Source organism: Megalops cyprinoides, chromosome 25, assembly GCF_013368585.1.
Source record: "Megalops cyprinoides isolate fMegCyp1 chromosome 25, fMegCyp1.pri, whole genome shotgun sequence".
Lineage (NCBI taxonomy): Eukaryota > Metazoa > Chordata > Actinopteri > Elopiformes > Megalopidae > Megalops > Megalops cyprinoides.
Genome location: NC_050607.1, coordinates 15424870 through 15561814, shown reverse-complemented (window position 1 = coordinate 15561814; position 136945 = coordinate 15424870). Strand labels below are relative to the sequence as shown.

The window sequence follows — 136945 nt, the reverse complement described above, 5'->3', positions numbered from 1 at the left end:
GTCAGGTTTAGCTTTACCTAATGGGGACTCGCAGCGCTTCCCGGTCCAGCCCTGGTCACAGACGCAGTTTCCCTTCCCCCTTATGCCCTCGTCACATGACCCGTGTTCCGTGCAGTTGCAGGCTGTAGTCGTGGAAACAGAAGGACACAAGCTATGGGTGAAGGACTTGCTGCCTATGGGAGTGCTAGCATGGTTTTAAAACATGACTGGTCTCCACCAACTAGGCCAAATAAAGACAGACTCACCTTGGCATTTTGGGCCATAGTGGCCCTGGAGACACAGCTCACAGGCCACGCCCTGGAAGCCGGCGTCACACGTGCAGTTTCCTGTGCCTAGGTGACCCTCATCGCATTTTCCACGGTTACTGCATATGGACTCTGGTCCTCCAGGGCAGGCTGGGGAGGTTTCGGGCGGGAAGGAGGTGGACAGACGGAAGACAATGGGGAAATGGGGAAAAGTGAGGGCAACTGAAAAGCACCATGGGATACATGCCAGTGATAATTTAACTGATCTGTAAAAATACATCTCCAACTCTGAATGGATGTACCCAATCGAATAATTGTTCAGTGTATCTATGCTGATACCTGTCTGTTTCACCTCCTCAACTACAGATAATATAAGACAAGATGTGTTCCAATTCCGATGGTTCCATTTTGAATATTGTCCTCAATGCAGCTACAGATTTGTCTCAGGAGCTTTTCCTCGCAACCTCTTGACACTCTGTTGCAGGACGACCTGCGTGCAGTATTCTGTGTGTGGCGTGTCAGCTGGAAACGGAGGGCTATTACCCAGGCAGTCGCGGCCGTAATAGCCAGCGCAGCACTTGGAGCGCCAGAAGACCGCTGTGCAAATGGACTGGCACCCCGACACCTTGGGCGAGAGGACGAGGGGAAGCTCGCACTTCTTCACCTCCTGTGGCAGGGGGAAAGGAACGGGCATGAGGCGGGTAAGCATCCGCAGAGAACTGTCACTGTGACTGTCGCCTGTCGGAGCCTTTGACCTGTCGAGAGTGCGGGCTTGGAATGCCTTTTATCGCCCACCTGCTCAAAGTCACAGGTGAGGTCATCTCCCACACCTCACTGACCTTTCCCCAGGGTCGGTCGGACCCCCTCCCACTCCCATCTGAAACTGACTGAATCTGCAGTGCTCGGACAGGGTGTGCTTTCAGTCTATATCCAGTTGACATGTTGGTGCAGAGACTAAAACAAAGGACAGCCTTAAAGCAAGGTACCTTGAGTTTACTTCCAGTGGGACACTTTGGTGTTCTTGTACAACGCCCACAGGGACCCTGTCAGACAGAAAAAGAAAAGACGACAAAATACTCTCGACAAAAAAATAGTAGAAAAAATAGTAGAATTACTAACCATTAGTTGGCCTCACAAGCTATATACCCTGGATGACTGGGATGGTAAACTTGTGCTTCACATTGTATGTGGTAACACTGTGGTAGTCTGTCATGTTCTTAAAGATGAAGCCATGGTGTATATGACGCAACACTCACATTGACACTGATGGTGTCTACGGTATCACAGCGCCCCCCTAGGCTGGGAGGACTCAGCAAGCAGTCGATCCCGTGAGCGATTCCGCCGTTGAAGGGCAGCTGTCGCTGCACGATCTTACACTTCCTGTCATTGAGGTAGAGGTCTCCCTGAGGGACGTGGGGAAACACCCAATTAGCTGTGCCTGAACATTGCAGCTGAAGGTACAATATTATAGCCATCTATTCTCATGCCAGGTGCATAATTCAGGGGTGAATGACAATGATCTGTAATTTTACACTGTATGTCTCACTGTGTGTGCACTACAACAATCAATTTAGCTCACCCTTTGTCATGTGGGTACCATTCAGAGTTTTGTACAATGACACTTATGAATTGAGCTTTGCAAAACAGGCTTTGTGCTTGTATTGAAAATTCTGTAGTAAAGCAGGTTCCACGTGCATGCTATCTGCTGGCGCCAGATGAGCTTTGTGGACTGAGTGTGGACTGTAAGTTACAAGCACAAACTGTGTACAAGTGCAAAATTCTGTTTCACAAGCATGCATTGCAGTTCAGACATAGGAATACTCTTGGCACTATTCTGACATCCTGATGTCCCTCCCACAGCACTCACTATGTTGTCTTGACCCCCGCATTTCACTTTCAAGCTGGAGCCCTGGAGAGTCTTCTGAGTGGCGTACACCAGTTCAGCTGCAAACACCTGGGAGGAGGGCAGTCACACAGGAAGTGAAGTAGGAGGAAGTGAAGTAACTAACTGTTCTGAAAAACTGTTGAGGTAAACCCGTGCCTTATGAGTTATGACAACGCTGTCTTTTACATTATCATCTTCCGGGAATCCCTTGACCACCTCTTTTTGGGGTCAAGAAATAATTTCGTAGTGTTTTTTTTTTCTGGCTTCCCTCTGGAAAATGCACTATGTTATAAGTACAATGCTTTGTGACAATCTTAACTGTAAAAATGTACGATAATAAATAAAATTTGATTGATTGATTGGAGACTCCTGGTTAGGCAGGCTACGATAATGGTCGGCGGGCAGCCAAGCGCCAGGAGCGGGACTCACCTTGGCATCCCGGACGATGTGGTACTTGAGGTACTCCAGCAGCTGCGGCCGGTTTTGGGTGCTGTAGAGGAAGTCCTTCTGGGCCTGGGGCAGGGCAGCCATGGCCTTGTCTGTGGGCCAGAGGATGGTCACCGGTTGGTGGATGTGGTCGTTCACCTGGTTCAGCACACCCGTGTCCTGGAGGAACAAGAAAGGCAATCGGGCAGGTAAGCGCAAAACAAGCAATGTTACACCAGCATAGAAAATTGAACTGATAAGAAGAATGTAATGTAATGTAATGTAATATGAATTTCAGAAAATCTTGGGAATGAATCAAACTAACCTCCAGCAGCTTGAAGAAAGTTTTGTACCCATGGGTTTTTGCCACATCTGTAAGGTTTTGCTGCACAAAGAGACAAGAATTAGTGCATCAACCCAGTCCACACACAGCTAGAAGAACTCACACATGAACAGGGCTACAGGACAGAAGTTACACCAATACAGACAGGATTGACTCATATGGAAGTTCCTAATTTGAATAAAATAACTCCAATACATTGAAAAAGGGTAGGATGACCTCATATTCTGATATTAAATGTAAGTATGAACGTGATGAAAATGGTTTGAATGCTCACTGTTTGGGAGATCTGCATCTGAGGGTCCTTGAGAGCAGCTTGGATGCTGTCCGGAATCAGAACAGAATCGATCTCATGGATGATTCCGTTCATGCTGACAGAGTCGCTGGAAACCACCTTTACCTGGCCATTGATAAATATGGTATCCTGCAAACAGTTCACACAGAGGGAAATATACAAATTATTCATCCACTCTGTTACAAACCGCTGTTTCTTAAAAAGGAGTTTACTCAGATTAGCAGTCTGGTTATAACTGAATGGCTGTGGTGTTGGTGTTTGCCAGATTGGAGGGCGATGCTGGAGGGGTTGCCAGGGTGGGTTACCTGGGAGTAGGTGATGGTGAGGGGCTCCCCCTGCAGGGTGGTGAGGTTCCTGGGCTTGCGCAGGTCCACCGGGCGCAGGATCATGCAGGAAACCATGTGGTACCTCAGGATCTGGGGCAGCAGGCCTTTATTACGCCACTCGGCCCACTGAGACATCGGAGAGAACGCGTCAAAGCAGGCCTCACCTGAGGCACCTGTCTCCTACGATGACCTGGTGCACCCCATCTAGTATCATCAAATGAAGTACCTGTCTCATGCAATCACCTGGAGCACTTCTCTTTTAAGGTCACCTGGAGTACCTGTATGGCACCTGAATACGATCACCTGTCTTGTGGGCATAACTGATGTATCTGAGCAGCCCATTTTGACTGCTGGATCCCCCCCGGATGTGCTCACCTGGCCTACCTGGTCTAAGATCTCCCTCCCGGTCTGGCCTTTAGCATACGAGGAGAGCTGCAGAGACAGAAATGCAACAAAGTGACAGGACACTCACGTTGTCTTCCAGCGTTTTGGTGGCGTTCTTGGAGGGAACGAACACCGTGAACGGACCGTGGCCCCTCAGGTCGAGGATCCGCGCTCTCTGAAAACGTCGTGGTAGAGACAGAGAGAGAGAGAGACCGGTGAGAAACACAGCGCCTCCTAGTGCACAATGCAGTAATGTCATCCAACATCACAAAAGCTAGTTATATATGATTGGGCATGTGAATGATGTGATGTATGATGCATATGATTTGCTGAAAACGTTCAGTAGTTTAAAGCATGTGGAGATAGAATCTTAGGACAGTACTAGCTTGGTGCCTGAAGATGGTGATAGGAGCATATGGCTGTTTTTCTTCTGACAGCATTTACTGTGGCAATGATTCCCACAATGGCTCTATATTACAAGTATGGCGCTACAGATTCAGTACTTGTACAGCAGCATTCCTAACCCTATTGACTTGCACCAATGACAGACAAATGTAAATGTAAACAATATGAGAAGTCAGATCTTTGCATAAATGCAGAGAGAGCCTTTGAACAGGGCAGATGAAAGTCATGACTTACTGCTAAAGCAAAAGAAAATTCTCTGGTTCCCTTATTGTTGCTGAAGAAAAGCTCCTGGAGGATGAGAGTGCAAATTAGCATGGGCATCTAGATTGCTCTCTGATATAATGACACATTAAAATATCATCCTAATATTAAAGTTTAAATAACTGATACAGTATATATGCTGTATATAAAGGGTTTATGCCTAGCATTGCAAACAGCATTGGATAATTAATGGATTACTTTACTGCTCATAAAATAAGTCATTACACTGTATATTAAAATTATTTTAGTTCACATCACAACTAATGCCAGTTTAGATGTATACATGGCATTTAGTGTGCGCCATTTTTCTAAGAATCACACTTTCAGGGTGGTTGAGTCATATCTCCTTCTTCAAAAGTGCTGGGATTATTGACGGCATATTACGAATATACATGCTGCTAATCTGAGAGTGGATGATGTATCTGAGATAATGGCAACACCATGGAGCTCTGGATTCAAGCGTTCTTCTACATGACCTTCACTGGCTGTTCCATGACCCATATATAAACGAATGGCTTTCGCTGATTACACGCCATGGGCTCAGGGGCACGGCGGGCTTTACCTCGTCCACAGACCCTTTGCAGACTATGCCATTGCCAACATAGCCCGGCTTACAGGCACAGGTCCTCTCTCCCGGTCCAGTCATGTTACAGATGGCTACCCTGTGGCAGTTGCCATTTGACTTGCAGAAAAAAACACAAAGCAGCTTTTAGACCACAATAACAATGTTATCTCACTTCACCTGTCACCTTATCATACGTGTTGTTGAATTGTTTCCTCCATGTCTGTGAAATATTGTAAAGGTATGGCTGATCCAGCTAGTTTTTGTATTGAAAGCGATAAACGATTTACACATTATTTCTAGATAATTCACGACAGGGTAAGAGGAGGAATGTTCCAAGCATTTTCACCGTAGAACATTACTGTATGAGAAACAACATTATGACATTCAAATGTTTGGAATAATCATTACTTTTTCGCATGGGTTGATGGCCGTGCAGTTGTTTCCATCTCCTGAATAGCCGTTGTTGCAGGTACATGCTGTCTGCAATGGAAACACATTTGACACATTGCGTGATTACAGACTGAAGATATGCGAACACTGCCATCTAGTGGGGAAAAAGGCACTGTTGCTGTTATTGAGGGAACCACTCACTCAGTGAGTGAGTTATTGATGGATGCTACCTTCTCAAAAACTGCTCAATTTCACCCAAGTAAACAAACTCTCCTCCCTGCATGCTTCCCCAGGTTTTTCCTGCAAAGGAATTAAGCTCTTTTTTGGGGGGGTGAGGTACATACTGAGAGCCCCTGGAAGACATGCCTTATCTCTCCTCTCCGCTCCCTGTTGTAAACACCTAAAAGCTTCACATGTCTCTCACAAAACAAACGGTCGGATTCTGTTTCTCTGCTTATTTGGTTGTCGGAGTAACACCTTCTTGTAAACAAAATCTCATCGGTTAATTCAAAAATGACCACCCCTGCAGCTTACCTTATTTGGACCTGTGTGTGTGCACTGAGCGTTCTTGTGACAGCCTCCGTTATTCTCCAGGCAAGGGTTGATAGCTGGAAAGGCAAAAAGAGAAAAGCTTTACTTCTCCCAGTCCCCGATGGCTCTGGGCAGACTCATCCTGCAGGATACATTGCGTACTACAATGTGTGCAATACTACACATTGCCAATTTCTATGTTGTCATAGAAATGTTGTCATGATGTACTCGGTGCTGTGAAAATGTTATGGTTTAGCTTGGAGACTGCTGTACACAGTGTGTTTTGACAATGGCAGGCCTACCTACCTACACACACCACCCCATCTCCGGCGTAGCCTGTAAGACACACGCACTCCTTCTTTCCTGGGCCGGTTTTCTTACACACCGCGTTGGGGGAGCAGCCGCCATTTTTCTGAGCACAAGCGTCAACCGCTGTGGAGACAGGAGCACAAAAGCAAACATTCACTGTCCGTGCCCCCACATGCAGTCCACTGCTGGGAACAGATAAAAAGGGAGTGGAAATATGGGTAAAAACTGCCTGGGGCCCACTTCAGCTGTGCAGCAGACAGCCAGGTAAAATGCACCTGGTCCCTGACTGAGCTGTACAGCAGATCGATGAGTAAAATCTGCCTCTTGCCCTACCTGAGCAATAAGTGCCGTTCCCAGCAAACCCAGCAGCACATTTACAGAAAGAAGAGCCGTCAGGTCGGACCATACAGCTGTGAGAGAGAATAGAGACAGCACGGGTCATTATTCACAATCCAACCGCAACAATACCACTTACGATTGATTGATCTTGTGCCATGCTTGTGTCAATCACAGGCAACGTGGTTGACTCTTTAAATGGGTAAGTGTTCTTAGGCATCTGTGACTGTGGAAGCACCAGTAATTTGTCTCTCTTTTGTAATCTTACATTCAGACAGTACAGACAGTTCTGTCAAACTATCATTTTGCATGCATCAGTGCTTGTTAACACACTCCTATTAGTCATGATTGGTTTAGCAACTCAGCCATTTGCTTTTGTCAAGCTTTTCTTCTGTTGGGCGTTGATCCCTTTTAAAATCTGAATCATATTTTATGCATATTGTATGATTCTACCTGTTGTATATAACTGAGTATTTGTCTCTTAAAAAGATTTGCAATTTTTCATTTTCACATAAATAATATTGCCGAAGCCAAAGATCGGGCAATATTGGACAGTAATTCTCTAAAAATTTTATTTTGGCTGGAGAAATGTAATACTTTGGTTTGCTTAAATCATATACATGTAATCTGCAGCTTGTCCAAAACTCTGCTGGTCAAATTCTTCCATGGACTAATTCGTCGCAGACTTACAGCCAATTCAGTGTCCTAGTCCCTGACATGGTGCTGTACAATGAAGAGTTTGGGTTTTCATGATCCCTTGTTTTGGAACTTGTGTCCAAGAACAAGAAAAGACTTACTATCCCTTGTTATCCCTAACTCATTATCCCTTTTAATTCCCAGCACTGAGCTGAAGGTGGTAGATAAATGTGTTTAGTGATGTGCGGTTTAGCTGGCGCTGATCACATGACTCACTTTGCGCTTGAGTGGCACTTCCTGTCGCACGTGTCCTGGGAGATTGCTGAAACGGAGGTCAAACCCATTATCATTCATTCACAGATAAGGAGCCTGTAGTTTGTGAAACAGCAGGGTTTCAGTGAGGGAGACAGAAAGAGAGAGAGAGAATGACAGACAGAGAGAAAGGGAAAGAGAGGGAGAGAGAGAGATGGTCTCAGAGCCTCTTACCCTGGTCGCAGCGCAGCCCCCGCCACCCCACGTCACACTCGCACGTCCCGTCCCCCTGCAGGCCGTCGCTGCAGCGGCCGTGGACACACTGACAGTCTGCGAGGGACAGACAGACAGACACCCCCCTTCAGCTGCACGCTGCAGCTTAACAATCTCTACTCCAGGCAAACTGGAGTGACAGAGAGAGGCTGGACAGTGACTGGTTGAATTCTGGTTGCAGAGAACAGGAGCAGACAGAGAAACAGAGGGGGTGGGGGCAAGGTGGGTGCTACAGATACCTTATATGCGTGGAAAGAGCGGGAAGGTGATGGAGTGCTTTGATTACAGTGGTCGGGTATAGACAGAAAGACAGGAGGTAATTGATGAGGTACCTTGATTACAGTAGGGAGGTACAGAGTGAGAGATGAGAGAGATAAAAGGAAGGTGACACAGCACATTGCCTTGAATACAGTGGTCAGGTACAGAATGATGGAGGGTGATACCACACCTTGGTCACAGTGAACAGAGAGTGGGAAGGTGATACAGTGCCCTGATCATAGTAGTGAGGTATAGCGGTATAGAGAGAGGAACATAAAGGCAAGATGATACAAAGGCCACTTACTGTATGCTGGTCATAGTAGTGTGGTACAGAGACAAGAACACAGAAGGAAGGGGATACAGTGCCTTGATTACAGTACTGAGGTAAAGGGGTACAAAGAGAGGAGCAGAGGGAAGGTGATACTGTGCCTTGGTCACAGCGGTGTGGTGCAGAGTCAGGAACACAGAGGGAAGGTGACACCTTGTACCTTGGTCACAGTGGATGCTGTATTTTCCAGGCTGGCATGTTTCACAGGCTGTGCCGTCAAAGCCCTTGTTGCACTGACATGTCCCTGTACCGTTGGTCCCATCTAGGCATATCCCGTTCCCGAAACAGGGCTGGTCCACTGGCCCGGGGCATCTTTCACAGTGCTGCCCAAAATACCCCCCACAGCACTGCCTAGTCTGTGGGCAGGGGGAGCCTCTGTCAATACCGCACGCACGACAAGGACATTTCCACACACACACACACACACTCCCACACAGCTCTACAAGCTAGACATTTTGTACATTTACACATTACTGCCAGGTCTGGAGTAATTTTGCAGAGTGACTATTTGGTACACTGATGCTTTTTTACTGAGCGATTACTCAAAATGTTGAGGTAATATTACTCATGATGCTGGTGTAATTCTATTGAGTGAACACTCACAATGGAGTAATAACACCTCACTAGCATAGCTTTTACACAATGAGTGATAAAAATGGTGGAGGTATTGTAAGAACCAATTATCTGTGGTGTTGGTATTGTAGTAAGTGAAGACTGATGACACAGGTGTACTATTACTTGGCGGTTACTCACAATGATGGATTTTTTACACATCATCCTGCAGCCGAAGCCTGTTAGCTGCTCTCCCTGTAGCATGCGGGTGTACAGGCATCTCCCCTTCATCCGATTCTGCAGTGAAAATGATGTCAAAACAGAGCCAGGGTCACACGGGTATGCCCCATGACAACACTGACATACGGTTAATTAGCTGGACTTTTAGACTGCAAGTTTGATTATGTGCAGGCTTTAATCTGCTAAGCAGGTACAAAAATAATGTAATTTGAAAGAACTGGGAGTTCTTCCACTGGTGTTAAAGCCTGACAGTCTAAGCTTTTTGTTGATCTCAGTCACAGTCTTGGTCTTGGCCTCAGTCTTAGTCTTTGCCAGGAGGCCACAGATCTGTGTACTTGATCATAATCATGGTCATCGCAACAAGTATTTGATTTTGCTTAAAGTTTTACCTCAGAAAATAAGTTTTCTCATGGTTATGTGACTGTCACGGTCAGTCTCAATCATGTGCAATCTTCTAACATATGCATATGCGTTAGACATGATGATATATCTGTCACACAGTGGTTGTATGAGTGAAACGGTCTTTGGTCTTTGCTTTAGGCCTCAGTGTTAGAACAAAGTCAGGGTTTGGTGCTGAATTTGGACATCTCAGTCCCCAGTGTTCCAGTCTGAGTGAACAAGTCTGAAAGACTGTGGAGTGGGGTCATGTGTTTCAATGGTAAATCCCGACCATTGCATGCAGTGGAGAATCTGAGCATTGGGTCACATACCGTTGCTTTTGTTCCCGGGGGGCAGGGGTTTTTCGTCGTGAAGCAGTCCAGACAGACTCCCTTCAGGAGAGAGAATGGATTTCACCCACCTTATCAAACCCAGCTAAACTCACTGACTAAAAGGAGAAATTTACAGAGGTATTGTGTAGTACAAAAGCCTGCTTACATACAGTATAGCCCTTGAGGAACTGCATTTGACAGACCAGGCTGAGTGAGCTATGCTGTAACATATGTATGTATGTATGTATGTAGCGGCATAAAGCCTGACGAAACAAAGAGGTTTACTGACTCCTCAGATGATGTGAGATTGTGTGACATGAGACTCTTGACTGAGAATCAGAGCTGAGGTGAGACGGACAGTACCGGGATTAGCTCGGCCTCTTCCTTGTCACAACGGTTCCTCATGATCTCCATAACCGATGACAGTCCATGGATCACCCCCTTGCTGGTCTCCACGTCAGTGAGGCTCACCTGGGCCTCATTGACAAACACCTGGTTTGGTGAAAGTAAAACACACAGGCACCGTGATTGTGATGTGCGTATGTTTTAGCACTTCGACCTCACCAGGGCCACAGAAGGGCCGGGATCCAATGGGAGCTGGAGAAACTCTGAATCGCCTCTCCAGTCTTGCTGTGGTCAAGCTGGCTGATGTCTGGCGTGTGACACAAAAGTTTTAACTCTGATAACAAGAAACCTGCAGCTACAGCTTCCACTATCCACTATAGCCGAATCACTGTCTCCTCCACGACTATGAGAAACGCCACTGTGAGGGAACCAGCACGGCATTTCGGTCACAGCGCTGCCAGGAGATGCAATTTTGCCGCCCATATGACAAACCGCACCCCCCCCCCCCCTTTCCTTACGTTTCCGTCTCTGAGGAAGAAGCCCACTTGGAAGGAGAAGCCCAGCAACGTTTCTTTGTGGGCCCCATCCCGCAGGTTCTTCTTCATCAGTTTCTCTGCCGGGACGATGTGGTAGCGGGTCGTGTTGATGTCCTGTATAGAAGGAAGACAAGTGTCCTGTCGGTCGGCCCAGTCATCTGATTACACATTCAACAGCATTCATTATTAGGGACAGATTTGAAAACTCACTACATTGTGGTTTAACTTAAATTTAAATAACACTAAATTTGAAGATATCTAACTTTTTGTTTTAATACTTCAGACAGCATTTTCCTCACTTCAAGCTGCAATAAATGTAAACTGTGGTAATCAATTTAAAAGGTTAGCGTACACACCCAGGATTACTTTAGAAACCTCTTTAAATAGCGCTATCGGTGTCAAGCACTCTACTTTGCAAACTGTCCTCAATCAAAATTAGAGCCGTACGTTAAAAAGTTTAGCTAGCAGTCCAAAAGCTTTCAAATAACTCTTAAAGTGAAGGACAGGTGAAAGGGACTGCATTTCTGCATAAAATTTCACAATTTGAAAATTCTTTTCAGAGCATCCTGCGAGTTTGTTGGTTCAGTCTAGCTGACCGCAACAACCTGGTTGAAGGCCACGGCTGAAGTCAGAGACCGCAGTTGAACTCGGTGACCGTGATTACCAGGGAGGTGATGCTTTTCTTTCTGAGGTAGTCATTGATGGCGCTGTCACTGGGAGCGAACAGCGTGTAGGCGGAGAAGTCCTCCATCTCCTCCGTCAGGTTGTATTGCTGGAAGGGGATCACAGCACACTGCCTATGTGGTGGTTTTTATTTTTCATTTCATTTCATGCTGGTGTTTGAAGGTGGGCTTATCAGAATAAGGAACAGATGCTGGCACAAGTTGGTGTATTAATCAGAATAGAGTTGGCACAGAATGTACAGACATTCGCATAGTTAACTACTTGTATCAGTGTAAAGACATTGGTATTGGTAACTGCTTATCAGGGTACAGTACAGACATTTGTATAGTTAACTATTTTTTTCAAAGTAAAGTAAAGACAGTGGTATCGGTGGCTATGTTTATCAGGATTAGGGCTAGACTAGGGCGGCAGTGTTGCACAGTGATAAAGAGCAGGGCTTGTAACTGAAAGCTGGTTCAATTCCCCACTGGGGCACTGCTGTAGTACCCTTGGGAAAGGTACTTAACCTGTAATTGTCTCAGTAAATATCCAGCTGTGTAGACTAGTGCACAGAGGTTGATACGTACAATGAGGTAACTCCGGAATATGGAGTATTCGGGTCTCTGGCCCAGCAGTTCCAGCAGGCCTTCACTGAGCTGCCGATCTGGAACCAACACCTATGAGCACAAGATAAATATGCAGGGACAAGCTCAACATTACGCAACATTACATTACATTATATTACGTTATATGCATTTAGCAGATGCTCTTATCCAGAGCAACTTCCAGCACAATTGAACATAAGTGTATCCATTCGAGTTAAATGAGCAACAGTATTAGACCAGGCTAGCAATACTCCCAGACCAGTGAGTGTGAGCATAACATTATTCCAGTTCTACCACAAGTTAACTTGTGCAAGATGGCTAGACAACAGAAGCCAAGTACACTATGATACATCTGTCACTAGAATACAGAATCCGAGATGCACTACAATACTACAAGTAAAATAAACATCAAATACTAGAGTCAGCAGCTGTTAGGGGCGGGGATTGATGTCGAAGACTTAATGTTAATCTTCACAAAATGGTCTGCTCTCACCCAACTTGAATTATGCTGTAGCTGAATTACTTGAATTATGTCATTTTTCCACTGTCATGACTAAAATGTGCATCCATGGGAAAGATCCATAGTTTCTTTAATGAAAAGTGTAAAGCATCTAACGTACCGTGTCAATCATGTGGACCACTCCGTTAGTTGCCGCAATATCTGATGAAGTTATTCTGGCTCCCCCAACTATTGTCGTCTGGAAGAAACAAAAAGGCGATGCCGTGTGAGCAGTGCCATTACCCTTCTGTATTCCAAATGCATAAACATTGTATGAAAGTCTGAAACAACCAACAGACAATCAAGGAAAGGATGTCTGTTCATGCCACAGCAGACGGAAAATTTTTGTGTCACAGAGCTATCAAGTTTGATTGGGAAAACAGCATATTGTTTTTGCAAGTTTGGTAATGTGTATGTCCTGGCAAATTTCTTGTAGGGAAGTCTATTCCATCACTCAGACTCCAGCATATGAAAGTGTACATGATAAAACACCATTTCAAATGATGAGTGGAAACATACACAACATAATGCATAAAGCAGATGCCATTTACACCAATGTCTTTTGACCAAGATTTTTAGGCCATAAAGATTATCATATTGTAGAGATGGGCCTCACCACGTTGGTCTTGGAAACAGGAAGTGAGACCTTCAGAAAGGAAGTGAGCTGCAGAGAGGAGGGCCCGGTGCGCAGGTCTGACAGCTGGTAGATTCCTCTCACCATGTGATACCTGCAGTGATTGGCGCACATTTATACGGGGGATGTTGGTGAGGTGACATCAGTGGAGGTGGGGAGATCACTATGTGATTATTATTCTGCACTGGTTTTTCAGTGCTCTGCTGAATTGAAGAGCGTGAAGTACTCTATAACAGCCGCTGATTCTTTTGTGCCCGATTCCTTTTCACTTACCTTGTTGCACCTCAAATGAAATTGTCCTTAGTTACAAAAAAAAAAATCAACTGGTTTAATGTGACCACCAATCACAGACCTCTTTGTTGCGGTCAAAGCAGTTTAATGAAGCCCAATCTCTTTGTTATGACTGAAATAATTTAAGGTTATGTCCAAAGAACACACTGTAATGATACACAATGACAGACACACGAGTGAAAAGGAATCGGCGCTGATTATTATTGAAACTGGCAACCTTGCTAATCATGAGAAAGAGCGAACAGTGTTTAGGCCAGCCACCAGGTTAAAGCTGCATTCTCTACCCCCCCTTATTTCCTGCTCATATGCTGCCGCTGACAGATAGGCATCAGATAAGACAGATTCTGATGTGTGCAGAGCTGGTTGCATTTATTCACTGAAGGAGGCCGTTGGAAAAGAGGGAAAGCCTCTGGTCCAGCTTTCCTTCCTGAAGCTCACTGCCAACAGGAAACCCAGCTGACCATGCCAGTGACCATGACGATAGGGGTCAAACGCGGGCAGTCTGAGAAGCTGGATGGCAGCGGTTCGCTTGGAGCGTGATTAGGATCGCGGATGGGTCGGGGGGGCGCGTCGGGCTCTCACTTGACAAGACTGATGAGGTTGCTGTTCCTCGACGTCCAGAAGTTCTTGTCCCCCTTGGGCATTTTCCCCACTGCGCTTTTGGATGGCAGAAACAGGGTGATGTTCTTGGTCACTGAGAGCATTTGGGAGAGACCCGCGTCCTGAGAATGCCAGTGCAAATCAGGACAGGACAAATGAAACAAAGAGAGGACACCACAGTGAGAGCAGGCAGTCAGGCGCGTCTCAGTTCATCTGTTGTTTTGAGTGAATCTATCGCTGGCTAAATGGTGGCGTTTGTGACTCCCAGAGTCTCCATGATTTCCATGATTTCACAGTCCGCCCTCCAGTAGTTGAGGCTTTTCCAGATTTTACCTCAGAAACAAAGGATAGCAGCGTGACTTACGGTCACCCATTTGCTGAACTCGCTGCCCTCAGGTACAGCAGCCAGCTCCTGGAAAGAGACAGCGAATGTTTTTGGCGTTATTGCTGTAATGTTAGCCTAACCAGGGCGATTGTCCAATGGGATGTGACCGGTCGTACAGAGTTGCTCACCTGCGCCACGGTCCCATAGCACACTTGTCCGTCGCCGGTGTAGCCCTCCTCACATACACACTGCCACGCCCCTGGGGACAGGTACCGGCAGGTGGCCTGAACAGGAGAGAACCCAGACCGTGTCAGAACTTGATGATAACATGCGGCTGGCCACGTTAGACTCCAGCCGCAAGCTATGGGGAGGGCTGCGGTTGTAAACGGAGCTAGATTGAAAAGCCACCCCGAAGCGACGCTGGGCGACGGTACCCACCAGGTAGTGGCAGCCGCCGTTCTGCTCCACGCACTTATTGACGGGCTCGCAGTCTCTCCCATTTCCACGGAAACCACTCTTGCACTCACAGTCACTCTGCAATAGAGCGGGACGGGAGGACAACAGGAAGAACGGAGGATGAGCTCAGGTTCTGGGCCAGGAGGGGGAAAACAGGCCGGTGAGGAGGGGGGAGGCTGCGGACCCTCTCACCTGTCCCGGGCCGATGTAGATGCAGGTGGCGTTGGCATGGCAGCCGCCGCTGTCCGCCTCCAGGCAGTTGTTGACGGCCTGGCAGTCGTCCCCATCGGGCCTCCACCCCCGCAGGCACTGGCAGGTGTGGGTCCCGGGACCCGTCTTTATACACTTAGCCTGCAAGAGACGCCCGTCATAACACTGCAGCTGGAGTCCTAAACACTAATAAAGTGCTTTTGCGCACTCTGAAAAGATGGATTCCACGGACAATACAATCCCAATTCACTCCATAGCACATCTCACTGTATATGATGATATAATTTATAATCCAGACCAAGTTTTGAGTGTAGTCTGTGAGAGAGTAACTGAAAGCTGGGGGTCACTGTATGATTACTGCTTCCCTCTACTGGTCAGTAATGGGATAAAGATCCCTGAAGGTAACCGTCATAGGTGCCATGGTGAGATTAAGCTTAAACTTAAATTAATTTTTTTTAAGGTTTCACAGTTTGAACACCCTTCATTAATGCAAAAAAAGGGCACAAAAGGAAATTGCAGGTAATTCCATGCAAGGTGTGGTCATTCACAGAAATGTCAGCTGATCTGGACACTGTTCATTAGAGCTGTTATGTGCAAGGGCTTATGGGTAAAGGTAGCAGACAGTTCCTGACTCATGAGGTGGATGATGTCTTTCAGCAGTAGGAAGACACACCTGGGACCCATGTACTTGTACCTCTGTGGACACTCTCCGCATTCATTCTAAAGGATAAGCTGGTGAACTGCTTGCACAGCGGACGTGGCGGTTTGAGTGTTACGCACGTTGACACTGCAGCCTCCGCGCTTAGGCAATGCGCACGGGTCCATTTCCACGCATGTGATTCCGTCGCCCTGGAAACCAGACTTGCACACACACCTGTGGACAGAAGCATTTCTGATGAAAACACACGTAAGACTCAGACATGTGTAATCTGACCTGTAAATCTGAATGTACTGCCCCTAAATTATTACTGTTGTCTGTACTGTCTTCTTGAGCGTAAAACATGATGTCATGTGAACCAAATAAGTTGTTGTGTTTTAGAGCCTCCGCTATATACCAAATGCATGAATACTACTACTACTTAAACTACTACTAGTAGTACTAATAATAATAGGCCAAATTGAAGTTTTGACTATAACACATCATGCCATATTAACCATGCAAGTTGCTGTGTATTAGAGCATCTACCAGATACTAAACATATAAATGCTACTGCCTCTACAACTACTGCTACTACTAATACTACTAATAATAGGCCTAACTCAAGGCTGGGCGCTCACTTGACTGCTCCCCCGTTGAAGTCGCAGGTGGCGTGGGCATGGCAGAACTCCACCCTGGGGCCGCAGGTCTGCGTGTGCCGCTCGCAGAACTTTCCGGTGTAGCCCGTCTGGCAGGTGTTGGGCTTGCAGGCCCCGTCGCCCTCGGGCCGGTTGTCGCATTCGCCGTGGATGCAGGTGCAGGCTGAGGGAATAGAGGAGAGGAGCTAACTGGTGCGTTACCCAGAGATGACCCCGGTCTGGGCCAATTACTGACACCCAGGTATGTCATGCGAGGCCGCTCAGTGATACACTTTGAGACATCTGTAATCTATAATTTCATAGTCTATTCACACCGGTGAATTCTGGGAGATGGTGTAGCCATGGGAAATTTGAGGAATTTTTGGGGTTGTGAAGTGACCTAAATATATACAGTAGCTGTCAAATGTTTGGACACACCTGATTAAGATAATGGGAAGCATGCATACGAGGACATTTTGATCTAATTTTGGTCTTAAAATTTGTTTCTTAGACAAATATAAATACTGAAGTTGATGTAATGAAGCCTATGTATAAATTTCCTTCCAAAAAATGTTATATTTTAAAAAAATATTTTTTTGGCTACTTTACAGAATCTAAAATATGAGAGGTTTTTTGGCCACTGCAGAATTCCATTTGTGTTTCATAGTTTTGATGTCTTGACTATTTTTTTAAAATGTGGAAAATAATAAACATAAAGAAAAACCCTTCTATAAGTAGGTGTGTCCCAACTTTTGACAGGTACTGTACGTATGTGCTTTGCAGATGTAACATGTATTAGTAATACACAGAATGAGCTACCCTGATAAAACTGACAAAGAATAAAAAAACAAAGCAAAAATACAGGGAAAAAAATAAAATGCACCATGCTTTGCTAAGGATACATTATTTCTAGTGGAAAGTTTGTGTGTTATGTGTCTGGCTTTTCCATGAGGAAGTGATGGTTTACTTTTGTCACAGTTGGGGCCGAATTTGTTGGGGTTGGAGCAGTACTGGCAGCGAGATCCTTTGAAGTTCTCCTGGCACACACAGGTTCCATTCCCATTGATACCATCCATACACTGAAAAACACACACACACACACACACACACACACACACACACACACACACACACACACACACACGGATGGTTAGGCCATATGGGTCTTTTTTTTATAATAAACTAGAGTTTATTTCTCCCCCACTGGATTCAATAATTACAGCTGTTACTAGGTTTATCTAGCTGCAAATACAAAACAGTTTTTTGTACAGTTGTAAAGTGTACAGTACCAAAGGTGATGGGTGTGTTTGGATCTCCCCTGAGAGTCAGTACTCAGCAGGTGACAATGACAGAAGTGGGGTGGCCGAAAAAGGGCGTGACCCACCTGGCCGTGCCCCAAGCAGGGCGTGGCGAATCCACCCGGACAGGGGCTGCAGTCTGGCCCGTAGAACCCCTTGCAGCACAGCTGGGTCTGGTAGGGAAGGAACATTGGAGTGAATGGGGGAGGGAATGAACAGCATGACAGTTCTTGAGCAGAACTGTGACATCACACAATACCTAGGCTCAAGTGATGAGATGACTGGGCTATGAGCCCAGGTATCTGGTAATGAGGACTCTTGCATCAGGGCTGCGACTGTAGCTGATGCAAGAGACCTGCTGATAGGCTTGTCACAGAGCAGAGGCGGAGCAATGGCAGAGTGGGGGCGGGGTAAAGGCAGAGTGGGGGCGGGACAAAGGCAGAGTGGAGGTGGAGTAAAGGTGGAGAGGGGAGGCTTACCATCACCGTGTCATTGCAGAGGAGGGAGCAGCCGAGTGTGGGAACGCTGACCCCCAGAGAGGTGTCTCTGAAGACACAGCCTCGGCTGAATGTTTCCTGCGCGGCCACAAGGAGGTGCTGTTAGCATGCGTGAGTAAACGCTCGCTTGGTTGCAGATCTCACAGTGTCAGTGACGCTGCTTCCCTGTAGGGAAGAGCTCGGTGTCTTACCGTGGAAACGCCAGAGGGACAAGCAGATTTGGTCACCTCGGCACACCTGACGCATTTGCCCTGAGTACGAGAGCAGGAAATTGAAATGTGAGAAAATGCTTCCAAACGGCAAACTTCCTATGGGATAACAGTCAGATAACAGGAACGCCCAGCTTACAAAATACAATGGAAAAGCAAAAGTAATTTCCTGATGAATTAGAGAAGTAAAATACACATAATACACAGCTTGGGTTCACCATGCAGAATGTTACAGCAATAATAATCACAGCATCTGTACCGATTATAAACTATATATATCTATATATAGTTATAGCTATGTAAAATTATAGCATACATTCATTACATTGAACAACAGGTATTCCAAATATGCAGCACATTATAATGTAAACTATTGTCAAATCACCAATTGGACTGAAGTTGAAGTGAGACATTTTTGTGTAGTTTCAGTGACAGCCGTTGCTCTGCCTCACCTTAATAACACTGGTTTTGGTGGTATCGCATCTACGAGGCAACACCGGTTCGATAGAAGCGGGAATCAGAACCCCGTCCACCGAGTAAAGGCGGCCATTTTTCGCCTCAACGTCCGCCTCAAGGATTGGCACGTTGTTTACCTGAATTTGCCCCTGTAGAGGCAGAATGAATGAGAGGCCAAACCCTGCTATTAGAAACTGTTTAAATCCATGCAGCAGTTTAGTTTTTCTCCAGAGTGACTCCGACATCAGTCGTTTAAAATATGCACACATTGTGTAGTTCCTTGCATGAACCGTACAAAATACATGGCAGTCCATCTGCTGAGACTGCTGATATCAAAAGGACAGTATACACCCTAATCCCTGCCCTTACATTATCCGTTACTTTAAACGTCAGAACTTGGTTGGCCATCGTCACAGAGCGGGGATTTGACACAACGTTGACAACCTGCAGCTGTGACATGAGAGAAAAAGAAAGCATTAAGAAAAATGACATTTACCCACTGACAGTAAAACTCATTTTAGTGAGACCCTTTGAAGCCCTCTGAACCGCCCACTACAGGGTGTGGCACGGAGGCTGAGGCAGAGGCTCTCAGGCATCGCAGGCAGGCTGACTCACCGCGACAGACTGGATGATGTGGTTCCTTAGCAGCTCTAGCAATTTCGTTTTACCCTGCAATTCAGCAAACACACAGGAAGTGAAATGTCTTTACATCGTTTTATTTCCAGCCAGGTGATGAAATCATATGGATCACACAACCAGTTCACATGTACCTATATGAGATCAGCTTGAAATAAAACTGACTGAACATGGACTTTGCATCTGTCATGTTTCAATTTCAAAGTTTCCCAGGTGATTTTCATAACAGCCTGGTAGTGTGAGAACATTGTTTTCTTTTTATGAAGGACTTAATGCCCTTCTCAGCTTTGCAAAGAGATAACAGTGGAGCTGGCTGGAGTAGCTATGTCAGGGAGTGCAGTTCACATTTGTTCATTCCAAAACTGAGTGACTATGAGCAGCTTTTTGATAATCCTCTTTGTTTTTCTTTCCATGCTATTTATATCAATGACTAATTTTACGCTTAGTGTCTGGAACATGCGGCAGTTTATTCCAAGGAGTTGCTGACAAAAGCAATTTTATGGAGTGAAACTGAGGAAATTTCATTCCGGAGAGGTTTGTGGCTGGTGTGGACAGGCTGCATTCACCAGTGCTGTTTGGACTGAGAAAAAGCAGGGCTACCTGGTCAGTGAGGAGGTAGTCCAGGTCCGCTTTATTCATGGCGTCCAGCGCCGAATTTGTAGGAGCAAAGAGGGTGTAGGGTCCAGGCTGCTCCAGCAGCTGCACCATGTTAGCTTTCTGTAAGAAAAGCCCAACAAAGTTATCTATTCAGAATAACTCCAAATGTCAGTATTGACAGTCTGAGAAATTAATCTTGGATTGAGTAATTAAGGAATATAGTCAATGTCAGTAAGAAACAACAGGTATAAACATCTTGTTTCTTTTGGATGACAGGCCTTAAACATGGGAGAAATAGATTAAGTTTGTGTGGTGTGATCTTGCTTGCTGTCTCATCAAAAATGGACCATCCGTGGAGTCCTCATGACTTGTGGATATACTGAATCACAAACCAGCTTGAGGGGATATCTCTGCGTATGACTGCTATGTCTGACATTTGTTTGTGACAATTCGAAAAACGGTCCCTTTCAACCGCAGCTGTCTGTTGTTTTTGAAAGGCCCGTCGCAGACTTTTCCGATTGTATCCCAGACGTGCACGCGTCCCCCTTCTTCCTCTTCCTCCTCTTCCGCCGACCTGCGACAAAGGGTTTGCCCCGTCTCCGTGGGGAAACGTGGGCCTCGGACAGCTAAAAACACTCTTTCATAGAGAAAGGAAACCCCATTGGCCAGGTTGGCCTAGACTCCTCGAATCATGAGGGGAAAAGAATGTTTTGTTGACACTGACAATGTCGAAGGAAATTGAATACCTCCAGTAAATTCTTAAATTTGGCAAATTTTCCGTTGTCTGAAAGAATTTTTATCAGGTTCTCCTGTAAAGAACAGAAAAAAGCAATCGTAACTATACAATTGACATAACTTGTCAAGAAAACAAGAATATATGTGACAGTATATTATACTTAATGGGTTTAAATATGTTCTAGCCATGAAATGAGGCTTTTTTTTTAAAAAAAAAAGCAAAACAAAACTCCAGTAGGCACAACCAGTATATAACACAGCCCTCAGTCTGAAACCAACAGAGCTCAGTCATTTAATTTCTCCAGGTCATTTTTTACCAGCTTGCGCACCTCTTTCTCACTCTGAACTGTCGGGGCGACACTGTCCATCACTTTGCTGACGATGTGTATCACTCCGTTGTAAGCAGCGATATCCGACTGCAGGATCCCCGCCTTCTTTCTGCTGCCGTGGATACGGATTTTGATCACCTGATCCTGCAAAAAAAAAAAAAAAGAGAGAGAAAAAATGTCAGGAAATGTTTCAAATGTCTCCATTAGTGCTAGATGTTAATGTCACCTGAGGGAAAGGCATGCTGTAATTTAGCACAAATCCCACACAGATTTAATGTTTTCTAAGGGACTGCACCTTAATATATGGTCATACGGGTGCCATCCTACTCACATGTTTGAAAATAATGGTCCAATTATGTTTACTTTATCACACAACCCCAAGTAACATCCTGAGGTGAGCCAGTTCCTGCATGCTGTAGGTACATTGGATATGAGGTGACAGAGATGGTGTTTATGAGGTCGCTGCTGCAGGAAGCCCTGTGATCTCTTTCCTTGGGAAGGTTTAATGAGCCACTGGCCCTGCCTGACATGGTGGATGGACTTCCTCATGATGGAGGAAGGAAGGAGGCCTCAGAGAGTAGGAACTGGGACAGGGTCTGTGCCACACACACACACACACACACACACACACACACACACACACACACACACACACACACAGAGTGCACATTCTCGCACACATACACACGCACACAACACTGAAACATAAACACACAGACACACAAAAGCACACACTGTATACTTGTTCACACACACACACGCACACACACAGTTTTCACACTCACCCATGTGCACACATACCACTGTGTACTAAGGAAGAAAGGTTAGAGTGTACAGAGTGCTCTAGACAATGAGAAACATTTTGACATTAGGACATAAGACATAAGATACACAAAAACACATCTGACCTAAATCTGGTGACATCACGCCTTCTGAGAATTGCCATGATGTGTGTCAAATAACAATTGCCGGCAGCGCGTGACACGTCAGAATTTTGAAAGCCTGTTGTTTTTTTTGAAAGGTGAGCAGCATGTAAGAAGACACTTTCCACTGTGTCAAATGGAATCGCGGAGGGCTATCTTTGTTATTGCAGATGACGGGGAGGAAGTTAAGTGCTTCCAAAGTCTTTTCTTCAGTCCTCAAATCATCTAAAACCACACTTCCATGTTAATTATGGAGTATATGAAAAAGGTAAAGGTCAAAGGTCACAGCTGAGCTAGCAATCTCATTTCAAAGTGACTTCAGTTCAATGAACTGAGGAGGCACATGTGGATCCTAAACTGAACTCCTTTATCCTAGCAGATCAAATGCTACTCCTCCCTGCCCCATGCCCCTCCCCTCATCCCTAACCTGTCACCCACGCTCCCCCCTTCTCTCACCTCATCTGTGGTCACGGTCTCCCCCGATTTCCCTGTCAGGGTGTAGTAGATGTTCCCCTTCTTCAGATCCTCGAAGGAGAGCAAGCCGGCCACCACGTGCAGCTTGCACAAGTAGCGTGCGTTCATTTGGTCTGCCACCAGGGTGTTAACCTGGGAGAACACGGCACGGAACCATCGAGATCCAATGTTCCACAGCACGGAACAATCATAATGCAACCTTCCGCACTCACAGCCCAGTCACAGACAAGGAAGTGATGGAAGAGCATAAAACATGGTGGGAAAGCAACATTTCCTATATGGAAAGTGGTAAGGCAACTATGTAACATGTTTATAGAGAACAGTAAAGGAAAGTACTGTGTATAAACCTCTCACCGGTGTCCCTTTGAAGCCTTTATTTACTGGGATGAAGACAGTGAAGGGCCCCAAGGAGGCCAGTTGCCATGGTAGAGAAGATTCTGAAAATGAGAGGGAGAATGTAGAACGTTCAAGACCAGGCTTGGCGCAGTGCTGGATACACTCTTGAATGTAGACAACATGGTGATCCTAGGTGGGCAAAATGCTCTGTTCTCATTTTTAAACTTCCAGACTTCTTATGCCCTTCTGATCAAACAAGACAAAAATTTAAATGCCCTTATTTTAAAGCTGCAAATAAAGAGCAGGATTATTTTGAAGCGCAAATACGATGCTCCACAATGTTACCGTACATTGTGTAAATGAAACATTTCCTTTGATGTGTCTTTTAAAGACAGTTGCCTTAGTTTAGCTTAGCCACTGCAACAACACCCATTGATTGTGTGTTCATCACTACACAGGCAGACAGCTGATCAGATCTCCGACACTGGCAGAAGCAGAGAGAGGTGTGCCAGACAGGTAAATTCAGTGATAAGCCTGGCATTGAATAGACTTGTGCTGAAACATTGTGTGTTGGAATATTCCACTATTGGTGGCATGTGGAGGAGGAGGTATGCATGCCATTGGCTGGTTTTTCCTACCAAACAGCGTCATGGCATTGGACAGCTGACCGGTCCACTGCCCCCCCGGCTCAGTGTTCAGCTCCTGGAGCCGCTGTATAATGTTGCCGTGGCAAACGTTCCCGTTGCCTATGTAACCTTCGCGACACTTGCACCTGTCAGAGGAAGCAAGGCGTGAAAAGTATCTGACAATACATGCTTGGGTACATTATATTCTGCTGGAATATCAGGTCTGGAGTGCCCAGACCCGATACTCTCAACTACACTCTGTCTCCCTCATGCACACATGCACGCATGCGCACACACACACACACGCAGGGCGAGGACAGAGGCACACTCACTGCGTCACGCCTGGATGGATGGTGGAGCAGTCGGCATTCTTATTGCAGGTGTCTGGTTTGCACAGGTTCTTCAGGCTGCACCCCACCCCCTGCACCAGGTTCTCGAACCCTTGCAGGCACTCGCAGTGAGACTGGGGACGGAAACCAAAGCTCAGCTGGTACAACGCCTCCAAACCATCATACGCATACATGCTCACACGCTAGTTTCCTGCTGGCGTTATTGTCACCGAGGGGATAAAGTTCCCTGGTCAAGGTGACACCAGCAGTGCTCCTCCTGAGTGTTCAGCATGCTGGTCACAGTTCCATCTGCCTCACTACAGCTTCCTAAATCTGTCTGACGCAGAGTCAGGACTGTGGCCTTCATGAGGCAAGGGGGCCGCTGCCTCTGTACCCTGCTACAGTAAGACTTTGTGTGTTTCAGTCGCCAAGTGCTCCTGCTGTACGTTTGCATCGAGTCAGACTTTTCTGTTTGTGTTTTTTTGAGTACTTTCCTCTCTGCCAGAGCCCTCCCCGTAAAGCCTCATTTGAATCCACCTCTTTACTGTGGTATTAAAAGCACTGCAGTTCGTCAGCTGGGCAGATGCATTTGAATGATTCTGTACTGCTGTATATATGTCGTTCTTCAGTGAGGTGTTCACGCACACACCTTCCCGGGCCCGTCGTACATGCAGCGGGTGGAGTCAGCTGGGCAGCCCCCGAAGTTGGTCTGGCAGGGGTCTACCGGCATGCACACCACCCCATCGCCGCGGTAACCATTGGCGCAGGTGCACGAGTGGCGATTCGGGCCCAGGTGGGCGCAGACGGCGTTGGTGTGGCAGACCTTTTGTTTGCAGGGGTTGATGGCTGGCGTGACACAAAAAAAAATATGATGTCACATCCTGATTCCTGGGCAAGGCAAGGACCACCAGCAGCCTTTGGGATATATTTCTCTTTGGGAAATTACACTTATGTGGAAACACATTATTTATTATTTGACTACCTGGTGTCCTAATATAGAAAAAAAACCCTTTTGTTTGATATATTACAGTGCTGATGTCCCTTGTTTCAGCATACAATCTCCCACAAAATCTTAAACTGAAATGAAGATTCACTCCCATGATCCTCTTTGTCTCTATTAAGTAGCATAACCATCACTCTGCAGTGCTGCCTTCTCCTGTTCCTCTGCATGGAGCTGTGCTGTGGTGATAGGCTGCAGGTGTCACTCACAGGTGCACTGAGTTCCGTCTCCCTGGTAGCCCGGCAGGCACCTGCACTGCAGCCTCCCCGTGAGGGCATCCTCGCTGCAGCGGGCGTTCTGGGGACAGCTCAGGGACACACACTCAGGAAGCTCTGGCAGGGGGGAGGGGAGGAGGGCGGAGGGCGCATGTGGTCATCCTGTTAAATCTACCGCACGGGGAGTGATGGCACACACGTGTGCACACACACACACACAGAAACACACACAGCTCTATCCACACTCCCCCTCCCACCGCCACACACACACACACACAAACACACACAAACACACACAGCTCTCTCCACACACCCCCCCCCCCCCCCACCGCCACACGCACATACTCCCACACAAACACACACAGCTCTTTCCACACCCCCCCCCCCCTCCCACCACCACACACACACACACACGCACACAATGCTGCTGCCATGGCTGCAGCACTGAGCCGTAGGCCTCGCTCTTGCGCGGATGCTCACATCGTCAGAGGGACCGTGGGCAGACGCACGCTGAAGTGGGTCTTACCTTGGTCACATTTCGGGCCTTTGTATCCCGAAAAGCAGGTGCACTTCCCATCGCCGCGGATCCCGCTGTTGCAGACGCCGTGGACGCAGCTGCAGACTGGACGGACGGACGGACGGACAGTGAAACGAAGAGACAGAGGGACAGGAGGAGACGGAGAGAAACGCAGAGACAGGCGGAAATGAACGGCACCCTGCTTAGCGAGAAGCTATCCAGTGGACGAAAGAATGGCGATGTCACGTGGATCGCGTATGTGTTCTCACCTGAGCTGCAGGTGGGTCCGTATAAGGAGTCCACACAGTCTTCACATGCCGTGCCCACAAACCCTGCCTGGAAGGAACGGGGGTGGCCAGGTCAGTGCAGGCCCCGTTCCAAAACCAAAGTGTGCTCATATAAAGTACAGGTCGACAGGGGATGTGGGGGAATCGTACCGTACCCTCTATATGTCACACAGACATCAGCTAAGGCACTGTAAGTGACAGGTATGCTGTGCAGGATTACATTCATTTGTCTTCACTGTCACTAACTAGAATGACACTTATATGTTCTATCATCAGCTTCTGAATATTTTCTCAACATTTATCACATATTGGATTTTTTGACTATGTGTAATGACATAACAGATCAAGCTAAAAATTTGGCCCTCTCAAGCACAGCTGCAGTTTACACAATTCACGCAACAATCCATGGTAAATTCTGCATTAGTTTTTCTAGTGTCTGGATAAGTGCTTTTTCTGTCAGGGGGTGTCGAAGCACTTCTTCGATAGCAGCAGACGCGGTACAGTGCGTTATATGCCGAAGGAGTGACAGACTCTTCAGAGGGACAGCAGTGAGGGGCCGTACCTTACAACTGCAGGTCCCATTGCCGGCCTGGCCGTCCAAGCACACGCCGTTGTTACTGCAGGGCGTCTCGGCATTCTCCGGGCACTCTGCAACCAAGAGCGGCATTGGATGGAGTTTGTGTAACAGATGTCATTTCATGCACTGCTACTTTGCATCACATTGTTCTGCTGTTGTTTAGTTTAAAGCTTTTAATATTTTTAACAAACTTTAAAGGTATTATTATACTCACATTTAAGTTTGAAATATGAAAGCTGTAAACACATTTTAAAGACCTTTTGAAGTAAAAATAATAAGAATAATATTTCTATATGTGTCAAAAGTTGTTTGCTGGGTGGTACCAGGGGTGGTGCTGAGTGTGACTGATAAAAAGGGTTGTGTTTCACAGGTACCTTTGAAACTGTCAAGTTTGTGTGTTCCTAGTCTCTGCCAAGTCTACTGGGTGTCCTTATAAATCATAATAATAATAATAATAATAATAATAATAATAATAATAACAATAATAATAATAATAATATTTGTGTCAAAGGTTACAGGTCATATTAATAGTTCTGCCACTTTGAATTTTTGAATTTAGGTTAGCATGGGCTTGTTACCCACAGAACCCAACTTACCCTTTGAAAGCAACAAATAGCAAAATAACTGGTGTCCTTGTGTGGCTATGCAGAGAGGGACTAGGTTAGTCAGCTGGCCAACACAGCACAGAGTGACTAAGCTTACTAGCGGTCAACCGCCCTGGTCAAGACTGCAAACACCCAGCACGTCAGTTACATTTGTGAGGGTTGCTGCCAACGCAGCAAAACCAGGGCAGTGTCCCATAAAAAAGACTCTGGCTTTTGACAGGTGGGCCGTGAATCACTTCTCTTTGTCTACTCATCTCAGAGGGGTTGAGTAAGCAGTAGTTCTGCGAACTTCAAACAGGAGACGACCCCCCCCCCCCCCCCCTTGCCTCTCCGTGCCTGACCCCTCCGGCTTGCCCTCCGGGGGTCCTCTCTGTGCTCTCTCTTATCAGCATCCCCCCACCTTCTCGGACTTTTCGCTTTCTGCCTTCCTATCCCGCGTTTCCTCCCGACTCCCTCCCGTACGTGGCTTGATGGGAGAATGGGGAGGTTTGACCCAAGCGTTTCCTCAGAACGAGGCTCTCCCTGAACGCTGGGCGTCAGCAGATTCTGTCCCCTTGCTCGAATGCACCCTAAAAACCCTCAACCTGAACCCCTCCGATTCACTCTGAACTATGCAGACTGGCTGGTAAATGTCACCAAAGTGACACATAAAATCATGACAAGCAGCGCTGGGCTTACAGGGGACCTGCTACAATCGGCTGGATCTTTCAAATGCCTGCAGTGTTTCGTCTGAAAAGCGCACATACAATGGACCTGCTGCAACAAACCCTCTCAGAAGGTGCACTCTGCTAGCCAGATTTCCTTGCAGCACTTCACATCCATGTCGTGATGGAGTGAAGCCATGTCATATCTCATTGACAAACCCAAGATATACAGTAATGCAGGAAATCCAACTGATAAGAGAATAGTGACAGACTATCAGCAGGGGACGGACACACACATACGCCGTAGTGCACGCACACACATTAGGTTCATCGGCGCTCTGGCAGATTGAGGAAGGCTTGGACGTGGCCCTCTGTGGCCTGCTGTCAGCACATTCTTTGCAGGCAGAAGGCCACTGGGGGGGGTCGCGGCCGAATAGGGGAGGAAGGAAGCGTGCGAGCCCCCCCCCCCCCCCCGAGCTGCTTCCTCCCCCGCCACGAACACACCAGGCAGCCTGGCAACGCGGCCCCAGCGATGTGGGTCACGCGCAATGCATGACACTCCTGACACACATACAAGGTCATTTTTTTACGAGGGTGAGAGCGAGGGAAAAAAAAATCCTGCATGCTTTCCAGTTCGGTTTGGTGTTGGTCATGCAAGGCTGAGCCGGCAAATGCGGCCAAGTCCGTTTCCCTCCTGGCTGTTCTTACATTTCCTTTCAGAATGTTGCTGCTGCAGCTGGACTCGCATCTTAAACACAGGTGGACAGTTTCATGTGGGGACAAGGTCCCTTTCAGCTTATGTCACCCCCCCATCAGACGTCCTGGCTTTGAATTGTGGGAAAGGGCAAACGGGGACCAGAATCTGCATTGTTTCCTTCTGCATGAAAAATGGTGAGACTTTCTTTGTTCAGTGAGAAACAAATGATGAAGTCGGGGCAGCCAATGGGCCGTCTGTGTGTTGGTCAATTCGCCAGTGAGGTCAAGGATCACGGGCCGGTGTGCCCGTGTTGCTAAACTCACCGACACAGTCTGTTCCCCAGTATCCAGGGCAGCACGCAGGCTCCAGCACCTCTTTGTAGCACTGGTGTGAGCAGCCGTTGATGTTCAGTACGAGGTTGGGGCCCTGGCTGACGCGGTACCTGCAAACCAATGTGGCCAAAGCTTTGGTAAGACACCCAGCAAGGCGTTCCTGGAACACAGCTGTGCTTGCAGCCAAGTTCAGCCATGCTACCAGAGGCAGTGCTGAATGTGACCGCTAAAAAGGGTACCCATTGGTTGTGTTTCAAGGGTTAACTTCAAAACTGTCATGCTTGTGTGTGCCCAGTCCCTGCCTTGTCTGCTGTGTGTCCATTGATGGGACTCTGAGTAGCTCATGGGGAGCTCCACACACTACCAGCACTAAGCTTATGGGTGAGTATTGTAATGCAGTCTATTCAGCAGACTCAGGTTACACACTGCTACTCTTAGTCTGCCCACTGCTGGCCCAGCTCACTACCACAGTCACTTTCTCACTTGCAGTCATGATACTGTTTCCCACAGTCTACCGCCTCTGTAGAGAGAGTCATTATCTACCTCTTCTACAGAAGGAGTCACAGTCTACCTCTCACCTGCAGTCATAATACCCTTTCACACAGTCAATATCCTCTACAGAGGGAGTCGCAGTCTGTCTCCTGTGCAGAGGTAGCCGCTGTGGATCACTCACTTGCAGCCGGGTTGGCCTTTCCCTGGTGTCCTCTTCTTGAAGCCCGCGGGGCAGTCCACCTGCGCGCTGATGAAGCAGGAGTGACAGTCTGTCTCGGTGGTCACCGTTTTCATCTTGTCACAGCGATTCTGTCGGAAGAAGCGAGCAGAACGGGAATGTTGACGGAGTGGCACGGTAACCTTTCCGCCATCTTTGTACTGTATGGAGAAGAAGCACCCAGTTCTGGCACCTGGAGGTCCAGCTCTATTTAAATGACTCTCCATTCAGGCTGTATGAACTGGGAAAATTTAATTCTTTAAAGGCAGTGAATCAGACTATAGGAATCACACTATAGGAATGAGATTGGCTACTCCTGCTACAGGGACCGTGAATTTCTCTATGTCCTGAATATCCTGCAATCCGGTGAAATGCAACCCTCATAAAAGAGGATGTCAACATTATCTGCAAGAATCGAAAACCTCAGTGTCCTGCATGAGAAACAGGACATACAATACATTTGTGGGTCCTGCATTGCTCCTCAGTACCAATTTAACTCCGTAGGATTTAACTCGGTTAGCATTTAACTTAAATTACACCTCAAAACCGGCTGCTCTGGTTTGGTAAAAATGACAAGTGCAAGTACTTTCACAGACACTGATATTGACCAGAGTACAATCAAGAAAACTTAAAAACAAGTTTTCATACTTTCGTGCATGATGACATTGTAGCTAAATGCCTTTCTTATGCTGCCACTGCGGGTAGATAATGTGTTATGTTTGCATTTCAACAAAGATCTCATTGAATAATCCTACTACAGGAACTCTGAATTTCCCTGATGGTCCTGAATATTATGCAACTGTCATAAAAAGGGATATCAATGTTAGCTGTAAGAAACAGGACATGCATAGCTGCAAAACTTTAGCTGAACTTTTGCACACCTTACTTTCAAACGTTAAATTAGTACATACCTTTTATTAGTCATATTTCTATGTCAAGTGCATGCAGTGAACCTATGGATGTGCCTCTTAAGTTCTGCAATGCCAACCACGAATGTGTTAGCATACATACCATCTTTTAAATAAGGCGGCAAAAGAAAATTGAACCAGAGTGAAGGGAAGTTGACTATTGTCAGCAAGGTTATAAACCAATCAAACCACACAAAAAGGATGGCAAAACATTTCACAAGTTTCTGTGAAGGAAGCGCTGAATTCCACGCGTTTACAGATACAACATGCACTTTCTCACCGTTCTCATCAAAGCTGGGGCTTAGCCTATTTATGTCCAAAAGGAGCTGGCATTTGTGTAATCTGCAGCCTCTAAAGTAAACCGGATACCGAAGAAACAAATTGGATAATTACTTCTGCCAGGGCCAGAAACTTTCTGTGATCTCTCAAGCATGCAGGAGCGACCCCTTTGCAGCTTCTGTTCCTACCTAGTGAGAGATTTCAAACCGCAGATGTGGCTTCCAGCATCAAAAGCACTACACTGCATTTTCTGTCTGCTGAGCATTCATTGGTAAACAGTTAACATCACGCATGTTCTGCTGTTGAACTTTTATGCATGCAGATGTCTTCCTGAAGCAAGCAATGTTAAGCACAATCTTCAGCTGTTACAGTGTCCCGCCCAGACCTTAAACGCCTGACCCTCGGGACCCTGCAGAGTCTTCCCGAGCGACGCTGCCGAAAGGCCATTGGCTTGCCAGAGAAACACGGCTCACCTTCTTTTGGCCCGCAGCAGCGGTCAGCAGCAGCAGGAGGGACGTCAGGGCCAGCACCAGCGCGCTGGCGTGTCGGCTCCTTCCGGGATCCATCGGGCAGTCTCTCGGAGTTTCCTCGTCGGCGTGTGTCCCCCTCGCCCTGCGCCTCTGCCTTTTTCAACGCCCTCCGCGCTGCGCCACCCCCCCCCCTCCCCCCCTCCTCCACGCCCCTCACCCCCTTGAACCAACCCTCCTTCCTGTACTCCAGACCTGGAGTAGAACTCGCAACCCTCCCTCCCATGGTGCTCCATGCCCTGTCAGCAGCAGGAAAAGGGACCAGTAGTGGCTGTTTTCTGTTCAAGAAACATTAAACGGGCTGCTCGAGAGAAGGGAGAATGGCAGGATTTCCTTGGATGTAAATTGCTGCTCAGTCAGGCGAAGATCCTCCACCCGAACTCCCCACTCCACCACCATCACCACCACCCCACACACACACACACGCGCGCGCGCACACACACACACACACACACACACTTGTTTCAGGGCACTCTTCCTGATCTCTGATCCGAGTTGCTGTCCTGTCCGTCACGAGTTACAGGCTCGTTTCATAACGGAGGGTGAGCAGCAGCCCACAATGCCTTGCTGGTCTGCTGCCCGCTTGTGATGGCGTGGGCATTAACTCTCAGTCATGCCCGTGTCATTCTGAAATCCTTGGGTGAGAACAAGGTATTGTGCAATCTGAAGTTGTGATAGTGGTCCATCAATCTACATATATGCATACACACACATATATAGATACATACATGTATAAAGCTATATTTTTGAACTAAGGGACAAGCTGAGCAAGCTTATTAAACTGACTTCCACTGACCATAGATCTTTGGCTTTATAATATATTTCCTGCTCTTTGATTCTGCTGGTGAAAATGACACTTTCCCTGATGGAACTGTGAGCTGACTGATCATTATCACAGGACAGTGGGGTTGGACTTATTTGGATTCATCTGTTGCAGGCATACTGCTTTTCCAATCACACTATTTGACTAAAAACACACAAATACATTGATTCACATAGAGGTATGCTATTTGGATAGCTTTGAAAGCATTTTTCAAACTAGCGGTCCAGCTATTGATCACACAAACAAACAATCTAATAAATAAGCCGCATGACATCCTGTCCCAGGTAGTCCTCACAAAATTGAATGACTCTTAAATTGTAATCCTGTTGCGATGAATTTGGCGTAATCCTATTAATATGCTCCAAATCAATTTGCCAAATGGATGATAAGTGATGTCAGAGCACTCGGGGAGAACAGCTGCTTTAATCCAAGGCTTATTTGCAATCTCCAGAGTGGAAGAGATATGGGGATGCAAAGGGCGGCGACCCGTCAGATTAAAACACCTTAAACACCGCCAGGGTGGCGGGGTATAGCTATCTGAACTGTGCTCGGTGAGCGATCTTCCTTTGGCAGCCAGTGGTACAGCCAGCCACCATGGCGAGCAACGGCACACCTGCAATCCCCGACCTCTCCCTCGACCTCGACCCCGGGCCGGCGGCCACGGCGGCGCCCACCAACTTCCCGCGGGTGGGCTACAGCATCCTGTCCTTCCTCATGTTCATCAACACGGTCTTCTCGGTCTTCAACAACACGCTGGTCATCGCCGTCATGCTGCGCAGCCCACAGCTGCGCTCCGCCATGAACGTCTTCATCCTCAGCCTGGCCGTCTCCGACCTCATGATTGCCACCTGCGGCTCCGCCATTGTCACCGTCACCAACTACTACGGCTACTTCTTCCTCGGCCGCAGCCTGTGCGTCTTCCAGGGGTTCGCCGTCAACTACTTTGGTAAGCGGCCATAATGACAGCTCTTGCAGGGGTTGCTCGAGGTGTTTATTTGGGCATCATTTCTGAAAGATCTGATCATTCACCCAATCTCTAAATCAGCTGAGTATGGATCACGGCGAAAATGTGTGCGTCACTTGTGTTCAATATTCATTGTTTAAGTCAAAGACTCTATTTAAATATGTTTTATATTTTTAAAAGTGGGTCTTGGTGACTTTCCTGTAGTCTGTTACTTCAATGCTATAGGGCAGTGGGGGGATGTGGTATTCTTTTAATGAAGTTAATTAGGCGATGGATCACTGAAAATCTTCAGACCTCTCTTTTCCTTTACTTCAAAGGATTATGTGCAATTGAAGTCATGCAGTCTTGAATGCTTTTCTTATGAAAGTGCAAGAAAGTCAGAAATCACATTGCGTAGTTTCCACAAGGTCATCGTGTTGTCATCTGGTGTGTAACCATGTTTGTAGCCCTAGAAACTAGGTCTGTAACTGTGATCGCAGGGTCTGTTACATGATTATGCGCATAATGTGATGACTACATACACAGTCCACATACAGTCAGTAATCTGTAACATGTGATCTTCAGATCTGTAATGGGGACACTGAGACAGGAACATGTGGTTATCAGGTCAGTAACGTGGTACCTTGGTCTGTAGCAGGACCACTGGGCGTGTAACATGTGGCCATGTAACGCTAACATGGTTTATAATGTGATAACTATGGTATGACACAGTCTCTTGAATTGCAAAATGTGGTCACTGGTCACTTGGTCTGTGACATGGACACTGGTAGCATGATAGAGTCACTTGGTCACTTGGTCTATAATGTGGTCACTGTCACTTTTTTTCCCTTTTTTCCCTTTAGTCCTTTTAGTCCCTTTAGTCCTTTTTCCTAAAGGGAAAAAAATACAGGAAGAAACCTAATGCCACACGCTGGGGATAGCTGTTATTGCACTAAAAATAGCTATTTGATGTATCGCGGCGGCTATATTACCCAGACCTACCTGTAACATGTGGTCACTGGGAGTGTGACACGGTCACTTGGGTTGCAGTACGGTCACTGTGTCGGTTCTCTCCCCCTGCAGGCCTGGTGTCTCTCTGCACACTGACGCTGCTGGCGTATGAGCGCTACAACGTGGTGTGCAAGCCCAGGGCGGCCTTCAAGATGGACATGAAGAGGAGCTACAAGGGCCTGCTCTTCGTCTGGCTCTTCTGCCTCTTCTGGGCTGTCACCCCCCTGCTGGGCTGGAGCTCCTATGGGCCCGAGGGGGTGCAGACCTCCTGCTCCCTCAGCTGGGAGGAGCGGTCCTGGAGCAACTACAGCTACCTGATACTCTACACTCTGCTGTGCTTCCTGCTGCCTGTGGCCATCATCATCTTCTGCTACTGCAAGACCATCTCCTCAATGCGCAAGGTAGGCTGCTTTCTTCTAATCTACAGTACCAATCAAAAGTTTGGACCCACCTTCTCACAGAAGGGTTCTTTTTTATTTTATTATCTTCCACGTTGTAGAACAATAGTTAAGACATCAAAACTATGAAATGACACAAATTGCACAGTGACATAAAGTGTTATACAATGTTATATTTTAGATTCTTCAAAGTAGCCAAAAATATTTGATAAAATTACAATTTTTTGGGAACAAATTCATACATAGGTATCAATGTCACTATTTATATTTATTTAAGAAACAAATTTCAAGAATTTAAGCATGAATCTTTAGATAAAAATGGCTCTGAATGTATGTTTCCCATTATTTTTATCAGGTGTGTCCAAAATTTTGACTGGTACTGTACATGATTCTGCCATTATATAATCAATTCTCCACACCAACTTAGCAGTATTGGAGTAAGAGGGAGCAATGTACTATAGCCTTTGGGAAAACTGATATGTAGCGTAAAGGTGGCAGGTTCAAATCTCAGTTGGAGGACTGGCATTTCACCCATTTGCAAGGTACTTATCTCCATTTATACAGCTATATATTAGGCTAATGTTGCTATTTAAGTGAGGATGTCTGCTTAGCCACCCAATGATGAATTTTAGGTGTTAATAATGTAAGTTAAGTTAAGTAAGTTAATAATGTAAGTAATGGCACGTCAATAAAAAATAACTACAGCCCATATATGCCTGGCTGTCTTGGTTTTTGACAGGTTTCCTTACTTGGTTTCCTTACTGATGCACAACAGCCCTGTTCACTGAAGTATAACCCCTCCATTGTTATGATTGGATTGGCGTTGTTACACGCCTAGATGTGTGCAAGGTTGTGGGGTAGGGGCACAGTACACCCCAGTGGGGGATGTCTCGGGGGGGGGCGCACAGGAAACAGGAGACAGCTGAGAGGGGATGTTGCTGAAAGGTTCCTAGACTATGGGCTTGGGGGGATGAATAACCATGAATAAAGCGCCCCAGTCCCAGGTGAATGAATGGGCGGTTTGACCAGGAACAGGAAGCCTATTTTCCTGCTCTGTGCCGTGTTCTCCCAGCTGAACAAGAGTGTGGAGCTGCAGGGGGGGCGCCCCAGCCAGGAGGAGGACGAGCGGGCGGTCCGGATGGTGCTGGCCATGATCGGGGCCTTCTTCGTCTGCTGGCTGCCCTACACCGCCCTCTCCATGGTGGTGGTCATCGACCCCGACCTCTACATCCCTCCTCTGGTCGCCACCCTGCCCATGTACTTTGCCAAGACCAGTCCCGTGTACAACCCCATCATCTACTTCTTAGCCAACAAGCAGGTGTGTGGGGCTTCCCGGCCCAGAGTGCAGGGGGCAGGTATCCACAAAAGGGTGTCCTACCTTCTGAAAGAGAGATCGTTCTCTTACACCCCCTCTTCCATGGTAGACCTGGAAACCAGAGCTAGCCAAAACAAGGTCAGCACATTAGCTTTTCCACTGTTCTCCCTTTAGATAGTCACATGATATTACATGACCTCTGCCCAGAACAAGATTACTTAAGTTTCCAAATGCTACTCTATGTTTCTTCCATTTGTTCTTCCCATTTCCTGTGATCAGCGACGAGAGCACGCTCCTTTCTCCCTTACATATTCATCTCCTTAATTTTAAGCACCAGTGCAGAGAGAGGCAATGCACGTGTGCAACAGTGTAATTGCTGTCTCTGCCCGTAGCTGATGTATGTGCTGGAAGTCACTCTGCATAAGAGCGTATGCTAAATACATGTAATGTAATGAACCAATTGATCGGGGTTGAGCTGACAAACAGTAGAAGAAAACATACAGCAAAATTACCTAGAAACTGAACTGAATGAGCCAGCCTGGTTTTTACATTGCTACCTCTGTGTGGTCAATGAAGGTTCCATAAGGTTTTTATAAACAAGGGATTGACCAGGCTCCACAGACAAGTATGAATCAGGTCTCTTTGAACTGACTCCCATCGGCCGTCACTCTGGCCAATGTCAATGCTGCTTTTCGCTTAATATTAACATTGCAGGGATGTGTCACCACCATGACAGTTAACTTCAGAAAACAGGATTTGAATAGTAACGAGCACATTTCATATGTATTAGTGTGTGACTGCTGTAGGGAGGTGCAAACTGTTATGAGGTATCACGATGTCCTTTTCATGCCTGAAGCACCTTGCTCCCTCTCTTCTGTGTCCTGCAGTTCCGAGACTGCACACTGGAGGTGCTGTCGTGCGGCCACTACATTCCCCACGGACCCATCGATGGTGGCGTGAGCATGGGGTCTCTGCGGAAGTCCAGGGTGTCCTCGAAAGTGCTGCCAGTGTGACCCGCCCCTCTCCCCCCAAACCCCAAGTACTTGCTCTGAGGGGCATCTGACACTGCTCCCCAATTTCGCTTTCCATAACACTCCTGCACCCTAAAATAGAAATCTTTTGCTACAGCCCTAATCTTCAGTCAGTCATTAGGCTCCACATCCCTGAACTCAGAGACTGAGGCAGCATGGCCTTCTGTACTGCCCAACACCTCCAGGTGGCACCAAATTCAACTTGCAAAGTGAATTGTCTCAAATTAAAATGGAATTTCCTCCTTCTTTTTGCAGGAGTAAAGCCAACTTTTAAATGACCTTAAAGTTTGCATTACACGGGCTTCAACTGTAAAGCGTGTCAAGATGAGAATATGGGTGCTTTTCCATGTGGCTTAGAGTTCTGCTTTCTCTCAACACGTGACACTTGCAACTGCTAATATTGGTTACTTCACATGCGGCAGACAAATGCTTGCAACAGAAAAGGCGTCTTGTAACATTGGCAATGGTGTGGGAAGATCTGTCTCTATGATTATATCACATTAATCTTCAAAAGAAAAAAAACACCCAGAATCCTGGGTCATTTAAATTAAGTTCACCTCATGCAAGTGATAGCCCTTACCACTGAACTCCTCTGTCTGTCACTAAACCATCATATCGTACATTTTACTCTCGGGTGTTTATACTGTCAGGCAGGCAGCACAGCTTGCCAATATGAATCTGGACCATCACCCCAAGGGTCTAATCTTGTTTTTGTCTGTACTGGAGGCTGGGACACCTGGTCCCCCTTGTGCTCCCATTAATCCTAAACCATGAAGATTAAATCCCTGATTTAATCCTACTGCAGAAGATGGCACTCCCAATTCCAGAAACTGCTAGAAAAGATAAGAGGTGTGCTCAAAGGACTTCCTGACCTAGTTCTAACCAATCAGCACTCTGGTTGGCAGTCACAGCACTGTTATGTGGAAGTTTGTAATACAGCATGTAGATCCATGTCTGCTATATGGAGTGATTTATACCCCTTCAGTGCATCTGGTCTTCAAGAGCAGAAATCTGGCTGTTTTTCTCACCTCAAGATTTATACAGAAAGGACAGCGGTAGAGACCATCAAGTCAAAAATCTCTTATTGTCTTAGTTATAATGTTCCACCAGGCTTGAATCGGAATGGTATGCTCCACAACTGCAAACATTCACTCCCAAACAGATCCGATTAATCAAGTCCAGACATCAGAATGGGTGACACTCCCACTCCTAATTGCAAGGCACATTGGTGATCACATACAGTAGATGCCTGGTATCAGCAGTAGCTTGTAGAACATATTTTAGCAGAAAATGATGGCTATGTTTTTGTTGTATTGATTTTCTATTGGAAGGGTAGCAGAGTTTTTGAATCTTACTAGCGACTTTTTGATATAATATTAAGTTGAATGAAATGTCATTACTTTCTGCATGTATCATCACACACTGTTTAAGAGTTTTAAACTTATTTTTTTCCTGCAAGATAATACAGTAGTATGGTTACTGTAGATACCTTAGTTGTTGTGAGTGAATAAGCCCTCTGTGTGGGTGTCTTTGTAGTACTTTAAGTTCTCATATTAGTCAAAATGGCAAATTCAGGATGGTAAGTATTTCAACATAATTATATAATTCATTACACAGTGCACAGCAGCATTTCCTTGGGGCACATCTGTGACGAGAGGAACTAAACCTTGAAACCCGATTTACAAGAAACTGACTTTAGCACCAAACTATGCGACCACCAAGGATTTTTCTGGCTAAGAACCTGTCAATTTGGGGATTCAGCAGCTCCATGCTGAGGATGAGTGACTGTGCGAATCGAGGATCTCGATGCTAAAGGAAAACAATACGTGTGATTTCGTTACGTCGTCATTGGAGGAGCTTGTTGATAAGGATGCATTATTGTGTGAATTCAAGATCTAGTATGGCATAGCTATATTAGCTCCAGTGACGTGTCAGTGTGTGTCAAATTTTAATTTCTAATTAAACTTTTTTCAAATCACGCCGCTCAAGAGCCAACGGCTACCTACAGCTTCCTTGTAATGGCGATTGGTATATTATATTTTCTAAGTGAAGGAAAAGCATTAATGAATAATGACGATCACATTACTAATTACTTAATTTAGCTACAATATCTAAAAACTGTATGATCTGTACCTATCTACAGCCACCTGGTTAGTTAGGTAGTTTGCAAAACAGAATTTAGCAATATCAGTTTTCTAAAAATGAAAACATAGCTGGAAAGCCAATAACACGCGGTTTAATACAGCAATAACGCTACAGCACAGCAACGATATATTTCAAATAGGTTCGAAACATACAGTTCGCAACCTCGTTTGCAGAGATGTTCTTGGAGTTCTTGAAAATGTCCAGCAGGGAGCCTCAGAACAATTCTGACTGTTTTATGTCAAGATGGCAAACTATTTCACTTCGCAGACAACGTCTCATAAATAAATAAATTAGTATTATTCCAATGTTGTTATCCAAACATTAGGGAGACAGCATAATCTGTTGATGTGTCGACCGTCCACGTATATATTTCTGACAACAGTTCTCAGAGATGAAAGAAAAAAGGTTTGTGACATAATGTTGAACATATCACAGTGAATTAATAGGTAATGTGTACCTGTATTCATTCTCAGATGTGCATACAGTATTTTGCTTGAAAGTTGACTGGATCCTCCGACTGGATCCTCCGATACCGCTTGTGGCATAAAGGGATCTGAATTTTATAGGTGAATGCCCTTGTGACAGTGATAGACTTAAAACGATAGACTAAAACTCTGCCCTGACACTAACAGCACACCGGTCCAAAATCAGACTGTAAGATCTTTATTAAATTGCATTCCCTCCATGTTTTCAGCCAATACGATACTTTTAAAAGAGAACATGTTCAAATCATCTCTCGGGTGTCACTCTAAACCAATAAACTGGTCCAATGCCTTCCCGGGAAGAAGAGAATGCAGCGTGTTCTGAATAACTTCTTCATTAAAGCAACATTGTCACTGTCAGTTCTGCTGTTGCGTACATCCTTTAAAACAAACAACACCTGACTTTTTATCATGTGAACATTCCCATTCTATACAATTTATTGCACACCACACACCCCTTCGAACAAACACTGTTGCGTAATTTCCAATAACACCTACTTCTCTTAAAAGTGTTCCTTCTCAATGGACAATTGCTGCTTCTTTTTAAACACAAAAGGCAATAACACCTACATATGTCTTTAACAAGTCCCAGCTTTTCACCACAAACCGTAATATTGACAGTCTCTCACCGCCAGCATACATGCATACATGTATCTCTCATGCAAACTAGCGAAGCCTAAAGTAACCAAAGCCAAGTGTCTTGTGTAGTCTGAAGGCAATTTTCTGTCCCTGGACACGTTTATAGAATGGAAAATGTCAGTTTTTGGTGCATAAACATGAAAGACACCAAGCATCCTGGAGATGAGGTGCTCCTAAGTTGGTTCATTATGAACTTCAAACTGGAGCTTCTTTTACATGCAGCCTGTGTTCGGAGGGCAGTCAACAATTTTTAGACCAAAGACGGTTACACTGTTGCATCAGTGAATAAGTTACATTGTAGGATACAACAGCAACATGTTGCACTGTTTTTGCATAACTCATTCACCATGATTTCAGAGACAGTGCCAGGATTAATGCTTAATTAGTAATGAATGATTAGTCCTGGAGGATGTGATTACATCTGTAGCCCTCTCATATCTAGCAGAGTGAATGTGTTTTCTCTTCCTGGTCCATTTTGCTGGAGTTCACAGTCTTTGTCACTTTGCAGCCTGTCATTTGCCCACTCCAAAAAATAATTGGTAGCTGTCTCGGTGGCTTCTAAGGTCCTTGTGTGTCCCTGATCACATGTGACTGGATTTTAAGAGATCCTTTCTGGTGCTTTGATAGCAGTAATGTCAGATCAAATATGTCCAACTGGACTTGAGCGGTCAGAAACATATATTCATAACTAATTCTGTGTAGGCTTTAGCTTTGACACACAACAAGTGGTGAATTGTCTTCAGATTTAATTCATTCCTCAAACTGTCTTGAATGCTTATGGAATGGAAAATGTCACTTGTTGCATAAACATGAAAGACAAAGCTGTCTGTCATCTGTGTCATAACACACACTCATGCTCACGCCCGTAACTACAGAGTGGCATCCTTTCCGTTCACATCATAAGAATGACTGGAACAGAGCCACAGAGATAAGATTTCCGTTGGTCTTAGCCACATGAGGAGGGTGGGTGACTGTGGAGTACCCAAGTTAAGCAAGGTGCCAAAGGTGTGAAAATGCGCTGATGGCATCTTCATCTATACTGGCTTTTGTGGGAAATGAAGAGGTCTTCCCAAGGGACAGGGGAACTGAGATGACCTGGGAACAAAAGGAGAGAATTAGCCATGAAGGACCATGGTGCGTCATAAATTAATATGAAATGTACAAGATGTACAATTACAGCAAGTAATGCTCAGATTTTGATAAGAGGCTTCATGCTGACATGGCCCTCTCCTGGATCAGGGCACACACTAAATATCTGTTCAGTCTTGAAATCCTGAATCCATAGCTCATCAGTTCAGTTTGGCACAGTTACCCAATTGGTTAATCTAATCTGAAAATCAGCCAATTATTTTCAGGGCATACATATTATTGTAACATGCATCGGCTAGAGTCAGTTATTCAAATTCAGACATTAACATGGTTTGAGATGTGACCCCTTTCCGCACAGGCAGCCAAGTATTTCAGCTATTTAAGAGGCAATCAGATTGAACATCAGATGTCAATGCCTTCCCAGCGGCTCCTCAGTTTGTGCACTGGGAGCTGCACGCTTCCTCAGGGACGTTTATGCGCCCGTGTTTCCTACGCTTCCTCATAGTAGGAAACACGGGCACATAAATGTCTCTGCGAGTTTATTATCTAGAACATGCAGCCGGATTTGACTGTTAAATTTCCCTATCTGATGTAAAATAGTCAATTTGCAAAGAAGCAACTTGACTGACTGAGGACCTGATATAACCCACCAGACAGGTCATGTTCATCGGCGCGCTGCAGCAGTTCAGTGTAATTTGATTTGCTTGTGGAGAATTGCTTGGTGCAGTTGTTTGTCACAACCCCTATCAAGACTCCATTGGGGAACCATGTGGAAAAGTGTAAAAATGTATTAGTCTAAAACACAGTAATGGAACTAGACATTCAGGGGCTAAAAGAACAGCACCGCATTTTCATGCATATCCAAATCAATTTTACTGCTTTCAATGTAACTGCAACCCATTCGGCGTCAAACTTTAGTAATCTTTACTAATAAATCTTTTCACTGACACTGTGCATTGACTCTTGCCAAACATGAATTCCTTTCATTCTTGCCCTGTCCTGTTCACTCACTGAAGTCAAAGCAAGCAGACAAACCAGCCACTGCTTCTTTATTTCTGAATTGAATTAAGGGATTGCAAACCAGTTGCTGCTGAAAGCAGATTGTACTGTATTGCCCGTGGCATTTCTGCATACAAAATAATCGTGCCAGCAGTTTAATGGAAGCATTGTGTAGTCTTAGATAAAATAGAGTTCCTTGTCCTTGAGTCAACATCAGACATCACAATGAAATATCTTTATGTCTGTTGAGTGCCTGGCTCCATAGTGGGTTCAAAGGTATGCCAGTCTTCTTTTGTTGGGTCCACCTCATATCCTGGGTTTAAGTCCAGGAAAAGACAGCTGGAGATGCTCTTTTGTGTGGCTCTGACATGGGGGAGTGTGCAGAAGAACTTGTACCCGCTAAATTAGGTCGGCCCCTGAGGGCGAGAGGCAAAAACGGGGATGGGGCTGCGTGCAAATTTTTGGCCCCCGATGGACTGTTTTGCTAAAAATGTGCAGTTCTTAGGAATGCCACCTTATCCAGACCACCAGGCTGGTTTTCTCACTAGTAAGGCCAACTTATCAAGACCACCAGGTTATATTTCTTTCTGTTTCCTTCTTATGTGCTCAAGGCAGATACATGCAAGATGCAGGCAAACTCCTTCCCCTCCTTTTTGCCCCTGTCTGCTGTAAAATACTCCCACAGGTATTTGCACATTGCTTTTTAACAGCAGGCTTGTGAAAGACTCTCATGGTCTCTACAACACACTGGTAACCTGTGCCCAGCCTCTGAATCATATAATGACCGTTCTTTCTTTCACATTTAACAGTAGCTCCAAAGTTAAAATGCGACACACATCCAAGCAAATGCGAGAGTTCCATTCTGAATCCAGATGAAAGCTGTGCTAAAATTGCAGCAGTGTCTTAAATAATTGTACGATTGCTGGTTTTAAAAAAAATCTCCAAATTGGGCTGTTGAGTGAGTGATTATCTCTTCTTGCTCCGCAGGTCTTGGTGAAAAAGCCATACCGTGTGAACGTGGGGCAGACCTTCACTTTCTGTCCGGTTAGGGACAGGGCAGTTGCCACCACCTCTCAAACAGCCAATCATAAGGTCAGAACCCTGTGGCTTTGTACAGTTATTTTGTAATGTCACCAACAGCTTTCACGCCTTTGCAATTTCTCCTTGACAGTTTGTTGTTTCTCTCTGTTGGGCCCCTCTTTGGACAGTCATAGAAAAGTTATAACAATTTTGAAAATCTGATTTAACTCTGAGATGGCCGGAACAGAAAAGCCCTAACAAATGAATGTAAAAGGTTCGGTGTAGGAAAATAATACACAAACAGTTTTGAAGGAATTTCTTGGAAAGGGCAGAGTGCTCATTGCACTCAGTAGATAAGGCTCGGATAGTTTCAGTTTCACTCTTGGTCAAGCAGATGATAGATGTGGGATGCAAACAAACCTCCTTGTCCATTTTCTTCCCCCTATCTACTATAAAACACCTCTACAAATATTTGCTCATTGCTTTATAACAGCGGGCTTTATAAAGATTCTCATGGTCTCTACAACATACTGGTAACCTGGTGCCCAGCCTCTAAATCATACAATGACCGTTCTTTCTTTCACTTTTAACAGTAGCTCATTAAAATATTTCCTTGTCAACGCAAGCAAATGCAAGCTTTCCATTCTATAGTCAGATGATGTCTGTGCTAAAACTGGTTTCAAAAAGTCTCCAAATTAGGCTATCGTTTGAAATTAAAATTGATTTGGCAATCAATACGGTGAATTGCATAGATTGTATAGACAGTCCGTATGAAAATAAATATATTGTAATATGTTGTAACATAGAAATACGTTGTATAGCATAAGAATATATTTCAAAGGTATTTATTTCTATTTATTTATATATATTTATTTCTATGTTCTATGTAAAGCAGAAAAATATTGCAGGGGAGATGCCCGATACCAGGGACCATGTAGTGGCACTCTAACCAACAGCATTATGCTCATCATTTGAAGAGGGGAGGCAAGGGAGAGAGGCAACTGGCATTCCAGATCCTGCTCTCGGGGAAAGGTGTTTTACTGTGACGTTTTCAGTAACCAGAACCTTGGTTCTGGCATCTCTCCCCAAAGACAGCTAATCTCAAAATACAGTTGGTTCTGTGTCAGGAACCTCTGATCTGATGCACTGCCCCACACAGTGCTGGTGACCTGCTCACAGGCCCGGATTTACCATATATGGTACCAGGTGAGCACCCAAGGGCACCAACCAGTTAGGGGGCACCAACGCATCTAAACTTAATGTGACTATATCAGGTTGTTTTTAATGCAGAAGATTGTTTGAAACTGTCAGTATGTTGGGTATAAAAGATAGTCTCGTCCCTGTTTACCTGTATGGTTGTTTTGATTATATTACAACGTAACGAAGGGCCCTCATGAGGGGGCTATGTCATAAGGCGCAAAAATTGTTGATTTGGTAAGTTACATTACAAGGCACGAATCAAACTATCAGTACTAGAAAATGGACTTTCAAAATCACCACCTAAACCTCACCATGAAAAGACACCAACTTCAGCACGAGTCAGCAAAAAGAAAACCGAAAATCCAAAGGCTGGGTAGAAATGCGGTAGTGGTAAAACTTATGCCTGAAATAGGCGCATTTTTTGTCCGCAAAATTGACCAGACATCTGTTGAAACTAGCATCAACAGTGAAGTTAGCAACACTGATGTTAGTTTAACTCTGGCATCTAACGCTAATTTATGTATTTATTTGTTTTTTACAGAAGTCTACCATTGTAGGCCTAACAGGAGGGTAAAGGTCAATTTACATGTGTTGAAAAACAAATAAAAGAATTGTTCACAAAAAAAAAAAAAATCCTGTTGTGGTGGTTTGCATTCACTATAGTATCATTTATGTCATTTATGTCTAAAATCTGTAGGATGTTTGTACAGCCTGGTAGTTAACTGGCACTTAACCAATCACTGTACAATTCCTCACAACTCACCTAATATTTGACCAAGCAAGTCTACCTAGAAGCTACATCTATGTCTGGTAATTGTTAGTAAGCTTATTCTGTTTATAGTTGTTTGGCATTTTTATATACTGTAGACCTATGTATGGTGTTGCCATGGTATTATTTCATATATGCCTTAAGTCTGTCTGTAGGATGTATACAGAGTCTGGTAGCTTGGCATTTAATACAGGTGTATGTAAATCTGTGGTCTTCACTGCTACAGTACTTTTCATACATGGCCTCACTTTTTTTGTTGTATAGTCGTGCGAAGGGGGCACTTGAGGTGTGGTCACCCTGGGGCACCACATGGTGCTAATCTGGGCCTGGCTGTTCATAACCCCAGCTCACGGCCTGAGGCCGACGCAGCACGACACTCCCTGTCCTCCGCCAGCACCACAGCACCACCGCCATTCGGTGGTTTATAGCCGTTCAGGGAGTGTGTGCGCGTACGAGAGAGCGCCGGGTCCTGCCGAGGCACGCCTGCCTTGATTGATAGCCCTGTCGCCTCACCCTTGAAGTCGTATAAAAGTCTCGGAGATCTCAGAGAGATCCAAACGTCGACCTGTAGACTGACGGCTGCAGCAGAGGAGGCTGGGTAACGCCCTGCGCCGAACGACAGCGGGTAAGATTTCGTGGTCCCTCATCAGGCCGCAGCCCCGGGGGGGTCAGTCGCTACCAGGTGCAGCGGTCGTGATCCTGCTATAGAGTACTGCGTGATCGGTTTGGCGTCTTCCTTGTTGCATTCCCTCCACCTCTCTTGATTAATTCCTAGATATTAATTTGGCAGCAGTTCTGCATAGCTGTTTTTCTCCCTTGAATGGTTGCCAGAATGCTGCAGGTCATAATCTCAGGTGGTTATATCTTTGTACAGTGTACATAGACTTGATTGTGTCAGTAAATACCTCTGTAAATGTAATATGAGATGTGCGGACATAGTGTAATGTCTTTAAAGACTGGCCTCCAATGGAGCAAGACTGTTACCCTGGCAAGACATTGATGCCAGAATCAACAATGGGCAGGGATGGCAATAGATGATCCATTTATTTGCATTCAAAGCCATTGGCCAACAAAAGTGACACTGCCCAAAAAGGAGTAGGAACGAGTTGAGCAAGCCTGCCGGCAGTTTAATTGGCTGTTTGAAAATGAAACGATTCTTTCGTTTAAATACAGTCAAATTCAGCCTCTATATTTTCTGTGCATCCCAGCCGTGACAACGGACTTGTGCAGGACACAGGGACAGGTAACAACCTCTTCTGATCCTCCCGTTCGAGCCAGAAAAGACTGCAGACATCCAGGCAAGAATCAAGATTTGCATTGTATTCAAGTTTGCATTGTATGCATTGTGTAATTATTTCTGAATTGGGGCAAACTGGCTATCAATTTTGTAATATTATATAACCCGTAGTTATGATCTGATAGAATGGTTAACAGCCTCTGAGGTGCTGAACAAGTAGGTATCAGAATTAACTGGGTGTTTTACCTCTATTTTTTTTTTTATTGATTTCAGCACTAGCAAACTCATGTTAGGTAAGTAAAGGTAAGAGGGAAATATTCTCTCACTTTCATTAAAAGACATTTGTTCTAAAATTAACAAGATTTTGAGGAAGAGTGCATTTATTTTTACTAGCGCAAACAGGCAACCAACAACATTCATAGAAGAAATGTCACACTGAGGTTGACAGAAAAAACTTTGGGGGTTCACATAGGAGGTGAAGGTCACACCGGAGGAAGATCAGAGAAAGAGATGCTGTGCTGTTATTCAGATCAGTTTCCAAAAGCTCAGTCAGTCCAAACTGGACTGAAAACCAGTAGGCACATGTGTCCCCAGGACCCAAACTGAGAATCACTGCCTCAGAGCCTGCAAAAGGGCTACAAGTAAACAGAATATTATGGAGCTATGCAATCTGAACACACCCATTTTGATTTTTGGTGTGTCCGTCTCCATAGGTTTTAGGCGTGTCTTGAATCATTGAAAGAGTTGACTGCCGAGGAATTAAAATTAATGCTTGCATTATATCTGTGTGTGTTCGGGCTGTCAGCTGACTATTTTTTCCTGTTAGTGAAATAACTAGTATTTTATTCGGATCTTATTTTTCTTTGGTTACATTGACATACGTTCCTGCATTCTTGGACATGGCAAACACGGGTGGAGCAGAGGCATTAAAGGATTGCAGGTGTGAACAGTTAGAGCAAGCTCCTCCAATAAAGAAGAGCCTGGCCGCTGCAATTCACATACCCGCTCAGTTTTTGTTTCGACAGGGTTGCAGTGTGGGGGGATGCCACAGTTATTTGTTTACATTACAGTGGTGTTACCTGTTTTGTAAGACTAGCCTTCATTTTCCAGCAGTACGGTACACTGCTGGCTTGGGCTAAAGAACGCTTTTCATGAAAGGTAGGCTGTGAAGTAGCCACACCACCCACATATGAAAAACAGAAGTGAACTTTGGCTTGACATTTGGTTGATGCAAAGAAATGCAGACCTCATAACGTGGAAAAAAACGTCGAATTGTTCAAATTGTTGTTTAGACCTGCCAGTCATGTGAGGTACATGAGGAGCCTGTCCCTAAGTTTTCATCTCATTTTTTAATATTTTCAGAATAAAAATTAAAAAGACAACACAACAGATTAAAAGATCAACCACTTTCTTTTGTTCTTGTCCTTGCTTCCTTAGCTATCTCTTGGGGGGGGGGGGTCACTTTTTTCCTTTTAGAATGTACGAACAGTACGAAGTTGCTCTGCTGAGAATTTACTATTTGTCACCACATCTCGTTTAAAAGAATTCTTCTCTTACAGGTATTCACTCTTCCCACTTCTGGATCCTTCGTCATCCTTCCCAAGAGCCATGTCTGTGTATCCTCTAATCCTGAGCTTTATTCCCCACATTTAAACACCATCTTACAATTACCCTCATTTGAACCAATTTTGTGCCTCTCCCCATATCTGAGAGCAATAGGGTGTTTGATTTTAAGTTTAAACAAAGGTGGACAAAGTTATTACGGCCACCCTGGGTCAGTTTCGACTACCTCTTTTATAGTTGAACTGAGAAGATCTGCTATTGTTCAGGAGGTTTCAATTTGTGGTGCAGATTGTTCAGGAGGTTTTAATTTGTGGTGCAGTTCCCCTTAACGACAAAAAAAAATCAGCTCTACAACTGGTCAGGAACCCACGCCAGTGAGTATCACTCTCAGTCACAACTTCTGGTTTCTCTATTGACCATGATAAAGACTGCCCTGCTAGGAAAGGGCCCTGTGTATATTCACTGAACTTAATGATGAGAGGATTGGTCCCTGCAGTGGGCGCAGGTCATGGGGCAAGCCACCCTGATCGCATACAGATCAGTGGATCGGCATTGGATTCTGTCCAGCGTGTCTTGTGATTTTATCACCATCATACTACAGCGTTGTGGAGATGAGCAAGCACCATATATTACATCTGCTGTTTTTATGACTTGTTTCGGCAGTTTATTTCCCTGGATGGACGCAGTCTCACTACAGAAGACCTGGTCGCTTTGGGAAAGGGGCACCTCAAGATAAAGGTCTCTCATGCAAATTGATCCAAGTAATAAATATGCCTGTAAAAGTTAAGGCATACCTGCCTTGCTGACCACCTGTCACAATGTTCTGAATGTATTCTGTGCGGGCCGCCCTCTTTGCTGACGGGACCGTTTCTGGTTTAGCTCACCCCAGAGGCTGAAGCTGGAGTCAAAGAGGCGAGAGCGGTCATCGAGAAGATCATAAAGGAGAAAAAAGGTGTGTGCACGTGTGTGTAAAAGGTTTACAGGTCCGGCAGCTGTTTCATCTTGCCAACAAAGGACTGCTCGGTGCAATATTTACTTTCTCATTCTCCCTCTCTCTCGTAGTTGTTTATGGAATCAACACAGGTTTCGGAAAATTCGCCAGCACAATCATACCAAATACGAAACTCAAGTAAGTTTACTCAACCGCTGCCATTTCCTTGGGCCTGTGAATGTCTCTCACTGGGGTTTTGTTTGACTTTGTTAATTAAGGAGAGAGTGATTTGAAGTGAATGGTCAAAACACAGCTTGATGTGCAGCTCTTTTGGACAGACAAAAGAGTGGGAGCAGGACTTTGAGGTGGTGGGGGGGGGGGGGGGGGGGGTCTATGGGGGTGAAAATGATGGCTCCTCTCTGGGCTGACGTTTTCTCACCATCGTCTGTCTTTGGTCCTCAGGGAGCTGCAGGAGAATTTGATCCGTTCTCATGCTGCAGGTAGGTGACCATTTTAGTCCATGCTTTGAAGCTCTTTAAAAATGTAATCTTTATTAAGCTGGGGGGGGGTTGGAGTGAACTGCTATTCAGAGTGACACTGATGTGAATCAGCGTGGCTAGGAAATAGGAGGGGTTACAAAGCCAATCAAATGTCAAATGTAGGGAGTGGTGCCAGTTTCATAACATTGGTGTGTGAATGTTCTGACTGATAATGCTGATAGACAATTGAACCCAGTATTGCCCTTGAAGATCTGTATGACATCTTTCTGTGTAATTAATGCCTCACTGCAAGGAGATTTCCGTTGGAACACTTTCAAGAGGGAAGACTGGCAAGGGCCATAAAACCGCTTTTATGAATGAGAAGGAATGCATCTCGGGATCTTTCCTTGCTTGTTACGTTACATCTTTTGTAGTATTATTTATTCCTTATCACTTATCAATAACTTAAGTGCAATTAACTGTGCAGTGAGCTCACTTACGGAAATTTTGCAACATGTTATCTTAATGGTGCAGTTGCATTTTATATTGTCCTATTGTTTTATGTTGTGTACTGTTCCCCACATGCCTGACTGTTGGCAAAGCAATTTCCTTTTCCTAATTCAAAATAAACCAGATCTTGATAGCTAATTCATGATCTATTCTAATTTCCAATAGTGCTTTCAAACTTAATAATTTCATTCTAACAAAAAAATTGGTGTAAGCAGTGTTGATTGCCTTAGGGAGCACAGGTTTGAATGTGGGCAGTGGGACTGGAGGTGGGTTTGAATGTAGACCGTGGGCCTGGACTCAGGTTTGAATGTCAGTCACTGGACTGGAGGTGGGTTTGAATGTGAGCTGTGAGTCTGGAGCTGGGTTCGAGCGTGACTGATCCTCTCTTCTCTCTGTGTTTCGGGGAGCAGGCGTCGGCAGCCCGCTCAGCCCTGAGAGAACCCGCATGCTTCTGGCCCTGAGGATCAACATTCTGTCCAAAGGACACAGCGGCGTCTCCCTGGAGATCCTGCACCAGATGATAGAGGCCTTCAATGGTAACCCTGACCTTCAGGTCGGCTGCTCTGCGCGGCTAATGGGACCAGAGCGGTGACTCATATTTAGCATAGTGATGCACTTGTTTGTGAGTCGCTCTGGGTAAGGGCGTTTGCTAAATGATGTAATGTAATGTGACGTCATATTCAAACTCTTTCTGCAGCGTCCTGTCTGTCCCTTGTCCCCGAGAAGGGGACAGTGGGTGCCAGTGGAGACCTTGCCCCCCTGTCTCACCTCACTTTGGGGCTGATGGGAGAAGGGGAGATGTGGTCACCTGAGACCGGCTGGGGTGATGCCAAAGCAGTGAGTGCTTCTTACTGTCTGCTCCCAGAATTCAAGGCTGTCAAACCTGAAAACAATGTGACTCTACCAGTGTGGTGTTTGACCTCTCACCTCTGACCTTTGTCCACTTCCATTCTCATTCTTGTTTAGGTTCTGGAGGCTCATGGGCTGAAACCCATCGTACTGGGGCCAAAAGAGGTGCAGTATAACCCCCCTTTGGTTTAATATGCTGCTGTGGGACTGTGGTTTTGTTGAAGGTTAATTTGAGCGGAGCCTTCAGGTGGTTTTCAGGAGAGCGAAGCTTTATTCATGTACCCTGCAGGGTAGAGCCAACACACACACACACACAGACACGGTGTCTGATGAGCCTGCCCCTCACAAGGCACAGACAGAATACATAGAAAAGTTGGTTAGGTCAAAACTGGTGCACCTACCCAACTTCCTCTTATCAGTTCCTCCTCAGAACTGGTGCTGGCTGGTGCTGCGGTCGGGGCACAGTTGCATACTAGCGCACTACCTTAAGCAGATAGATATCATCCCTAATTTTGCAATTACACATTGGTCATTTTAGTTTTGCAAGTACACACTCTCATGTAATAATGCACATACGACACATACACCAGGGCCCAGTATCTTTCCACTCGTGATGCAGTTCATATAGTTCATTCTAAGGTTACCATCTGACATCCTCACATGATTTTTATTTCCACAGGTCTTGTCTAGCTGTCTGTTATTCAGTAGTGCGCACGGTACGGCGTGTAACTCAGGGGGACGTGTTGATGGCCTTTGCTTCTCTGCTCTCTCCCATCCTACCTCCCTCGCTCTGTCCTTCCTTGCACATGCCCTCATTTTCCCCCTCCCTCCCTTCCCCTTCTCCTAATTCCTCCCACCCTGCCTATTCTGTCATTTCTTTTCCACCTCGCTCACTCCCTCCCTTGGCCCCGCCCTCCACCCGCCTTCTGTCCCATTGGCCGCCCCCTTGTGCCCCATTGGCCACAACCTCTAATCACCCTCCGTCCCATTGGCCCATCCCTGTGTCCTTGTGGCCGCACCCTCTTACCTGCCCTACGCCCCTTGATCGCTCCCTCTGCCCTGCCCTTCCCTCCTCCCAGGGCCTGGCCTTGAATAACGGGACCCAGCTGATCACGTCCCTGGGGGCGGAGGCCGTGGAGAGAGCTCTGGCCATCGCCAGACAGGCCGACATCATCGCAGCCTTCACGCTGCAGGTGCTGAAGGGGACCAACAAGGCCTTCGACAGCGGTGAGGGGAGGACTCAATCTCTCAATCAGATCCATTGATCTGGATCTATGTAACAGCTTGTTAGATGGGAGTCTATCAGCTGATCTAATTGTTAGGCCTGAGTGTGTTTAGTAAGGGATGGCTCTCTGCTTGGTTGGGGCTGACCTCAAGGTGTGCATCTGATGAACTGGCACTGAGTCCATTCTGACCTCTCTCTCCACCAGACATCCACATGGCGCGGCCACACCTTGGCCAGATGGCGGTAGCGTGGAGGTTCAGCTCCGTGCTGGACTCGGATGTCTTCTCCTCCGAGATCACAGGTGAGCAGACGTTAACCCCCCCGTCTGCGACATTCATGACAGTGGAAACCTCGCAAACCTCTGGCCGAGGGTCAGGGGTCCGCACGTTCGCCGTCTCACTTCCTGTGCTGCGTTTCCTTTCCAGAACGTAACAAACCGCACGAGAGAGTGCAGGACGCTTACACACTTCGCTGCTGCCCCCAGGTCAGCGATCCGAACTCAATTCCCCTACACGCTCTTGAGCTACGTGATAGCTGTGTGGTTTGGAGATACGCTTTTGAACACGTGAGTAGTGAGCGGGCGTTAAACTCTGGTGTAATCTCTGCCAGGTCCACGGCGTGGCCAATGACACCATCGCTTTCGTCAAGAGCATCTTGACGACCGAGCTGAACAGCGCGACGGACAACCCCGTATCCTCTCTGTACCCCCAGTACCTCATGCTTCCCATTTCCACACACTTTCGTCAAGGGCTTGGAATGCCTGGCGTGAACATACTTGTGTCTCTGGGAAAACGGCTCGCTCGCTTCCAGCTGCAGTTCTAAGCCATTTGTGTCGAGCATTTCAAAGAGTGTTGATGCAGAGCTGATTTTACTTTGAAATGAACCTGAACGCTTCCTCCAGCTGGTTTTTGCTAAAGACGATAAGATTGTCTCTGGTGGAAATTTCCATGGAGAGTACCCTGCCAAGGTGAGTGTCTCTGTGTAATATCTCAATTTTCCTGTTTCCTGTTCCTGCTAGCACCAGTTAACCCTGGTTAACTAAAACATAATAACCATGACATGCTGTATAGTAGGGAGGGCCATTTGTGGTGTGTTATTTTGTTGATGAGCTAGGCTGAATCTATCTTTGTATTTATTGGGAAGAGTCCCATGGGTCTCTGATTATAAATTCCAGAAAGTTACTCCATGCATTTTTTTTCTCTGTCTGAATAAATTCTTTTAAGTATTACTGAGAAATGTACTCATGCGCTCTGGTTCTGTTGACAGGGCTTAGCAGCCTAAGAATCAATCAGCCTCTCTTATTTACACCAACAATTTTTTTTAGAGATTTTAGTATATCTCTGCAGATGTAGACAACAGTTTGTGTCCTGTTGGTAAACCGCCAAAACAGCCGTGCTGCTGCAATGTTGTAGAAACGTTGAGAGAACATTCTGTGTTGTCCCGCCCCCCGCCTCAGGCCCTGGACTTCCTGGCCATCGGGGTGCACGAGCTGGCCTCCATCAGCGAGAGGCGGATCGAGCGCCTGTGTAACCCTTCCCTCAGCGAGCTGCCCGCCTTCCTGGTCAGCGGCGGCGGGCTCAACTCCGGCTTCATGATCGCGCACTGCACCGCCGCGGCTCTGGGTGAGTCTGCACCTTCCCATGCCAGCACGTGTGTGTGTGTGTATGTGAGTGTCTGGATGTATGACCCTATATGTGAGTATGTGAGTGCCTGTACCCGTGTGTTTTTATGTATGTGTGTATGTCTTCACGCTCACATGTGTGTGAGTTGGGATTGTGTGCATGTGTGAGCATGCGTGTGCTCTGTCCCTCACAGTGTCAGAGAATAAGGTGCTGTGCCATCCTTCCTCGGTGGACTCCCTGTCCACCAGCGCTGCCACTGAGGACCACGTCTCCATGGGTGGCTGGTCGGCCAGGAAGGCCCTCCAGGTGGTGGAGCATGTGGAGCAAGGTGTGTTTCCCGAAGACTAAGCCTTATCTCAGCGAGTCAGCTAAGAGGAAAGAACGATAAGAAGACTCATTGTTCAGAAGGAGATCGCCAGCACCCTTTGTACAATAAAGCTACTGTAACTGCTCACACAGTTTTTAATGAGCTCGGCTTTGGCTCCAGACAAAAAGGTTTATTGTCATTGACACAGTGCCTATCTTCATGTAGTTCTTGCCATTGAGCTGCTGGCTGCCTGTCAGGCTCTGGAGTTTCACCGCCCCCTGAAGGCCACTGCCCCTCTGGAGGCTGTCTATGAGCTGGTGCGCTCGGTTGTCAGGTAAAGACTCTAGTTCCCGCAGCACCCTGGTCTTACTCAGAATGTTCTGGAATATGCTGTGATGGCCTGTCTGCTTGTGTCCCATCAGGCCGTGGGACCAGGACCGCATCATGTTTACTGACATCGAGGCAGCTCACAAACTTCTGCGGGAGGAAAAGGTGAGCAGCTCTTCCCCACACACACCATGCTGGTACTGTACTGATATTACACTGTTACTGCACTGACACACCACACTGTCACTGCATTGACACATGACACTTATTATGCTAACATTATAATATTACTTTACTGACATTATACTGTTACTGTACTGACACATGACACTGTTACTGTGCTGATATACTGTCACTGTACTACACAGTTACTGTACTGACACACCACACTGTTATTATACAGGCAAAACATGCTGTTACTGGACTGACACATCACACACATCACACAGTTACTGTACTAACACATTGTGTTGTTACTGTACTGACACATCACACTGTTATTGTGTGGCACACCGCGCTATTACTTCACTGACTTTGAGATTCCATACCCGTATTGGTAAAGGCCTGCGTGTAGTACGAGTCCTGCTCCGTTTGTAATAGCGTCAGAAGAACACGCACTCCACATTCTGGAATTCTGATGGTGGTGGAACACCAGGTGAGCCTCTCACCCCTGCCTCCGTTCTATCCCACAGGTGTGGGAAGCTGTCTGTCCCTACGTGGAGCAGTACAGCAAGAAACACCCACCACCCTATGCTCCCGGGACGCATTGATGGCGCAGACTCACCTCACCCCTGTTACATCTGTCCAAAATGCCACCCGAAAATCCATCTGTAGCACCTTTCAAACCTGTCTCTGTCTCACGTTTACCAGATCATGTTACCATGAATGTAATCAATTAATACTGCTTCTTCTAATCAATTAATACCATCACCATAACACAGTTTTGTATTCAAATCATATATGCAAAGCTTTTCAAATGTATAATGCTTCATTAAATACGTTTTAATGGCAGCTTACATAAAGGCTCCTATTCATTTCACTGCTTGTTGAGTAGTGTCTTTCTCTTATTTTATTGCTGTTGGTAAAAGAAACAGAGACCCGCTAGATATCACTTTTAATGATAGTTGTCAGTTTGAATGAAAGAAAAAGCGAAAAGATGGTGCCAATACTAGCATTGTGCATGCGGGTAGATGTGATGTGGAAAGTTAGAGGAGATTGGAGGTCTTTGTCTGGTGGAAATGAATTTCGCACGTCTGTTGCTGTTCCCTGTCTAGCTGTGGCTGAACAGGTTGATGGTTGTCATCCACACATGTATGTGCATGCATGTATGTGCACATCCTAAAATTCCCTGAGGCATTTATAGTGAGTTCGCATTCCAGGAGCAGACAACTGAATTTCAACCACAGTAACAAAGATGTATGAAGTGTGCTTTTTTGCTCATTGATACATAAAATTATCTCTACTTTAACTGCGTAATGTTAGCCCCTATAAGCCTGTCCAACCGATTCAGTCAGCGAGTACCTAATAAATAAGTCTTTCCTTAGAACTATGCAGATTCTACACACATGGAGTAGTATGTAAGCTAATTACACATGGGCGAGGCAGATGCCCATGCAGGCATCCTCTGGGTCAGCCTATTTGGGGTGTCCCACAGAATACTAAATTACTACAATGGCCCTGATGGCTCACTCCTTATCATAAAAATTTAATTCTGTGCCGTCAAACTCAATGTGAATACACAGAATCCAGATACAACCATAGAGCTGTACGATAATTGGTCATGGTGCAATTATTTTGAGCATTTATTGGAGAATTTTGTGGGATTTCTTCCTGTCACATCATTGCAAATCCTCCTCTCACCATCGGTCTGTTCTGGCTGGATAGCCTGTTTAATCAGCCACATGATTTAAACAGCCACAACTGTTCATTGTAGCTCAGTGCAAAACATTGTGGGCAATTACGGGTCTACAGGACACAGTGTCCATGTGGTAGGTTTTGCTTTCACACAAGTATGATAAAAGCTACCGTGTTAAATTTGAATAACGTTTAAATTGTGTTCCTCTTTTTGAAGGGGTTGGAAACGCTCTGCCCAGAGTTCTGTGGTCCCAAATTAACACATCACACCTCTGCTTCCACATTTCAATGTTTTATAATGCACTATAACTTTGAAACACAGTATTTTCTTTTCATATAAAAATGATAGTCAAATGAGTGAAGGCAATGGGGATGGCCAATGGCATTTGGGAAGCAATGCCAATGGGAAGCAAAAGGTAGCATTCATTTAGAACAGTGCCGTTATGTTGGCAAATACTTGTTTCTACAATGAATGTTTTTTTGTGAAAGACAGCATAAATATGGTAAATACGGTTTAATAGGTTAGCAGCCTGATAAAATACTTTACCTAATACATCATCGCCATCTGGCGGTGAGAATAGGACAGTGACGTTACCCGTATTTCTGATCAAGAAAAAGAAGATCATTAAAATCATAATCGGGAAATAATCTGATGCCAATTCTTGTCAAAACTCGGAAATTATTTTATTATTATATATTTTATAAACATTAGAATTTATAGAATTTATTTGCAGTCCGACGGAGAAAAATACAGCGTAATATTAACTTTTAGAATTTGAATAGAAATTCAATTCCAATATGTTACCACAAGAGGGCAGAGTTTACCACAAATCCGTCTTTTTCTTCCTTTCCGACGGCAGCTCAATGCCAGAATACATCCACCAGAGGACAGTGTTGACCAAAAACCACTTCCTTTTTTGTGAATTGATTAAAATCTTAAGTTTTGCGGGCTAAAATTTAGAACACACGACGCGAATCACATATTGTTCCCCTGTAAACTAGTATTAATTAAATGTAATTAGTTAGTAGTCTAACCATAAGTGCATCTTGACAGACATACAACCAAACTTCTGCACACTCCATCTCTGAACTCAGATGCCTTTTATACAGTCAAGGGTATGTAACTGATACGTGTTTATGCTGTGGGTTATGTTTTCTAAGATGTTTTTAACTAAACAGGCTGTGGGGGAGTGATCATAGGCATACCAATTAATATCCAGGGTAGGCTCTTGTTTTTGATATATTCACTGGGCCATCACAGACACAGACAGTGTTTGTTAAGTTACGACAACACTCAACACAACAGTGTCAGCCTTTCAGTCTGTCACTCACTCCAAAGGAGGAGCTCCACTGCCTGGCTCAGTGATTGGTGGGTGAAGGTCAGCTGACCGCCAGGCCTCTCCTGGACCCAGGGCCCTGCAGCAGAGCGAAACAGGGCCCAGTTCAGAGGCAGGACCCGCCAGGCCCCATGGTACCCAAACTCTTCCAGCAAGGAGGGAACCTCCTCCGCTCTCAGCCCAGAGTAGGACAGGTGGATCAGGCACAGGGTATCCCACACCCAGCCTCGCAGCTCTGGAGAGGGACAGACAAAGGGTTAACACACCAGACAGGCATGTATAAAAAGATGTACTATGTTCAGAAATTATATTTGTGCCAAGTGAGGTTTGAGAGATCTTTATGGCCTCTGGTGACAGAACTGGACCATTGAGAAATGGACCATGAGTCAACATGATGTATTAATGTTTGAAATTTGGCTTTGGATGAATGTCGACTGATACACCCAAACAGAAAAGTAAAAATATCTTGCCTGTCTTGGGGGCAGTGGGAGGAGGGACTCTCTTTCGTCTCTTTGGTCTTGTCTCCGAGGCCCAGCTGTAGTCATTAATCCAACGCTTTATCACTTTAGCCCACAGCTCTGGGATGGAGTCCACTTCCAGGTACTCCTCCATCAGCTCTTCCTCCTCCTCTTCCTCCCTCAGGTCATTGCCCAGAATAGCCAGAAACATCGGCAGAAGGCCTAGCTTTTTTCCCATGATGCTTTGCAGCATAGGCCCAGGCACCTCTTTGCATGGCAGGGCCAGATGCCTGAGTAGGACATTCTGCCTGGTAACAGCATCTGATAGGCTGGGACAGTTCAACACCTGTACATCCTTCCTACATGTCAGGGATTTGTAGGGGAGGTCTGTGGAGGTGGCAGTGACAATTAGCTTACACCAGGTAGGCAAAGCATCAGGAAGCCACTGTAGTTCCTTCACCTGTGGTGAACTATAAGAGGTTTAATGCTTCATATTGTTCTCTTTCATTCGAAAAGAATCAGTGTCGTTATCCCAGCAAATTCAAAATTCCCAATGTGGTCAGCATTGCAATGGGAACAGTCATTGGAGAACTAGTATGGAATCTAAAGGGAAACTATGAGGTGGAGCAAGTGGTGTACCTGCTGTGCTGAGAGACCCAGGGTTCCGGTCAGCTGATCCAGTCCATCCAGAACCAGGACACAGGGTCCAAGAGCACTGGCAACGAGGAAGTCCTGAACCACCTGACAGATGGGCCTGGGCTCCACCCGCTCCTCCACCCTCTCACTCCACTCAGCCTGCAGACCTATGGAGTCAAGGCCCACATCACAGTCACCTCACTCAACCTCTAGAAACATACTCTAATAAGGGCTGTCACTGCTGACAAAGAGTAAGAGTGCTGTATATAAGCCGAACAAACAACAGTAACCATGCGTGACATTTTCATGTATGTTTTATGAACCTCATACAATTTTTATATTTATTTTTATCAAATTTTCTGGCAGTGTTTGGCAGATACCAAGTCAAAGCAATGAACTACGTCATACAGTGTGCATAGTCAGTCATATTGAATAGTACCATAGTGGGCCTGGCGAAGCAGAGAGATGCATTGTCTCAGCATAGTCCTGACATCGGTGGTGGAGAGACTCAATCCAGGGAAGTGAGGGATCACAAGAAGTCCCAGGTTCTTCTTGCAGAACACCTGGAGCCACCAGGCGACCAGAGATGTCTTCCCACAACCCCTCGGCCCACAGAGCAGTAGTATCGACTTCTCTGGCTCCCCGCTGTTTCCCTCACTTAAGACAACGGAGAATAATGAGCACATCTCCTAACTGTCCAAATGGGTTTATTCTCATTACTTGAAAAAAATGGTGAACCGCCTTCCTGTGTCAATGCTGAGTGATTGAAATCCCACCGGCATTTACTGATGCCCTACCTTATGAGCTGAAGCTCAGGGTTGCCAGGGAGAGGCACAGCGGTCTGAGGACTGATGTCACGAGTTGCAGAAAGTGCAAAAGAGTCAAGACTATCAAGCACTTGTGTGGCTTGTGTCCAGGGAACAAACCGCTGAAGCCGCTCCTCAACAAAGCCTTCAGAACACCAGTGCTGCCCTGGAAGAAATTTACAGCAGGTGACAATGCTGAGAGTCTTGGAAACACAATATTGTTATTCCACACAATGAAAACTGACCTGAGTGTTCTGATTGTGCGTCTAAGCGGTAAAGCTGTTCGATGATGCAGCTCCAGTCTCTCTTCACCAGGTCACCGAGCTCCTCAACGTTTCTAAAGAACCTGACTGGCAGACACCTATCCACAATCCACGTCTTCAGCTCCCTCATCCTCCGCCTCTCGTATTCCGTCTGGCTGGTCCATACCTTCAGCAACAGCGCCCTCTGTCTTTCGTCCGGGGCTTCCCCTTCTCCCTCCTGAAAGGAGTAATCTCTGAAGTAGAAGAAAAGCGCCCCCCTGGGATCCTTCACGCGTACGGCCTGGGCGATCTCCAGTTCGGTGAGGCTGCATGTCTGGTTCCTGCCCTGGAGGACCCAGGGGTAGCCGCTCTTGCTGGCCAAATGCAAATTTCTCTCCACGTCGGACGGCCCTTCGTACCTCGCCCCAGAGGCGGGCAGAGGCGGTGAGCCCTCGGAACGCCACTGACCGTAGCGGTGTCCCAGCAGGCATAGAAAGAAGGGGGAGCAGCTTATGAGGTCAAGGCTGACCTTCAGCCGCTGGGAGGAGACGGGGCGATGGTTGTGGACACTGTGGTGATCGTGGCCCTCCCCCTCCTCCTCTGCCCCCATCTCCCCGTCACTCCACTGGAGGTCCAGGGCTCTGAAGCAGGTCCCTCTGGTCTGGCACAGTGTATCCAGTTGTGGAAAGATGTGACTTCTCAGGTACTCCTTCTCCTGCGGCAGGTCATCAGGCACAGAGCAGAGGTAAGGCTGGAGAGGGGCTATTTGAATGAGGGTGGGATACGCTCCCCTGTTGTCTTCCTGGAGCTCCATTTCCTCTAAGTTCTGTTAAAGCACATAACCATCTCTCTCTCTCGACACATGCAACGTAACTATCCCAATGATTCACAGTCATAATCTGGGGTATTGACGGAGCTGAACCCATAAATCCATGTTTGTTGAGAGACCAGGTCACCCCAATTTTTCCAACTTGGCAGAGTGTCCTACTTTCTATTTTCCAGTCCTGCACACTGTGAATAACAATTTAAGCAGACAAAAACTGATTTTCTGACCAAAGTTGCTTGCAGTGGAAATGCTCCAACAACAGCAAAATGGTTTCAAAATATAAATTTTTCTTTGATTCATACTATCTGACATTCTGTATCCGGAGGTTTGTTTACAAGGTAGTAATTTCTGCAACATAGCCATACGGAAGCTACATGTTACATTTTGCAATGGTGGGAAATTCTGAGGCAGAAATACAACATAAAGTGGTTGACGGAAATTGCATAATCCTCCTGCAATGCTGAGGTTATAAATCTATAACCTGTTAAATATGGGGCCCCTTTTTCTGTCCTCAAAAGAAAAAAAATGTTTCAAATTGTAAAATTACACGTGAGAACCAGAAATCCCTGAAAACCAAGTTTGTCGGATTAACGATCGCGGCTGAACTTGAGAAACGCTAGAATAATCATTGCAAAAGCGTTCCAACTAAGTTTAAAATAATTTTTACTTGGGAGCTTACACATGCAACATCGCGCATGCAAATTCTTATCTCAGTAGCGACAGCATAAACTTTCAGAGGTAAAAATAATAAGAATAAGCAAAATATGTTTTTGTAAATGTTGTGTTTGCAGCTCCGATTTCGTTAAACCTCACCTGCGTAAAATCAAACACTTCTGACAGTACTGTCGCCAGGGACCAAAGTGTTGCCTCTACCGGACCTTAGCAACAAAGACAACGTGGTCGTTAAGGTAAACGTCCTGCGTTTCCCGGATGTCTAGCCTTCATGCCACAAACCGGTCCAGTGTGTTTCTTTTACCACTTTATACAATTGAAGCTTATACATTGGATTGATTCTGCTTTATTTTTAAAAAATATGACAATGGTTAGAAGACAAGCTATAGGCAAATCACATAACACTTTCATACACAGCTATTGTTCAACCAATGGAATCCAGCCACGATTTCGACGTATAAATTCGGACATGGAAGGTTTCAATTGGGCGTTCGCAGCCACAAATCCTTCAGCGATTGGTTGTTTGTTTTGCGTGGTGTGCAGCGATTGGTCGTTTTCTATTTTCCACCTCTTTCAGCCTGGGGTTTTAATAAAGGGGACAGAAAGATAGAGAAGAATTGAGTCTTGTGCCGGTCAACAGGGAATAAATAAACGTGGTGAGGACGATCATCTTATCTGTAATCTTAACTGAATCCTGAAGCTGTTTGCAAATATGAAGCAACTGTGGATCATAGGTCTGCTGTGTGCTCTTCTTGCATTCTGTAAGTACCGCATACATCATTATCAGTCTTCTTGCTAGAGAGGTATTCACTTGCACCTGACTCCTCTGTAATCGACTTTAGTATTTTGCTCGCTTGATTACCTGGTGTTTAGATTACTTGGTATTTAATTTGATTATAGTCTATCTCCGCTGTCTATCTTATTATGCATACTGTGTAAACTGTGTAAAGTGTAAACGTGTTATCGATGCTCGCTGTCATTCTTCCCGAAATGTCATTTCCCCACACGTGTTTCTAGAAGTTTCTTGCATCTCCTTAAGCATAAACTTAATCGAGTCAGCGGGCCAACTAACAGTCTGTCGACCCATGTAGCTAACTAGATAGCCAGTTATGATTTAGGTTGCAACAATTGCCCCAAAAACGTAGCAGACCAGCTGTCGTTTACAGGTACTGGCGAAGTGTTGTTAAGTAGGCAGCTAACGCTAGTAAACTGTGTGGTTGTTCTTGCTAGCGTGGCAGCCGGTAGTTATGCCAAATGTAACATGCTTTTATTCTGCTCAGTGTGCAAAAGCGAGCCGTTTGTTTTCCAGAAACTGTATGGCTTGGCATGAAAGCCAAATAACTTGATAACAGTTGGATATGCGCACCATAGAATGAGCATGTGTTTTTGACAAAATTACTTGTCGTTAGGAAGGCAAAACAGCATTTGGACTCCGGTTTGTTCCATTCAGTGGAAAATGCAGGAAGCAAACATCTTGGCTGTACCAGTCAAGGTGAACTGTACTTGAGTTTGTCATCTTATCTATCTTCGTCCAGGCTCTTGGCTCTTGTGTATTTTGGAGCGATAACACGCCCGCTTTGAAAGGTGGCCCTGTCTTTGACCGTGCAAGCAATGTTGTAGATCTTCCAACGCCTGCACTTTGAGGACAGACTGCTCCATCGAACCCATATTCCGCTGCTTGGCCGACAGGCGCAGCTGAGACCTTTCCTCAGTTGTTGTTCATCTACGCTGACGGTGCGACTTGACTTTAATAAGGCTGAACACAATTTAATGGGGACTTACATTTAAGTAGAGATGGACATTGCAGTATACCAGCCATAGGCACCAGGCCAGGTGGCACGCCGTTCTGAAAGCACTAGCGTCAGGCGTGAGTTTCCGGTAATGGACTGCGATGTTATTTGCATGTTGAGAAGAACCGTCATCCTTCTTTTTGGTGTACTAAGGGTTTCTTTTTCTTTTACAGCATCTGTCAGAGCAGATGATGATGTGGACATCGACGGGACAGTAGAGGAGGACCTGGGGAAAAGCCGGGATGGCTCCAGGACCGACGACGAGGTGGTCCAGAGGTGCGTGCATTAAGCAGAAATAACGGGTTAAACAACTGCAGCACCCTTGCATGAGTGCTGCCCCTGTCCCCTCTACTGCTCTTGCATTTCAAGAGCACTGATCAGAGATCCTTGCAACAAAGGCCTGCAGATATGCACTTCCTGCCCCTAAGAACAGACCTGCTTGCAGGGAGATGCCCCATGCAGTAGTTGTCTGATCTAGGGCCAGTTTTGCTGTTTAGCTTATCATGGTTAAGGCTGTAATTGTGGGAAGTAAATATAGCACTAGATCAGCACTTGCAGGCAGGGAGGTGAGGCGTGTAGATTATTCCCAGGGTGCTGCCTGGGCAATAAGGCAGTCATTAAGGTGCCGCTGTCATATGGCTCACAGGTGCGTCCCTGTGAGAAGGGAGCAGCCCACAGTGCGTCCCTGGACTCAAGGTTGCAGGTGGAGACAGATTAAATGGGGTCTCCCGAGATACTTTGAGATGAGTTGCCTTGATTAATTCCTTTCACCATTTGTGCATTCTAAAGCCCCCCCCCCCCCCCCCCCCCCCCCCCGTTTCCCACAGCAGCACTGTTCTCTGATCAGTGGTTAGCAAGCAACAGCTGTGCTCAAAGTCAGATTTCCATAGGGCCAGAGAGGAGTGCTGATCCCAGTTTCTCTTCCCAATCGCAGGGAGGAGGAGGCGATCCAGCTGGACGGCCTGAACCCGAGTCAGATAAAGGAGATCCGGGAGAAGTCGGAGAAGCACGTCTTCCAGGCTGAAGTCAACAGGATGATGAAACTGATCATCAACTCCCTGTACAAGAACAAGGAGGTGGGCAACATTTGCCGTTTCTAGTCATCTACCACAGTGGAGCCTCTCCCTGAATGTATGTTCAGGTTGCAGTTTCTCTGGGAGGCTCAACAGTAAAAATAAGTTAAAGCTTCATGTGGCCTTATTTTGGCACCTGTTGTCAGGTGTGTTTTAAATCCTGTTCCTGTCTAAGGTGTCGTGTGTGACATCAGCTGTTGTTTATCTTATACTCTGTTTGCATTCAGATCTTCCTCAGAGAGCTGATATCCAATGCCTCTGATGCCCTGGATAAGATCCGGTTGCTCTCCCTGACCGATGAGAATGCGCTTGCTGGCAACGAGGAACTGACAGTCAAAATCAAGGTGGGTAAAGTTACCCTCCCCTGAAGTTACCCCCTCATGCTAGAGAGTCTGACGGATCCTCCACCTGAGCAATCAGAACCGACAACTGAAAAACGAAAGCCCCTGAGCCCTGCAAACAGGATGGGGAATTTGCATTGCAAAACATGAGCTGAGGATTCATGCATATTAAGGGAGCGCCACTGGGGTGAACAGGGTCATGGTTTCAGATGGAACACCCTACTCCACAAGGGGAACTAGAGGCTGTGATCATCCGAAATCACATTTCTGTCAGTCAGTTTGATGTTTGATTGACGTGATTTTAACAAAACTGAAAAAAAGAATGTTTATTTAAATCAGTCAATTGAAAATATATTTTTAGAACTTTTATTCACTCTTGAGATACAGAAGACGTCTCTTGCAAGGCATCCAAGATTATTCTTCTACATGAACATGAAGATGTGCCTGGCACTTTGGGTTTAGGAATTGTCTTTCAAAATGCATCTTCTGCATTCAGTCCACATCAATGTTTGCATGGGTTAAGTAAACATCATTAGGATCCAACCAGAGGTACATACTGAGGTGAAGGGATTCGTAGACATGTATATTTGCATTTATCTGCAGTCTGATAAGGAGAAGAACATGCTCCACATCACGGACACGGGCATTGGCATGACCAGAGAGGACCTGGTGAAGAACCTGGGCACCATCGCCAAATCTGGCACCAGCGAGTTCCTCAACAAGATGACCGAGATGCAGAGCGAGGGCCAGTCCACCTCCGAGCTCATCGGTCAGTTCGGCGTGGGTTTCTACTCCGCCTTCCTGGTGGCCGACCGCGTCATTGTGACCTCCAAGCACAACAACGGCACTCAGCACATCTGGGAGTCGGACTCCAACGAGTTCTCGGTCATCGAGGACCCCCGCGGGAACACGTTGGGCAGGGGAACCACCATCACGTGAGTTGCCGCTGACCGCCACGACCATCCAGTAAAATGCATACACCTCACTGTAGCTTTGGGTAACCTGCTGTACATTGTCACTTCAGAGGAGAGTCTGGTATAGGATTCAGACCATGCAATAACAACAAATCTAATGTTGGATTTCAGCAAAGAATGGCACTTCTACAAAGCATAAGCACAAACCATTCAGAGAGTTGGCAAACTAATTCCCGCCAGTCTTGAGTGGATATAGATAAGTAAGTTGGTAGATTTGTGCCGCAGAAGCCACAACCCAAAAGTCTCCAGGTGCGTAAATATTCAGTTGCTGTACACATGATCACTTGGATAAATGGGTTAGGCTAATTGATCCAATGAACCTGTAGTCACATGGATGAGTGAAGTGGAATAATATTTCCAGTGGGGTAGTTGTAGTTCAGTAGCTGAATACATGAACTGAGAAATTAACAGCTGCTCCCCAGGGCTAGTTTCCCTTCCCCTTTTGGCATCAGTCTCAACAGGTTTCTTATATTCTGTCTGCACATGTTACTCAGTTTACAGATAGAAACACAGGAGACCTTTTGTCTTGTCACTTCATGTTCAGAACAAAGGGACTGGCATAACATTGTTCTGGTTGCATCACTGTGCTGTGATATACTTGTCTCCAATGCCCTGGCAAAAGATTAACTGCTGCCATTTTATTGAGTTTAATGTATGACATATGTTGGCAAAATAGTTCTGTGCCAGAGCGTAACATGGCTGTGAATGTGTTGCTTCTTTGTAACAGGTTGGTGATGAAGGAGGAGGCATCGGATTACCTGGAGCTGGAGACTATTAAGAACCTGGTGAAGAAATACTCCCAGTTCATCAACTTCCCCATCTACGTCTGGAGCAGCAAGGTGAGAGAGACTCACGTCTGCTGTCTCTATAAATGTTGGGTTCAGGAGCAAGCACGCTGCCCAACCACTCTCACAAGTGGAACTGTTTCTGTGTGTGGGAAGGAAGATCTCTCCCACTGGATGAAAAAGTAATTTGCACCCAGAATGGCTGAGTGCATTGCATTGTCAGAACACTCCGATGTGTCTTTATAGGTCAGAACGTGCTATGCTTGTTGCAGCAAATCCTTTCAAGTTGAGCATGAGAAAACTGTATTTGCTTATATGCTAAATCAGTTATAGCACCTTTTGATTCGAAGCTGCCAATGAATAATCAGAGAAACAAGATGCTGTGTTGTGGTAACATTCTGGTAATGTTGTGGTAACGTTCTGCTGCTTCTTGTCCAGACTGAGACCGTGGAGGAGCCCATCGAGGAGGACGAGGCTGAGGCCGAGGCAGAAAAGAAGGACGATGCCACCGAAGACGAAGCTGAAGTCGAGGAGGAGGAGGAGGACAAGGATAAACCGAAGACTAAGAAGGTCAGAGCGTTGGCAGCATTAGCTGTGCCAGCTCAGAGAGTAGGAAGCCATTCTCACATTTTAAAATCCCTACAACCCAAACAAACATTGTTCTGTTCGTCCCCTCCATCTGTAGGTGGAGAAGACCGTGTGGGACTGGGAGCTGATGAACGATATCAAGCCCATCTGGCAGAGGCCAGCAAAGGAGGTGGAGGAGGAGGAGTACAAAGCCTTCTACAAGACCTTCTCACGGGTATGGCCCATTTTAATGCATTTTTGATATTCAGAACGCCTCTGCTAGCTGAGGATTAATAACACAGTATACTGGTCAGGAGAGAACAGGTTATCCACGAAAAGCCTGGGCCTAGTGTGTAATGGCCAGTGTTTGAGTACCCTGTATCTGATGTGATAATCTGATTCTGTGTCCCCCTGAACAGGACACAGATGAACCCATGTCCCACATCCACTTCACTGCCGAGGGAGAGGTCACGTTCAAGTCCATCCTCTTTGTGCCTAGCATGGCACCACGGGGGCTCTTTGACGAGTACGGGTCCAAGAAGAACGACTTCATCAAGGTAGGGCAATAATCTGTTTGACTTTTCAACTTGCTATTGACTTTTCCTACACTTCCTACAGAAGTGTAGAGCCATTATACCTATGTAATAACATGGTTTATATAAGAACACCTTATTACTCTTTATGTAGTTAATTAAAAGCCTCAACACTTAATGCAGTTATATGTGTACTTAATGCTTATATAGCACTTGTACATGAGTAGTACTTGAAATTGTACTCAGCATTTGGGGATTTCCATACTGTACTGTGTAATGGTGTACTTAAATAAAAAATTAAAAGGCACTAAATTATGAAATTACATGGGCAGGAGGACACTCATGGGTTAACTAATTCACAAAATGTATACATTTTTGCATAACTGTGAACTCTTTCCTTCATTCACAGCTGTTTGTCCGTAGAGTGTTCATCACAGATGACTTCCACGACATGATGCCTAAATACCTGAACTTTGTCAAGGGCGTGGTAAGCAACTCTCGGTTTTTGTGAGGGAGAGGTTTTCTGTCACGTGATTGAAGCAGCCATCAAGTTAAGCATTCAGCTGACAGCACCGCAGTGACAAATGTTGGGCTTGGTGTTTAATGTGCCTTATTCTTAACAGGTTGACTCCGATGACCTTCCCTTGAACGTGTCCAGAGAGACCCTGCAGCAGCACAAACTCCTCAAGGTGAGAGTCAGTCTGGACTGGTCTAGGGGAAATCACCCTGCCCTCCTGGTCGCCTTCTGAACAGCTTGGTTCATTGACCCTTTTTCCCTGCCCCGCAGGTCATCCGCAAGAAGCTGGTGCGCAAGACCCTGGACATGATCAAGAAGATCGCCGAGGAGCAGTACAACGAGAAGTTCTGGAAGGAGTTCGGCACCAACATCAAGCTGGGCGTGATCGAGGACCACTCCAACCGGACCCGGCTGGCCAAGCTGCTGCGCTTCCAGACCTCCCACAGCGAGTCGGGGCTCTCCAGCCTGGAGCAGTATGTGGAGCGCATGAAGGAGAAGCAGGACAAGATCTACTTCATGGCCGGGACCAGCAGGAAAGAGGTAGGAGCCATTACAGAGTGCAGAAGCCTCTGCCCATCACAAGCAAATTACAGTGCGAAAGCGGAAGTAGACGACTAATTCAAGGTTATCATAAATATCAGTCCATAAGGCTGAGTTGTTCTGAGTAGTGCTCTGAGAGTAGGAAACTTGTCAGTGGTGCCTCACCTCCTGTCACCTCCCCATTACATTACATTTCATTACAGTGTCATTTAGCAGATGCTCTTATTCAGAGCGGCTTACATAGGTTACAATTTTTACATGTTACCAGTTCATATAGCTGGATATTTACTGAGGCAATTGTAGATTAAGCACCTTGCCCAAGGAAACAACAGCAGTAGCCCAGCAAGGAACTGAACCAGCAACCTTTCAGGCACTACACCACAATGCTGCTCATAACACCTTCCGTGACTGTACCGTACCCCTCTCTCAGGCGGAGTCCTCCCCCTTCGTGGAGAAGCTTCTGAAGAAGGGCTACGAGGTGATCTACCTGACAGAGCCCGTGGACGAGTACTGCATCCAAGCCCTGCCCGAGTTTGACGGCAAGCGCTTCCAGAACGTGGCCAAGGAGGGCGTGAAGTTCGAGGAGAGCGAAAAGGCCAAGGAGAAGAGGGAGGCACTGGAGAAGGAGTTTGAACCCCTCACCACCTGGATGAAGGACAATGCCCTGAAAGACAAGGTAGTGTATAACCGGACTCAGGAAAACCTCATTGAAATGTACTCATGTTGGCCGCTCCCTTTTGCTAGACCCCAAGTGAGCATGTCCAGAAAACCTTTGACACCTTGTGCTCTGCGCTACCTTTCGCTCCTCCAGTTCCTTGAAGGTTATTCAGTCTAAACCTTAACGTGTTTTTCCCTTCCAGATTGAGAAGGCCGTTCTTTCCCAGAGGCTGACCAAGTCTCCCTGTGCCCTGGTGGCCAGTCAGTATGGCTGGTCTGGGAACATGGAAAGGATCATGAAGGCACAGGCTTACCAGACAGGAAAGGACATTTCCACAAAGTGAGTCATTTCAGTCTTCAGTAGAGCCCATCTCTCTGCTGGAACATAACCCTTGAATACATCGTAGACCTGATATTAATCCACTGTATTTACATGTATTAACATTATATTCCAGTTACTATGCAAGCCAGAAGAAGACTTTAGAAATCAACCCCAAACATCCTCTCATCAAGGAGATGCTGAAGAGAGTCAGCGTAAGTTTCTCACATTCATATGTCAGTTGTCAGTAAAAAGTGTAGAGGTGACTGGTTGTAGTGATTAATGATAGTTCCAGAGCATTGGAAACTCTTCCAGCCGTCATTAATGATAAGCTTTGATGGTGAACCAGCTAGTGGGGAAAGCGTGGAAGCAGGGGTGCATTGTATGATGACCCCAGTGTATTGTGGGTTTAAATTTACAATGGCTGCTTTTTTAAAATCCAGTTGTGTGAGTGGGAGACTTGGAGCTGAAGGAGTGAGCGTTCCCCACTGATGCCCTTTGTCCCCACAGGATAACGCAGAGGACCAGACGGCGGCTGACCTGGCGGTGGTCCTGTTCGAGACGGCCACCCTCCGCTCAGGGTACCAGCTGGCCGACATGAAGGCCTACGGGGACAGGATAGAGCGGATGCTGAGGCTCAGTATGAACGTGGACCTCAATGCGCAGGCAAGTGGCAAACAGGGAGAACGGCAGGCAAAATCACGACCGCTTGGATCAAGCATCACGAGCATCCTGGGAGAGTATGTGGGCTCAGCTGTTCTTCAACCCCTTGCAGGTGGAGGAGGAGCCAGAGGAGGAGCCAGAGGAGGAGCCTGAGGAGGAGCCTGAGGAGCCAGCAGAGGAAGAGGAAGAAGAGGTGGAAGTAAAAGCTGAAGAGGAGGAGGGGGAGGAGGCGGCAGAAGAAGAAACGGTAAGCAGGGTTTAGAGTCAGGCCACCAATAAAACCGTGGAGGGTGGCTTAAAACGAGAAGTCCCCTTTCCTGGTCAGAGCTGTCTAAAGCTTGGACAAGGGACACAGACATTTTTTTTTTCTTTCAACCACTCCACCCCTTGTAGGCCTTTTCAGGCTCCAGATAAGTGATAGCTTTACAAACACAACAAATGTTTTTAAATGCATAAGGCTGGCCAGATTTTACAGATTAACATAACGCAGGCATGCACAAAAACATAGTCAGCATGTTGTTATTATTAGATTGTCAGATATGCTTCTGCGATACCAGCATCCATGTTTTTCTGTATGTTAAGTCCTGGCATGTCTTCAGTCCGTTACAATACCAATTGCTGAAAACTGATCAGAGATCAGTGAAGCTGAGGGAGATAGTTTAGGAATGCAGTCAGAAACATGAAATTTGCAGCTTTAAGCACTTTGGAACAAAGGTCAGGGCAGAGCTTGGGGCTTAGGGCTTTGTAAAAAAAGGTTGTCTAGCATGTAACCCTCTCTGAGACATCCACATACTGACAACATACTGACAACAGCAATGTTCTTTGCTTCTGCAGGCCACGACAGGAAAAAGATCAACGGATGAGTTGTAAAGCAACGACCAGGGGAGGGGCGGGGCCAGGATAAAAGACTGGAACCAAGGAGCCAATGTGCACTCTTCAGAGGGGTGGGGGGCGGGGCGGGGGCGGGGACAGGGGCTGGCTGGGATTTGGGTTTTTTAAGAGGGGCTTTTTTGTTACATTCCTCATGATTGTAAATTTGTTAATATTTAACTGACCTGAATTATGAATTGATATCGTCCTGTCACGTGAACCATTAAATGTTTCCGGAAAGGGATGTTTTGTGAGGTTTTTTTTTTTTTGTATGTGTCAAAAAATCTTGGCAAAATTGTTTCCTCAATAGTTACCCTCAGGCCAGTTACAGTAGAATTTGTTTGTCTTGGCCAGGAAGAGCAAGTGTTGGTACTTTAAAGTATAGAAGGTTGGGCCTTTTCTTTCTTAGTGCTATGCTCAACATCCACTAACTGTGAGAGGGAGGTTAATTTCAGGAAGGAACCTGAATTCAGTCTCACTTGTATTTAAATAATGTTTGTCCAGTGTGACCTGTGAAAAAGGGTCATCATGTTGCCCTGTTATTTATTTGATTGCACATTTTTTTCAGACTTGACGTAATGTCCCTATCTCTGGCTCATCGAGACTTTGCCAGGGACCACAAACACAAAATGAATAAAACAAGAGAATATACAAATTATCCAGTCTTTTAATCTGAGTCTTTGCACGACAGATTCCACAGTATACATTCACTCAGTAATACTGTACATATGTACATTAAATAAGCAGAGGGAAATGTCATTGTTTCTCCGAAGCATGTTCTTGTCTGGCTTTCAGTCCGAGAAGCTCTGTCCTCAGCTCTCCGGGTTTCGGTGGGATATCTGGAATGGTCTTCCAAAAAACGGACAGTTAGTCAATATTATCAAAGGTCTGGTCTCTAATCTAACACTAAACAATCTCCCTGTGCAATTCTGTTAGCAGTTTCCCACCATCCGAGTTGAATGACATCCTTTTTACTGACATGGCTGGAGTTAATGCATGGCAGGACGGTCAAATCACAGCCAAGTTCACAATTAGATCACCTTTTTCAGCTCCCATCGTGTGGGTGCACTGTATTCTGGTTTGGGCTTTTGTTCAAAATGGAGTTTGAGGTGTTTGTTGAACACTGATTTTGTTTTGGTATTTGAACACTTCAGCTGCTAAATCTTCTTTGTTAAATAAATATCCTACTGATAGTTCATTCCACACACATTTTTATCTCCACACAATAAAACTGCAGTGGCTGTCACTTCATTGGTTTAGGCCCAATTAGACAAGGCGCTAGATAAGGTAAGTTTAATTTACTGAATGCCCTCAAATGAATAGAGATGCCTTTATTCATATCCCTTGATTACAGTACAAGTAGTGACAAAGTGCATTGCAGGAGCAATGTTGAATTCAGATCAATGAATGAGACCAAGGTGTTAAGAGCTCAGAAAGAAAGGAAACTACCATACAGTGTAACCCCTGGAAAAGACTGACCAGATCAGGTGACACAACCGGGGTATCCAACTCTTACCAGGTCAGGCCGGTAATACTGATGGACCACTTCTGCCCCTGCGAACATGGCCAAGATGCTGGCTCCAAGCATTCTCAGGTACCGGGGCCAAGACACGCCAGCAGGCATCTTCTGTGGCAGGGCTCTGGAACCAAATCCAAAATCTGGTACAACGACCGACACAGTAAAGCTGGTCAGAACGTCATTCAGCAGATGGAAATACTGAAAGTATAACTTACATAGCTAACTGAAACCACAAACTAAAATGAATTTGTGCATCTTCATGCCAAACAGCTGAAGCTAAGTAGGAGTTGGGGATTGTTAGTACTTGATTGGGAGGCTTCCTGTGGAGAGTGCTGTAAGTGGTGCTAGACCAGGTAACCTCAGTGCAGTCACTGGGACACTCGCTTTATGAGGTGCCACCCTTTGAATACAACGTTATACCAAGAGTAGTGGTGTTAACACCTTGTCCTGGTCAAATTCCCAAACTGGATCTCCACATCTAGTTGCATAGGTCCTCAGTATAAATCAGAAATGAATTTTCAGATGATCTTCCTTATTAATTAAATAGACAGTTTTACATAAACATACAATAGTAAAATATTATGAGTTATGCAACACGTTAATTAATAATAAAAATATGGCACTCATAAAACAAAGTGCTTAGGATTTCCCTCAATATAGACTCTTTTGGGGCGTTCTGTTCAGGTCTGGTGGTCTTGATAAGTAGGGTCTTACGGGCGACAAAGCGTCATCAAAAATGACAGGGGTTACAGCTTTTTGTCCTTCCCTAAGCGAGTGCGTCCAGAACTCTTCCGCAGCGCAGGATAACTTCCATAGCAGCATCAAGTGAGCGCTGACAGAAAGTCGTACCGAACACAGCCAGTGATCTTAAAGTCATATGCATGGAACTCGATTTTTCCAAGATAGAACAAGCGACAATTCAAATGTATGGATTTACACGACTTACTTACACGTTTCCTCTGTTCTGTCGCGAAGATTCGATTCACCGTAACACACGCGTACGTACTGACATCCTGCGCCTTCTCAGCCAATAGTACTTCGAACCGGAACTCAAACGTTTACAAATCAACTAAACCAAGACCGAAAGGGGGAAGTGGTGCTCTATGAGACATTGTTTTGTGTTCATAAAGTCAATATAAACAGTATTTCATGACAAATATGATAACATACAAATTACATAAGGTAATTACGTTTGGTTCGTAATCAGTTTTGTCCTGTGAGTTTGTTAGGAATTAAATGTGACCAGCACCACCCCCGTTTTGAAATTCGTAGTTGCTGGTGTTAAAGGGCACTGGCTATTCATTGTGTGATTTTAGTGTTTTTGGAAACACTAAGTCTATCCGTTGTAACGCGTAAATGGTAGCATCTTCGTCCTTTTGATGAATTTTCATCATTTTACGGAAGGTATGTTATGTGTTATTGTATTTAATGTGGCGGGAGGTGGCTGGCGTTAATACCATTGTGCATTGCTTGGTACAGTTTCGTGTTTTTCTGTTTTGCTCAATGGGAAGTAGATGATACTATTTGTGCTGTGGTGGAGAACACAGAAGTATGACTGATGAATGCGCACTTAACCTCCGTCAGTGTTCATTTATTGTTATCATCTTAGCAACTACAGGCAGGTAATAAATGAAGTATTTTCACCAAGCTAAAGGATGGGTATTTGGTCAGTGAGTTATTTGTAACAACAACATGAATATTAATTTATTTAAGTAAATCCAACATAAAGATGGAAGAAAAGCAGTATACATCTTTGACGGTCCCCTCGGAGTACCATGAACATTGGTGAGTTATTCGTCTTTCATCGAGGCGTGTGCCTCCGTGTGTGTTTGTAATTGCTACTGCTTTGCTTGTAATGTATAGCTACACTCCGCGTTGTCAGCAGTGTCAGAGCAGACTGTCAGCTCACGATCGGAAACACAGTATCTCCAGCTCGGGTTCGGTTCAGAATAGTTCTGTTGTTTTCTAATAACTCGAAGTTAAAATGAACACACGGCGTGTGTGGGTGACGGAGTCAGTGGGTCATTTCCCCAAATGGATCCTCTTTGTCGGTGTCCTCCACGGACGGCCTTTAAAACGTGCATGCTTCTTGATAGTCCCTTGTAGTCCACATACAGCTCTGCACATTGACTTCACTCTCCTGTCTGTTGCATTCAGGTTTCAGTATATGCAGCACAACCAGGCTCTCCAGGTGGCCCAGTACCACCAGATGGCCACACTCCCTCAGTATATGGGGGCTCCAGACGAGGACAGGGTGATGACCGAATTGATGGTCCACCAAGAACACACCGTACCCCAGGAGCCCCCTGTCCCAGTGCAAGGTATCCACTTCCACCCCACACCCCAATTTAGGATACTTCCCACCCTATGGCGTGGGGTTTACGCTTCACTGTCCCCTTGAAGATAGAAGTTTGTCGTGGCTTCAGGGATTTTACCACCAACAGCGATGGATGTAGGGTCTTAACTCCTCTTCCTCCCTTCAGCTCCAGGAAAGGGGAAGAGGGGGAGGCCCCCCAATAAGGAGAAGGGTGATGAGTCCCCTGCCAAGGCCAAGAGGAAGCTGGACCGCTTCAATGGCATGTCAGTTGAGGAGGTCATGGCCAAGACGCTTCCCGACGTCCTTGCTCACAACCTGGACATCTTGATCGTGAGTGACAGCATACAAGCTGCTTTATAATATGCTAATCATGTGGATGTTGACTGTTGGGACTGTTGGCCAAGTGCCTTTTTTTCAGCCCCAGACAGTTGCCTTTGTTATCAACTTGTTTGCTACGATAACATTACTAGTGATGTTTTGCAGGAGCAGGCTAGGATTTTAAATGCCAGTATTATCTTTCAGATTGGTATCAACCCTGGACTGCTCTCGGCGTACAAGGGACATCATTACCCAAATCCAGGAAACCATTTTTGTAAGTTGCAGGCGTCATTTTTCACCTCATATTTCATGAGATTGTCCCTATTCCATTGTACAACATTATAAAAATGTACAAAAGATGATGTATCGGTAGTGCTCTAATTCTGCTCTAATTCTCTAAATGAGATTGAAAGGCGAACGGACAGTGTCATTTGCCAGCAAAGACAAGGACCACAGATGGACTACGCTCCAACAATAGGGGTGCATGAGTTTGTCAGAGTTTCCTTGTCTCATTGCTCTCAGTTACCCTGCAATTCATCAAGTACCTGAAAGCTGGCATCAGTTGTGTAGCAGCCATCCTCCCATGGGCTTCCACTCCACTGTAGTACAATGTGTGACTTGTAGTGTGAAAAATAGCCATTGGCTGCAAGCAAGTGTGATGGAGGATTGCATTCATCTCTCTCCAGCACTCCTCATTGGAGTGATGAGACGACCCTTGTGAATAATCGGTGATTTCAAAAGCAGAGTTGCATAAAAGGGGGAAAACCTTAATGAGTGAATGAATGAATGAATATTGTTGCCCTCAGGGAAGTGCCTCTTCTTATCGGGTATCACTGAAGTGCAACTCAGTGCCATGCACGATCAGACCCTGCCAGAGAAGTACAGCATTGGATTCACCAATATGGTGGAGAGGACCACGCCAGGAAGCAAAGACCTCACAAGGTAAGAGGAGGAAAACCACACTCTTCCCTCTCATACTCAATTAAAGAGGGCAAAACTATGGATGTCATAAGACAGCAGAGCTTCAAGCTACATGTTTTCAGGAGTCCTAAGTAGAGTATTTGACGTCATTAGGGAAGTTGCAGAAGGATCCTTTGTTTCAGTATTCATACAAATCTGGCATACTAATAAGTTATGGAATGCTTGGTTCATGATAATCATATGTGAGCAGTCACTCGGTATTGAAAAATGTCCATCTGTTTATTTGCAGTAAAGAGTTTCGTGAAGGAAGCCGGCTCCTAGTAGAGAAGTTACAGACGTACAGGCCCCTCATAGCTGTCTTCAATGGAAAGTGTGAGTATTGGTGTCTTTGTGTTTCTAATCATATTAATCAATATTAAAGGGGATATATATATACTTTAAGCATAATAAATGATGATATTATGATAATGTATGTTGTATGATATTTATGAAACATCATCTTTAATATGTACAGTGGTTCGTAAGTTTGTGGGAGGAGGTTGGTTTTGATCACCTTCTCTGAGAAAATGTGGTTGTATCATGTTGTATGCTGTAATTTAAAAAAATACACCATTATAAATACAAGCCTCAACTTGTTTCTATTCTCATTCATTTTCCTTGCAGGCATTTATGAAATTTTCAGCAAAGAGATTTTTGGAGTCAAGAGCAAGAACCTCGAGTTTGGCTTACAGCCTCACAAGATTCCCGATACGGAAACAGTAAGGCACATACCCTCTGGGAAGAAACCACCCCATGAATCTAAGCATGTAACAGAGGCACCCAGTGGGATGCCTTTTGATTTCAGAATCAGAGCGCTCATAGTGTGCACGTGGCAGGCAATAATGTGTGTGTTTGGTTCAAGCCCAATGATCTTGGAGTCAGTGTGGGCCCTGTGATGTCTTTTCTGCATCCTTGTACATCCACACAGTAATGTTCGATAAGTGAAACGGGGTCAGAAGTGGGAACGCTGAAAAGAATGCAGGAAGTGATAGACACCGCTCCCCTCTCCCCTCTTCCTCTTCCTGAAGGTGTGCTACCTGATGCCCTCCTCCAGCCCGCGCTGTGCCCAGTTCCCACGCGCCCAGGACAAGGTGCACTTCTTCATCAAACTGAAGGAGCTGCGCGACCAGCTCAAGGGTGTCGCCCAGAACCCGGAAGTGCAGGAGACAACGTACACCTTCGACCTGGACATGGCCAAAGGTAACGGCACAGTTAGGCAGGGTGGTGGGCATGTGTAACAGTACAGTCACGTACAGGGGGTGTCTATCGGTCTGCTTTCAGAGAAGGTATGGAATGTGATGTCACACTTTTCAGAGAAATCCGCCCCCCTTTAAAGAAAATAATAAGGAAACCAAAGTAGTGCCTAAAATATACCTGATGCCATCATGATCAGGAAACAAGGCTATACACTCTCTGAGTCTGATAAGAGCTCTCTTTTCCCATTATGAATATATACAGTATGTGATACCAAATAAACATGCAAAACATCCAGAAGTTTCCCACATACAGAGATGTATGTGGTAGATGCAAGGTTAATGTGTAATTGGATGTTTAAAATGGGAACAATAAAGAGCAAATAGTTACGTTTCTTAATGTCCATTTATGACTTAGCTTCACAACAGGTTAAATCCTCTCCTAGGATGAAGCTAAAACACTTTAAAATCTCAATTTTTGTGTGCTCCCAGAGATCTTTTCACTGCCCTCTGTCTGCCCATTATCTCCTGTGCTTTCACCAGATGGGTGTGGTGTAATGTGCAAGGATCAGTGTGTCTCACAGTTTTCCCCTCTGCCGTGCTCTGTCTTTCAGAGGATGCCAAGAAGCTGGCTATCAAAGAGGAGCAGCAGGACCCTGGGTACGAGGCGGCCTTTGGCGGAGTGGTTGAATCCTCAGCTGGGCCAGGCCAGAGCAACGGCCACTGTGACTTCCCCTATCAAGGGACCCCTGCCAGACAGAGTGGTGAGCAGCCTACACAGACACCTCATGCTCCCTCTCAGTACGCATTCATATCTCTCTTCCACAGAGGTGTTTAACAAGCTTCCAGACAGGCCTTCATTTGGGCTGTGCTTTCCAGGCAATCTTTCCCTTATCATTTTACTGCATTTGCCATTCATAAAAATTAAATTATGCAACATAGCTGAAAGTGGTACAACTCTGCCATACTAATTACTTTGCGAACCAAGTGTGTGAGTACAAATGATTGGGGGGAAAAATGCTAAACCACCAGCCCTCCAGAAATCATGTTCTGCTTCTATGCACTGCTTAATCAATTTCTGTCCACTTATCTTAACATTGTACTGTGTCAGAGGAGTACCTATTAATTTGTGAGGGTGCAGTTTTCAGTTTAATCAGAGCCTGGTTCACCTCACCACTTCAGTTTCTTGTGGTCAGAGAGCCTCCTGATCAGGTGAAATTATGTATTTTTTCCCATTTAGAAATGGTTGGGAGGGAGACTGCACCCCTGGCAGCCGTGGGCCGGGTCCTGGATGGGCAGTGGATGATGCAATCCTTTGCCGATCAGATCCCCGAGATCGCCGGCGGCAGTGCACAACTCCAGTAGGGGACGGAGACTGTGTTAGAAGGGTGGAGCCTTGTTGGATCGCTCCCAGGAATTGCATGGATTGGGGATTGGCTACCGAGGCACCATGGACCAGTCTCCTGGCAACACGTTTGTGATAAAGGAGTCCTCTTCTCTCACAGCTCACCAGCCTGAGGAGGAGGAACACCTTTTCGAACAGTTCACACAGAGAATGTGAAGTGATGTAAATTATGACTTTGGACACTACTGTGTAACAACAGTAGATTTTTTTATTCTTGTTTTTCCTTTATTTATTTTCATGATTATTTAAAGAATTTCATACCTAATGTATTCAGTTTTTGATTTGAGATTTTTAAAGGATGGGAGCATTTTTGAAGAAAGTATGCTTTTATTTTTATGGTCTCAAATATGGAAGTATGACTGCACACTTAACATTGTACCCTCCCCTTAGTCTATTCAGGGATTTAGAGTGATACTTGAGCATTGTTTTAAGAAGAATGTCAGTCCCTGGGGAAAATTCCCAAAGTCCTGAATCTAAAATTTGTTCCCCTGTGTGTTAGTCCATAAGTTCTTGTCCCACCCAGAGGTTGGTAAAACAGTGAAATGCTGACATGAGGAAAAGGACTTAAATGTTATCATGTTACATTTGGTAAAACACTTGTTACACTTGAGGTTAAGTTGAAGTTATTTGTAGCAAAAAATTATTTTTACAGAAAGCATGTCAGCCTCTATGCTTATTAATAATTCTTTCTTGTATCATAATCATAAGGTTTTATACAAATACAAAAAATACAAAAAAACATACTGGTCTGGGAAACCAGGAGCCATCTTTGTGCACATATTAATCTGGCAAAATGCTGGATCAGCACAAAGTAAAACAAAATTCAATCTACCTCATTGTTTTGCTCCAAACAGAATTGTCTTATAACAGGCAACAATCTAACCTGTTGAGGTTGTAGAGTTATGCATCTTTCATTAAATATTCTATCAACAATTGTCTTGTCTTGCTGTTTTAGACTCATCAAACATGATATATGCTACATGTCGATGGTCAGTTGCTGGAAGTGAAAAGGATTTCGACAAAGAGGAGACAATTGAATCTGTTAATCAGATTTGGAGTTTCAGTCCCCTGGTTCACATTTTTGGGTGCTGTGTTCATCTCTTTATTTTTGTCTTGTACCATTACTGTGGGCCACATTTGGAAAATGATTCTGTGCGAGTTGTGAAATACAGAGTGGTTTTAAGGGATCAGAAAAAATACACAGGGTTTACTGGTCTGATGGGTCAAGCTAAGATTAAAAACTGCTGATGTCACAATGTGCGTTTGTCCCGAATGCATGTGTAATTTTTTTGAATGAATATGTATTACTGGGAGGAATGCCTTAAAACTGAGACAGGATTTAGTTTTTTAGTCTTTTACGCATGAATCAGAGGAGAGGCGATTGGAGCAATGAGGGGACCAGAACAGTGAGACAAGGAAACCCTGCCGACGTATCCACCCCTACATCAGCAAAACAAAGCCAGCTCCGCCGCTGTGAAATCCCGGTCTTTGTCAGCTCATGACATAGGTGAGATAAAACCCATTCCCTGGGGCTCAGCCTGCACTCGAGGAAACATATTCCTGTCTTAAGCACATCCCTCAAATGTTCCTGGTAAATATTTAAGAAGTCAAAACAGGTCTTTTGCTTTTGCTTTTGGAACACTGTGTATCATTGCATAAACTCAGGACCTCAAAAATGCTGAATAAAACCTTTTGTTTTTGAAGTCTAAGGTTCCTTTATAGACTTTATCAATATATTAACTGCATGTGTGTTTGTGTGTTATGCACATTATTTAAGCTGATTTGATTTGAAGTACCCACCTATACTGTGGGGCTGTGGCTGCTGCCCTCATTGAAAGTGAAGTGTGAGTCTTCGTCCAAACCATGTGCGGTGTACTTTATACATTTTATTACTTTATTATTTTTCATTTAACAGGCACTCTTATCCAGAATGACATACAAAAGTGCATTCAGTAGTTTTAGTGAAAGAAAATAAATGGAAAATAGGATACAATTTAAGACATCCATGGATGTGCCCTAATATATGCAGACCTGACATCACAAGAGAGAGAATTCTTTATTTAACTGAAATGGTGCTGAGATGGAGCCCAACCTTGTCATTCTGGATTTGCATCACTATCCTCATGCTTAATTAAACTTTATAATCTTCAGAAACGGGTTCAAGAGGAGGCAGCTGTTGAAATTTTTCCTCATGTGTGATTGGATTAAGTGACAGACACATAGTCTTGTTACTGTCATGCTGACCTTTGAAAATGCGGTGGCCGACACTTGGTCAACTGTGACGGCAACTGAAGTGCAGCAAAACAGAATTTTGTGCAGCTGTCCAAAAATTTGAGTGGCGGCATCAACTTTTCTTGTGAAATGTGAAATGCTAACGCCATCTAGTGGAAAGTGTTGTACAGTTTTACTTTTCCCAGAGCTTGCAGCAAAACGCGTAGCCAGTGCTTGACTGTCACTTTTTACAGTTTCGCCGGCAAACTAGAAGGGTGGAGGGGGCCAGAGATGAAGGGGAAAGCGGTGGCATAGTGTCACAGATCAACTGTTATGGAATAAATTGTAATTGACATGATATGTATTTTTGGCGGCCCGATGTCTTATTTGAGTTTAGATGTTGTGGTGGAAAAGCCATGGCAACATCATATAGAATATGATGTTATAAGGGGTTAGAACGGAATGGAATACGATGTCACAAATGATTCTCAGTAGACATCTCCCTCAATGGATTGTCTTAATAACGCTGCGAGTTATAATTATCAAACACGTGTAATATCAACATTTATAGAAATTTGTAGTAGTTTTGCCGTGTAATTTTTGCTAACGTCTAAGTCTTAGCTGAGACAGCAGCCGCCGCACATTAATTGAGGCTAGACGGTGAGATATATTAGCTCAGACTTATTTCAATATCATACCGAACATGTACGATAGCGCATTATTCTTCGAGAATTAATTTGTACCGTGACAGTAGCATTCTGTTTTCTGCGATCTTTGTGAATCAAAGTATCGTACACTTTTATAACACTGTTTTAGAAAAACAATGCAGTTAGCAAAGTTTCATCAATATTTGGTCATTTAACACTACTACTACTATTACTACTAATAATAATTATAATAATAATAGTAATAATAATAATACATTTTATTTGTAAAGCGTCTTCATAATATTAGTGAACTGATTATTGAATAGGCCAACAAAGTTTCTAAAAGCCTGGAATATGAAGTTGCTTTCCTTCTATGATCAGCGCAAAAGACTGTATTTGATTCGCTACCTGAAGTTTCATTGATCACAAATGTAAATTATTTTCCTGTTACCCCTTACAACTACAAGTTGATTTACCCATCGAGTGTGTGTGTGTGCATGTGTGCTTAATCAACGTACCCGCTTCATGTTATGCTGTCCAATTCCTTTTGTAACGCTTTTTGTATCACATAATAGCACAAAACTGAGTGGTTTTCTCTTTGCAGATCTCTGTCTGTGGGACACAGCAGGATATCTAAATCGCATTTGGTAGAGCAAAAAATGAGCATGTGTCTCAAAGGGCAGAAGGAAGAAATGGAGAAAAACGTAGAAAGTATGAGTGAAGAAAAGCAGGGAGAGAGCGTGACAGAGCCCACTGCCCCTGTTCAAGAGATCCAGAAAAAGGAAGAGGCGGGGAATGAGATCGTGGACACAGAGCTTGAGAATATATCAAAGGAAACAGAAGGGTGGGCGAGTGTGATGGAACTGGTGGATATAGAAACAAATAAAATCACAGAGGAACTGACACGCGAGAAGGAGGAGTGGAGGAGGATGATCAAGAATCTGGAGGAAAGCAAAGAAGTGCTGGAGATGGAGACAGAACTGGAGAGGAGGAGAGAGAGGGAAGTGATGGAGAAGATGAAGAAAGAGATGGAGAGAGAGAGGGAAAGGATGAGGGCGGAGAGAGAAGAGATGGAGAGAGAGAGGGAGACAATGAGGGTGGAGAAAGAGGAGATGGAGAGAGAGAGGGAGAGCATGAGGGACAACGCAGATGAGCTGCTGCATTTGATTGAACTGTTAGAAACAGAATTAAAGGACGCTTTTGAGTAGCTCAGTGGTTATGGTGCTTGCCTTGACTGCAAGCTGAGCTGTACATTCACAGTTCAGTTCCAGCCCTGCCATCAGCCAATGGTGACAAATTGGCTTTGAGTATATTCTGCTGTGGATAGGGGTGGATATGTTGACATGGGTTACCTGTCTCTCCACTCACAGGAACCCTGTGAGTGATGTTTTTATCCATGGTTTTATTTCAATTCAATAACAAATGTAAATACTTGTAGTCCAATAAGCTATGTAACAGCTTGTTTAATACATAAAATGTGTGGCACTCACATAGCATGCTTCCTCTGGTTCCTCGCTGGTGCCTTTCTGTCCCTCCCTGACTGTTTTCACCTGGTCTTCATTTTCTTCTCATGTCTACAAAACTATTTTGTGTTAGCAGGCATTTGGTGTTTTTGGAGAGAGGACACATCATAGATTTTGGAGATGTGATGGTGGCTCTTCGCATTTAACAGAGATGAGTTTAGCTTTAAATCTTTCTTCATTAAAAATTACTTGAGGGACATTTATTGAGGTCACAATGAAACAAACTGAAAATTCAGCTCCAAGCAGACGTTGCCCAGATGTTGCAAGTCTAGGGTCAGATTTGTTATCTTTATCTTTATCTGTCCTTATCTAAAGCTTAGCTTATAATAGTTTGAAAACCAAACCTGGGACCAGCACATATGGGTAATTTCTGCCTTAACTGAAAATTCTTTGTACAGAGCTGTCATGTGCTAATCCACATTTTATTTTCTAACATAACATAACTTTTTAAATTATGTTTATGCATTTTGATGGGGTCGAGAACACAAAAACATAGTATAAAAATAGAATATGTTCTTAAAGTTCTTAAATCAACCACACTGTAAGCAGCATTTCCCTTTCCCACCACCACTGTGTTTATTTATTTTCTACTGTAGTCTGTGTGAATCTTGCATTCAATTTGAGCAATGAAAACAGTGCACACAATGAAATATTTCATGAATGTAATGTAATCTCGGTTGTTAACCACAAAGGTAGATCCTGTCTTTGATGTTCAAGATACAAAAGCTTCACTGGTTGCTCTGCTCTCTTAAAATCACTGGCGCAAGTGCTTGGACCCACCCTGCGGCCAGTCCTCGCAGGCATGGAGAATTCTCTCACTGCAGGCCTGCTGATCTTTTTGGGACCTCTGGTGAATGCTCATTCCAGCCCTTTCCTCAGACAGTGTGAGCAGCTGTTTCTCGGCTCTCTGTCTGACCCTCTGTTTCCATCCAGAATGTCTTTGGGGCATGGAGGCATGTCATTCCAGCTCTGGTGAAGGTATGCAGCAATTTCCCTGAGAGCGGTGGGGGGAGAGAATAAAAGAAAACGTCTTTCTACCAGGAGTGTGTCCTCTCTGAGTGCGCTCTCCCGCCCCCACCCTTAGCAGTCCCCCCCCAGACTCTCAGCACACAGCTGAAGAACCCTGGGAGCTCCTCCAGGCCAAGCCAAGAGAAGTTGGCTGTGCAAAGCCTGTGCAACCCACGGCCCATTCCTCCCACCTGCATTAGAAGTGGCGTGGCGGCCTCACCGTCCTGCATGTGTTGACCAAACCCTGGCCTCCTTTCCTGAAGCCGCAGCCAGTGACGAGCTCCCCAGATATGATCATTGTTGCTATCTCTTTGAGAGAAGGGGAGGCTTGGGAGCCTGAAATTCAGACCTTCCTATAGACAGATGGTATGGTTTTCATGAGTAGAAATTGTTTTGATTTAAATAAGTTTAACCCATTTTTTCTTGATTGCATCTAATGTGGTAGAGTTACCTTTGAGTACATCCCATTAAATTATTTTAATTGTATGAAAGAGGTTATGTTTTATAAAATTATTTTGATTTAAAAGAAAGAGATTCAGTATCTTTTTTAATAAAAGTTTGCATGCTAACAACATAAAAATTATGTCATCACGTAAGACAACTGAGAAAGATGTGATACGCTGTCGGTAGTTGACCCTTCATGACACTGGAACATTTGGTAACCATGCGTAACAAGCTGCAAAATAGGTTATAGCTGCAGTTATAAAAGAACATTTCTCATCTGTTTCAAGTTCATCAGATCATACTGTTCGAGAGGCAGAGATGGGGCTTCAGGGAGGAAGATCAGGAGGCTTTCAAGTAAAAGCATGTTTATGAAACGTTTCCTGGTGTGCATGTGTTACAAAGATGGACCATTCTATAAAAAATACTGTAAAATCAAATTATGTGTTATATGATATGGGAATCTGATCCCAGATCAGCACGGAACGCCTGACTCGAGCGCTCCCATTTAAACCTTCAAGCTAACTTGCTAGCCAGCTATTCAGAAAAGAGTCATTGGTACCGGCTAGCTAGCAAGAAAATCCCAGAGAGGGAGGTGGCAACATATGAATCTGTGGTACAGCAACGTTTCAGAAAGTTAATTAGACCCTACATGCAAGGATATTCATAACAGTTATCATGAAAATCAATATTTCCGCTTTAAACATGGTACTCAATCTACTGAGGTTATAGCTTCTTGACAGCTCACTATTCCCCGTACCCCTAGTTTTCGAAAATGGTAGCGTCTGGTGTCAAAGTTGACGGGTTTGTGTTTTGCCGTAGGCGAGCTACTCTTTGTTCCTGTACAGGGATGATAAGTCCCGTACATTTTATATTATTCAGCAATTCATATATCCTCTGCAACTTTCATGCATGAAGCGAATTTTCGACATTATTTCTAACAGGTATGTAGCTGGCGTACGAGTGTGATTTGTGATTTGAATGTCTTAATGGGTGTATGGATTAGCATTTCGTTATTCAGCTAGCTAGCTAGCTATGCTTGGTAGTAGGCCATTCAATGAATTGACTACCTAGCTAACTCGATCTGTAATTTCCCTAGCTAAGTAGGTTCATTTTTCTTTAATCACATACTGTAGTATACTATCTGTTGGTTTTAGCATCATGTCGGGAATGACCCTAGTTTGTTGGAAGTGATCTTTCGCTAGGTCGCCTAATTTTTTGTTTCACTTGTTATTATCTTAGCAAAAGTAGTATTTATTGATAACCATCTACAGCCAGTTTTTGTGGTCATAACACAATGGCTAATAATCTTGATAATACGTTTGAATCCTGAAAGTCCTCTAAAAGTTGTATGATTTAAGGTTTCAATTAGCTACAACAAGGAAGTGGGAAGATTAGCTAACGATTTTTGGTAACATCAACAGGAATATTACTAACCCATTTAAGTAAACATACCACCATAAGGATGGAAGAAACGCAGTGTTCATCTCTAACGGGCCCTGTGGATTACTCTCAACATGGGTGAGTTAACTGGACAGTTTGTTATTCCATCTGAAAACGTTAGAATTTCAAAAAAAAGCTTACTCTTACTTATTATAAATTGTCCAGCCTTTTCTTTGTAACATTAAATGAATTTAACAATAGTTACACGAGTAACTTGTGTTGTTAACTGGATATTAGTACATAGCAGTTTATAGTGTTTTGTTAGAAACACTGACATGAATGCTCTCAAGCAATTTATTTCAGTTTTTCTGCAGTATAACTTCCAGCAGACTGAATTCCTGTGAGCAGGAGTTGCTTCTCTTTGTGGACGCCCTCGTCTTTTTGAACGCACACGGAGTTTTAGTATAAACGTTTAGGCTTTATCCCTCCCTCCTCTTCCTTCTTGAGCAGTTTTCAGTACATGCAGCAGAGCCATGCTCTCCCGGCAGTACAGCACAACCAGATGGCTAACGGCATTGACCACATGGAGGGTCGGTACGAGGGCCGACCGGGGACCGAGATGATGGTCCCCCAAGACCCCAACGCCCCCCAGGAGCCCCCTGCCCCAGTGCAAGGTATTCACCTCCATCCCACATCAAATAGTAAATGTACCATCCCATAAGGTGCACTATTTTTTTTTTTTTTTTTTTTTTTTAACACATACCCTAATACCAAGAACCACTGACCATGTAACTTACATTTGACTCACATTTCTTATTCATCCATGTAGCTGGATGTTCTCAGTTTACTGAAGCAGTTAGGGTTAAGTGCCTTCAAGTTACAAGACTACCTCACTAACAGCTACTCCAGAGGCTTGCCCCTCCCCACATCTCTGTGCAGTGGCACCTGTATTATGTCAACCTGCTACTTCCTGTTCATAAAAAGGGCCATAATCTAAAACGCTTTACAGATCTCTTAACTCTCCAGACTCTACAGTTCAAGAGACGTGGCTGCTTTTTGTAAAGTAAATAAAGCACCATGTTGACCCTGAATTGGTGATTCCAGGCCTCTTTTGTTGGCTGTTTGTGTGAATGCGCGGCAGCACGTTTGTGATATTCTCTTAGATTCAGCAGGTTTTGGGTTTTGGATTTGGCAGTAGCACAGCAGAAGGCCCCCATGCCTGAACCGTGGTTGGTGTATCGCACCGCCTGCTTTTCCTCTCCCACAGCTCCCGCGAAGGGGAAGAGAGGGAGGCCTGCGGGCAAGGAGCCCAAGGCGACGGCCGGCCCAAAGCCCAAGAAGGCGAAAGAGGCGACGGAGCCCCGGGCCAAGCCTGCCCCGAAGCCCAAGAAGGCCGCGGAGCCCAAGGAGCCGAAGGGGAAGCCGGGCCCGAAGCCCAAGAAGGCAGTGGAGGGCAAGCAGGAGAAGATCGATGAAGCCTTCAAGAAGGTCAAGAGGAAAGTGGACCGCTTCAAAGGCATGACTGAGGCTGAGGTCATGACCAAAACCCTGCCTGACATCCTCATCCCTAACCTGGACTTTGTGATTGTAAGTTCACGGCTCATTGTGAAGATGCACTTGAGGTCAGATAAGAAGAGCCTCATTACAGGGGCTGCTGTTTCAACCTGAGATGGCAGTTATAATCAACAAAATTGCTTTTGTGAAGTTCAGTCCAATGTACAATGCATTTTTCTGTAGTAGTCAGTTAGGAGACTGCATTTACTGTAAACGGATCCATTTGGTGACACAGATTTGTCTTTCAGATTGGAATCAACCCGGGTCTGATGGCAGCCTACATTGGACGGTGGTTTCCTGGCCCAGGAAACCATTTCTGTAAGTTACAGGCTGTATTTTGCATGTTATATATTATTTATATGTTATAGAACATGCCTGTCATACGTTTATCATAGAAATGTAGAATATAAAATAAAAAACTGCATGTATAGCAGTAATAGCAATACAGTGCTTCCCATCAGAGTATTGCCAGTGCATTTAGTTTATGAGTGAATATTTTTGCCTTCAGGGAAGTGCCTCTTCATGTCTGGGATGACCGAAGTGCAGCTCAATCACATGCATGATCAGACCCTGCCCGAGAAGTACGGCATCGGATTCACCAATATGGTGGAGAGGACCACGCCAGGAAGCAAAGACCTCACAAGGTAAGAGGAGGAAAACCAATTATACAACTTTATTAAAATGTAGCAGTTTCAACAGAGATGTGTTTGTATCATATGGTCTGCAATAAGGACTTCAGAAAGACAGACTTGCATGACCCTTAAGGAGAGTTGGACAGCCTTTGTATGCTGCCACATATTTTAGTTCAATACTTTGGATGCTTCAAGATCCAAATGTTTTACTGCAAAAGTAAATGTAATGCCTCAAGGTGGGGACCCATAATGAACATCAGTGTTCAGGTACTGCAGAGCGGTGTGTTGAATTATTGGTCCCTTTCATTTTCATGATGGGCAGTTAGTCATGAACTATGATCTGAACTTTACGTGGATAATAATTTTTCAGTCATATAATAATAATATTTCAAGAGGAAAGCCAGGTAGGTTTCCTGTACCAGTAGGTCTCTGGTGTTAAACACAAAAAGAGGCAATACTGAGGCTCATTGATCTGAGAAAATGAGGGTTATTTCCCTATGGTTATTTCCCTATGTTCAAATGCTGTGGATGTGAAAGTACGTTTGTTAAAAATATTGCTCTTACAATCTGTCATATAAATAGCCCAAAAGCTAGAGAGTAGTGTATGAAATCCACTCTATGTGTAATGACCGTTAAACGTGTGTTTCATTCGGTTGGAACTTTATGCTGAACACACAGCATTTAATGTTTTCTTTATTATTTACACACAGCAAAGAGTTGCGAGAGGGGGGCAAAATTCTGCTGGAGAAGCTGCAGAAGTACAAGCCTCTCATCGCAGTCTTCAATGGGAAGTGTGAGTATTAGTTTTGGGAATGAGTATGCGGTTACATGATATGTGTCATAATTTTCTACGTAGTCCTGGGAATATTGACAGTTGTCGCTTGTACAAAAAGAATCAGACACTGACAGTATTTCAGTAGCAAAATCAAAATCCATTTTGAAATGCTGCTGCTGTTGTTTCTTCCCAGGCATTTTCGAAATGTTCTGCAGAGAGATCTTTGGGGCGAAGCCGAAGAACCTCGCGTTTGGCGTGCAGCCGCAGAAGGTTCCGGAAACAGACACGGTGAGCGCTCCATCCTCTAGCCGCAGTCACTTTGGTCAGAGGTCACCGAAAATAATAAGCTTCAGTTCCCTGCATATCATGGTTCGCATTTGCTTTCCAGAATTCAAAGCAGTCATGCCATATGTCTGTCTGTTTTGGAATGCCTGTTACGGTTTTCAGGGGAATTTTTTGCACTTACGAGAATGTCTGTTGGACTCCAGATCAGAAGCGCTTGTAGCAGGGCTCAAAGATGCGGTGTTCCTCTCAGAGTGTAATTATCCTGGTCTTGGACTTGGAGCTGTACTGATACGGGATATTCCCGATTCTTGTTTTAATGAGTCTGTAAAATCCCTGCTCCATGTCGAAATGCAGTTGCACATTAATTGTCAATGGATGCGCATGCCATCTGGGACAGGGAGCGGAATTCTGTGATTGACAGCAGTATCTCCGCTTGTTCAGGTGTTGTACCTCATGCCCTCGTCGAGCGCACGCTGTGCCCAGTTCCCTCGCGCCCAGGACAAAGTGCACTTCTACATCAAGCTGATGGAGCTGCGCGACCAGCTCAAGGGCGTGGTCTGCAGCAAGGAGGTGGAGGAGATAAAGTACACCTTCGACCTGGGCATGGCCAAAGGTAACCGGACATCTGGGTGGCAGGGCACGTCAATAATAAAGTTCGGTTTTCTCACACATCCAGAACAGGAATGAGTCGTCGTTTGGGGTCATTTCCAGAGGCCTCAGAGGAGACCCTTTGCTTTAGAATGCTTTGATGCATTTTTGTTCCGTTCCTCTCCGCTTCTCAGAGGATGCCAAGAGGATCGCCATCAAAGAGGAGCAGTACGACCCCGGGTACGAGGCGGCCTACGGCGGGGCGTACTGCGAAGGTGGGCCGGAGGGCGAGCAGCTCAACGGCCACTGCAGTTTCTCCGCTGGAGACGCTGGAGACACTGGTGAGACCTCTGGACCCACACCAGAAATCTCCTGCACTCCTTCAGGAGAAAGCTGTGTTTCTCTCAATTTCTTGCCTATTTTCCACAATCGCTGTGAACCCATCCACGTGGGGTCCATTTCACTCTTAATAATTTTCAATATTAGTTTGTTTAAGTTTTGTCTGAAGCAATACTAAATACTAGCCAGGAAGTCTTTCTAGGATAGGAGTTCCAGATGCCAGCAATACATGTTCAGGTCATGACCACATTGTGGAGCTGGCACATGTGCTCACCAGACCCAGCCTTTGACCCAAAGAATTTTGTACACCTGTCCATTTTACATTTGGGAAGGGATAACTGACAGCGAACTGGGTTGTTTTTAACTTTCCCTTTCAGCGCCTGATTATTGAGCAGGGGATGTAATTGATTGCTTAAACTGAGTCTCGTCAATGGTCCTTTTTTCGAATCGCGTGTCTTATTTTCTTTCAGAGGGGACCGGTAAGGAGGCTGCGCACCCCACTGCGGTGGGCGGGGTCATGGATGGCGAGTGGATGACGCAGTCATTCACTGACCAGATCCCAGACATCGGCGGAGCACGACCCCAGCTGGGGGCGGAGAGTGTGTGAAGTGGGTGGCGTGGCTTTTTCGGACTCCACACAGGAAGAGGATGAGGGCTGCAGTTTTAATGCAGTTTCCTGCCCAATACTTCACACCTCAGTTGCTTATCAGAAGAGTTACCAACGACGGGTTTGCCTCTCTCAAGACCCAACGGCTACATACGAAACAGGAAGAAGGAAGCCGTAGCCGTTAAACGTTCCCACTATGAGTTATAAATAGAGTAGTTAATCATAATGGACACTACGTTTTAAACATGGTAGGTTTTTTAAACGTAACTAATGTAATTCCTACATTATTTGTTTTTAAAATGCAATGTTTAGTGAGCAAGGAGATTTTACAGAGAGATTTGCTCCTTAGTCTTGTGTGTGTAAGTGATAGTCCCCCTTGGTTTCATTTTGGTTTTCTTTCCACTGTCGTGTGAAATCAGGGATTTACAATGATACTTGATTGATGGGTCTTCAAAAGAAGGACATTCCACAGGGGAAAGTCCTGAATTTGAGTTGACTTTTTTCTCTTTTTGTATATCAGTTGACTCTGGGCTGGTGCTGCTGTTGCGCCATAACCCTGAGCTCTGTCAGCGTTAACTGTTGGCATCGTCGATTGTGGGTGCAACACTTCAGACTCCACACTTAGGCCAAAAGTGACCTCTGACAACCTGGAACGTATGTTACACAGAGCAAAACCTGACAATAAGTTGATGTTTTAACGTTTATATTTTGGACAATTGTGGAAGCTTGGAAGAAAGGATAAGTGAAAATGTAGAGGCGTTTTTATATTAAAATCATGTCACTCAGCATTTCTCGGAGGAACATGTCCTCGTACCACAAAAACACAGTGTATCCAGAAACGCAGAATACCAAAATCTCAGCTTTTGAGAGAACGCCAGCAAGATCTAGAAATGCAAAAACTGTTGCTAGCACAAGGGTCAAGCCCCTGTCTGTCCTGGTTCATCTGCTGCCAAATCAACTTGGGTCAGTTAGGGATAGTTAGCTTAGGGCCGGAGACACTTGGTGCCTCTTCCCTGTCAAACCACTGAAGAGCGACATCTTAAAGGAGTAAAGCATGTGGCGAACGCTCGGTCAGACCACGTTCGGCTAGATGTAGTGAGATCAAGCAGGCGATTTCATGGAGAAGATGCGCCAAATCTCTGCTCAGGCCTTTACTGTGTGTTCACAATGTTTACATCTCTTGGTGCTGCTCCTTGGTTTTAATTTTGTAACATCTCTGGACCTTTTAAAAGAACTGTGCTGTCACTACCACTTTTCTATTTAAGGCTCTATGAGGGATTTTTTTACAGACTTATCTGTAGGTGTATTCATTCATTTCAGTAGTTACAGGTGTCTCTCTCAGATTTCTTTGTACCAAATATAGCTGAATTATACATTGGAAGGGCTGGGTAAATGTCAATGTGGAAAAGGATGTAGGTTCATGAATTAACCCACTGAATGAAGCATCATTCGTAAATCAAAGGAGAAGAACAGTTTAGGTCTGCTAACAATGGTTGTTTCACGTTTCCGAAATAAAATGCCATCCCATACGGGCCTTTTTAGTGCTGCGGTGATCTCCCAGGCAACTGCACAATGCGGATGAGTAAGAGTGATGATGTCACCTTCGGGGTATCTTGAATGTGGGCGCAGCACTAGAGTCTACAGAGCGGAGTTTTTGGACACGTGACCAATCAGGTTCTCCTCAAGATCGTCAAGATCTCCCGTGTTCCCCTTCCTCCAGTGGTCTTGAGTTATCACCACAGTTCTCACACTGGTACTGGTGCTCTCTAGATGCATTCACTAAACGGTCTTGCACTCGACTTTGCAGTGGTTAAAATTCATTCAATGTTGTGCTTTTGTAAGGACACTCAGATCCAGTTCGTAATGGTGCTCTGAACCACAGTGGCAGCTACTCCACCCTTTTGAAGTGCGTCGTGTATCTGTTCCATGCTCAAGATGACTATGAATAAATAAAAGCTTTTGTCAAATGTCCTCAGTGTCACTTTTTATTTCAGTTTATTAGCCTGCTAATAATGCACATTTTCTTAACAGCATAAATTCCTAAACCTTTTACATCATTTAAAAAGAAGCTATATTCACAGTATAGAGAATTTGGTTGATAAATCTCTACTCTGGTTGCCTGTGTCTTAAATATTTTTTTTTTCTTTTGCAGCGCAGTGTTTTCAAGAGTTCGATGTCCCGTAAGTCTGTGGGGGGAGCCACTGCTGGCACGGGGGGTACAGCAGTTGTGATTAAAGGTGTTCTGAGAAGTTCGACCCTCACGTTGTCCGATGCATGGATCTTGCAGAGTCTCATACGCTCTGTGTGCGTGACCCAAAGTAAACGCTGGGAGATGCTTCTTTGCCGCGTCTCCGATCTCCAACCCTGTCCGTGGAATCTCCAAACTGCGGTGATGTTTCAGGCTGTTCGGAAGCCCTCTGCCCCCCTTCCTCCTCCTTTCCACGCTCTTCCCTCTCCTTCTTACTCAGCTGTTGGGCCGTACCAATGAGAACTTCCCGGTAGGGTCGGGGACGTACCACCGCTCCCACAGCTCCATGTGCACGGCGGGGTAGTCCCAGGGCTTGAAGCGGCCGCTCCAGTGTAGCAGTTGTGCCTCCTGGAGAGAGGCGTCCGAGTACAGGGTGTCAGGGCTCCAGCCTGGGAGGGGGGAAGGAAGGGCATAGCGTTACTGGGACTACAAGTTTAAATCCCAGGCGGGACCCTGCAGTTGTCCACTTAAGCAAGAAACTCAGAATTCCCACAGTAAACATCTAATTGTACTTAAGTACATTAAAAATACAATGTGCCCAGAAAGTCTTCATTACAAATACTTAGGAAAATAAAAATGTGAAAATTACACCGATACATGTTGCCAAGAATGGAGGCGCATTAACAAGAAAGTATGTGAACATGCTAGAGAATCTTACCGTGTAAGTTAACCTAGATATGGTTGTGTGCTAAGCAAAAAAATACAACGCCTCGTGATGGCTTGGTAACTAATTTTCTGAAGACGGGGGGCATTTTGAGTCATTTTAGTGTTGTGCTCTGTGTCCTGTCCAGATTTGGATGAGATCAGAACAGGAACCACATAAGAAGCAGAAGTACGAACATAAACCCTGGCACCGAAACACAAACTTGTCCTGTAACTGTGAGTCATCTGATATGATTGTCCTGCACCACCCGGGGGAGGAAAGCACTTAGTCTGAGAAAAGGGACGCTCTAAAAAAAACACTTTATAAACAGAAAGGCCATTCTGTTCTCATTCTTTTAAGTCAGATGCCAGGAAATCATAATTCGGTTTGCGCCGCTTTGAAATCAGCTGGTTTTGATTCCCCTGCTCCTATGTGGAGTTGGTGTCTCTGCCAGGACACATTTTAAAAAATGTGGCACAGTGCATATGCTTCTCAGATCCTGCTGATGCGGTGCACTTTCTGCTCTGACCGAAATCAGCACTAGTGATGATAACACCATTTTTTTTCAATTTGGAACACTCATTGCCTTTTTCCCCATTTCCTCCCAATTTGGAACGCCAAATTATGTCATAATGACTCTGCCCTTAACCTCTAGTAAGCATCTGGGAGTGAGCAGGGATGCACGTGCTCTCCTTCGAAACGTGATACCAAGCTTTCCTTCTTTACACATCGCAGTTCCCACGCCGAGCTTGCACAGACATGAGTCAGAGATAGACAGTTCTTGCACAGTTTTATACATGCAGGCTCTGGGTGACTGACTGACCAGTGGCAAGGATGAGATGGACAAACCCTTGGCTGACCTACCCATCCCAGATGGAGCAAAACTAATTTATTTCATCATTGTGAGCTCCCAGTCAACATCAGCTGATGACAGGGCCAGGATTAAACCTGAGCCAGAGAGCTGAGCTTGATTTCAAAGCAAACACCTTGACCGCGGAGCTACTCAGGAGCTTGCCTTATTTATTGTTAAAATACATGTCTACATAAAATACATAAAAAGTGTTGTAATTGAAGGCGCAGTAAATGAGAGAGGCATCCTGTTTGACAGGCGGCAGAGGTGCGTCTCACCCAGATGGCCGACGTGCCACATGGGGTCGATGGCGGTGTGCTTCCCGTGGAAGACGATCAGCATGGGCGGAGTGGCCACGCCTCCCGCCATGGCGCTGCTGTAGAGGTTAGTCCTGCGTGGGGAGAGGGGACAGAGCGCTACAGAAGCGGTGCAGATGGACACGGAGCTGAAGGCTGGTCAAGTGGGAAGCCTGGGGGGAATGACCAGAGGTCAGGGTTACCTGACACCGGCGGCCCCCCCTGGAGCAGATAAGCGTACCCTATGGCGCCCGCCCACCTGAAGTTGTGCTGCATCCACGTCTCCAGCTGCTTGGTGATCTTCTGCCGCTTCCACGCCTCGATGTCGGCCACGATGACCCCGGGGTTGAAGGAGCAGTCGCTGGGGTTGATCCCCAGCTCCCTCACCTCCAGCTTCCTGTAGTCCAGGAAGCCCATGTACGTCGTCTAGGAAACGGAAGGAAACAGGTGGAGCTGTGAGTTACGGTTCACAGAGATCAAGTCTAGCTCTAGCTCTCTAGCTCAAGTCAGCTACAGGTTACATGCCCAACACTCATTCACATCTCAGCGTTATGACCTCTACCTCATCCATTTGGTCTACTCTGCATCTCACTTGTACAATTTGCCTTCTGCCAGGATCTAATATATACATACAGCCAGGACCTCACCTGTATGATGCCATCTCCTTCACACCTGTATTACACTTACCTCTTTATCTCCCGTGATCTTCTCACCTGAATAACCGGTGTACTACTGTTATCAAATGCATGCATACAGCCTGCACCTTACCTGTTCAACACCTGTCTCCTTCATACCTGTGTACACTTTGCAGATGTTTCACTGGTACACATTTACCTGCATTCCCATGCTGCGAACCACCTCAGACGGCAGATCACAGTCACTGGCAAAGGCAGCAGCGTGGCCAGGCTCCAGCCTGGTCTTATACAGCTCCTGGATATCTCCTGCAGAAAGCAGAGATACAAGCCCATGGTACAGCTGATCCTTTCATTTCCATTAATTCATTCACACAACACACAAGCAAAGCAGCAAAGAGTGGAGACATTGACCAACCCTGGGCCTGGACCACAGCCCAGGATCAATGTAGCCTCAATGCTGTTTGCGCTTGACTTTAACTGAAACTTGGGCAAGAGCTGTATTTTTTTGTTTCTGGCACAGCATTTTTCATTAATTTTGGTGCCAGCTAAAATCCATGAGTTTTCCTGAGAAAGCAAAAAAAGGTGTTGCTTACATTTCTTCCACAAAGTTTAGGACAAAGCCCACAGAGATCAGATTGACCAGAAACCTAAGGCACACATTTCAACAAGGCAAACACCCTGGTATGATCTACTTGTTGATTTGCACTAATCACAGTCTGTAAAACTCCAGCCTTGGTTATTCACACGTGGCACGGAGAGAAAACTTTCACTCTTTCAGGCCACCAGAAACAGTCTGCTCTGCTTCAGGAGGGAAGACAGGAACCTGCCCAGTGTTATCTGAGGCCCGAGGGAAAGTTCTGGATTCCTCTCTGCGTTGACGGACTCAGCTGGCGACGCGGGTTTGGAGAGGACTCAAACGCTGGCGTCACCGGCGCCCTCGGCCAGACTCCGGCCACGTACCTTGCACGATGACATCATCGTCCAAGTAGATGGCTCTCTTGTGTCTGACGACGAGCAGTGGCAGGTAGAAACGGACGAAGTTGAGCTGGGAAGAAAGGGACAGGGGTGATGTCAGGACGTGTCCCTCTCTCGCTCAAGAAAGCAAATAAAAAGTGTGCGGTCTCTTCCAAACAGGAAGTGGCCAGACTGAACAGATTTGAAAGCCAGCTGAACCCTTCGTTATTCAGGGACCAGGGATAACAAACACGAGGGAGATGAGGTCGCTGCTCTAGCAGGTGTACAGGAAATGGGACAGGAGGGTTCAGGGCCGGAGCAGATGTGTGAAATATAAAACAATGAGGATTCAGTGCCGTGTAGGAGTAGAAGCTGCTACGCTGAGATCTCCACACCTGCAGGAACCTTTCAGTTAGCAATAAAATTAATGGTGAGCAGGTGTGTAGATCAGACTGGTGAGTGCATTGGACAGATGTATAGGTCACAGAGTTGAGTGCTGGGGAAAGGTATGTAGATTAGACTGGTAAGTGAATATGGTTAAGTGTGTAGATTAGACAAGTGAGTGCACAGGATAGGTATGTAAATGATAGAGCTCTTTGGGCATACGGCAGTACTTACTGGATGCAGCAGTTCAGGTCGGGAAGAGTCTGGTCTCACTCTACCTTTCAGAACCATAGGATTGAACTCTAGGATCTTATACTTGATGTCTTTCAGTTCAGACTTCTGTATATACTGCCTACAAACACACAGATAAGGCAGACAACTGAAACTCTGCCATAACGACAGAATTGGTGAGACAACGCGTTTTCTTTCCTAAAGTTTTGGGTTCGAGTGACGAGGGCTAGCTGGGTGTACCTCGCATACGTGACAGTGTCGTGCAGGGTGACGATGTAGAAGAAGACGCTGGCTTCCGTGTTGCTGCGTATGCTGTTGATGGTCGCCATGGCGGCGCCCATGCGCTCCTCTGCGGCACAGACCACCACCAGGATGTCGTCCTCCGCCTCCGCCACCTCGTCCGCCGCCACCTCATTCACCGCCGCCCTGCCCGCAACCCCTGGCTCCACCTTCGTTTCTAAGGGGACCATGAGATGGAGGGGCTATTTGGCCGTGGCATAAACAGTGCTAACACTCAGGTCGGTTGATAAGTCTCAGGTGACCCCTGGCAACAGGACTGTGTGCCATTTGCGCTGTGGCAGAGAGTGAGCGTACCTATGTGACTGGGCGGTGGTGGGGCTCTGTGCATCTTGCTGTACAGAATAACATACACCATCAGGATCAACAGCATCAGGAGGACCCGGTTTACTGTAACACAGGGAACAGAGGGGGGGGATCTTCAGACTGTGAGAATATCCACAGGGGGACCCAGTTAAATGAAACACAGGAAAGAGGAGGCCTTCAGAATTCAGGAGTGATTATCGCCAGGGAGACCCAGTTAAATGTAACACGGGGGAGGCAGATGTGAATATAAGACTCCAGGAGCAATAATTCACATGGGGACCTATTTAATGGTTACACAGGAGAGAGAGGGGAACGTCAGACTTCAGGGTTGCATTCCAAAGTTATCCCTTAATCCCTCAGTGAGTGATCACTCCAATTGACCTGGCATAATATCACTAAGAAATCATTCTAGGGACACTGAGAGAGCGAGAGAGCGTGGGGCTGTAAAGATTGGCCACTCTGAAAGCCACCATCATTCTGTCCCACTACCTTCATCTGTACCTGAGGACAGTGTGACTGCATCACGTTTCCCATGAGACCTTTGGGCACCGTGTTTTTTCTCCTGACGTCATTAAATGATGTCATTTCTGCGTCGCAGTGTGGGATCCCTCGGTGAGGGCTTCAGGGGAGCACTTTGGCACAGAGCCCAGGAACATAAAACACAAGGCCCTCATTCACGGTAACAGCACAGATAAGGATGGATGCGCTGAATGGAACTTTAAAACAGTAACAGATGTTTAATACCAATTTATTTATGAAGCTGTTGAAGCTATGTTTATCTGCCTTTGTCTTTCCAGCAGTCAGTCTTCCGTTGAACATTAACAAACCCAAACGGGTCCTTTTGCAGTGAGGCACTGATCCGCAGTCAGCCACCTCCACCTTACCCTTACCCAAAACATGCAGCGCAGAAGGCTGGAACTCGTCCAGGGATCGTTCTGCGGGAGCGATATATCTTCACAACATCGTGTTCTTAAATTTTTCTTGACTCCTTGCTCTTCCTCCCATGCTCTCTAACAAGCCCTGTGCCAGCGTGCAATCTGAATTATCCATCTTGTGCTGATATGTACTTCAAGTGTCCCCAGTCCACCGGGATTCCTTGGCTGTTTCCCTCATTACAGGATTATAGGAACAGCACAAACATAGAGATTCCCATAGACATACTGGGCTTTGATGGCTTTCCACGCAGACCAGATTTCTGTGACTGATCTATGCTCTGTGCCTCACTTTGTAGATGCGGTCAAGAAAATAACCCCCCGACTTCTAAGGTCTAACTAAAGAGGTTTGTGTTGTGAAATCTGAAATGACTCATGAGACCGAACAACCTGACAATCCAACCCTGCTGTTTTACGATACACTGTATGATACTCCACTCCCTTCCTCATGTGTAATGACTGGCTGCATACAGATCTGCATTGTCTCAAAGCGGGAAAGTTTACAGTATAATGTAAAAAAAAAAAAATAATAATCTTCAAGGGTTTTTTTTGTTGGTAAGAGTAAAATGTAGCATCAAATGATACTATCACCGAATACGGGGGTAAGAGAAAGACTGAAATTAGAACCACTAAATCAATAATTAACGATCGTTTAATATTGACACAGGCAATTGATTTCTGATCTCATATCGCTATCAGATGTTGACAATATGAATAATTGGAACAGTCAGTCTAATCCATGTAACAGAGAGCCAGCAGGGGAATCTTCAGGAGGACTAAGGAGTAAATCAACAGATGTTTGTGCTAGAAAAGTATGGGAAATCTCAGTGACATGAAAACCTAGTATAATGTATATGTACAGAGAGACTGACTGGAAACTTGATTCCACTCCCAAAGTCTGACATTTAACTTAATGGGATTTAACTTAATGAAATGATGCACTTATGACAAGTTGTGTTGGAATGGTTGGAATTGGCATAGTCTTGGAATTTTGTTTGTGAGTCATGAGCACAGTTGCACTGCTCGGTGTGTGTTCAGCTTCAAGGTTTTTTTTTCATTTCTCTTTAACAAGCACACTTACCTCTTCTCCTCTGCCCCAGAACACCTCTCTCTCTCTCTCTCTCACACACACACACACACACACACACAGTCTCTCCCTTTAACAGATTCTCACTCCCTCACACACACACACACACACACACATATTCTCTCTCTCTCTCTCCCTCTCTCTTTCTCTCTCTCTCCCTCACACAGAGTCTCTCTAGTTACCTCATCACCTCTCCCCGTAACACTCAGAGCTGGCAAGACTTTGTCTGGAATTTCTGTTCTCACACTTTGCCACACACATATGCACACACAGGTCTACATGTATAGGTAAGCGCGCACACACACACACACACACACGTATAAATATATGGCACTGGTGTTAGGGTGCATTCCAGGTATGACAGGATAATCCCCAGGGAGCAGCTGGGCGTCGATACCCACAGTGGTAACAGCGACTGCCACATCACTGCAGCTGATCCAAACACATTTTTACAGTCCTTGGGAGTATACCGCCTTATATATTCTATTTATATTTCTATGATATAGTGTCCCCTCTGCGGGTAGGTCTGATAAGTCACAATGATCGTTTTACAACGTCAACAAGAGCTGAAAATGCACAGCTCACATCTGCAACCACTTTACCGGACTTTTAACCTTCTGGTGCCCTACTGTTCAACCCTGGTCCTGGAATGCCATGGTGTCTGAAAGCCTTTGTTGTGAGTGAGCACGTGATTGACTGGGTGGGTGAGTGAATGAGTGAGTGAGTGGATGAGAGGACGAACAGGTAAGCGGGCAGCCGCCTGAGGGCTGCTTCCTCCAAGTGGCAGTGAAAGACAGTGCCTATGCACCACCACTGCGAAGCGCTCCAGTGTCCTCCAGTAAAAGTGGGCAGGTACTTCAACGTGAAACACGTGTCTTACTTACTTTTCCTCAACAGAGTCATTTTTCCCGCAACGACACCTGCAGAGGAAAACCAAGAGGAGAACGTCAGCGACAGCCATAACTCTCCTGGCACGTGAGTACAGCCAGGAGCCAGAGCACGGAGTGAAAACGCAGACATGAACCCCTCACAGAGGAGATAAACAAACTTGCACACAAAGCGCATGCCATAAGTTCCAAAGCTCCAGTGGACACAGAGAAGTCGAAGCCTTTGCTCTCTGGAAATGAAACAGCCTTGCTGTTGCATTACTAAAGGTGAACACGTCTGGACTTTGTGAAAATTTCAACAGGTGTGCCAATTAGTTGTCTTAAACACAACCTGATGGAGGCTTTTGAATTACGACAAACATCTTGCTTGAATTAGTCCTATGCTGAAAACAAAGCTGAAGCAATCTGTGCTGGACACATATAACGTACGAGGTAATGCACACCAGCCTCCAGAGCTACCTGATTTGAATGTTGTGTAACAGAATCAAGTTTTTGCCATACTGCATTAATAGGGCCTGGTACTGGCATTAGTGACACCTCCAGCTCCTGAGCCCGTGTGTGACAGTCCCAGGGTCTGTGCTGGCCCATGATAGTTCTAGTGTATGAATGTGATTGCCCATGTGCTGTGTCTGAGGGCCTTGGTGCAGGACTGGCTTACATCTCTTGGTCGCATTTAAAGGCACATGAAAGGGCTCGTCTGCACACATGCGAATCTGCTCTTAAGGGATTCACTTCTCTTCCTTCCTGGTGGCATTTCTCCGCAGGCTTCAGCCTGTCTCTCTCATCCCCCCCTCCTGCCCTCCATCTTTTTTTTTTTCTCTTCTTTCATTCTCTTTTTTTCCACTGAGAAAGGCCGAGCGTAAACAAACACCCAATCCCGTTCTCCATGCATTTCGGCTCAGGAGAGCAATGCAGAGAACATTGCGTGATCTCATCCTAGCGTGGCAACAGGGATATAAAAAGAAGCATTATGTTTGAGTTGGCATTCTGGAAAACCTGGATCGGACGCTGAACTATGGCTGAATCAGGGTTACTTTCTGCTGTTTATATGAACATGAACCCATTAACCTTTTGGTCGTTTTCATTGTGTGGGACCGGTCAAGCAACACTCAGAGCAAAAAATCAGTGGATAATTAGAAACAGCCTCTTTGAATTGTAAGTCAAGTTGTCAGCAAGCCAACCTTATGATTGGGTATGTAAATTCAGTTCATTAAACCTAAGAGGAGGGGGCCAAGAGCAATCTTAAAAACAAGCTTGTTTCCATAGGTCAGGAAATTATTACATGACAGTGAGCTAGAAACTTTACTGTACAGAAAAAAAAATCAGTGATTACCTAAGACCAAGGCTTCATACTAGACTAGAGAGAGGTTTTGTATGTCAGCGAAGGCACAGACATCATATTCTAAGCACCAGTTAACATTTTATGGAGGCTGAGACCATTACATACTGCAGCTGTTATTTCACCACTTAATTAAGGTGTGTGTGCCAATGGGTGTGTGTGTGTGTGTGTGTGTGTGTGTGTAGTTATACAGACTGCTTCATATACAGCCTTAGTCTATTACACATGCAAACAACATTTCTAGAAACAGGAAGTGTTCAAATGTATTTTGTTCATGACACTTTTTGTACGCCATTCTAGATACGGGTGTGAGCCAACTGAATAAATACAAATGCAATGTATTTGCATAAGAATAATGACAGCCCTCTGTAAGCCAAACAAGCTCTAGGAATACTTCTACAACAGAGCAACAATTTAAAAAAGGATGTAGTAACATTTTACACGTTATAAGACATAGGTGACTCTGGGGAGCTTTTAAACGCAATCTACGATGAAGTTGTTTAAATTGGTATATACACATGGGGCACAAATGGGACTGATTTATATCTCAGGTCTGTGGTGACTCTGTAAGATTTCCAAAAACGGGTAACTCATGCTTCTTTCCAAGACAGACAAATGATGCAGTAATGTTTTTCGTTTGCCAACACTTGTTAAATATGCATTATAAAAATGTTTTCACTCTCATCTAGACTTTCGGGTAATCACTCATGATGGTTATGCTTAGTAAGCGGTAACAGACATTGAAACAATAACTTTTGCTTGGACTGTTCACAGCGTCCCTGCACAGTGCGTCCACGCCAATCCTCCATAAAGGATAAATCTCTCAGAATTCAGTGGCGTCTCTTCCAACAGCTAAATCTTATGCTTTTACACGCTTTTACACGCTTTTAATATTTTTTATGGAATCTACACACGTGGACCATAAAAATTATACTTTTGTAAAAATAAATAAATAAATAAACAGAGAAAACTGTATGCATGTAAAACTATATAAAGCATCTTTGTTTAAACATTAATATTTCGCGACATCAGCGTCACATTCTGAATTCATACACTCCCCTAAATCCCATCTTACAAACCATGAAGCCTCATAAAACGACACTAGCGTTGTCTCTCATTGACTTATATCTTTCTGGAAAGAGAAATGTCAGTTGTTGGCTTCTAATGCAGTTTACCACAACTACCATGACCACTTTTAAATACAGCATTTAAATACAGGTCACAACCTAACCTCAGTCTGGTACGTCCACTTACTTTCAGGATCTGAAGAGCCATTTCAACACAGTGTGACACAGATGCACATATGGAGTTACAATGATCTCTGGCCAGTGCTGTTATATCATATAGTGCGATTCTATACATTGAGGCAGTGGAGGTGGGCGTGGCACTTAAAACTTATGTGGAACTTCGATTTGGAAACTTTACCTATTGTTCTGTTACTTTGGACGTTTACGTTCATTAAGCGTTGAATATGAAAATAGTATAGACCTCTACAGTAACCAGGAAAAAACACTCACAAATTATGAACTGTTAGATAAGATTTTTTTTCATTTTTCCCCACACATTTTACTTTCCGAAAGTAGCAGAAGCAAAAAAATCTTGATGCTTCAGCGTTTTTAAACGCACATATTAATGCATGATTACAAAGCCGCATGAAGCTGCAAACACAGAACTTTTATATCACTTTGCCTGTTCTAGCTTCAAGCAATTACTTTACGTCACAGTCTTCCTATAAAGATTACATAATTTTTTATTGCTTGTTTTATTTTCACACACGAGTCCTGATGGACAACACTCGCCAGTACATAGACCAGTTCTTTCACGTCCAGCATTAATCGTTCGTTATGCTAGCGTGAGATTCATTTACCGCAATCACACAATAGCGTGCAAGTTAAAACTTGATCATGCAGGAGGAGGGATATGAAAAAATGTCACGTACCAATTCTGTTCAGCAAAAGCAAGACGTTGCTCTCCTTATCCAATTCACACGAAAACCGCCGCACAAGAGTCCATTAGACTTGGTGTTGGTGGGCGTTTCGGTGTAACACATTGTATGATCGCCGTGCTGGATTTCAGCTTTCAGGAAGTTCTTTCCAGATGTGCCTCGTCTTGCACAGCCTCTAAGCTTTCAGCTCGGATCCGCTGGGGCCAGAGGGTGGCGTGGAGCCAGACAGAGGCCAGAGTTGCCACTCACATATAATTGGTTCCATTCCATTGTCTGTTTATTTAGAATTGGCTATCAATAATTATTATTTGGCGTTTTCAAGTAAGCAAAAATGAGCATAAAAATTCATATAATTTTGCACCACGTGGTTTTATTTGTCCCTCTGTTCTTTTATCTAATCACCTGATTTTGTTATGAAAAAATTGTGAAAGCAAAAATATCTATATTTTTGAAGATATTTACCATATTTTCATGGGCCTTTTGACCCTCATGTGGAATCTGGTTTTAGAATAATTTCATTTGTTGTAAAATATAGGCTAGATCTTATAGCTGGGAATATTGGTATTTCTGTTTACACCTCTCATGATGGGCACACTTACTTCGTTTGACTGATTTTAACACAAGTGTGATTTGGTCCATTGGAGCTAGAGTGCCTTCCAGTAGGAACAAAATGCCATACAAGGAAGTGTAGACATTGAATATTTTTTGTTTTGTTTTTTTCCCAATTTTTCAGTATTATACTTTATTAATTTTAACATTGCTCAGAACATGTCAGATTCTTCACAAATGATGGATTTTTTCGAGGATTGTTTTGTTCTGGATCTTCTGAAAGAGATTCTGTCCATTCCCCAGAATGGCAGAGTTTCTCAGGTCACCATATGCTTCATCCATGGTTTTCACTGCTGGCTTGAGTTTGAAACAAATATGTTTGACTGGATTGAGGTCCGGAGAGTGAACTTGATCACTTGAAAACATTTACTTTGTACTCAGTTAACAGTTTCTTTGTTGATTTTGATGAAAATTTTGGATCACTGTTATGCTAAAATATCCATTTTCAGCCAGGTTTCAGCTTCTTAGCAGTTGGAACCAGTTTTTTGGCAAAAATGATCAGCTACACGTTGGAGTTTATAACTCTCCCTATCTTCACAAGGGCTCCAGGACCCCCTGATGCAAAACAACCACAGAAGAGAATGACACCCCCCCACCCCCACACACCACCCATGCCCAACATCGAGCATGGGTTCCCTCTCAACATATGAACATATGCATAACCTTTTCATGCATTTACATTTACATTTATTCATTTGGCAGACGTTTTTATCCATAGCGACTTACAAGTGAGGCAGAGTACAACACAAGCAAACAGCCGCATAAGGAGTCAACAATACTAGAGGCCATAGAGCTGATGAGCATGTCCTAAAAGCTCATTTTGAATTTCACCAGACCATGCAACATGCTTCCAGTGGCAATTCAGATGCAGTTTGGCAAATTTAAATTGCCTCCATTTATGGCTTGCCTTCAAAAGAGGACTCTTTGCCTTAAGTGCAGCTCTCATACATGAAACTTTGAAACATTCTTTCTGATGCTTTGTAAACGTAAGACGCCTGTTTCTTTGGGAGATCTCAGACTGTTGCCTTTGGATTTACAGTTGCTTCTTGAGCCACTCTTATCTCGTAGCCCTCGGTGACAAGATAGGCATGCATCCTCTTCCTGGCAGTGTGGAAACTGCATCAATAGCAGCTGTAAACAATGGACACTACAGTGGAAAGTAGAAGGTTCAGCTTTTTAAAAATACTGCTTTATAGCTATTTTACAACTTGAAGAGGTGAGTGACCATTTACCTGCAGTCTCAAGGGAGTTCTCTGGCCTTAATCATGATAATGCATGCTGCTGATTAGTCACTTCTGTGCCCTGTCCTTTTTTATCACAGGGACACAGGAAGCTTTTGGAAGCCTCTCTTGTAATTCCAACAGGTTCCACTGAACTTCCAGTTAGCTGAATGTTGGTGCAGATTTGTTTTCTAGGGTTTTGCTGGAATTAATTTTCCATTGGTAGTGACATAGTTGGAGCTGAGATAGTAGTAATAACAACATCGTTCCAAGTGGAATGCGATTGTTAATCTCCATGTATGTTTTGTATGCATTTATTAAATAAATGGGTATTACATATTTGAGATGCATTTGATGTCCTTTGTTCGGTTGTTAGCTAATGAGATTCTGATAATTACCCTGTTTTTTAGGTCCTGAAACGCATCTCTACACGTGTCAAGTTATTTGGTTATGACGAAATTTATAACGACGTGACCCAGCGGAACGCCTCTAATTAGTTTACTGAAGTATACATGAATGAGTAAAGGCTAACGGACTAATAAATGGCAGTCTGATAAATGCACCAATTGAGCTGACGTTGTAGCGCAAATTCTGCACAAATCAATGATTACACTGTTTAGTGGATCGCCTGATGGACATGGCACAGCGAAAAGACATAGCCTTCCACTTTAATTACAGATCTGTGTAGAATTCTGCCGCTTAGAATCCTGTACACAAACCATTACGTACGTGCAGAGTTTCACTGGGCTGGTCGTAGTTTTTGTCCTCCTGATTGGATGACCAGATCTGGCCAACCGACCTCAAATTGTGGCCTGACATCAAACCATAAATTAATTACATTAGTGAAATTAATACGGATTAAATATTTTATTTGGAAAAATATATAAATATTCCTGTTATAAAAATACGCTGAAGCAAATATCGTCACATATTTGGTCTATGGCGTTTAAGTCAATGATAAACGACTTATTGTAAAAATAAAAAAACTATGAATGAACCATCGACGCGGTTTTTAAGGTGACGTCTGAACAGTTGCAATATGGGAACTGGGCGGACCTATGGCCAAATATGTGCCACTAAACCCTGCGGAGAGGGGGTTAACAACAACGGGACTATGGCTGCAGTGGGTCCGCTGTGGAAGAAGGTCCAGTCTTTCAGCGGTCCGGTTCCACGGTCCAGGCATGGACACCGTGCGGTGGCTATTCGCGAACTGATCATCGTCTTCGGAGGAGGAAACGAAGGGATCGCTGAAGAACTGCATGTTTACAACACCGGTATGACTTGGAGAGGGGAGTAGCTGGGCATTCAAATCAAAGCGGGGGTGTTAATCAGGCCGTTTTAAAAGTTGCTGTGTTAGCAAATGATGTGCAAACATTTATTGTTAATCAGTTAATTACACTTTGCATCTGGCAGTGTATATTCTGTGTCTGAAATAAGCAGAGCTCAAACGTGCGTCTGCATGAGTTTGTAAGTTAGCTGTTTAGCCTCTTAATGATCCATACACAAGCATGGCTTGCAAACTGACTGGCTAACGACGAGCTCATCGTTGTTTACAAGATTCATGTTGCTCATATTATGTGGCTTTTTCTAAGCTATGTTCCGGAAATTCAACCCTTTTCAAAATTTCTTTGACAGCGCTGCAATAATGTAGCCATGTCGCTTGCTTTTCATCAGTTAGCTAGTTACAATCAGAGCGCTAGCTTGATTAGCTAGCTTCTCGTCGAGTTTGCACTGGCCATAAACGTTTTTGCATATTTAATCATATTCGGCAACCAGTGTTAAGTTCACGCAACAGTAACGTTGCCAACTGTTACATTGCTAGATTGTTGTCGACAGTGATAACTTTAGCACTAGTTTGCACGTCGGTTCCTCGGGTATATAACTAGCCAGCTAGCCTAAACGTAGCTAGGAGGGCACAGTGGACGCGAATATTGGCAGCTTGCAACCACGTTTGTGTTTGTTTGCATATGAATAGTAGTTTCTGGCTGCGACTACTTGAGAGAGCAGCCCTGCAAACGGCTGCCTCACATCCTATCGCTCACTGACCGGCTGCTGCAGTAACGACGTTGCGGCGCAGGAGGGCGGAAAGCCAGCTGAAGTATCTGGGTGGCAGCAGTTGCAACATGCGTTTTGTTTCCTGCTTGTGGCTATGTTATTACGTATTCATAGCCAAGCTTGCAACACTCTTCAGCTGCGAATTTACCAGTTGTTCTGTTGAACTGAAAATCATACGCCTCAAGGAGGAAGAAGACAGAATTTTATTTCGTTCACATGGAAGCAGTACTGTAAACTGGGAACTGTAAACATTTGACATTGAACATTGAATCAGATTTGGTTTCAGGTAATTTCCATAGCCTGAGTGTGGTAAAACCACAGAAGAGGGGTGGAGGACAATTGAAGAAGATGGGACTGATGTTTTTATCTCTCTTTTCGGGGCGGGGACAGTGTGCAAACAGTGGTTCCTGCCTGCAGTGCGGGGCGATATCCCTCCTGGCTGTGCAGCGCATGGCTTCGTCTGCGAGGGGACCCGGGTCCTTGTTTTTGGGGGCATGGTGGAGTATGGGAAGTACAGCAACAGTCTCTATGAGCTGCAGGTATGCCTCCCTCTCCCCTGGAGATCTTTGCTCTGGAGACACAGAGTTCCAGCAAAACCTTGTCTGTCTACAAATCCATGTGTTTGCAACCTCAGTAGTCAATGCTGTGGCCTTCCATCTGTGAACTGTTACATACTGTGTGCTGAAATCAAACAAGTACCCTCTTCCTTTCTTCTGTGGGCTGTGGATTTTATGGTCCAACTTGTGGCCTCTAGATATACTGTTCCTCTCGTAAGGCTTCAGGGCCACAGAATTCTGGTATGCTTTTCCTTTTCATACCCACAACAGGCCAGGCATTTGCAGAATTGATCTTATTGGAATTTCTGTGATGTTGCTGATGAACCCCACCCCCGACCCCCAACCCCTGGGTTTTGCAGGCAAGCCGATGGCTGTGGAAGAAGCTGAAACCTCGCCCTCCGAGGAACGCCCTGCCCCCCTGTCCCCGCATCGGACACAGCTTCACCCTCTGGGGGAATAAGTGCTACCTGTTCGGGGGATTGGCCAATGACAGCGAGGACACCAACGGTAACATTCCCAGGTAGAGCACCAGGGAAACATGGCTCACTATCAGAACGTAGGATGCAGGGTGTGGTATGGTTTACAATCAATACAGGATTCGTGGGACCATTAAATAACAGGGTGCAGGGTATGGCATGGCTTGCTGAAGACAGCGCTTGGTGAAGCAAGGCCCCCTAACACAAGACAGGATGCTTGGTGAAGGTTTGCTGCTGTAAGCATGTAAGATGGAGTGCTTGGTGAAGCACTGTAGAAAGATGGCGCTGTGGCTGTTAGTGAACCCCGCCTCCACCTGCCCTCCCCGCAGGTACTTGAATGACTTCTACGAGCTAGAGCTGCAGGCGTCGTCGGGGGTGAAGGGCTGGAACGTCCCGGAGACGAGGGGCGGGGGACCGTCCGCCCGCGAGTCCCACACAGCGGTGGTGCACTGCAGCAAGGGCAGCTACTCTCCCAAACTCTACATTTTCGGCGGGATGAGGGGACAGCGGCTGGCGGACCTCTGGCAGCTGGACATCGGTAACCTGACACTGCAGATACAGCACTGAGGCACAGGCAGCCAGAGGTTTGCGCTGATCTCAGTGCAGTGCATCTGGATGTCAGCAATGTCACATTGCAGATACAGCACTGAGAAACAGACAGCTGGAGATTGCACTGATCTCAGCGCAGTAGCTTATGGGAAGATAAAGGCAGAATCTTTCAGAAAGTGGAAGCCTTGCTTGTGTTGATGAGTGATGCTTCAATCTGAAACCCTTATTTGTTTCTCTCCTAGAAACCATGACCTGGTCGACGCCTGAAACCAAAGGACCGCCTCCTCTTCCTAGAAGTCTGCATTCTGCCAATGTTATAGGAAACAAGTAAGACTGTTTTGTGTGTAGATAGTCTCTCTCTTTTTCCTTCAATGCTGTCGTTATTCACCGTCACTGTGGTATTATTGCACCTTATTGCAGATGGCACAGTAGTTGTACCGCTGTTGAAGCTCCACCCCCCTGGTCAGCTGACTGTGGGTGTGGCTGCCCCCTTCTCTCCGTGTCTAGGATGTACGTTTTTGGAGGCTGGGTCCCCGTGGTGAGGACAGAGGACAAGCCCAATGCCCTAGGAGCCGAGTGGATCTGCACCAACTCCCTGCACGAGCTCAACCTTGGTCAGTAGCAAACACCGGGAGTGGTGCATGTGTGCGCCCGTCTCTCCATCCATCCTGAACAGCTTTGTCCCCCCCCCCCCCCCCGCCCCCTTCGCAGACACCATGACCTGGCGGTCCCTGGGGCCGGAGAGGCAGCAGGACGAGGCGAAGGCCAGCGGGCCTCGGGCCCGAGCGGGACACTGCGCCACCACCATCGGGTCCCGCCTCTACATCTGGAGCGGCCGCGACGGCTACAGGAAGAGCTGGAACTACCAGGTGTGCTGCAAGGACCTGTGGTATCTGGAGACAGGTGAGGAAGAGGAGGAGCAGGAACACAGCTGATGAGCTTGGCTACCGTCAGCCCTTTTAGCTGTAAACACTTGTGAATGTAGGATGTTTAACGAGTAGCCCTCTACTGGATCTGTGATTCTCATTGGCTTCTTTTGCCTTTTTTATTTCCTAATTCTATGAAGAGAGGCCCTCTACCCCGGCACCAGTGTTTTTGGTGAAAGCTACCATTAGCATGCTTCATGTGGCATGGCGCCCCCTGCCTGCAGCTGATAGTTACTTGCTCCAGCTGCAGCCTGTGACCCCCTCCCTGGCCCCGCCTTCACGGGCCTCTGACACACCCACAGCTCAGTCTAACATCGGTGTGGACATGGGGACGGAGCCTCTGCACAGGTCAACAGGTAAAATGTGGAGTGTCATGGAGTCATATGAAGCATTGCAGCCAAAGTTTGGGCAAACAAATTCTCTGTTTCTGACCCCTCTGTTGTTTGGGTAAAAACAATGCCAGCTTGTGATTGAGTCTCTCCCACAGAATGAATTAACCTTGTCCTTTGTCTTTATCTCATTTTTTTCAGGAATTCAGCCTCCCCAAAACGCAGACTGCTCAGCCCAGAGTGAACACGTGCAACAGGAGAGAGTGAGTGCACCCCCTGGCCAGGTGAGAAAGAAAGAAAGAAAACCAGCATTTTTTTCACCATGGTTTATCAGCAATTAGGGATTGTGTATAGAGGGATGTTATAAAAAAGTGACAGCTTTTTCTATGGGAGTTTTCGCCAAGGAAAGTGCAGTCTGCAGAGCTCATTTCTTTGTACTGTAGCCTTGTACAGATGAGTGTAAGGCTTGACCATCACTGCTTTGTCACCTGCTGACATCCAAATATTACCTGCTGACATCCAAATAACAACAGCTTTGAGAATCACCGGTTATGACAGAATACATCATCGGAATGCAGATGATCTCATCGAGTTGTCAGGTCTCAGAATTTAAAATCAAAATGTGCAAGGGTTAAACTTAGCCTCTTTTTATATCCCAGGAGCCACGTTCCTCTGAAGCAGGGGACCAAGGGGAGACTCCCATGGAGGTGTTGGAGAGCGGTAATGCCCTTCAGCCTGAGTGCCCGCCCAAAGAGGACGACAGGGGTACTGTCAAAACAACAATGACACAACAGCATTGCCACAAGTTGATACATCAGTCTATGCACAGCCATATTGTTGTGGGGCAGCTGAGCATGAATACTGCACTTAGAAATGTACATATTGTGCCTGTATCCTTGTTGGAGCGTTGACCCACCTGTAGGTCTGCTTTGTGACTTCAATAGATGATCTTGTTCATGGTGACATCTCAATTAATACTAAACCAGAGTCCCTTTCACAAGAGTGCATAAAATTGATAAGCTTTGTTGGTGTGATGCAGTGAGCTGAACTCTGAACTCTGACCTCTGACCCCTCACCCCTATGTGTCCTCAGTATCCTTGACCAAAGAGATTCAGGACTGTGCTCCCTCTACAAGCGACCCCAAGCCCTCGACGAGCGAAGACCGGGGGGCCACCGTCAGCGGACCGCTTCCTCATCAAGGTATTGGGGGGAGGGGGGAGGTTGGATTCTGGGAGAAACCATTAGGCCGGAGTGCATAAAGGCTGCTCTCCTGAGCTGTGCACTGCGCTGTGACAGTCGGACACAATGAGATGCGGAGAATCGCAGCTGTAGCACGTTCTAGTGACACCCCAGTATTGATGTTGAAGGGCGTGTCTTGTTTTCTGTTAAACTGAATTGCTGTTGCCTGTTTTAGATCCAAGTCATGTCACAGCCACATCTGCAACAGCTACCCCTGTTCCTGCAGCCATCCACCCAGACATGGTAAGCCTAGAGGACTTTTTGCTTGCCTAGGAGTGGGCTTGTGTTATGCTCTTAAGCCCACCTTTTCAATGACTATGTTCCCCATCTCTCAATGTTGAGTTTAGAATCCATTGTCTCTTGGCTGCCGTGCTTCTGAATTGATTGTGATTCTGTCCAGCTGTCAGAAATTTGCTCTTTTCCACAGGCGTCTTCAACAAATGGCAGGTCACATGATGCTCCATGGTACGATGTTGGAATGTTCAAAACCCTCTTCTCGGAAGTCACTCACTACTACGCCCTTCCTCCAGAAAACGACCAGGGGACAGTGAGTGGAAACTTTCATTTGTTTCTTGTGTTCCAAAGATACTGTACAAAATCAAGATTGTGGATCTTCTTCTATTAGCCAAAAAGTCTCTCCCAGCACTGATGAACTAGAAGTTAGTGGCAGGATCTCTGTAATTGATTTTCTTATTTAAACAGCAGCTGGAACTCCTCAGACACACCAGGCACACCTCTTTGGCAGGGATTGAAATGTGATATTCTGGGTTTCAAACTACTTAGCTGTTTAACTAACCACCTCATTCATATAGATCAGGGCATTGTCTATTTCATCTGTTAGAAGTAAAAATGTGTTTTTAAAAGCTTCTAGATTAACTAATACAAACTTTCTGGTGACAAGATTTAATATATTTTATGGTGCTGACAGCCTGTTTTAAACAGTTATGAAGAGCTTGTGAAATAGACATTTGGTCTGTCATAGTTGCAAACAGTGTTTATAATTATAGAGTACTGCACTATGATACCTTCCCTGTCCTACTCCCCTCCCCAAGATGAAGCCCAGTGACCCGCAGGACTATGAAGGCAGGGAGAAGCACGAGCTGGCACCTGGCGTCACCTACAGGTTCAGAGTGGCAGGAATCAACTCTTGTGGGCAGGGCGACTTCAGCCCTGTCAGCGAGCTCAAGACCTGCCAGCCCGGCTTCCCCGGAGCGCCCTCTGCTGTCAAGATCACCAAGGTGCAGCCTCATCACCTCCTCACTCCCGTTCACCATTGCTGAGCATGAGTGACAGAAATGCACTGCTGGGCTTGTTGCTGTGCTTATGAAACCCACATTCAGTCTACTCTGTGGCTGAAGACAGAAAATTCGGCGCTTGCATTTTTGATCTAGTTTTGAAAATTGTTGTTTTCTTGCTGGTGACTTCTCCTGTGTTTCCCAGGCTGGCGACTCGGTCCACATCACTTGGGAGTCCCCCAACTCCCCGTCGGGTAAAATCCTGGAGTACTCCATGTACCTGGCAGTTCGGAAGACCCGCTCCAACAGCACGGCCGACCCCCCCGGCCAGCTGGCCTTCATCCGGATCTACCGCGGCACCAAGACCTCCTGCACCGTCACCTCCACCCACCTGAGCAACGCCCACATCGACTGCTCCGCCCGCCCCGCCGTGGTCTTCCGCATCGCCGCCAAGAACGAGCAGGGCTACGGCCCGGCCACGCAGATCCGCTGGCTCCAGGGTGCGTCCCCCCGGCCAGCACCCTTCTCTGGCTGCCCCGTGCGTCTGTCTCACTGTCCCGCTATCACTCACCCTGCTATTTGCCATACTCGTATCGCTCGTGCTGTCCTTTGTCCTGTCTCAGTGTAGCGATTGTGCTGTCATTTCCTTTCCCCGTCTATTCAAGTAAATAGAGCTGAGGTCATTTCTGAATTGATTGATGCGCTTCCTGAATAGTTTTGACTCCCACTCCATTTGGGGAAAAAGACTTGGAGAGAGTATACTCAGAGTAAAGCCAGCAAAGGAATCTGTTTTGTCATTATGCCGTTTTTTTTTTGCTTTCAGATACAAGCAAACTCAAAGCACCGCAGTCGCACCCACAGCTCAATGCTGCAGATCAGTTTGGACTGGAAACGCCAAGCAGGTAATCTGTCACGGTATGCAACTCATTTTGTTCAAGCCAGAGGACTTCAAGCGAAAGAAACATCTTGTCTAAAAAAATCTTTTTTTTTTTTTTTTCCCCTCTTTCTTCTTTCAGCTCCGGCTCTTGAGAAAATCAAAGCCCAGATGTCAAACTCAAGCGTATTTGGAGCAGCAATCACAAAGCATGATATTAAACCACTAAAATAGTTTTATACCTATTTTTTTTACTTTTATTTTTTTGCTGTACATATATACATATACATATATTTTTTACCAGGATTTAGACCAATATTGTGGTTAATGAACTGCAGCACTGAATTTTATTCCAGTCCGTTTGTCTTAGATTTTTGTCTGTATGTGAGTGCATGTGAAAGCTGTTAGTGACTGTTGGTGTCCACTTCCATTTCATGAGTTCTGATGCTAATCGGCCAGAGAACTTTTAATTTCCTGACACCTGATGTGCGCCAATGTTTTTGTGCCTTAACATTTAGTTGGAGGAATATGGGGGCTGTCACCATGTCTGGCCCTGCCCACACATGCAAGCCCAACTTGGCTGAAGCCCAGCCCACTAGAGGTTGCACCTCTTTGACCCAACAAGCAGTTGTTTGAGAATGGTCTGATTGAATTTCAGATTCATAATTTATAATTTCTTTGTGTCATAAGTAGACTATCGGTCACCCTCATTTCAGTCAGAGGAACGGTTATTTCTGTGTAGTAGTACGGAGTCTTTGTATTTTAACTTTTTAGTTGTTAAATTATGTCGTTAGTGTCATTTCTCTTAGTGCACTTTGAACTTTTGTACACAAATATGATGTGAAACTGAGACTTTCCATGAACTTTGAGGGGGGTGTACCAACCGTGGACATTGGATGTACCAATGTTATTTTGCTGGCTTGTCGATAGATATAATGGAAGCCATTAAATGGTATAGGGGTCTGATAAATTGCGCAGTATGTGGCCTTTTTGTAATTAAACTGCGCCAGGATCCACAAGCCCCTGTACTGTAATGGTCAGCAGCACATGCTTGTTTGTGTATAAACAGCATTGCATAAAAGGCTGGTGTAAAACTAGTTTTGGCCCCAGTGCCCAGTGAGAGATGCATAGGCCTACAATCTGCAGTTTCCAGGAGCAAAAATGCTGCAACCTCACGCCTCACACCCAAATGCCTTTCCATCTCCACCGCAGAGAAAGGCGTATATAATAAGAAAGATTGGTTTGGTGACCCCTGTAATTTAGCAATCGCTCTGATTCCAGAAGGTTCCGGATTCTGTCCGCAGTGGAGTTGGAGTGGCACCAGAGACTGTGAAAGTGGTCGCGAAACTGATCTGGGAACAGTGGCCAGCGAGCCTTCCAGGCCTGCACACAGCCTCCTTTGCGCCTTCTGAGAGACATTTTAGTTTTGTGCGCTATGCAATATGGATGTTGCAACTGAAAGAAAAGCTGCAAGTACCCAGACCAAGGCATCACTTGTGCCAAAACATCAGCCATTTTCCATTCCAAATAAGGGCAAACTGGGGCACGTCGCGACTACTCTTTTTAAGAACGACTGTCGTTTGGACTAACAACTGCACAACGAGCAGGGGACAGAATTTGTCAAGAACATGTTCGTTTTTCTTCCAGCCTGTTCCCAGTTTACTCTAACAGAACAAAACATGGGCTTCCAAGATGCCATCCTCCATCTTTTTTTGTGGTTGCTCAGAAAATCTAGTTAAGAGACCCTGTCGCTAAAGGTAGTATTTTGTCATTCAGTGTTTGTGTAGCCTTGGTCCATTAATAATCTCACCTGATATCTTAAATAATGGTGCTCAAGAAGATTATGCTATGATCTGTGTGACACTGGTGTGTAGCTTAGAAAAACAGATGTAATGTTTCCTGGTTTACCAATAACTGCCTTTGAAATCTGACAAATCTTTGCGTCACCTTTGTGTATAGGCTGAAAGCACTCATCTGTTGCTTGAACATGGCTATATACAAAGCTTGTATCAAAGATGCATAAATGTACATTAACTGTGGTCATTTTAAGTGGAAGTCAAGATGTGATTCTGAAAAACAAATCTGGCGGACAGAACAGTAAACGCTTTGTGCTTAACATTGTCAGACTAAACATTTTACAATGGAACTGCATGCTTTTGATGGGGGAAAAAAATTACATCAACACCAGTACTAGGTTTAAAATTTTTACCACGCTTTCAGTGTCATTGCTCCTTGTCTGTTCAGTTCTGCCCTCATACTAAAACTAACTTGTTACTCCCGTTGTCTGTTTGAATTCTTGCTACTCAATCATATTGTTATTGTATGACTTTAGGTGGAATCTTAACTGAACAGCAAGCATACTTAAAGGCTGGATGATACTCATCTACACCACAAATGCTGAGGTACTTAACCATAACCATTGAACAGTTGGAGGCCAAATTGTTACGGGTATGCCACATGACGTCAGGAAAAGGGTGCACGGAAGTAAGGGTTAGGGGGTCACATGACGTCAGGGTCACGGGTGCACGAACTTGTACACCTCGGGTAATTTAAACGTCTGGCGGCAAGCACAGTCGGGGGAATTTGAGTGAGTACCAGCGTACTATATTGTGCGAATTTAGTTGTTGTCTCACTTCGTGTTTAAAAGCAGCTTTATGTGTAAAGTTCGTGAGACGGTGGTGCATTTTTTTTGTCGAGTTTATTTTCTAGTTTTGTTTTGGTTGTTTTGGATAGGACGGTGGAGCCGGTCCGACGGTCTATTGCAGACTGGCTGGTCCCCACCGTTTTATTTCATTCTTTTGCGCACCGATCTCCAGATCTCCATACTTTTCTTTACTCCACATTACTTTCTTCCCTCTCTCAAACCACTCCTGTGCACTGCTATCTCTCCAACTATCTGTTCTCCAATCTGTATAAATACTGTTCAGCCAGTTCAACTGCGAACCACTCGCCGCTGCGTCTTCTGCCCGGCTGGACCAAACTCGGAAGAGTGAGTAGCCGGGTTGTTGTATTATTATGTGCGGAGTATTTGTCCTGCCAACTGCCCTGTGACTGCCTGTAGTCACCTTTGGTAGGAGTCTGGCCGTAACATAATTTGGGGGCTCGTCCAGGATTTGTTCTGTTTCAGTCGCGTTTTGGTGCGACTCAATGTCGAGTGTGCGGCATTAATTTTGTATTGCGGGTTTTGATTGTTGACGGGTGCTGACATTGAAAGTTGGGGCCGGATCTCAGTATTGTTGGGGTGTCGCCTGCATTTCTTTCTGAAATCTGTCACTTTTTTTCTGTTTCGAAAGTGTGCTTGCAGGAACGAAAATGGTTTTCGAACTTGGCGAGTTTGTTGCTAATCCGACAATCGAGGTGTTCGATAGTTGTTCAAAAGCGAACTTGTTCGAGATTACGGAGTTTTATAAAATCAAAATAAACCGTGCTAAGACCAAAAAGGAAATCAAATCTAGCATTGCACAGGTGTTGGTGGAACGGGAGATATTACCGGCTGACGTTGTAAAATCTGAGGAACCTATAGCTATTGAGCAACTGAGATTACAGTTGGAGCTAAAAAAGGTTGCGTTAGCTGAAAAGGAAATTGAACTCCAGTTTAATGAAAAGAGGGAACAGAGGGAGAAAGAACTAGAGATACTCCGTTTGGAACAGGAGAAACTAAAACTGGAGCATGAGAAGGAGTTGCAAAGTAAGAAAATGGAGATGGAAATGACTTTGCATATGCGAGAGCTGGAATTAGGCGTGAGAGCGCACGAATCCCCGTCCACTGGGTTTGATGTGAGTAGGCACGTCAGAATGGTTCCTCCTTCTGATGAAAAGGAGGTGGATAAATATTTTCAGCACTTTGAGAAGGTGGCTACCAGCTTGAAGTGGCCAAAGGATGTTTGGGCTCTATTGCTACAGTGTGTGCTTACTGGGAAAGCCCAGCGTGCATATTCTGCCTTACCTGCTGAGCAGAGCTTGAAATATGATGAGGTGAAAGCAGCCATTTTAAGAACATATCAGCTCGTGCCTGAAGCATATAGGCAGAAATTTAGAAACTATAGCAGACTGGAGGGCCAAACATTTGTGGAGTTTGCTAGGGAGAAAGAAACTCTCTTTGATAGATGGTGCGATTCTCAGGACATTCAGGCAGATTTTAAGAAACTCAGAGAAATGGTAGGAGTCTGGCCGTAACAATATAGATCCAGATGTCTTCATAACATGGTACTTACAACATTTGATATGGCTGTTAGAACCACCTAGTATTCAGACGCCATTTCTGTTTAGTGACATTGGAGGAAATGACGTACGCATTTTTAAACAGCACTTCTGAGAGACGAAGTGAAAGAAACTTAGCGACTGAGGACAGATGAGGCAATGGAAATGGCCAGAAGTGTCACATTTGCATTTTTATTAAAAGGATTAACATGAAATCACATGGTATTCTTACTCAAATTACAAAAAGAGTAACATGATTCATTATGAAACAGAGGTACCCTGTTGCTCAGGCAAAGAGGGAATTTTTTTTTTTTTAACATAAAGGGGGCTGCCAAGCACCCCCCAAAGGTACAGGCCCTGCATTACACACTAATCCCAAGCCGGGATAAAACTCCAAACAAGTAATGTACAAAACAAAGATTCACAAACTAAGTACTCGATTTAAAAAAAAAAAAAAAAGCCTACTAATTTACTGACAGGGAACACTCCCCACCTCAGGGTAACTCGCTACAAAACTTTGCAAATGGGCTTAAATTTACATGAAAGAGTGCCACTGGCTCCCTGCCTCACTCCCTTTCCTGCTGATGTTGACCTCTGACCTCTTTGTTCCGTACACGTCTACCCGCCTCTTCAGCCCGACGGCCCTGTTAAGAGCGGGACTTGTGACTGATCAGGAGAACTGGATCTGCTGTACCCCAGGGATCTGCAGAGAGAAGTATCAATCTGTCAACTGAAGCGCATTGTGAATGTGTATCATCTCCCACGAACGGCCCTAAATCTACTGCGTGGCTGCTGGATAAAATGAGGCTGTGGTGGGCCACTCAGGTGTGCGCTTACCTGTTGGTAAGAGGTGGTGTACACCATCACGTTCTGCTGCTGTCCGTCTGCGGTTATGAGTCCTGCTGGCAGCTGGTTTGCTGGGAGGGGAAAAAGTTCAAAGTTTATTGTCATATGCACAGTAAAGAACAAGTTCCCTGTACAATGAAATTCTTCCTTTGCCTTGCACTTATGAATGCCGTTAGGAGTAAAACACAAGAAACATTAAGAAAGAAAACATAAAAAAAAAGGTCCGAGAGTGTAAGAAAAAAAATAAATAAAGGATATATACATTAAATGTGCAAAAAGGACATCAGTGCAGTGTAGGATGTGCAATGTTGATGCAATGTCAGTTCCATTCCATTGCACAATTGGTTGCGGTGTGGGTGTGTATGTGTGAATGTATGCATGGGCTAAGCCGGGGAGGTGTGTATTTGTGTATTTGACCCATTCAAGAGTCTGATGGCTGTTGGATAGAAGGGCATAAGCAAAATGAATGCGGCTGTAAAAGCACAGAAGACTCACTCGCATAAACTTACGAAAGATCTCACTGAAAACAAAGTCTGAAAAGTACTGCAAACACCTTAAAGTGTTCGTGAAGTAAAAGGATACTGGTTATTGCAGAAGACAAAATGGCATGCACCAGCCTGTGATTATGGACGCTGTAAACATAACCATTGCTTTTGTGTTGCAGAAAAGCCAACAGGCAACGCACAAAAATACTCACTGAAAACGCTGTCTTCTGTGAGCTCCTCCCCAAGGCCTTCGGCCACAGACACAGCCGTGATGCCCTTCTCTCCTTTCATTGCCTGGGAAAAGACGACATCACGTTACCTCCAGTTACATCACATTGCATCACCCCCCCGATTCGGTTCAGCGCAGTGTCTCTGGCAGCCCAACTGGTACAAACGCTACCACTACATCTCAGTACATCATGTACTTGTTACCAGTACTCCCAAAGGGTGCGGGCTGATCATGGCCTAAAACAAGCCAGTCTCAGAAGCAAGAGGGTATTGGGTTTGCCAGACGTGCGAAAGCAAGCATGAAATAGCAACTTGGATAACGAGTTAAAAATAGGTGGCACACGTCTCCAGCTTTCACGCTAGGGTTCAGCAAAGGACGGAGAGGAATAACCTGCCATCCTCAGGCTCGAGCAGAAATGCTCCAACTACGTTTTGAAGAAGTGCTGAGGAGAGGTGGCACTGCTGTTGTACCCTTGGGTCTCAGTAAATATCCAGGGCGAGCGCAAAGCATTGTGAGGGAGAAGTTTATGCAAGCATGGGAACCGCAACCGTGCCTGTGTGCGCAAGGACCCTTTTGTTGGTGGGGGGATGGGGTGGGGAAGGGGTATGGTGACAGGTGGTGACGTTACCTCTCTGAACTTCTGCAGGTAGAGCTTGAGGGGCTCCACGTACATGTCGAAGCCCAGCGTGGACATTGCGAACAGGATGTCCTCGCCGTTGATGGTCTTGCGCTTCTCCTGGTGGCACCTCTCGCTGGCCTCCGAGGTGATGAAGCTGATGAACTCGCTCACGCACTCCTGGACGCACTCCTTGGCATCCTTCGCAATCTGGGAACATCGGGGAAAGAGCTCTGTGAGCCAGCTGTGCAGAGTGAACAGGGATCTAGACCCTTGTCCAGAGCATCACAGAATCCTGCATTCAAACTGATCAACAAAGGCACACATCTTACATAAAGGGAAAACGCACAACCTCTTTTACAGGCTTAAAACCATTTCTCTCGCACATGTGAAACAGTAACCCCTCCCAGCCGACATAAACACACAGACATTAGGTAGCCTACCTTTCCTGTCTGAGGAACAGCATTCTTCATGATGCGGGCCACGTTCGCGATGGGGAGGTAGATGTCCTGTTCGCGGAAGTTGTCCTTGCTGCCGTTGCCGTCTTCATGGTCGTTCATCGCTTCCTCACCATCGTCTTTGAGGGTAACACGCATGAGAAATGTTTGGTCATTCAAGGAGGACTTGAGGATGACGACCACATCAAACTAAATGCAGATGAATTCAAGACCTGGGGTATTTTTTTTCAGGATGCTTGATTGTGACAAAATCTCATATCCATATCCACCCTAAGTGTCCAAGCAACTAATTTACAGTCCTGGTCTAAAATGTGGTCTACAGTTTAAAAAATGCATTTTATCTTGTTATTGCTGCAGACGTATTCTCTTAAGGACAGCAGTGTACGTAAGGACCAGGACTTGTAACTGAAAGGTTGCTGGTTCAATTCCCCGCTGGGGCACTGTCACTGTCCCCTCAGGCAAGGTACTTAACCCAGAATTTCCTCAATAAATTGATTAATTGATAAACATTTGAAAATTGTATCCTATGTAAGTCGTTGTGGAGAATCATTGCTAAATGACAATTTAATGTCTCAGCATCACTGATGGACTCAAATGATCTTGTCTCCAGGGTCATGGTCCTGGACTTTGGTCGTTGCTGGCACTGCACTGGCTCATTTTAAAAGAGCAAACCTGACGGAAGGTGACCCTTACCTTCCTGAGACTGCAGCACGTAGTGGCTTCCCGCCATGTACTCTCCTGTGATGCCCAGCTGGGAAGCATCAGTGGTCGAACTGTCTCCGTCCATCTGAAATAGAAACGGGTGGATCTGTTTAAAACAAGACAGTGCACCTGAACAGATTTAGCCCGGGGGCAGTTATCAAGCAGCCACACGAACAGACACAACAGTTTAGATTGCATCCGAAACAGTAGCCAGGTAATTTGGAAAAAATATCGTGCTTTCCCGTTCCCACGATGAGATGAAGCAAGTCAGAACCCGTTGTTTATAATAATCTAAAAAAATGTTTGAAGGGGGGAAAAAAATCACTGACGAATATTGTCATCATTTTAAAGTCATTGGCTAGCTACCTTTTTGACAGGGGAAGGGCCTTTCCCTCTGCAATTCTACACATTCCTTTGTTCCCGCGTTGGGGTCTCTCAACATGAAACAGCGAGTAAACAGGAACTCCTCTAACCACTTATTGACAAAGTTGGATGCATAAACATAGTTATTACAGTTATTTGGCTTTCATTTTTAATGCACGGTCACTGTGTCAAATGTTAGTAGCTCGGTAGCTAATTAGCAAGGTAGCCTGTCTAATTTTGATGCCAATTAGCTAGCCAGCTAACGTTAGCTACAAAACCGCAATGAAATAACAATCCCGTTTGGTTTCTACCCTCTTGTGTTGTCTCTACATCTGAGAACAACGGCGAGGTGGCTACGATTAATGAGCTAGATGGCTCCTTCTATCGCCTTTGTTTGACCCAAATACCTGGTTAGCGACCTAGCTAGCTGTCTAGGAGAAAAATTAGCTACGTTACTAGCTAGCCAGTGCGTAATAGACACATAGCTAGATTAGCCATCTCTCAGACGTGCTTAGCTACGCTTGTCAAATGGACATTTTAGTAAGCCTGTTTGCCAACGTTACAGCAAATTGTTCCCTGACATTACATTTTTGCCAGTAGCTAACAAAAGCTGGCTACAAAGCAACTGGCTAACGTTTGCTAGCAAGCTAGCTACAGTACTGCTAAAACGAAGCGTGTTCCTTCCAGCTTATCCAACGCCTTTCACTCAACGCAGTATGGAGTTCAGATAAACAAATGTCGAAGATGCAACGCAGTTCTGACTCACGTTGTCGTCAACTCTTCATTATGGTTAAAAAGGCGACTTTAGAGTAAGATCCAACAGGATTAATATTATCCATATGGGAAATACTAGCTGCGACCTCGGTTGAGAGGGTTCACAAAGAAATACCGAGCGGCAGCTCCCAATCCAGGCCTGTGTTAGTCGCCGAACCCAAAGAGGATCGAGATTTTACACAGAAACTTAATTATTATCCGTTCTCCTTACTTCCTGCTCCCGATCTCTCATTCACACAGACAACAAATAAAAATCTGTCAGAGACGGACATTTCCATTCGAGCTAACGAGAAATCGGTTAGCAATCATTGGCCGGAGTCAGACACAAACCTGCAATGCAGCCCTGGTTGGTTACCTTCTCAAAACGGCCGTTTGGTTGGACGGAAAATGGCTGCGAAAGAGCCAGTCCCAGCGCGGAGCTCCGCGTCCTAACAGCGCGAACAAGAGGGGTGTCTTTTGTCTTCGTTGGAAATGCGCACTAGTCTTTGATTGGTCAAAATACGTCACATGTGACTTTTTAGCCAATGAAAGATCCGTGCGCGTTTTCTACGGAGGGAACCGAAAATCGTCTTCGTCTACACCCGCCACACAAAAAAAAAATGCTCTATCAATGGTCCCCCACTCCTTCCTTAGCGTTCCTTGACTCGGAACCTCGTCCTAATCAAGATGTGGCATACTTACCCTAAGCAGAAGCCGGCTGTTCTACGAGATGTCCACCCTCCCTTCGTTGTAGTACTTATTCAAGGATACCCAGGCCTTTTTTAAGCAGACAATATGAAAACCCTTTACATTCCTGGCAAATATTAATTTCAGATAAAATGTGGATTTTATATTGCATGTAGCTGATTAGTTAAATGTAGCAGTTAGTTAGCCAGCTAGACAAACAGATTTACAGATGTGGTCCATCTGATTTTTACTGAAATTAACATCTTCTGAAGGTTTACATGCACTGCTGCACAGAACACATGCTTGGTAAATGTCCTACATTGAATACTGTGTATTAAACACCTCCGCATGCTTTAACGTATACAACTGCGCATGCCTCTTCCTTTGTTTATTGTAGTGTTTCCTGGGTCAGTGTAAGGTCACATGAGCTAGCTGTCAACATATGTCATTGCATTTTGTAGATTTTCCGAGTCTCCTTAAAGTACTTGTCAGTCCTCGACAAAAAGCAGGAAAATGGATTGGAAGTGGAAAATGTACCATGTATGTACTCCGTTGGCTGGCTTGCTACAGTTGACGAGGGCGTCAATGGCAAACAGCTAGCTAGCCTGTCATATGTTGTAGCAAAGCATTATGTACAACATGTATGCCGAAATGCACACATCTCCACTCGAGTGAGAAACAGTCGCCTTTGGGCAGAGCATAGCTAATTATTAGATACAATCTGAGTGATACATTTGCACACGTAATTTCCCTTTGTTGAAATCACACTTTTACAATGCTCAAGCAAAAGCAATCGATAAACATGCTGTAGTATGCCCGTGTCTGAGGGTAAGCGGCACTGAATATATTCACCGGTAGATGTCGCCAACATACATTTACCGAAATAAAGTGAAACAGCACGGATCTTAGGATCAGGGTTTGTTTAGCTGGTCCTGCTTCAGTGGTCGTGTTCACGAGCTCTACCACAGTACCTGAGGCGATGCTATGGCACTGGGTTGAATGGGTACGCGCATCCTAAGATGGCTGTAAAAGTCTTCCAGTGTCAAATTTAACGCACAAACCCCTTGTCTTGTCAAAGGAACTGACAAATTTAGTTTTACAATAGTCGTGTTTTCACAGTATGAAGGAAGAAGACCGACAAAATGGGCAATTCTGTTCGCAGAGGCAAAGCGGTATTCTTGGACCGGACCCGCATCAAAAGTGTTCAGAACTCTTCAGCTGGTAGGTAATTCAGTCAAAAAAATTGCGTTTACTAATCAGCTATATTAAATGTCCAGGTCTGTTATAACCTTTAAAGTTAATGTTCAGATCTGAGTAGGCGCAAAACATTCTGATATACTTTTTACTTTGGTTTCTAAGGTGGGTTTTGTAGCTTGTAATTTTAGTTCTGTAATTCGTCACACAGCGACCGGTATTTTTGTAAACTTTGTAGTAGTTCATGAAAGGACAGACCAGTAAAACAGTTACTGAATGAACTGGTAGGTGTTTTTTTTATGTTTTTAGGGTGTCAAATAATGGAAAATTATATGTCTTTAATTCCAAATCCATGTCTTATCATGGCATGGCCCTCTAACTGGCCCAAGGGGCAGCGAACGAAGCCACTGTCACCTTCCCCCAAGCAGCTCTAGCCCTGACTCAGAACTGTCTTGTAGTTCTCCTGGCAACAGGGATGAGATCAAATATTGGTTTAATTGGCTATTCCAACATTAGATCAATAATCATTTACTTGGGTCAGGATTCAGCTGCTTGATAATTCATGAGAAGTGAATAAAAATCCAGTTTTACTCTTTCTCGTAAATATCAATGAAGGGGAGCCTACAAGCTCTGCATTTAATAACAGGTGAGTCATGAACACTATATTACTCTCTCTCCAGCCAGCAACTGAGTGAATTTACTGGGTCATTATTTGCATTGAAAGAACTTCAGCCTTTACAGGAAAATGCAGGGGTAGAATGTTTGAATGTTGACATAATGAGCAGCTATAGAAAATTTGAATATGACAGTTATTTAAAATGTGCATCCTTGCATGTCAGCATGATCCAATATGCTAGTGACAGCTAACGGTGTCTGACTGACTGCCAACAGTGTCTACATTGCTAGTTCACTTATTTATATTATCAAAGCACATAATAAGGGATGTCACAATGCAAAACAAAAGAAAATTTAAAAAATGACTTAGTCTTTCTTTATATGGGAGACACCCATATTTAGTCAACATATCATAGCATACACAGTTCTCAACAGTGTATGTGGTTGATTCTTGATCTCAGTACGGTGTCTCTGTTTTTTTTTATAATGTGAAATCAGTTGCAGTCTAAATATGAAAGAAAACAAAATCCTCTGGTTTACCTCTTATGGTCAGTGCAGTTAAAAATAAGTCCAGAAATGGACTGCAGTATAAGGTTATAATAGAAAATGAAGCATACTAAGTTAAAGATTAAACTTGGAACAAATTCAGTTAACTTTCTGTTTGTCAGTGAAAACAAAATGAAACGAATACAAATATCTTCCTCAAATGTCAGTTTGCCTTATGAATAAATGGTGATTGGGGGAACCTGGCTAGTAACAGTAATTGGCAGCTGTTAGTTTCATTTGCTGTTTCAGTGGTGTAGATTTTGGCTGTTGTTGAGGCCAGTGATTTGTGCTTTTGCAGGCACAGAAAATGACCAAAAGGTCATGACCCAGCCAGCTGATGGAAGAATGTGGAGATCCCAGACCCAAGCAGCTGATGTAAGAATCAGGACATGTCAGACTCAGTTAGCAGATCCAGGAATCTGGAGATCTGAGACCCAGCTAACCGTTGGTGAAATACCTGCATTTCGGCCCAAAGAGAACGATGGGATGGCGACTGTGGAGGGCCTTCTCTCTCAGAGCAAGGTGGTGATCTTCACCATGGCAACCTGCTCCCGCTCCACACAGGTAAGGGAGGTGATTGAGTGAGAACAGTGATGAGACCAGCGCCTTTGAAACATTATTATAAGCTCATATGGACATCTCCCTTATCGCAGAATAAAGAAAGGATCCCAATCGGGAGGCATTATCCTTGCCTTTACAAGTCTCTGGAGAGATCAGTACCCACCCTCAAAACTGAAACATGTTTCCACTCTCTGAACCAGCTCAGTGTAAATAAAGTTTAAATGAAAGGCAGGTCAGGCACAATTGAAATGTTTTGCCATTTTTATGCTGTGAAGAAACAGGTCACCACGGTTTCTGGGGGGTATTTTTCCTCTATGTGCATATAAGCAAAGCGAGACTTCAAAGGCGACTTTACAACCTCAAGGTTTCCCCTCACAAAAGACCCCCCCCTCCACACACACACACACACACACACACAGGAGGTTAACCCCGTTTTCCCTTTCATGCAGGTGATGGACATTCTCTCATCGCAGGGCGTCCCTTACTTGGCTGTGGACCTTGATCAAAGAGGTAATCTGCAGATTAGGAAAACTGACCCGATGATGAGAGAGAGGGTGTCGCATACTGCAGGCAGCATGTACCTGCCCCCACACAAAATACTCTGTCAGTGTAAGGCAACCCTTGGGGGTACAGCATTTACATTTACATTTACTTATTTGGCAGATGCTCTTATCTAGAGTGATTTACAAAAGTGCATTCACTGGGGTTAGGCAATTAGCTGCACAGGTACTAGAACATTAGTGCCATCAGGATCTCCCATACTGCTTTTAAGCACTCTCCATGTGCCCAGGAGCTCCCTCTTTTAAGATAACCAGTTTTATATTTAGCTATGAAGTGTGATACAGTGTAATATTTGAGAATGCTAATTACAATTCAGCATTCTGTGGGCTAATGTGGATCGAAAAACACAGGTAGAATGATGCAAATTCCGAAGCACATTCGCTCAAAATAAACTACCAAGTGAGGCGGCAGTATGCTGTTATTCCAGTTCAATCCATTATAGATGCAGTGCAGACTGACCGAGGTTTGTTTTGTCTTCCAGCCAATAGCCAATGCCGGTCTAGACCAGTGAAGGGGGGTCCAAAGTCCAGAAGTATTTTAGTCAGTTTGGTGCTAACTTCAGTCACGTGTTATTCTGTTATGATCGTCCAAATAGCTGTGTGCGTTTTCTGACTGATACTGGAGGTATTGACTGTGTGAAAAGATGGAGAGGAGGGTCAGCAGCCTGTAGAATTCTTGCATTCGTTTGCGACTGTAGGGGAGAGACAGGACATCCGGTAGGCTGGTGATTTAACGTCCCTGTCTGTGTGACGCCAGGGGACGGACAGGAGATTCAGCGGGGTTTGCAGCGGCTCGCCCAGCAGAGAGACGTCCCGTTTGTGTTTGTTGATGGGAGGCTCATTGGAGGCCTGGAGAAGATCCAGCAGGTAGGATTATCCAGGTTGTGGGTTCTACCTCTGGACCAGTGTTATCTTTAAGCTTCTTTTTTTAAATCATTTGTTCCACGTAATATCATGTGATATTATAACTGATATCACATCCCAGTCAGGGTGGAGGTTTGGGATGCTGTATAACTGATGGATAAATATCACAAATTAACAAATTCTGGTCTTAAAATTGACTGACAATAAACTACAATGAGAGGAATGGGCTTGTCTTATGGTGAAGTTTTAGAGAAGTTTTAGAGAAGTTTTAAAGAATGATTCCCTTGGGATTGTTGGCATGGCAGTAGGGATCAACCAATAAGATTCTGTGGCCGGGGCTGTGTTAGCGGGACGAGCACTGTAGCCTTTTAAATAGAGGAGGTTTGGGCTACTTTAGTCCCGCAACAATTGGTTACATTATCTTAAAACTACCAATCCCCTGGCAGGTGATGGAGGGCAGCAGTCCATCTCGGACCCCGTCCCTAGACTCTGAGTCATTCAGCATCCCCCCTTCCCCTACACCCACAAACTGGAACATTTCCCAGCATGCTTTGCTTTTTGTGGTCTGAAACAAGAATTACAACTTAATGTGTTAGAATTTCAGAATAAACAGATGAGGTGAATTACTTCAGGAGTATTTGCTCTGAAATATCAGCCTGCTCAAGGGTGTCACTTCCTGCTGCTACCTCCAGTGCTTCAGAATACAAATTTGGTAAAACAGCTAATTACCTGCTGATTAAAAGCAACAGGCCCTCTACAACTAGTAATTAGCATTTTGTGTTTTAATTTCTGCCTCCAATATGTGAACCGCTCCCAGATAGTCTGAGTAACCTGCAGTACAATAACTGCTTTAACCCTGTTCCAGTGGCCCTAGCACTGTGATGGGTGGAACATGCAATTAAACGCCTCCATGGACTGTTTGGAGTCAGATTTTATTGTGCACTTTTGAAAGAAAATTTCATTTTTGATCGAGTGTGGTACGTTTAAGGATCATGTGACTCTTCCCATCATGCCACGCGTGTCCCTCTGTCCCCCAGGCTCACAGAGACAGGACGCTGGACAAGCTGCTCAGCATGGGCCAGGAGACGTACGACTATGACCTGGTGGTCATCGGCGGGGAGCCTGGTGGACTCGCAGTGGCCAAGGCATGTTCGTATGTCTCTCTCCCTCTGTCTCTCTGCCTTTCTTTCCCCCTCCTCCTTCTACTTATCTCTTTTTCCACTTCCTCTCTCTTTTTCCTCCTCCCTCTCCTGCTCACTTTCTTTCTCTTTCTTACCCACCACCTCTCTCCAGGTGGGTGATTCTATAGTGTGCCTGCTTCTCTCTCTCTCTCTCTCTCTCACTCTCTCTCTCTGTCTCTCTCTCTCTCTCTCTCTCTCTTTCTCTTTCTCTCTCTGTCTCTGAACCCCTCTGTAATTTCCAGAGCTCTACTCCGCCTACACCACATCTTCCTTCCTGCTCTCTTTTGGGGGTTCCTCTTTTTCCCTGGGCTCCCTGGGCCCTGCTGTAGGAGAAGAGCCTTCGAATCTGAGCCCCACGCATCATACCTCCACCGTCAGTGGAGATGTGTCTCGGCAGTTCATCATCAGCTGCCCAAGCTGCCACACACAAGTGTAAATGATATTCCGACAATTATCATATAAATGGGTTTTATGCTAATGGGATAAGCTTTCTGAAAACCCCAGGAGTGGCAGGAAGGAACCTATGACAAGTGAGAGTATGGAGGAGTGACTGAGAGTGTGGAGGGTGCAGGTTTTTGGCATGCTGTGCTCCAGGGAAAGTTTTTGTTTTTCCCACATTAAGCGTGATACGAGAGGGAAGCTCTGAGAAGCTCAGTTAAAGGCTCACAGGGATATGAAGTCTTTGTCCTCAGGCACGCACCGACACAGTGGCTCTTCAGTTCAGAGGACGGGCTGGGCTTTTAAACTCTTTAAACTATTTGTTTCCCTCTCCCTTCCCCTTTGTCTCAAAACCCTTTGTCCCTCTGTCCCTCTCTGTCCCCCTCTGTCCCCCTGTCTCTCCCAGGAAGCTGCTGCCTATGGCAAGAGGGTGCTGGTTTTAGACCCTGTGGCTCCTGCTCCCGCAGGAACAACATGGGGTAGGAGCCTTCCACAGGAATGAACTTCGAAATGTTTGTCTTTATTTATTGCACTGATACCCTCCTCTTTTACTGCTAAGCACTTAAGATAATAAGGATGGTGCTCATGCCCTGTCCCTTTCAAATATTTCCACCTGCAGGTCTGGGAGGTTCCAGGGGTCACGTGACCTGCGCCTCCAGGAAGCTGATGCAGCAGGCGGCTCTCCTGGGTCAGGCGGTGCGGGACTCCGGGAAGTTCGGGTGGGAGCGCGAAGAGCGGGGTGAGGGAGACCTGGCTCTCGGGGGCCTGTCTGCGTCCCGCCTCTGGTTCTCTGCCCCCCGCCGCAAACGAAAACCAGTGGGCGGTGTGAGAGAACACAGAACTGATCTTGGTGCTTTGCGGTGCTTTGCGGTGCTTTGCAGTTAGGCCGTTAGACGTGTTCCTTGGACGTGTAAGGAAAGGCCAGGTTGGCAGAGACCGGCGGCACTCATTAAACATCAAGCATACATTCATTTCTCCAAAGGTTAGCTCTGTGCTGTGTTACCTAAGTAAAAACAACTGAGAAAGTTCACGCCAAGGGGAATTGATCCAGATTCAACAGTAATGGACTGGATGCAGAGCAGATCAGAAGGAACTTTTCAGGCAAGGAGGGTTAGAGGCTGCTGTTTGATCTTTCCTCTCGGTTGGTTTAAATGGCTGCTGGGCGTTTCACTGGAACGACTCCAGTAATACTCCTGCTCTGATGTGGAGTTCACTTAATACAAATACAAGGCACGCTTCCTGAAGGCTGTTCGTGATCCCACAAAAAGCATTGTGCAGTGCATCAGCTCTCTGTTAATGTGCTTGTGTCATCTTCCCGAAGTGTCGCACAACTGGAGTGACATGACAGAGACGCTGAAGAGGCGTTTAGGATCCCTTAGGGAGAGCCGGGACCTGAGGGATGACAGGGTGTCCTACCTGAACACCTCTGGGGAGCTGGTGGGACCACACACGGTCAAGGTGAGCCGGGAGGAGGGCGTGTCCAAATAAGCCAGAGCCGTCTGCATCTCTAATGCTCTGGGACCAGGTGCTTCTGTCAGGTCATGGTCACAGATGCACCAGGGCTGTATGTACACTTGCGCTTACAACGCCAGCTGCCGTAACACTGTAACCGGTTTGCCAATCTTGATTCAAAAAGTCGAAAGAGGCAGGAATCTGGGCCGTAAAGTATACCCCCACAGCCCCCGCAAGGCAGGGGGCCTTGCAGTCCAAACGGGCCCCGCCCCCGCCTGTCAGCAGTTTAAAATTTACTCAATACAATTAACTCCAAAATGTGTCCAGTGTTATAAAGTGGTCTGTTAAATTCCGTTGTGCCTTTGAAATGATAAGTATCCTCACTATGAAAGATGTTAAAGTTCGCCTGCTCTGTGCTGCAGGAAAGGGACCCAGTCAGGGTTAGCTGCAGGGGGGGGGGGGCTCAGGTGTTTGCGTTATGGTGTTGGCAGGAATGGTTGTTACTTAGAATGAAAGACCTGTTTCCATCACCACCCCCTGGAAGCAGATTAGGAGACATCCACAGTAGCATCCTCTACTAAATTTGAACGTACAGCCTAACAAAATGTGATCCTGTTGTGTACGAAGGACAAGTCATAAACACTCGGGCAAGATTTAGAATCCGTGTTAAAATGCCGTAACAAGCTAAATTTGGGGTTCTTAGCCTTTGTTGGTCTCCATACCGCCAGTGCAATGCTGTGTTCTGTGTGGATGCAGCTGAAAGCGTTTAATGAGATCACTCAGTAAATGCTATTTCATAGTCCCGCAGTGCTAAATGTGTAGTTAGAGGAAGTTGGCCGTGGGCTCAGTGTTGCTGCTGTCCCAAGAGTGGATCACTAAGCAGAGCTCTCTTCGCCAACCGTCTTCGCTCGATCCAGGTGACGGACACCAAAGGCAAAGAGACGTGTCACTCGGCCGCCGCGTTTGTCATTGCCACCGGAGGGAGACCCAGATATCCAGGGATACCAGGGGACCGAGAGTACTGCGTAACCGGGTGAGCAAAGAGTGCATCTACGCGTCTGCATCCACCTGGGAGATGTCAAAATCACCCAGACATACTGTGTGAGCACTTTCAGTACGCACCTCAGCAGGCTGTCGTACAGTCACAGCTAACACCTGTCGTAACTGCTATCCTTAGCAGATGTTTAAAAATGTCGGGGAGACTTTTTTAATTATGCCTTGTTATGGTGATAAACTTGTTTACAAGCAAGCTTGGCAAAGCACAAAGTTGTTTACAAGTCCTGACATCAGCATCTAATTTGGTTCTTTGTATAATACCACTATGTGTACATGAGCGTATGTGAAAAAGTACACTGAGCCATGGTTTGGAGGGAATGAGAAGATTATAGATCCCTCTTTAATTGCTAACGCAGTCTGTGTGGTGAGGTGCTTGGGCATAGAACACCAGTGTAGATGATCTCATTCCAGGAGGCGGAGCCAGCTGACCTGTTTAACCCCGCCCTCTCTTGTTTCCCGGGTGACAGCGAAGACCTCCTCCAGCTGCCCCGCTGCCCCGGCCGGACGCTAGTGGTGGGCGGTTCTGGGGCGGGGCTGGAGTGCGCTGGCTTCCTGTGCGACCTGGGCTTGGAGGTGACTGTCATGGTGCGCTCCGTCCTGCTGCCGGGCCTCGACCGCAAGATGGCCCAGAAGATCGAGAACCACATGTTCGTCCACGGGGTCAGCTTCTTACATCGCTTCGCCCCCACCAAGGTTAGGGGCGAGGGAGGTGGTTGGGGATGGGCAGTGATCATTTTGGAACAGCAAATGCCAGCAGAGAAAGGACAGTTACAGACTAAAGACTGCTGTGTCTGTTGTACGTGCTTTGTGAGGCAGAGGAGAAGGCCTGTTATTGGAGGTGCCTTAGTAGGGTTGCAGTGGAGTGAGTACAGGTGAGGTGGGAATGATGTCACCTCCGTGTGTCCCTGTCCCTCAGGTGGAGCAGGTCCAGGAGGGCGGTTCTGCGAGGCTCAGAGTGACGGCTGTGTCTGCTGACGGGACAGAGACGTACGAGGGAGAGTTTGACACCGTGAGTAACACTGCAGTTTTACGCTGTAATTAACTCTGCATCACTAGTTTAATACTGTAAATAATGCCTCAGTTTAACACTGCATCACAGCAGTTTAACACTGTGTCTCTGCAGTGTAAAACTGTTAGTATCATTGCAGTCCTTGGCTGTGTGTTTCCTTCAGGTTCTGCTTGCTATAGGGAGGGATGCCTGTACACACAACATCGGCCTGGACTGTGTGGGTGTGAGATACAACCTGAAGTGAGTCTGGTTATGACGGCTGCCCTCTACATACACACACACACACACACACACACACAAACAGACATGCACAAACATACATACACAAATGAGTCCTGTAATGCAATGTTATGCCCTTTGGCTGAGCTCTCTGTCAAAGTTTGTATGGCTGAAAGTTCACATGCATCACGGTCACGATCTGGTCTAACCGCTTGGACCAGTAAAGGGAGGGTTGAACGGCGACTGCGACGTGTTTGGTCCTGCAGGTCTGGGAAGATCCCAGTGGATGAGGAGGACCGGACCAACGTACGACACGTCTTTGCTCTCGGTGAGGCCCAGGAGGGCCGGTGGGGGCTCAGGCCGGCGGCTGTCCAGGCGGGACGGCTGCTGGCCCGCAGGCTGTACGCGGGACACAGCACCAAGGTGGGAGGGAGGGCACTCATGCCCCATATAATAGCATCGTCCCGGGACAGCCAGAGCCACACACAAGCACACACACACACTCACACACTGCATGAGGACCCTACACATAGAGAAAGTGCAATGCTTCATTAAAAACCCCAAATGTCATGGATTATCGTGTTTCTTCGTAACAATATTGTTTACTATAATGAGTGTGTTATTAAAAACTAGTTGAATTTACGTATTGTGCATCTGTGTGCGTGTGTGCTTATGTGTGTCTTTAACAGTGTGACTACACCAACGTGCCAGTCACAGTCTTCACCCCTATGGAGTATGCCGCCTGCGGGCTTTCAGAGGAGAGCGCTAACCACAAGTACGGAGAGGACAACATTGAGGTGGGCCTGTGTCCACCGCTGCTATACGCTTTACTCTGTTTACTGCTGCTTAACACTTACGGCCTGGCTCCACCACTGCTAAACACTTACTGCCTGTGTCCATCATAACTTAACACTGCTTACCGCCTGTGTCCATCACTGCTTAATACTTACGGCCTGGCTCCACCACTGCTAAACACTTACTGCCTGTGTCCATCACTGCTTAATACTTACTGACTGTGTCAACCACTGCTAAACACTTACTGCCTGTGTCCATCATAACTTAACACTGCTTACCGCCTGTGTCCATCACTGCTTAATACTTACTGACTGTGTCAACCACTGCTAAACACTTACTGCCTGTGTCCATCATAACTTAACACTGCTTACTGCCTGTGTCCATCACTGCTTAATACTTACTGACTGTGTCAACCACTGCTAAACACTTACTGCCTGTGTTCATCTCTACTTAACGCTGCTTACTGCTCTACAGACCAACAAGTGAGTACAGCCCTGAAAGGGGCGGGGTGTAACTGTATGAGCATGCCCAGTACACTTCCTGTCCCCCTCTGCAGGTGTACCACTCTTACTACTGGCCGCTGGAGTGGACGCTGCCAGCCAGGGACAAGAACTCCTGCTACGCAAAGGTCATCTGTCACATCCCAGACAGTGTGAGTGGCATCTCTGCTCCCGCCAGGCTAATGGAAATGAGTCCGGTGCCCGGCAGCTCTGGAGGCAAACGCAGAAAGAACAGCGCTTCCATTTCAGTGTGGAAGGTTGCTCTGGACGTAAACAGGAAGTTATGCAGCGCTTGATCCATTCTTTGGTGCAGCAGTGATTCTTCTGTATTTGTGTGGGTAGAATGATTGGATAGGTAGACGGAGCGTTCTGAGAAGCTGTGTTCTTTGTCGTGTGTTATTTGTTGAGTCACCCTGTGCGGTCGCCCCCGGCGGGCCCCACAGGTGCGGTCGGGCCCCAGGTGTGAGCGCAGTCTCTCCCCTCCGCAGGAGCGAGTGGTGGGGGTCCACGTCATGGGCCCCAACGCCGGGGAGGTCATACAGGGCTTCGCTGTGGCGGTGAGGTGCGGACTGACCAAGGATCAGCTGGACGCCACCATCGGGATCCACCCGGTGTGCGCTGAGGTCGGTGACTCCCCCCACCCCTGCTGTGTAACCTGACCTCCCATGCCCCACCCTCCTGCTCCCCAGCTTGAAAATTCCCATTTATCTGTAGGTCCAACCCTGTACAGCCAACGTCCTATATGGCCGCATCTCTTGTAAGCCACGCCCTTTTAATTTCCAGCTCATTTGATGATGCGGAGAGCATCTCCTTGATGCTCCACCCCAAAGTCTGTTACACCCTCTGTGTCCCCTGCATTCTGTATCCTATATTATCCTGTCTCTCTTTGTCCGCAACACTTAGAGTTTTGTACCCCAACTCCATGTGGCCACGTGCTTTTTATCTCGAGTGTTGCGTACCCTCCCTCGGAATGACCTGTGGGACCAGCCTCCACCCCCTAAATTCCCATGTTCCACCCCTCCGTGTTCCCGAAATCTCTTCCCTTCCCCCTTCTCCACCCATAGCGCTAATTACCCCATCATTCATATCATCATATGCCTTCCTGCTCAGTGTAGTGCAGGTCTGACTCACTTTGACCCCCGTTGGGACAGTACTGGATCTCTCTGTTTGGCTCTTTCATCAGAGACTGGCGCACCCATAAGGTCAAGCTGAATGGGTTTGGTATGTAAGTGATGCCTGTCTTTTATCGCTGCACTGTGTAGTCTGGCAGCTCCCCTTCCCTGTGCCAGAAATGAAATGAAATCCTTGAGCTCTCCGTCCCAAAACTGTGCCTTTCTACACGATGACACCACAACCATGCGAGCGGATGTCTGTTGGAAGGGACACCGGGAATTCATGGGTTAATCACACAGACAAGCCAGGAGAAGATAACAGAGCTACTGCCGCTGTCCTCGTCAGCCCCAGGGGAAGAGTGATCACACATCTGTTTCTGATGTGTGTCTACTGCAAACAGACCGCTGCTTCTGAATTATTAATGCCCAGCATCTCAGTGATACTATCCCCATTAATACTGTCCATTTCAATTAGGCGGGTTTGGCGCCTTCTTTTGCAAGGCTCGCAGTAATAGAAGTTATTGTACAAAGCTTTTTATAGGCCGTTTTATAAGCTCCTAGTTAAATGCACAGACAACACTCAGTGGTGTGTGATTATTAATGTGTAAAGCTGTGGAGTTTATACTGATCTGCTTGTAGTGGTAGCTTAAAGCGATGAATCTTAAATCTAAAGACTCTTGCTGTTTGTATGAGTGTGACGGCCTGCAGTATGTGGTGATGAGGGGAAGAACGCTTTGTTGAAAGTATCTCAAAATTACCGCGTGTCTAAACCGTGTATGGTTGAGCCGTGTGTGTCGTGGCTGTTTTTTTAAGCTGTGTGTGTCGTGGCTGTGTTGCTCGACTTGTTTTGAGGCACGACTGTATTGTTTGAGCTGTTTGTCTCTGTGTGTCAGTATGCGTGTGTGAGACAGTGAGCAGGGTGCTGGCCCAGGTGACCCAGTGCTTGTGGAGCTCTCAGGCCGAGGGGATACCTGTTGTTCTTGGCCACCATTGTCTGTTCCGGGAGCCAGTGTCTCAGCTGAAGAGCTCACACCTGCTACTTCAGCGCTCTGTTTCTCTCCCTCACACACACACACACACACACACACACACACACACGGCACCCCTCTGGCTCCCATTACTGTGTTAATGCATCCTCACCATCTGTGCAGATGGCAGTGTGGAAACAGTGCAGAGGCAGTTTGTGATGTGCCGACACACACACACACACACACACACACACACACACACACACACACACACAAATTATCAGGGAATGATAATGAGGCCCAGGGAATGGTTCCTCTGTACAGCTCCACAGAAGCTCAGAGGCAGGCTTCCTGCATAGTATTTATGGCAGTTCAGGCAGGGGGACTGTCAGACGTTTGGTGAGGTGTCCACAAATTGATTCTCTCTCTACTCTTCCTCTGTGTGTGTGTGTGTGTGTGTGTATGTATGTGTATGTGTGTGTGTGTGTGTCTGGTGGTTCCAGGTGTTAACCACACTGACTGTAACCCAGCGTTCCAGCGATGCCCTGGCTGTCCGGGGGAACTGCTGAGGATAGCCCCCTGCTGTCAATCACCGTCGCCCAGGGTGACAAGTTACCATGGAGACGGATGAGACAGCAGGGGCGTTCCCACGAAAGACTCCTAAGTGATGGGCTGCCGGATGGCTCACCGCCGACCAATGACGTCTCGGCCTGGAACCTGATGCACAGGTGGGCGGGGACTGACAGACCGCAGCAGCATCATTCCAACACTGGAATCACTTCCTGTTTCTTTGTGCTTTCTGATGGGAGGAGGATTAGCCTGACTTAAGAAAATCTACCCCCCCCACTAATGTTTCTTATACCAGAAGGTGTTCTATTCCTGAATATATTCAGTAAATCCCCATAGGGGTTGTAGGCAGAAACACTGCATCAGAATATTGTTGAAGAAGATTGAGTATCATAGGGCTGGTTAGACTGCTCTGGGGTTCTGTCATCTGATAAGCTGGTCCTCATTGTCAGTGAGGGGGAATTTAACCACATTGCACTCACACTGAATCACTGTACCTACACAGGAATTTTTCAGGTCTGTCTGAATGGCAGAATGGCCTTAAAAAGCTTTAAAAAGCTGTCTGAATGGCAGACTTTAGCTTTAAAAAGCAATTTAAATATTAATAAGTTTGACATTCTGACTAAGCACCTATATAGCAAATGTTTGAGAATGTAGAT

General features: G+C 45.6%; 12 protein-coding genes across 19 annotated transcripts in view; 7 read left to right on the top strand and 5 right to left on the bottom strand.

Annotated features, from left to right (window-relative positions):
• stab2 (stabilin 2) overlaps positions 1-31167 on the bottom strand; it is a 37649-nt gene extending 6482 nt beyond the window's left edge. Inside the window, exons 1-57 of the mRNA XM_036519735.1 lie at positions 31075-31167; positions 29379-29506; positions 28697-28815; positions 26413-26498; positions 25833-25899; positions 25573-25668; positions 25041-25163; positions 24481-24677; positions 23835-23965; positions 23512-23648; positions 22895-22971; positions 22523-22672; positions 21144-21287; positions 20826-20888; positions 20083-20199; positions 19462-19515; positions 19216-19296; positions 18843-18995; positions 18373-18432; positions 18164-18259; positions 17771-17857; positions 17354-17465; positions 16390-16570; positions 15892-15985; positions 15094-15252; positions 14884-14979; positions 14634-14729; positions 14485-14532; positions 14103-14242; positions 13212-13323; positions 12717-12794; positions 12079-12168; positions 11493-11600; positions 10811-10942; positions 10311-10439; positions 9948-10007; positions 9199-9294; positions 8606-8801; positions 7821-7916; positions 7611-7656; positions 6696-6772; positions 6360-6485; positions 6057-6130; positions 5541-5612; positions 5130-5249; positions 4541-4594; positions 3990-4076; positions 3497-3643; positions 3174-3320; positions 2882-2941; positions 2560-2736; positions 2113-2199; positions 1502-1648; positions 1232-1288; positions 789-912; positions 246-395; positions 18-122 (exon numbers count right to left, since the gene is read on the bottom strand). Of these exons, the coding sequence (XP_036375628.1) occupies positions 18-122; positions 246-395; positions 789-912; positions 1232-1288; positions 1502-1648; positions 2113-2199; positions 2560-2736; positions 2882-2941; positions 3174-3320; positions 3497-3643; positions 3990-4076; positions 4541-4594; positions 5130-5249; positions 5541-5612; positions 6057-6130; positions 6360-6485; positions 6696-6772; positions 7611-7656; positions 7821-7916; positions 8606-8801; positions 9199-9294; positions 9948-10007; positions 10311-10439; positions 10811-10942; positions 11493-11600; positions 12079-12168; positions 12717-12794; positions 13212-13323; positions 14103-14242; positions 14485-14532; positions 14634-14729; positions 14884-14979; positions 15094-15252; positions 15892-15985; positions 16390-16570; positions 17354-17465; positions 17771-17857; positions 18164-18259; positions 18373-18432; positions 18843-18995; positions 19216-19296; positions 19462-19515; positions 20083-20199; positions 20826-20888; positions 21144-21287; positions 22523-22672; positions 22895-22971; positions 23512-23648; positions 23835-23965; positions 24481-24677; positions 25041-25163; positions 25573-25668; positions 25833-25899; positions 26413-26498; positions 28697-28815; positions 29379-29506; positions 31075-31167 (6139 nt within the window). The remainder of the gene's footprint in view (positions 1-17; positions 123-245; positions 396-788; positions 913-1231; positions 1289-1501; positions 1649-2112; positions 2200-2559; positions 2737-2881; positions 2942-3173; positions 3321-3496; positions 3644-3989; positions 4077-4540; positions 4595-5129; positions 5250-5540; positions 5613-6056; positions 6131-6359; positions 6486-6695; positions 6773-7610; positions 7657-7820; positions 7917-8605; positions 8802-9198; positions 9295-9947; positions 10008-10310; positions 10440-10810; positions 10943-11492; positions 11601-12078; positions 12169-12716; positions 12795-13211; positions 13324-14102; positions 14243-14484; positions 14533-14633; positions 14730-14883; positions 14980-15093; positions 15253-15891; positions 15986-16389; positions 16571-17353; positions 17466-17770; positions 17858-18163; positions 18260-18372; positions 18433-18842; positions 18996-19215; positions 19297-19461; positions 19516-20082; positions 20200-20825; positions 20889-21143; positions 21288-22522; positions 22673-22894; positions 22972-23511; positions 23649-23834; positions 23966-24480; positions 24678-25040; positions 25164-25572; positions 25669-25832; positions 25900-26412; positions 26499-28696; positions 28816-29378; positions 29507-31074) is intronic.
• Positions 31168-31362: 195 nt separating this feature from the next.
• On the top strand, positions 31363-36631 carry parietopsin. The gene is made up of 6 exons (XM_036519734.1): positions 31363-31369; positions 31679-31702; positions 32613-32897; positions 33978-34306; positions 35376-35621; positions 36506-36631. Exons 1-6 carry the CDS (start codon positions 31363-31365, stop codon positions 36629-36631), a joined length of 1017 nt encoding a protein of 338 aa, XP_036375627.1.
• An 11157-nt stretch (positions 36632-47788) lies between these two features.
• On the top strand, positions 47789-54966 carry LOC118771778 (histidine ammonia-lyase-like). The gene is made up of 19 exons (XM_036519809.1): positions 47789-47845; positions 48139-48166; positions 48456-48530; positions 48672-48744; positions 48855-48921; positions 49186-49223; positions 50123-50248; positions 50410-50549; positions 50679-50726; positions 51641-51788; positions 51992-52087; positions 52212-52270; positions 52396-52476; positions 52688-52753; positions 53243-53408; positions 53602-53736; positions 53941-54049; positions 54138-54207; positions 54735-54966. The coding sequence occupies exons 1-19, from the start codon at positions 47838-47840 to the stop codon at positions 54810-54812; spliced, it is 1611 nt and encodes a 536-aa protein (XP_036375702.1). The 5' UTR covers positions 47789-47837; the 3' UTR covers positions 54813-54966.
• A 2254-nt stretch (positions 54967-57220) lies between these two features.
• On the bottom strand, positions 57221-60189 carry LOC118771727 (putative tetratricopeptide repeat protein 41). Its single transcript, XM_036519733.1, has 5 exons — positions 59366-60189; positions 58767-58984; positions 58331-58494; positions 57704-58151; positions 57221-57468 (listed from the first exon to the last, which is right to left on the bottom strand). Exons 1-5 carry the CDS (start codon positions 60187-60189, stop codon positions 57221-57223), a joined length of 1902 nt encoding a protein of 633 aa, XP_036375626.1.
• Positions 60190-61470: 1281 nt separating this feature from the next.
• Positions 61471-70557, top strand: LOC118771777 (endoplasmin). The gene is made up of 18 exons (XM_036519807.1): positions 61471-61634; positions 62837-62939; positions 63598-63739; positions 63964-64080; positions 64681-65012; positions 65779-65890; positions 66275-66406; positions 66522-66638; positions 66823-66960; positions 67346-67423; positions 67560-67625; positions 67724-67993; positions 68424-68669; positions 68854-68990; positions 69106-69184; positions 69480-69635; positions 69745-69879; positions 70467-70557. The coding sequence occupies exons 1-18, from the start codon at positions 61586-61588 to the stop codon at positions 70500-70502; spliced, it is 2445 nt and encodes an 814-aa protein (XP_036375700.1). The 5' UTR covers positions 61471-61585; the 3' UTR covers positions 70503-70557.
• A 610-nt stretch (positions 70558-71167) lies between these two features.
• c25h12orf73 (chromosome 25 C12orf73 homolog) lies at positions 71168-73045 on the bottom strand. Of its 4 annotated transcripts, none has more exons than XM_036520464.1 (3): positions 72972-73045; positions 72019-72142; positions 71168-71351 (listed from the first exon to the last, which is right to left on the bottom strand). In XM_036520464.1, the coding sequence occupies exons 2-3, from the start codon at positions 72124-72126 to the stop codon at positions 71259-71261; spliced, it is 201 nt and encodes a 66-aa protein (XP_036376357.1). In that variant the 5' UTR covers positions 72127-72142; positions 72972-73045; the 3' UTR covers positions 71168-71258. The 4 variants fall into 4 exon arrangements, with proteins under 4 accessions (XP_036376357.1, XP_036376355.1, XP_036376359.1 ...); XM_036520462.1 differs by having other exon boundaries at positions 72019-72161; positions 72972-73044; XM_036520466.1 differs by having other exon boundaries at positions 72968-73040.
• Positions 73046-73342: 297 nt separating this feature from the next.
• On the top strand, positions 73343-78269 carry LOC118772040 (G/T mismatch-specific thymine DNA glycosylase-like). Of its 2 annotated transcripts, XM_036520278.1 has the most exons (11): positions 73343-73425; positions 73735-73806; positions 74179-74342; positions 74505-74668; positions 74861-74930; positions 75463-75598; positions 75867-75949; positions 76241-76335; positions 76645-76816; positions 77424-77573; positions 78050-78269. In XM_036520278.1, exons 2-11 carry the CDS (start codon positions 73751-73753, stop codon positions 78172-78174), a joined length of 1215 nt encoding a protein of 404 aa, XP_036376171.1. In that variant the 5' UTR covers positions 73343-73425; positions 73735-73750; the 3' UTR covers positions 78175-78269. The 2 variants fall into 2 exon arrangements, with proteins under 2 accessions (XP_036376171.1, XP_036376172.1); XM_036520279.1 differs by lacking the exon at positions 73735-73806.
• Positions 78270-84868: 6599 nt separating this feature from the next.
• LOC118771907 (G/T mismatch-specific thymine DNA glycosylase-like) lies at positions 84869-92112 on the top strand. The gene is made up of 11 exons (XM_036520059.1): positions 84869-84988; positions 85469-85565; positions 85938-86101; positions 86695-87014; positions 87230-87299; positions 87490-87625; positions 88324-88406; positions 88582-88676; positions 89115-89286; positions 89456-89602; positions 90071-92112. The coding sequence occupies exons 2-11, from the start codon at positions 85510-85512 to the stop codon at positions 90205-90207; spliced, it is 1380 nt and encodes a 459-aa protein (XP_036375952.1). The 5' UTR covers positions 84869-84988; positions 85469-85509; the 3' UTR covers positions 90208-92112.
• A 279-nt stretch (positions 92113-92391) lies between these two features.
• Positions 92392-103301, bottom strand: glt8d2 (glycosyltransferase 8 domain containing 2). Its single transcript, XM_036519732.1, has 10 exons — positions 103236-103301; positions 99955-99990; positions 97043-97135; positions 96689-96905; positions 96452-96569; positions 95840-95924; positions 95079-95185; positions 94504-94670; positions 94227-94339; positions 92392-92844 (listed from the first exon to the last, which is right to left on the bottom strand). The coding sequence occupies exons 2-10, from the start codon at positions 99971-99973 to the stop codon at positions 92672-92674; spliced, it is 1092 nt and encodes a 363-aa protein (XP_036375625.1). The 5' UTR covers positions 99974-99990; positions 103236-103301; the 3' UTR covers positions 92392-92671.
• A 2845-nt stretch (positions 103302-106146) lies between these two features.
• On the top strand, positions 106147-115054 carry hcfc2 (host cell factor C2). The gene is made up of 17 exons (XM_036520284.1): positions 106147-106344; positions 107516-107664; positions 108042-108202; positions 108488-108696; positions 108950-109034; positions 109215-109321; positions 109419-109610; positions 109774-109989; positions 110164-110246; positions 110622-110727; positions 111055-111162; positions 111377-111444; positions 111629-111748; positions 112254-112439; positions 112642-112936; positions 113260-113338; positions 113453-115054. Exons 1-17 carry the CDS (start codon positions 106185-106187, stop codon positions 113463-113465), a joined length of 2337 nt encoding a protein of 778 aa, XP_036376177.1. The 5' UTR covers positions 106147-106184; the 3' UTR covers positions 113466-115054.
• Positions 115055-117684: 2630 nt separating this feature from the next.
• On the bottom strand, positions 117685-122959 carry nfyba (nuclear transcription factor Y, beta a). Of its 4 annotated transcripts, none has more exons than XM_036520168.1 (7): positions 122665-122959; positions 120838-120931; positions 120130-120263; positions 119699-119896; positions 119054-119135; positions 118348-118427; positions 117685-118213 (listed from the first exon to the last, which is right to left on the bottom strand). In XM_036520168.1, the coding sequence occupies exons 2-7, from the start codon at positions 120929-120931 to the stop codon at positions 118181-118183; spliced, it is 621 nt and encodes a 206-aa protein (XP_036376061.1). In that variant the 5' UTR covers positions 122665-122959; the 3' UTR covers positions 117685-118180. The 4 variants fall into 4 exon arrangements, with proteins under 4 accessions (XP_036376061.1, XP_036376060.1, XP_036376059.1 ...); XM_036520167.1 differs by lacking the exon at positions 122665-122959 and adding an exon at positions 122314-122408; XM_036520166.1 differs by lacking the exon at positions 122665-122959 and adding an exon at positions 122195-122264.
• Positions 122960-125490: 2531 nt separating this feature from the next.
• Positions 125491-136288, top strand: LOC118771725 (thioredoxin reductase 1, cytoplasmic-like). Its single transcript, XM_036519731.1, has 16 exons — positions 125491-125568; positions 126039-126075; positions 126883-126992; positions 128027-128134; positions 129015-129087; positions 129228-129347; positions 129930-130066; positions 130978-131093; positions 131584-131809; positions 132033-132125; positions 132289-132365; positions 132611-132767; positions 133034-133141; positions 133696-133791; positions 134128-134262; positions 136223-136288. The coding sequence occupies exons 1-16, from the start codon at positions 125491-125493 to the stop codon at positions 136286-136288; spliced, it is 1737 nt and encodes a 578-aa protein (XP_036375624.1).
• The last annotated feature ends 657 nt before the right edge of the window (positions 136289-136945 follow it).

Bases quoted from the DNA above. Each gene is read 5' to 3' on its own strand.
- parietopsin (XM_036519734.1), top strand. The intron at 34,307-35,375 runs GTAGGCTGCTTT...GTGTTCTCCCAG, and splicing joins CCATCTCCTCAATGCGCAAG to CTGAACAAGAGTGTGGAGCT. The intron at 35,622-36,505 runs GTGTGTGGGGCT...TGTGTCCTGCAG, and splicing joins ACTTCTTAGCCAACAAGCAG to TTCCGAGACTGCACACTGGA.
- LOC118771778 (XM_036519809.1), top strand. The intron at 52,088-52,211 runs GTGAGCAGACGT...TTTCCTTTCCAG, and splicing joins CTTCTCCTCCGAGATCACAG to AACGTAACAAACCGCACGAG. The intron at 53,737-53,940 runs GTGTGTTTCCCG...ATCTTCATGTAG, and splicing joins GGTGGAGCATGTGGAGCAAG to TTCTTGCCATTGAGCTGCTG.
- LOC118771727 (XM_036519733.1), bottom strand. From the start codon at position 60,189: ATGGAGCTCCAGGAAGACAACAGGGGAGCGTATCCCACCCTCATTCAA. The intron at 58,495-58,766 runs GTACTATTCAAT...TTGACTCCATAG, and splicing joins GCTTCGCCAGGCCCACTATG to GTCTGCAGGCTGAGTGGAGT. The intron at 57,469-57,703 runs GCAAGATATTTT...GTCCCTCTCCAG, and splicing joins TCCCACTGCCCCCAAGACAG to AGCTGCGAGGCTGGGTGTGG.
- LOC118771777 (XM_036519807.1), top strand. From the start codon at position 61,586: ATGAAGCAACTGTGGATCATAGGTCTGCTGTGTGCTCTTCTTGCATTC. The intron at 67,626-67,723 runs GTGAGAGTCAGT...CCTGCCCCGCAG, and splicing joins AGCAGCACAAACTCCTCAAG to GTCATCCGCAAGAAGCTGGT. The intron at 67,994-68,423 runs GTAGGAGCCATT...CCCCTCTCTCAG, and splicing joins CCGGGACCAGCAGGAAAGAG to GCGGAGTCCTCCCCCTTCGT.
- c25h12orf73 (XM_036520464.1), bottom strand. From the start codon at position 72,126: ATGCCTGCTGGCGTGTCTTGGCCCCGGTACCTGAGAATGCTTGGAGCC. The intron at 71,352-72,018 runs GTAAGAGTTGGA...GTTTTTTGGAAG, and splicing joins AGTATTACCGGCCTGACCTG to ACCATTCCAGATATCCCACC.
- LOC118772040 (XM_036520278.1), top strand. From the start codon at position 73,751: ATGGAAGAAAAGCAGTATACATCTTTGACGGTCCCCTCGGAGTACCAT. The intron at 73,807-74,178 runs GTGAGTTATTCG...TGTTGCATTCAG, and splicing joins TCGGAGTACCATGAACATTG to GTTTCAGTATATGCAGCACA. The intron at 75,599-75,866 runs GTAAGAGGAGGA...GTTTATTTGCAG, and splicing joins GGAAGCAAAGACCTCACAAG to TAAAGAGTTTCGTGAAGGAA.
- LOC118771907 (XM_036520059.1), top strand. From the start codon at position 85,510: ATGGAAGAAACGCAGTGTTCATCTCTAACGGGCCCTGTGGATTACTCT. The intron at 85,566-85,937 runs GTGAGTTAACTG...CTTCTTGAGCAG, and splicing joins GTGGATTACTCTCAACATGG to TTTTCAGTACATGCAGCAGA. The intron at 89,287-89,455 runs GTAACCGGACAT...TCCGCTTCTCAG, and splicing joins CGACCTGGGCATGGCCAAAG to AGGATGCCAAGAGGATCGCC.
- glt8d2 (XM_036519732.1), bottom strand. The intron at 96,570-96,688 runs GTACACCCAGCT...GTGTGTTTGTAG, and splicing joins GACACTGTCACGTATGCGAG to GCAGTATATACAGAAGTCTG. The intron at 94,340-94,503 runs GTGGGCGGGCGC...CTCCCCACGCAG, and splicing joins TGGATGCAGCACAACTTCAG to GACTAACCTCTACAGCAGCG.
- hcfc2 (XM_036520284.1), top strand. From the start codon at position 106,185: ATGGCTGCAGTGGGTCCGCTGTGGAAGAAGGTCCAGTCTTTCAGCGGT. The intron at 106,345-107,515 runs GTATGACTTGGA...GGGCGGGGACAG, and splicing joins ACTGCATGTTTACAACACCG to TGTGCAAACAGTGGTTCCTG. The intron at 112,937-113,259 runs GTGCGTCCCCCC...TTTTGCTTTCAG, and splicing joins GCAGATCCGCTGGCTCCAGG to ATACAAGCAAACTCAAAGCA.
- nfyba (XM_036520166.1), bottom strand. From the start codon at position 122,215: ATGAGAGATCGGGAGCAGGAA. The intron at 119,136-119,698 runs GTAACGTCACCA...GTCTTTTCCCAG, and splicing joins ACCTGCAGAAGTTCAGAGAG to GCAATGAAAGGAGAGAAGGG. The intron at 118,214-118,347 runs GTAAGCGCACAC...TTCTCTCTGCAG, and splicing joins ACACCACCTCTTACCAACAG to ATCCCTGGGGTACAGCAGAT.
- LOC118771725 (XM_036519731.1), top strand. From the start codon at position 125,491: ATGGCGACTGTGGAGGGCCTTCTCTCTCAGAGCAAGGTGGTGATCTTC. The intron at 131,810-132,032 runs GTTAGGGGCGAG...CCTGTCCCTCAG, and splicing joins ATCGCTTCGCCCCCACCAAG to GTGGAGCAGGTCCAGGAGGG. The intron at 133,792-134,127 runs GTGAGTGGCATC...TCCCCTCCGCAG, and splicing joins TCTGTCACATCCCAGACAGT to GAGCGAGTGGTGGGGGTCCA.